The following is a 126,348-nucleotide window of genomic DNA, read 5'->3' as shown; positions in this document are numbered from 1 at the left end:
GTGTTTTATTGAAATATGGAAAACAACAATAAAATAAAGCATAGGCCTATATCGACAAGGATAATGTCTTGTTAAATGGAATGAGCTAAACAATTTGGGTAGGTGCAAGCAAAAAAGGCCAAAAATAAAAAATAGTAGGCATACTAGTTTTGCCACTAAAGTTGATCATTGTTTAAAAAAATATAGTTCGATAAATGAAAAATTTCAAAATCTTTTGCAGTAAACGATGGTAAAATTATTAATATAAGTCATTTTAGTTAATTAAGAGAACAAACGGAACATTGGATATAGTTTTTGTAACTTGGTTGTAAAAAGTAAGTAGTTACTGTTCTTAAATCAGGATATGTTTTTAAATGTTGGAATGTGCGATGAAATAAAGACTGTTAGGAGTTTATAATTACAAAAAGACAATAGGCTTGAATATATCAGCGGTGATTTGTTTATGAACTCCGGAGCCGAGTTCGCTATTTACGCAAGTTGACATCGCAATGTCCATTTAGTTTTATAAATGGACATTCATTGCGTGGAAAAGGAGACTCATACAAGTATTAGCAATTGATTTGCCAGCAGTTGGGAGGATACAAAATATAAATTTAAAAAACAGGAGATAAATAACGGATTTTCCACAGCAACATGCAGGGTGTCCTAGACATCCGTTCACTTTATATATGTATATATATATATATATATATATATATATATATATATTTATTTATTTATATAAGTTAAGAGTATACCGGTACGAGCTAGAACACAAAATTGTAAACCTATTAAATAAACTATCGGCTATGTGTTAAAATTAGCTTCAAAGCTTTCATTTACAGTGTGTTCCGGATATATAGTGTCATACGTTCGAATCTCGTAAAGCTTACGTTTTATAGGTCAAGTGATAGTGATACATCGTTTTTGAAGCTTCTTTTAGCCAAAAATTTTTAATTTGTCTTTACGTTATTATCTCTATCAGTTTTAAAGTGGCGGCCAAACATATTCAAAATTAGAATGTTTCTATTTTACCCATCTCTAAAATAGGGTAGCTGTTATTATTCGGTTCGATCCCATTTATTACTCTTCATGAAACACCATTCAAATGATATCCAACAAAGGCAGAATTAACATAACTTTTGATTATACCCCTACTCCAAATAAAAGAAATTGGATTAACTAAAACATTTTAAAACAACTCGTAAATACCTTAAATTAAAGGTATTTTCAAAGTAAACAACTTTTATATTTTACGTTTTGTCACATCTGTAACCGTTTCAGTATCGTGGCCAAACCGTGTTTTTCTGTTTTCTCCCAAAATTAAGTATAGATTAAACTATTAAACTCACATTTGGGAAATTACTACCAAAATGTCAACAGTAACAGTCATTTTCAGGCTTATGTGGCCATTGTTATGACTAATAATATCTAAGTCTGCCGGTTCACATTACGTGAAAACAGTTCTTAGACAATTACATTCTTGAAATATTTTGACCTCACTGCTGTGTATGATGAGGCTTCATTTGGAAAAGGTGGTGGCGTATGTGTTGTGTTTTCACATGTTTGTTGCTCCCGGCTTGTGAAAGCATACCTTTATTCTGTTGACAAAAGTACAGTTGGAAATGTAATAAGCATTGCAATGTAGTTAGCATCCTGTAATTTGTTATAACTATACTTTTTTGTCATTTGAGTTAAAACATTTTCAATATGCGTTATTTTGTTAGCATTAAAGGCAATCTCGTTTTGATTTGTTTTAATTTGTGCAGCCTATAAATATATAATATAATATATTAATTTTCAAAATGCCGGCTTCCTCAATTCTTTAACCATAAATAATCTTAAAAATTATAACTGATTAAAAAGTCGCAACTATATATTTTAGTTAGACAATTTAATTAAAAATCCAAAATGCCAAGTTTAAGAAAATAGCTTGACAAATAAGGGAAATAATGAGCTTCTAAAAAAAAACCGAGCATTAAACAATATTCACTGTCATTATGTGACAACACTATTATTTTATTTTAGCAACAATCAGCTGTTTTATTTTAGCTGCTCTAATCAGCTGATTTTATAATCATCGTTATTAACGTTACATTGTTGAACTGTGGCAATAATATCCTTACCTATAGGAGCATTTAGCCTAGGTTTCTTTTGATTGAAACATAAGAAAATAAAGTTTGCATAATCTACAAAAATAAAAACTTAATTTGTATAGAACTTTTTGTCAAGTTACAGAACATTTCAAATTATAACAAAGTATAAAATAATTTTGAATTAAAAGACCTATTTCCGCTGCTGGATGAACAGTTTCCGTCCAATATTCAACAATCGATGTCAGTAGAGTTAGCCCCAAATGTCCAAATTCGATTTTGTACTAATTATTAAGAAAACACCTAAAGTTGATTAAAAGCTTTATTTACATAGTAAATATCATTAGTTAAAATAGTTAAATACTCCAAAATTTATTATAATACATTAACAACGAAAAAAGACACATCTCTGTGCAAATAATACAAATAGCCTATAAGTGTTTAATTTTGATAACCACCAAAAACTGTGTAAGACTTAATTGTTGTATTAATGTGTTATACTGTTATTATGTACTTAATATAAACTAAGACTAGCCACCAAACAAAAGAGCTGGAAATCAATGAGATCTACTTTCCAACAGCTCATCCATCAAAGGGCCCCGATCCTATTTTTCCGACATTTCTGTATGCAGAGCCCCTTTGCCCAATAGCCAACAGATATTTTCTGTGTAAAGTTATCTACACGAGTTATTTATTTAACTTCCACAACCAGCAAGAAAACATTTTTATACATTTATAAAGCTTTAATATAAATACACATGGGCTATAATAAATTAACGAGAACTTATAAATCAAATAACACTTAGACTATAATAAACAATACAACCACATAAATAACATATATCGCAGCTACATTCAAAAAATTTTAAACTTAAAAAGTCTTTGAATGTAAAAATCAAATTAACGACAAACTAAGGCCAAGGTAGGGCCTATACTGCATTAAGAATCCCAAAAGAGAAGTAATTCATGTGAACTAATTGTTAATTTTTTTGATGACATTATTTTGATAAATGCATGAGTTCGTTCACATGTGTTAAAAAAGCTAATATATAGTATTCAATAGTGAAATCAAGAAGCGCCATAATAGAATAATGCCGACCTTCCTCCTGAAGTCATCAAAACATCGAGTGAAGGAATTTCCAAGCGGTCTCAGCGTGACAGTGATGTAGATGGTGCCAGAACTTCTGACTAATGGCTCTGTAGATGTTGAAGTTCCAGATACACGAAAATCAATGCGCCACAGATGTTCCGGTCAGCCCAGGATTCCACGAATAGGCTTGAAAAGAAACATCATGTTGACCGCAAACAGACGGCAGGCCTATAGGTTGTCTTTGATGCGGCGAACAAGAGTCACCATACCGCAACAACAGCAGAAGACTTCCAAAAATATTTTCGTTACCTTTTAGGTACTGCAATCAGTTTCTGGTTGGGTATATAAGAAATTGTGTCACAGTCCTGATGTCTTGTCCGAAAAAAATATAATTGTAATTTGTATAATCTTAAATTGAGGCCCACGGAAACGGCTGAATATTATGAAATCTACACAGTATGTCTTTGAAATATCACGAGTGGCTGTCGTGGTTTAAAAACATGTATTGTGTATAAAACATATGATTTCCTTAAATATTAAAAAATTTACCAATAGACTAAATTAAAGTCTGTTTATTAAATGTATGCCCTTAAGTGATTTTTTATGAAATAGCATGTCATTCCTTAAATTATAATTCATAAGAATAATGTTCATATCTGTATGTTGAACCATTTGTATTGAGCCTAGTTATAGTTTGCCGAAAATGATTACTTCATGTGCTTGTAATATTCCTAGAGGAGACGTAAAATGATAAAATTTAAAATAATTTAAACTAAAAAATCGTAGTCGCTCCCACCTTAGAACAGTTGACCAAATTAAAACACCGTATGATAATAATTCGTATATATTCGTGAGGAGCCAACTAAACCGTATATACTGGGAAATGTTAGTGAGTGAACGTCAAAAGTCCCATGGAAAAAAATAATGCATATGGACCACAAACTTTAAAATGTTAAACCAACCTATAAACTTTAAAAGTGTCGGTACATTTTTTATGAAAATTAACGCATTTCCATATCCGTGAAATAAGGCTTGCTTTATTATTGTAATCAGCGTCTAACTATATACAATTACATATACATAAAAGCGAGTGATTGACGTTTAAATAATAGAACATTTTCAGCAACTCTGGCTATACCCCTGCTGTACGCCCAACCTGAAGACTATAGAACAACCGAGCGTTCAGTTCAGTTGTGAAACCAGAACTGTGATAAAATAAGATGAATGTACTTATGTGCGTACAGTCACATGCCATATGCAGTAAGAGAAAATGCCCTAATTGTCAATAGGCCCGGCATGTACATTTTTGGTTTCTTCCGTACAATACGCTGTATAGCCGGTATGATTGCCAACTTTTATTAAACGTTACACAGATTCCTTTTCTTGACGGACGTGTTGAAAGCACATTACGCGATGAGTGGCTTGACAAGAAAGGAACAAAGTGGGTGAGAGGGGGTATATGTGTGAGAGAGAGATATATATACAGAGAGAGAACGAGTGAGATAAGGGGGAGAGAGTGAGAGAGAGAGAGAGCTGTCAAGGTAAAACAAGACTGTTTTCTATTAAAGGATTTATTGGTCTTCCAAAATAATATAGGAACATTCCGACAGAAAAGACCACACAGGAAGTCCAAAATGCATGAAAGAAGTAAGTGTATTGGTGGAGGCGCGGCCCCGCCCAGTACAAGTAATGTTATTGGTCGAGCTCTCGGCCCCGCCCCCACCCCCCCTTCAACCCCTCCTGGCCCTGCGCCGTGACCGTGCAGCTGCCGTGCTAGTAACTGTCCAAACGTTGCCGTTGCACTGTGTCAAACTTTTTCCTGGTCAGCCTTTCAGATTTTCGGTTTTGGCTTCAGTGGGAAGGTTTAAGCCCCGCCCATTTCGTTTATTGACTGCGAAGACCCGTAATTAACTTCCATATTTGTGTATCATTACGTATTAGTGACCCGTGCGGTTCTTTCCATGTCAGTGATGTAGGGTAGTATCGCAGGTTCAACACGGTACCTCGGTAACAGTTTTGTACATTTTCCTTCCAGAGTTGTATCTCCCGGTGGTCAGCCATGAGTCCGATAACCGAGTATGATCTCTAGATAGAAGTGCCGAGAGTACAGTGACAGAGATAGGATATTTATAAACGATGATTCTATTACACCTCTGATGTCTTCCCGATGATTTCCAATTCGGCCCAGTCGTTAGCGGCTGCGAGAGGGGAGCTGTTGAAGATGAAGATGGCGTGTCTGAGCGCAGCGGCGGCGGCGGCGGCGGTGTTCCGCACCTCGGATTCGGACACGGCCAGCACCTCCTGTGACGCGAGTGACTACGGCCGCGGAGACCATGACGATGACGACGATGACGAGGTGTTGAGTGTAGGCTGCGAAAGTCCTCCACCACTGCCCCTGCCCGTTACCATCCCTCAGGCACATCTCAAGTTCAGCATAGACAACATCCTGAGGCCCGAGTTCGGCGGCGGGCCCGGGTACAAAGGAACACCTACCTCGGACTCCAAGTGCGCGCCTATAGACTTGTCGAAGGAAGCGGAGACCGCGAGTACCAATCCCGCCATCGACTCCCAACAACAGCCTATGCTGTGGCCGGCCTGGGTCTACTGCACCAGATACTCCGACAGGCCGTCTTCCGGTGAGTTCACCTGTGTATACCGTTATCGTTAGAGTAAACATAATCTTTACGTATGCTTATGATACTATAATCTGGTCGACTAGCATAATACATTTCTGCTGTTGGGAAATATAACTGAGTCCGAACAGCATTTACTCTCATATATTTACAAGTTTATACGAGGTTTGTTCAAGATATTTCATAACGATACACTTCCTGTACATTACAAACAAAACGAAAGTATGAGGGTCACAAAACTGTCCTTAACGTATACTTTATATATTAAATCTTACCATATGGTGTAAACCAAGTAACTTAGTTCAAATACAACGCTTTACTTCAGCCAGATAAAGTCTGTCATTTAAAAAATATAAATAATTCATTTAGGATCTAATGCCTGGTAGAACAAGAAACATGGAGTATACAAAAGTTGTGTTTTGCGATCCGTTTAAATTATAATGCGACCTCGTTGCTATTTTCGTTATTAATTCATTTTGTGCTAGAAGATAAAAGCTGAAAATTGCGTAGTAGCACGTCGCATTTGTCACTCATGAAAACTAAGAATAGTCTAACTCTTTATTATTTAGAAACAAATCAGATGGTATAAGTGCTATAATGTAATAAGAATATAAACTAGGCAGTCATGCTGTATCATCTGTCAGATCAGTTGTAATATAATACACAACATTTTTTTGCTTTCATCAGTAAAATAACATAATAAATTTCCAGTTATACCATAAATCAGTAGAGTAAGAAGGTAGTATTTAATATGTACAATTTTATTCCTGCTATTTGACTATCAATGGTGCCAGCAGCATGGACTGTTTTGTAATTATTCAGTGATTATAATCGAGTCATTTAACGTGGTTTAATACTTCAAAATTTATTACTTTATTTAGAGGTAAATTAAGACATTTGTAAATGGATTTTTGTAGTAAAATTAAGAGAGGCTGACAAACCCCATATCTTGTCCCTAACCGGTTTCATTTTTGTTTCAATTATAATGTGAGGTAGCCTACCTCTTGCAGCATTAGGCTTAGTCAACAGTCAACGATAGATATAAGTCTACAATTAATTCTAGTCCAAAGCATAACATGTCGCTGAGAACAATATTTTGGAAATGGAAGTAAAGAATGGGAAAATAAACTGAAACAGTATTTTAAATGAATTATTTACTAAATTGTATAGGTAATGTTTTATGTAAAATTAATTTTTTAATCCAGGATGAGGTATTTCTTATAGCCAAACAAGTTTTATCAAACCGTGTGCAATAATTTATTGAATGTATATATTTTTACCAAGAGGACGTAATTTGTTAAAACAATTAACAATAGATTTTACTTATAACAGTTTATTAAATCAGATCAGGTAACATTGTACAGGATCGCGTCTTCCTACAAAAATAATGTAGGCAGTGTACAAAATAGAGCTCAGAATCTAGTTTTAAAAATGTATTCATTTTTATTTTGTGCTCTTTATTAGTGATACCACTCTAATAGGAACAATTTGTTAGTAGAACAAACAATGCAAAGACTAAACAATAATAGAGACTAGTACTAATAATAGTAGAGACTAGACACCCCCTGCTTTCCTTTGATGGCGAACCCCGTCCCATTCAGTCCGTTTCTTCGGCCGTCCTTCACGTCCGTCTCGGCTCCAGAAACGTGTGTAACTTTAAATCCGGATGTCAATGTTATGTTCCTCCTTCGTGTACCGCTATATCGCCGGTTATAGATATTTAGTTCAATCGGTGTTGAGTGAGTGTTAATATTTTTTGAGTTAACCGACTCTCACTGCGTCATAATGTTACAAACACAATTACGAATTTGAGATGTTCCGTTCCTTAATGTCAAACTAAAACATTACAACATGGATCTCTCCAACGAGGTTGAAATACCTGGGACAGTATTTGCGGTAGCAATGTTTTGACGCAGTTTGAGCCGAGTTAAGCTACCGGTCACGGCCGTATAGACCGGCCAATGGCTAGAATTGGATATATTTATATACTACACGAGTATTTCACACTGGATGTTAGAAATGTAGATTATATAATCAGAAGTGTTATTTATCCCATACAACAAATCTATGCCTCACAATAATTTCCTTTTTGCGTTCTAGCGTAGCCTACTTTTATTAAATAAAAAGTACGATGTATTATAAAATAATATTATATTTCCAAAGTCAAGTTGTTAGTTTCTTAGGCACAAATTTCAGTAACTACCAAACTTAAAGCGAGAGGTTTAGCGTAGGTTTAATTTTTACTTGAAAATCCAGACCAATTTTGTCTAGTAGCGATTTTTTTTTAAGATATTGGCCTATCGTTACATCCATTTAAAGCAAATACGAACGTTGTCAATTGTTTTTTAAAATTCTGAAATTCTCTTTTGGAAAGTTAATTCTTTAAGGTAGCGTCAATTGAAATTTCCTCATAAGATATCTGGATGACTTTGACCTATAAACATTATCAAATTTAAAATACTGATTGTGGTATTTTAGATTTTTCACACCGTATTGCTGTAGGCCTACGCACTTTTTACAACACATCTGAAATCATTTAACTGAGCGAGTTCAGTTAGCGACCAAAGCTAGATTTACTACAGTATTTATAGTACAATTCCTATTTAGCGTATATTGTTTATGCAATGTTGGGACAAATTAGATCTCTTCTATAAAATTATTGGTTGGCTGCCTCATTTAACCGTTATTGTTATCGGTGTTATTGCGTACAAACAAATTATTGTTAGTGAGGAAACCCGGTGTCAGTACGCCCGGACTGAGGGACCCTGCCGCGCTTTCTGGCTGACCGTCGCGTCGAGAGCTTGAGAGCGTCCACATTCTATTACTAATAACAACAAATGACCATGTTTAGTGACGGATTTAAATTGCGGTACAATTTGAAATGAACCTAAAGATACTAAACTAAGGTTAATGGTTTAGTTATGTAAAATGAAAAGCGTTTTTGATCTTAATAGTATAGAATTACGCGGCCCAATCAATAATACTTAGTAATAAAAGTAATAACTGTAAATCAAAACATAACCAAAACTCCGTGGTTTAAATAAGTTAAATATTAAAAGTAGGCTTAAAAATATATTAAAGAGCAAATAAACTAGTATATCTATTGTTGCGATTGAATGATTGAATAGAGCAAACGTTTTTAGAGCGATTGGGGTTTGATGAAATGAAGGATATCATTCTTTACTTAAGGGCGGCTGTAGTGAAACGATTTTTAGTTTTTCATCAATAGAACAATGTTAAACCGCATGCACTTTTCTGCCCTTATCTTTGATCGAATGAATGCTCATCAAAATACGTTTTAGATTTTCTTGTATAGTTTATACTTTTTAATATTTAAATAAGAAATTAATATTGTATTTTTAATGAAATACGAAATATTTTTAGATTTTTTCGGAATCCCAATAATAATATTGAAAAAAAACTAAAAAAAAGTCTTTGGATGCGTACTACTCATATATTTAAAATTACAAATGTTCCATAATCCCTAGACTGAAAGTTAAAAATGTTCTTTTGGAGCTAAAATCAAGATGGCCGCCCCTACTAGGCTGGTTCTTAAGAGGCTAATATCCCTTTCTGATCTTAAAATCCTTTCTGTTTACTAACCTCTATATTACGATGTGCACTGGAATAGCCCATTTACTCAGATACCTCTGTAATACAATATTCAAATATGCATATACTCATAGTGGTAGAATGTAATACCGGTACAGTAATGTGTAGAGCTGGGAAATGAGCCAGTTTGGTGATGAGTGAATCCCCAGGATATAGTACCGCGACTCGATCTTTGAACACGGAACACACACTAACAGGTTATAAAAGAGTTGTAACCGAACTTACTCCTATTAAATAATAAGACAATTTATACGGTGTGCAAATTAAACTACATTCTATAATTACATTCTTCAATACTAAAATTAATAATTTATTTATTCCAACGATACAGACCATTTTACAATAAGGTGGAAATTATATGGCAAATAATACAATGTAAATAAATAGTTAACAGTAGCGTATAGGCACATACAAAGCTGATAATTATGTTATAAAATTATGTTATAAAAGTACCAGTTTTAGTACTTAAGACAACTAACAATATAGGTAAACTGAATGTAATTTTGAAAGACTACGTTGCATACAAAAATAGATAATAACAATGTAACAAAAACAACAAAAATAATAACAAACTGTAATAACAGTAGCAGAACAGTATAACAACAACAACAACAACAACAACAATATATATATAGCCTATATATATATATATATATATATATATATATATATATATATATATCAATTATAGAACTCTAAATTTAACATTAACATTAACACTAAAAAATAACAATAATACTTAAATATATTTTATAAATAACAACATAGATGCAATGCATGAACTAAATTAATGACTAAGTTGCACGTATAAATCTATAAACATACAGTAACAAAAACGACAAAGTATATGGAAACAAACTATTATGCAGAAGGTAACAATAACAGCAATAAACATTATAAAATGGTAAAAATACAACCAACAATAACAAACAATAATTGTTAGCAACCAACAGCACATGCACAAACCATATCATAAGTGTATTAAATATAAAATAGGGTGATTAGCAATTACATCCTATATAAAAAACTGTAGGCTACCACTCAATTCACAAAGTTAATAAATGAAACACAAGTAACAAATAAATAGATTAATATTTGATTAATTTGCTAAGTAATGAGCAACAACCTTACAATATGAAACATTACATTAAACACAGAAACGCGTGTAAAGATAATTAGTACATATTAAATTAAGTTATTTTCTTCTGAAATTAAGTATACGGTTATAGTTAAAATACAATTTTGAAGAGAAGATATTTTATACACGCCTTTGTATTATTAATTGTTTTAAACATTTTAAGTAACTATACTATATAAAGTTAATATGGCCTGTTGACGGTTTAAAATTAAAATCTAATCTCTGGGGATTATTTTATAAAAGTAAGCAAGGCCAACAGCTCAAAGACATGTCCAAATACCACACGTTACCTCACTTTCATGTCCACAAATGGAACTAACACAACATAATGTCAAATTAAAGGTTAAACGAGTTAAAACAACTGTAATCTGATAGCGCGTACCGCCATTCATTACATACTATAAAAACTATTTTAATTTTTGTAAATAATGTTTTCTATTTGCTGGCTGGCGACCAACTTTTTATATGAATCTTATCTGCAATCATCAATCTCAATATAGATAAAAATTCTCACCACGTACGCATATTACCAAGGTCTTTTGTAAACATTGAACAGTGAAATGAACTGAAAGTATTTCTAATGCTAATAACATGTTGTAGTAAATTAAAGAAATATAATTTATGTAAATATTCTGTTTTAATTTGTTTAAAATTTCAATCATAAAACAAGAATAAATAATAATTGCGTTGCAATCAATCTTTTCGTAAGACTTCAATGGCGATGCAGAAGTGCCATCAACATTTTCTCTACACTGAGATTGTTCGTGATAAAATATAAACAAACAAGTATAACATATATATAATACGTTGTCCCATGCTACGAAATCCCGTTTATAACCAAATAAATGAGGTTATGATTTAACTCCGAAGAAAGGCTTTATGGTCTCAAAGTTAAATTTTAAATGCGAATTTTGGTTTAATAAAACTGACATCAAATCTACTTTTAAATACACCAATTAATTTAATATGTATATGAAAATCATATCAGTAGCGTAAATAGAAAATTATATTTCGTTGAGAGGAGTTGACACAGTGGGTGGTTTAGGAATTACAAAATACCCTCAGAAAATAAGGCCACGGGAATGTCCCCCCGGGAAATCGTTGCGCTTCAAGACATTATAAATGTGTTCTAGCTTAAAAAAACTACCGGGTGCAAATTTTATGTTTGTCTTTCAAAATTTTGGGCTTCCCCCCTGAGCCTTACTGCAGGCGCTGCTGGTTCCTTTACATTAAGGGCACCAATAATAATTAATTGTGGCTCCTCTGTAGGTCGCATTGATCTTCTTAACTATTACATGATATGACAATTATAGACTTATTTTGTATCTTCCAGAAACAAAACCTCAATTGTGTTAAAAGTTCCATATAGCACTGACTTATTATTGACCGTGCTTCTTATCCAAACTAAACGGCTATGGAAATGATGCTGAAAATGTAATGATTAGGCTACTAAACTTTTCGAAAAAATTTACCTAACTGGATACTTTAAACAGGGGAACACCAATTGAAAATTTCCTTATGACCCGTATACAACTCCTATCTAACAACTTCTCCTGGCGATGATGACCGCTTACTTGTGGCCATATGTAATAAATTATCTTAACCGCAAAAGTGTAACTCTTGATCTCATTTTTACCTTAGAACATGACAGTCTTTAATATACAGACCATAGCTGAAGTTGTATACTTTCTTCCTGGAACATTTCCATTCTTGGTGAAGCTCGTAAGTACATGATGAGTTCAGTCATTGCTAAGTAATGCAGTCCTTCACTATCTGTAGAAAAACTCGTATCTTCCTATTACACCTGTAATATACATCTGTAATATTTTATCATTTGTGCTATTGAAAATCTATGTTCACTTGGTGCATACTCAAGTCCAAGCAAACGTATTACATGGTCGGATATTGGTATTAATATATTGACAAGCGTTGAATAATGTTTTCTTCTTAACGTTGTGATACCACGAATGATCGACCGCAAATGCCTCAGGCCTCTTGGACAATGTTCAGCTCTGGTGTTCAAACAACGCCTTGAAGTTGACAGAACTCGAGTGTGATGTGATGTTATCGGCCAGGAAAAACTTTCAAAGCTTCAAATAACGACTGGAGGAACAGTTTTCAGGAGATTTTTATGGATATTTTGAGTCGTGACGGCACTATTCTTTACCCAGGTGAGCATATCATGGGGTCAATGCCTAGGCTAGTTTAACCCTTGGCTTCGTCTCCATCACATCTCTCCACTATCATTAGACATCTTACGAACTGCATACACGAGATTGGCACAATCCTTTCATTATTACTGCTCCTCTATCTGGAATCTACACTGGTGTGGATTATCCATTTTTCTTATTGAGACCACACATGCGAGGTACACTTGCAAGCTTGAATTCCGATATCTTAATTGTCCTCCTAATGAAATTCGAGACGTCTTGATGGACCTACTCATCCTTAAGGGTAGACGCGACTTCGACGATCCGTTACTGATGAGTTTCTCCCGGAACCGGACTTCAATATCCTTCTTAGGCTTACAGTGCATCACTCTTCACTAGGCCACTTTACAGTGCCAACCATCCACCACGCCTGCTGTGCCATACTCATTACAATTATAATTTCTGTTGCTAGAATATAAAGTTGTTTGGTTGTTTTCCTTTTTTGGGGTACTGCTAATTTAAATCTCGGTTCTGTAGTTTGGCGATCTTTACGTTTTCATTCCGCGAATTATCTACATAGTATCAAGCTAATCCACAGCTATTCATCGAATTTCCTGGAAATGTGGGCTAAAGTGATATTTATTTTATTGCTGCTTGTTCTTGTTAGTTACACTCAGTCCATAATTTACTTGTCGTTTTGCCGTTACCTTACTTTAGTACTTTTTTCGTTTATAACTTATTTAAATTACATTTCCTAGTCTAGCGTGTATATGGATGTGACTACTTCTGTAAGACTGCACAATTATTGCTTTTGTTTTTAGAACAATATCCCAATTCAAACTATTATGAATTAGTATGTGATAATTTAAGCTACAATCAATCGTGTTTAACCTTACGTATAATTATGAGTTGTTAACTCGTCGTTATATTAGAATAATATTAGAATAAACAATAATGATTTAAAGAAAGAAAAATATATAAAAATAACGTGCTTACTTAATGTTTATTATATCCAAAAACATCGATTGTGATTGGTCATATGAGTAGTAACAGAGTGATCAATAATGTATATCGGCATATTGATATTTCTATATGTTAGAAAGCTACAGAAACATGAAATTACTATGAGTGTTCACACTCCATTACGATATTCAGTCGGTTAGGTAATGATGTAATAGAAGTGACTGTCACCGGTATCAAATCCGGTTATTATTTTACAGGTTTTCACTCTGCCTCATTCTTTTTTGAGTTGCTGCTAATGTTTACAAAAATGAATTGAAATGTTTAAAACCACTATTTGCATTCTTCTCTTGGTTAACATTCAGGAAGTACAGGCTAATCACTACTATACTAGTCGACTCGAGTTGATGGTAAAGAATATAACCCCATCCTCAGTTGGAACTGTTTGTTTGTCACGTTGAAATGTTATGATTTGGGCCTTTCTCTGGATTGGTATCCAGGGAGTGCCGTTAGATACCATGCGTGTACCTAGATAATAAATGTTGCTCTAGTTGGTCCGACAAAAATAGATTACCATGAGTGTTGATACTATCATTTCGGTCTCGTCGGTGGAACAATGATAAATATTTACCATGAGTGATCATTCTAAAGATTGATCTCGTTGGTCACACAATTGTATGTAATAAGACTGGTCTAGGTTTGGTACCAAATCGTGAAGCCTTTGATTTCGTAATGCAGAATTTTCTAAAAAGGCCAACGTATCCAAAGTAACGATAAAGATTTTATCTTACTATTTCGTGAGGGGAAACGGTTGGTCACTACGTAATAAGCTGTAGTAAGTAATATTTAATAGTATATTACATAGCCTACACGAGCTACTATACATTACATAGCATTTTTACACTACCAGTTCAACTACATAGTTGTGACAACGACAGAACTTAAGTTCTTGAAAATATTTAGTGAATACTTATATTTATGTAGTTTTGGTATAGTATATTCTGTGTAGTGCGGTACGGTCGTGGATAAAATAATTTACACAGTTGTCTCATAATATGCCATAACGAATTGCCGAGGTTTATTAAACTAAACAGGCTCAAGCTGCAATTCACTTAAATTGTTTTATGGCTTACCTAACGTGCAAATTACGTAAACAAGTATTGTATTCAACATCAACAAGTATTGTATTGTTATTTGGAGTTTTCTACTTTTATGCTAAAGGAGATTACTCAGATGATTATGCAAATCGACGTGAAATTGAGAATTTTTATCGGTGTTAATAGGTATATAGGCTAATAATATGTTCTTGTAATGAAGTTCTCAAGAATTTTATAATTTACGTTTCTTCTCCAAACTTGTTACTTGTCTTGTATTATTATTTAAAAATTAGTGTACGCAGTACCACCAAATTACTATGGAAGTTCCCACATAAAATGGGAGTTTTTACCGATCTACTTATGACGTAACGTTTTTTTGTATTGTTCTATGTACCGTACCATTTCTTTCAATACTGGTAACAGTTATACATTATTATTTGAACGATCGTATAAGGTTCCATATCATGATATTGTTATGAAAAATTGCATAAATTTGGCAGTTGTGTAGACCAACTGTTAATTTAAGCTCTCAGAGTATTTTCTATATTATTCTAAGTTTTAAGTTACGTATTTTATCAATTGTTTTCAATGATTAAGCATACTTATTTCGAATACTTCTCTATAGGCTAAATCTCGGGAATCCATAAAATTGGAGTAAAAACCGATGGAAAAGATTTGGTTTTCATATAATCACGAAGTGATTTGAGACTTTGACTCAATTGTAGCATTAATCCAAGTTATTTTCATATATTTGCACTGTATCCAACAATATCGTTGTACTTTATCAGAAGTTTTCATTTTCTCAGCTATTGCGAGTTTTTGTACGTTTTCAGTATATTTGATAATAAGAGAGTCAAGGTAAAGAGATTTTGATATAAACAAATATTTAATGACCAAAAATGTAGGGCAGTAATTCATTGTCAGATCATTATTTATTCTCGGGTTCTATGTAATTTCGTTCCTCATTATCTTCAACAGATTTAATTGTAATATAATTGGGTTTAGCCTGTCCTAGTTATCGTAGAGTATAACCACATTGCAACAAGAGTCACCACAAAATTCGTGACTTTCGTGATTTGGTAACAAGGTACTTATCAGCGATTGTATTTGGTACAGTTAATAATCTTATGGTTTTTGGTGTTGCGCCATTTTCCCAGCTGGAGCCAACGTTTCAATATACTATTCATACGAAATATTTTCTAGGCTGGTACTTTGTGAGTAACTCACATTAGGTAGGCCTCCTCGTGTTATAACAAAACTCTGAGACAAAGAGTAATCGGTCTAGGTCTCTTGGTTGGTTTAGGTATAACAATATTCTGACCCTGCAGAAAACTTCATCACTAATAATACTACGGTATTGTTATTTTCATGTTGGTTTATTTTTAAGCGGCTGGTAGCAACAGTTTTTTGTCTATTAGTCTGATAATCGAGGAATATCGTCAGATTATAATGAGATCCCAAAGGATACCGGTGGTTTATTATGGGAAACATATCTTATCTTCTCTATGTAGATCAAATATCTATAACTCCACCACCCCTCGGGGGTTGACAATGTTTATCCATTCAGATTTAATTGAGTGTTTTGACTTGAATTGCAGCTAAGTTACAAGGCCTTTGTTAGATTGCCTCTTACCACACACAGCCTTTGGGTTTTTGCGCAGCCCAGCACTGCATGGACTACTAATAATTTAATTTATGTGAGAGCAATTCCATATGCAACACATTTTTATTTCACAATACTATGGCGAATTATGTTCTGAATCGACAAAAAAATAGGTTATGATTTAATTTTAGATTAAAATTGAAAGCCAGTTTTGAAATTAACAAGATTAATAAATATAAAATATAGGAAAACAAAATATTCCATTTAAAAAAATTTCCATTAAATTAATGTTCGTAATAAACTTTACCGACTTTAAACGCAGCATATCCTTCAAGATGATCATCATAAAATATATAACTCGCATGAAGATCAATTTCCAAAGGGTTACGTGTAACTAAAGTATAACACTCACTCTATACGGGGTTTCAACACTTGATAACATTTTTCAGTTGATTTGACGTTTCGCCAATAGTTATTAGATGCAATTTATAACCCACTCGAAACACAACAGTTTTAGGTTAACTGCATCTTTCTTTTACATCCATTTCGAATGGGTTTGGCAGCGTTTGTATTTTGCTCTAATAACAGAGAGCTCAATTTCGTGGATTGTTGCAATTTTCTAAAGAAGATTTCTAACCTGGACATCTCTTATACGCTCCAGCAACATCTTGAAAGTAACAGAAACCTCAATGGAGTTTCTTACAGACTCAATTGATCTTACTTATTTGTATCTTTGATAATGTCGTGTTTTGACCGAACATCATTTGCCAACTGATAACCCGCGTTAGTGAGCGAATTACCATGAAATTGTGCTTGATTTCCATTCTGAATAGTGTTACAGTTCCGTAACATACTTACTTAGTACTTTAGTAATTAAATGTTAATTATGTAATTTTCTTCTTTTTAAATTCGTTGCAACATTGCCAAAACACTTGTTAGGTGTCTTGATAATAGTATAGGTTATAATATAATAACACATCCGTCTACCAGTGTATTAAACATGACGTCAAAACAACAAAAACTACAAACCGCATGTGGTCTTCCACAAACTGTACGCCGCCGCCGCCGTGCGCCGTGCCTGTGCCACGCTCAGTGTTTGCCACCTGCGAGGAAAACTCACGGTAAATTACTCGACCCAGGAAAAAACTTCTAAAACCTTTTGACTTCACACCCCTTCGTTCTTAGGCTTATTTTCTTGTCTCACCGTCTGCTAACAGTGAATATTAATGGCACAATTTAGATTCGATTTCGACGAGTTATTTTGTAGAAAGATTTGTCCTTTTATAGGTTTAATATTTGTTTTATAGAGTTGTGAATCTAAAGCCGCGTTTACACCGGAGTTAATAACAAAAAGTTGGTAACTTTTAGTTATTAACAAGGTTACAGTAACTAAAGTTAATAACTAAAAGTTACAGTGTCACCAGTTTGAGTGTAACATTTGTTATTAACTTTAAGCCTCAGTCTTGGAGATGTGGAGTGTAGAGGACGTGGTTCTTGCTGCAGCTGCATGCGTCATTCTGTCAAAACAGAGGAAACCAAAACGATATTGGATAAAACCATCATTAAGGGCAAGATCAGTGTACAGTGGCAGTGATATGTTGAATGACCTGCAAGAGGATGACATTGACACCTTATCAGGTGAATTGCGGTGAGATGGAAGCATCAAGAACTTTTTGTGCATGGCCAGTAGTGACTTTGAACATTTAATATTTATGTTAGGACATGTAATTGGCAAGCAAGACACAAATTATAGAAAAGCAATTCCAGTAAAAGAAAATATAGCAGTGACCTTACGTGTCTTGGATAAATAGCAAAGCGTCAAAAGCGTACCACTTGCTCCCGATAGCCCCGGAACCACTTTTCCCTTTTTTAGACTCTCTTTGAAATCTCCGATCTTGACAGTTTCATTGCAAGGGCTATTTCAGTCCAAGCACTGTTCTTCAAATTCTTATCTTTAAATTCTCGGCAAGTAGGGTCCCACAAAACAGTTTGTTCGCGGTACAGTTCTATAAGTTTGAAAACTAGTTCCCTCGGCCATTCCGCTTCACTTAACAAGTTTTCCATTTTGAGAACAAAACAGTGCAAGAGTAAAAACAAATAAAAAAACAGTTATAACGTCTGGTACACCAAAAACACTTCAACAAGTCGGTGTGCGCACAATCACTCCTGTCTTGCAACTGAGAAACTCACAACTAGTCCGGTAGTGTGCGCGCGGTCATGTTACCAACAAAAGTTACAACGCCCGTGGCGACTGTAACATGTGTTATTAACAAAAGTTACACCCTTCCTTTGATCTTTACCGACACTCGGTGGATAACAAAAATCGTGTTATTAACATGGGTTTTGGCGTGTTATTAACAAATGTTACAGTGAATTTTTGAACTCTTTTAAAATGTTATTAACTTTTTGTTGGTAACACGTGTTATTAACTCCGGTGTAAACGCGGCTTAATAGTTATATAATACACTGTTGTTCATACGATGAACAATTTTGACATTGTAATTTTAGTGGAAAAACAAGCAGTACGATACAAAGATTTAAATATTTTTCAACCATGACTTTACCTTCATTACAATTTTTTGTGTATTAGAACCAACTTAACTTATTTATATAAGTCTTTAGTAGTTGGGGCTGACTACAGCATTGAATTGATTTGAATTGTTTTGAATAAGGGGATTATCCGTTGGAGAATAAATAAGTAATATACAAGTATATAACATATTTTTCAGTCGATATGGTTTATGATCACTGTGCTACAAAGGCACAACCAGAGAGATATCAAAATATGTCCCTTCGAATCTTTTTGACTTATAACATTATCCACATTCCATACCCCGCACATATCCATACATTATCATACCCCAATAAACTCTTCTTCACAACGATATCTCCCTAACACGAACTAATTTGTTTAAAAGATTTGTATATTGTGTTTTTGTTGGATTATTTTTGCAATTAGAAATATTTTTGTTACACCTATTTATCTATTTATTCTTCCAACGGAATTAAACCAGTAGTACAATTAAATAAGTTGAAAAAAGAGTATTATAGAGTATAGTCTATACACTAAAAATATTTAGTTACATCATTAAATAAACAACAGTTTTAAAAATAAATAACAACATTAAAGGTTAGTCAAATACAATAAGAAGTATTTAAATACCGAACTAAACAACAGTAATACATTTTGGATGCGTGATAATAAACTAATACTAAAAAGTGATAAAAATATATAACAAATGACCATATGTAAAAATAAAGACAATTTAACCAGCAACATGGAAAAATGATATATAATCAGAAACACGCGTAAACATAATAAAAAAAATCAACAGCATTCTTGAAGACAGGAAAATTTGACGATTGGAGTCATATCAACACCAGCCACGCAAAAGAATGGCTGAAGTTAAGGAATATGCATTTATTACATTATGCATATGAAAGACAACTGATGCTTTCGTAATTTTTATATGTAAAGTTTGTCACTTCAGGCGTTATACATCTAAAAAGAGTAGAATATATATTCTTATAAAAAAATCAGGTAAAAGTGGAATTGATGAACGAATTGAATTTTTGAAAGGTCACTTACCTCCTCGCACAAACGGTCACGATGAGGGGCTGGAAGACATGCTCCATACATTTTTACACTTCTCTTCTCGTTTAAGGAACAGTGGGCACAATGTTGCGCGGTGGAATTAAGATTCCTGAAGAAAAATAAAAGTTGGATAGAAGAATCCATTAAATTTATGATCCACAAAAGTATCAATAAAGTCTTTGCTTGGACTCTACTAAAGTTATACACGTGGTTTTACACGCCACCCACACTGCTATAAGCTCCTAGTGCACGGTTCTGAGGTAATGTCTTCTTCGCTACTTCCAATTGGATAAATGAAGCACGTAACTGAAAAAGCGCGTAACATGGAATTCAAAAAGTATGGAGAGGCGTATTCAAGAAAGTCTTAAAGAAAAAAAAAAAACACCAATGAAGATTTATTTATCATGATGTTGATTATCTTAGATGCTGTGACTTCTAGCTACAGAAAAAAAGTTTCCTAAAGGAGGTTCTCGAGCTTTTAACTCCACCATGCACAGAAATGTCAAAGTCAAAGGAAGTTGAAGAACAAACCATTGATTTTTAGACTCAGATGACGATTGAAATTAATCTGCTACACCAAAAAAAGTGCTCATTAAATACACAAGTTCAATGATTTTTATTTTTCGTCTATAAATATAATGTTGGTATTGCTGCTTTACGAGAAAACGTTCAATAACTTGTAACTTACTTTTTTATTTTTTCTAGTTACTAGACGCCCAATAGCATACAGGTTTCTCGTATATTAAAACACAAACTTAAATTATAAATAAGTAAATTTTGAATTCTGCATTTCAATAGAACAAACTTAACACAAGCTATAAAACTATCACATGTTGCGCAGCATTAAATGATTCTTTAATAATACATTTCCAACTCACTTACATAAAAAATAGAAAAATTGTGAATTTTTGTTAATTTTAAGCGATTTTGCCACACTATGAGTCTTCCCGCGTTTGTAGCAACCGCTCCGGTTGTAAAAAGAAGGATGAAGAGGAAGTTACTAAGATCTGGAGAAAAGGAATCATTGTAAGAACTTGCTAACAAGAAATACCAATGAATACAGGATATTGGTGTGAAGTTTTTATGAAGCTGAGCTCTTCCGTCAATTATTTATTAATTAATCTTTAATATTGTTTACAAAGAACAATTCAATTTTAATAAAAACCCGTATTAAAGCAGTCGCCAATGTACTTAATATTTACAGGTTGTAACAATATGGGTTCAACAATTATTATACTCTTCTAAAATCGACATGGCTTGGAACATTCAAAAAGGACTCCGACCCAAAATAGAGCACTTGTTTAGCCATGCCAAGACATGACTAATAAGCTGGTCTGGCAACTTGCCCACACTTGGCACCATTGAACAATAATTGGCCGGCCCTTTGATGCCACATACATCACTTCTTGTTACCCTTCACAGGCTTTTTATTAATTGATCTTGTGTTTTTAATAGTTCTTTTATTCCGTGTTCTTTTTGAAGCATAGTAATTACTCTAAATTTGTTTTTTATATGTCGCATTTGCTTTCACTTGAGCTCAGTTTTTGACATGTTTCTATACGCAGCGGTTGTTTTTAACTTTTTGTTTTGTATTTTTGACTACAGAATAAAAGAATTACACTTCTTGTAGCTTGGTTGGGTAAGTGATTAATTATTGATTGGTTGGTTAACAGTCCTTATTAAAATGTTCGTGTTCATTTTTGTATTAATCACTACAATGGATGTCGAAATGTTACATCACAACGTGGTTTTGTTTAGGCAGTGAATATATAGAGTTTAAAATCGTAAATTAAAATCAATTATCTATGTAAAGAATACTTTTTGTATTTGGTTGTGAGCTACTAATTTTATATTAAATGCCTCATTACGTGTAATCTAGTGTAAAAAATAAATGTTTTGTGCCAAACAACCTGATGAGACAGTGAGAACTCTTCATCTGGATAGCATTCGGTGGTCGCTGGGAAATCAGACATACCTCTTATGTAGTATAGGTGTCTCTGGTGTCGAAACGATACAAAGTGTTTGAAACTTTTTCATCGCAGACTTTTTTGTATCTCTTCAGACGTGGACCACAGATTCCGGGAGTCGAGTCTGTGACAGTGTCGGATTTCAGACGCTGCACTAAGCGGAAAGTGAAATGGAGCTAAACTCAACCTTCTCACCACAGCTACGTTATGTGCAGATCTTAAACATGACAATATATTTTCAGTCGCTTAATAGTCAGTGGTTACGTAATGATTCTGTACATTGATAGATTATCCTTTAAAAGGTGTTCAAAATTCCAGAGGATAATTCCTCACACCTTTCAAATGAAAGACAATGTTTCCGTGGGCATAGGCTCTATTTTGTATTATGGCTACCTGTGTTTAACAATTCACACTCATAAAATAGTTATTAATTTACGTTTAATCTGCAGTGTCATTTCGCATGTATGATTGCCTAATTGCGCCTAATTTAACGAAAAAATAGGCGTTGTTTAAAAATACTCTGTTTAAAAATAGAGAGCCTTTAAAAATGTCGATATAAAAATTTAACCAAACCGGTACGATAGGTAATAGGTTTATTGTGGAAAAATTCATTACAAATAAACACAACGTTTAATACTTCTTCTGGAATGCAAACAGCTAAATATGCATTGTTGTCAACCAAAAGTAAGCGAGTTTTGTAGGTTCTATCTTCACGAATAAAACATTTTGTTTTATGGAGTTCTACCAAAGTATGGAATACTTTTTATAAATAGTATTATCGGTAAACTGACAAATATGATTGGGATATAACGTTGGTAAAAGTACAGTTTTAATCATTACAGCGAAAAATATTGGCTAATTGCCGTGTAGTTCTGTGTAAATAATTAATTTTTTAAAGAATAAAAAAAATGTAATAATGTTTTGTCTCATAACAACAAGTGTATAGAAACAGAAGACAATTTATGCCAGTTATATGTGATAAAAACTGGTAAAGAGACTGTTAAATGGCTGTAAATTCAAAACCGAATAAATAAATTTTTCTAAGTTTCTTATTACAATGACGAGTAAGAAAACTGACGTTTAATTGCAATTCTATCATTAAAGTTGTGAATATTTGAGTTAAGTACACTATAGAGAAACACTACAGTATTCCAAATAAAGCGAGATAGGTCACGAATTCTATACTCTATACCATTACTACGTACGTAGGATGAATAGTTTTCTAAATTAATGAACAATAGATATATGAAAAACCATGTATGTATAAGTATGTTTTTCAAAATTTTGAAACAGTTCTATTCCTTACTACAGGCAACAATTGTTTGATAGTTAACGGTATTATTTTGTAATTTATGGATTTAAGCAGTTGAGTCATAAATATTTATTTTGTAACAAATTTGTATATAAAGAAGCTGTTCAAATAGTGTAGCTGCCAGTGCCACATTGTTCCTTATAGAGTGTATTGGTTTATTTTACCATGATCGTGTAAAGACTGAAGAACTATTTTTTTAATCATCCTTAGTGTTTGATATTTTTTAAATTATTTTTTTTGACCAACGTATAAAGAGAGAATAGTAATGGTTTGAGGTATGGATCTCGTTTTATATATATATATATATATATATATATATATATATATACATATATATATATTTATAATTATAAAATTTTTTTAAATACTGTACAAATAAAATAATTTTTTTTAATTTGGCACTACATTTTGGTAAAAACTGTCTTCAGGTGCATAAATTGTAAAAGATATAAATGAACACAATACAAACAAAAGTAAGTAAACAGTGAATAAATTATATACATATATGTATATATAAAATAAATAAATAAATATATATATATATATATATATATATATATAAAGAAGAAAGTTTAAGAGATTTTTAGAGGAATGGTCAAAGGATTCTGTGTGTCACAAAGTAGGGATTACCCAAACCATCAACTACTATTGTTTTCACATTTCTGTGGCTGAAAGTTACTTTTAAAAGGTTAATGATCCAGAGGTTTAGCCCAGTGGGTTTTTACGCTTTTGTTGAAAAAACAAGTCATGATATCCACAAATATATACCATTAATATTGGAGGAGGCTACTTTTTGACTACTGGCTCCAGCGTTTTTGCTCTTTAAGAATCGTCTGACCAGGTATTCGTCTTTTTTATTCTGCGTAATTTAATTGTTTATATTTCTGTAAAATACATGAACTATAATACATAAATATAGTGCTGTCTTGCTTGTTGTCAAAAAGACATATTTTATTTCAGGTAATTAAAGTTTTTCCCAAAAATATATGGGTCAAGGTCCACGTACATGAAGCAAAACTTTCTTTTTTCTTGAAATTACTTCCAGGTCATCCTCCTATAATTTTCTTAAACCCTTTGTTGTAGTGCTGTTGAAGAAACATGACTTCATGAAATATGAATCACCATGATGATAAGCGATTTTAATGATACGGGCTATGATTGGGATGATCATTCCTTTTTCCTGAGTCTTATTTTTAACCTAGGGATAGAATTAGTTTCATTTTAAGATGTGTGGCTTAATTAAGTCTGTTATGACTCCATCGAGGTCAAAATGTTCTATATCTCCAGTTTATTAAAAATCGGCTCTTGCTTCTAGAAGTAGTAGTACTGGTGAGGGAAGATGCGTTTCGTCCTCCTCCTGAAATCTGGATGTATAGTTTAGATTGGCTGAAGAGTTCTCCTTGCTTCGAATCCCTCTAATTCACCCAGGGGGTGTTGAATCCATACCACTCATCTTTCGTATTATAATTAATTGGGTCAGGCCTTTATATCAATACTGTTGCTGCTGGAGCTTTTAACCCAGTAATTGTTGCGTCTATCAGGAATATTTTGCCTGTGAAAAGAGGAAAATGTTCAGGTACATTTAATAGGTTTCGATTAATTTAATCACTTTATTTTAGATGTTCTGCTCGTAGGAAATTTAAGTTGTCTGAAGTTGCGGTTGATTAAAAACTTAATTTGATACGAGAAGAAACGTAAAAATGGAACTGGGGTTCGATAGAAAATGGAGTTCTAGATGAGTAAATAACAACCTAAATGTAAAGAGACCAATATCTAGAAATATGGATTCTGGAGCCACAAAGATGTATAGAATTTAAAAGTAGTTATAGTTAAATAGGTGATTATTATACTACAATTTTAAGAGGTTAGAATTTGAATATTCATATTTCTATTTAGTTCAGAACCCAAATTATTGGAAATCTTATTAAAATAAATATTATTGTAGATTATTTGTGTTCGAATAAATCTGAACTACCAATAAAAGAACAATATGCTCCGGTACTTGAAAATATACAGATGCTTTTATATCCTTTTTTTGTGAAACCATCAAAACCTGTTGAGAAAAGAAAGCAAGCATTGGTATTAAAAGTTTATTTTTAATGTGTGATCCGAGATAGATGTTGATATATTTCATCACGTCAAATGTTATTGTTTACTACCTTCCCTACCAATAATTGGCTGTACGGTAAAGGATTGAAGTCCTGAAAATGTGAAACATAGTCATTTGATAAAAGGGTAAGGAACTAAATCCTCATCAAAGCCCTACGTTTTCTCTGTATGGGTATACAACACTATACTTTGTTTGTCCTCAAAATTATTCTCAGTATGAACAAATACCCGTCAAATTCTTGCAAAACTATTGTTGTTTATCACCTGTATTGATGAAATACAGTTTAGTAGAAATACAGACAGTTGTTATTGAAATCGCAATGACCTCAGTTTGCAGGATGTACGGTTTTGATTTTCAGATAACTCAGATACTATTTAAAGCCAACCAATTTTAAATGATGGCGTAGATAGCTGAAAAGCATATGCGAGTCCGGTGGAGGCGAACTGTGTTATCTTGTATTATAAACAACGGTAAGACACCGTATTGATTTGACCCCTTCTCCCCACCCACCAGCCCACTACTATAGCCCACGCGAGCTGGCCTTGTTATCAATCCACCCGCTTTTCTTTACCCCCTCCCATACTTTGATGCAGTGTTAGTATCTTGTCATTTCAGGGCCCAGATGGCAAATTTCTTATGGAGTTAGGACTTGTTCGCATGAAGTATTTGTGACTTTTATCAGTTTTTATCTTTTAGTAATAACATGTTTTGTATCAATTCAACAATAACTTTGATAGTCAATTAAGATTAAAAAAACTGTAAAATGACAATAAATGTTACATTCACAATAATATATTGAATTCTGTAGATTCTAGCATCAATTATAGGTTCTGGATTATTATGACGTAGATAAGAAAGAACAGTTCTTTAAGGTAAATAAAAATTAATATATTTGAATGCTGTATGGATCTATTTATATTCACACCAAAACAATGCAGTTTAATTGGAAAAACTTCTCGTGTAGTTAGTTACTTTAATGGTAGTCCCACTAATGTAAATTCTGTTATATCACCATAATATATTTAAAGAAATGAAAGAGTGACTAATAGAAGATGTTGAGAAAATATGTATACGAAAGTTGTTGTTATCTTCCTTTTCTCTATTTTATTTCCTCGGCTTCCACGTAGCTCGTGAGGTACCGTGTATTTTATTTCATATAATTTCATAGTTTAACGGAGTGTCCTTGTGATTTCCTCAATCGATATAGACGTTAAGCATACATACCCTACTACAATACACGGTCATGATACGCCATACTTTCCTTCAACCATAATCGATCACGACGAGGAAATGATGTTTTTCACCTAAATATTGTACATTTGAAGTATATTTTCACTCAGTTACTAGTCATTCATATTCTTAACAACCAATTTTTCTCATAAGGATCAACCCCATCCAGCAAACCACCACCTTCAGATCCTTGTCTATCCACGATTTCAAGGGGATTGATTCCAAGTGGAGATGAATTCTTTATGCTATCGAGAAAGTGACATTATGAATTTCCCTGAGTCCGTTGAGCTGTACAGTTTCCTTGCTCATTTATTATCTAGTAGAGACTTAGCAGTCCACCTTTATCCTCACTAGTAGGATTATTGAGAGAATGTACTCTGAGATCCTTGACTCTCTCATATAAGGAACTCATTTTATTCACACCTTAGAGTGCGTATATCTCCGTTGTATAATCAATGGATATTTAATACACCTCTGGGCTGGTTGCCGCTCAGTATTGTTTTGTCCACTATTTAAGTATTGCTGTTCTGGTAAAGTTCTGTAGTGGAAGTTCGTAAAGTAGATATTCTCAGAAGTATAATAAGTGGAATGCTGATAAATGGGAGTGGTGGGTTTTCATAAAAGGTAGACCTCGTTAAGTAATAAATAGAATACTGAAAAACTTAAATTTTTGGCTCTGAAGAGCATGTAGACTTCGCAGTGTCTTAAATGGAATCCTGGAAAACTCAAGTGGCGAGCGCCTAAGCGCCTACGTACAGTACATATAATTTCCTGTACAATAGGTGAAATAGCGATTAACCTAATTTGTAGGCCTCTATGTAGACTGCACTGTTTAATCCGAAGTCTACACGGAATGGAATAATTTCTAGACCTCGGAAGAGCATGTAGATTTCGCAGTACAATAAGGGAAATACCGGTAAACCTAGTTGGTAGGCCTCTAAAAGGTGTGTAAATTTCTCGGTATAATATAATATCGATAATCATAGTTTGTTCAAAGAGAATGTAGACTTTGAAGTTTTAATAAGTTGAATGTAGGTACAAAATTGGGGTGGGGTTTGTTGGAAAAACTTGAGGAGCAATACTTTTCTTTCGTTTTAACGGATAAAATCATAATTTAATTGGATTGGAAAGTCAAGATTTTACAGATGCTCTTTTATAATATCTTGTTAAAGAATAACGTTAATATAATATGAGGGTTTTGTACCAAATGGGATATAGGAAAGAGATTTTTGCAACAAGAATTTAAATGTTCAGTGGTTAGAACTCACCCTTTTGTAATGGACCCTCGTACAATAGGCTGTGTAGTAAGTAGATTACTGGTACACATGTGTGGTTGTCCGCCGTTCAAGACATTAGTTCTAGCTGTGGTACTTGACATTGTCGGAAAACCACAAATGGGACAGATGTGTACGTTAGGGGTTCCTTCAGATGTATATTACCGTTTCCTCTAAATATAGTCTGCTTCATGTTGTATTGGTGGTAACTAACGTTGAATTTCCTATATAAATGAGAACCTAATATTCTGATTGATGCAAATAATTTATTAAACTAACTAATATCTTGAATTGTTTACTACCAAAGAAGTATTGTACGGGTCATTTTCAAATCTTCAATTACTTGAAAATTAGTTGATAAATTCCTCCTGTACTAAAAGAGAAATAAATATCATATTATGTTTAATCATAAAACTTACATTCCATTCCAAGTCATAGAACTTGTGGAGACCCAATCATTGTGGGGATTTTTGGAATGCTGAATCAGTGATGATGACTGTAACTTTCGTCATCTCGTGAGTCATACAGCCTCATGACTGAGTTATTCTGACTAACTTTAATCTTTACCTTGGACATAACACAGAGTGGCATAGCTTTGTATTACTTGTTTTTGTGTTCTTGAAGAAACTTTTACGCTCATCAACATTCCTTGCAAACCGGTGATTTTATGGCTCTGTAATGACTGCATGATTTACTGTCACCTTTGGAATGGACAGACACACACAAGCTCGCTAGCAGGTTTTCCTCATTTGAGCACAGGGTACAACACGATTTGACTCTTCAATATTTATGACTCAGTAATGATTCCAGGAGGCCATTCGTCTTTTATTTTTAGCAATACTGTTTAGCAATATTTTTTCTGCTTAGTAAATGAAATAAATGTGCACAGATTTCCTTTATGCATCGATAGTAACATCATCCTAGACGTATGTATATAATTTAGAATTGACTCCTTTAATATCACAGATCAGGAACAGCTATCAAAAATGCTATCAAGCTAAGATGTTAAACCGAAATACAAAAGGGTGTACACTAATAAATTAATCTCAGCCTTCAGTGCTGATAATAATCATTATAATAAGCATTCATGATAACACTGTCATGTTATGTACTAACACTTTACCTGTGCCGAATATCGCTTAGGGTCCTTTTTAACAGGCACTGTTTAGAAAATATAGTCTTAGTAGCCTTCATCCTGAACACTTCATTCTTGGTGTTACAAAGTACCGAAAATAACTTTCCTAAAAAAATACTTCACTTTAAATGGACGATGAATCCTGGCTCCACGGAGGACCATGAAAGCTGATAACGACGAAATGATCTTGTTTACGAAACTTGACGGCCACGCAATAGTAAACACGAACCTAAAATAAACATATACTAATTAGGTGTATAGCCGAGAAAATAATTGTTGGTATAAAAAACTGTTTCACCAGAAGGGTTAAGGACTTACAACTTAACTACTGGCTTGAATTATCAAAAATAAAACGTATGAACGTAATAACTTTGTTATTAACTGTACTATATATATATTATATATATATATATATATATTTTTATATATATATATATATATATGTATATTTATAAAATTCTCAGCTTAATAACTTTATTATAACGGCTTCTTATGCAAAATTAATACTTGCGGACTGAGCTCTCTAATTTATCTTCATAACTGAGGCAAGCCAATTTGTTTACGGATACCACCACACTTATGCCGGAAGTGGGCGTTTAGCTCAGCCACCTGTAAAACTCAGGAGGTGTTCAGTTATGATTGTTTTATCGTACCATCTATATATAATTTATTATAATGGGTATATTGCTTTAAATGACAGATCCTAACGACCAACAATTACGGCACTGTGAAACGCTATTTCCGATCTGTGTACCTTATGAGACAATGAGAACACCTCTTCATCTAGATTACATTTTTGTAGTCTATTGTCTCTGATGTGGAAACGATGCAAAGAGTCCATATAGAGCTTATTCGTCACTATTTGGATCTCTTCAGACGAACATGACTCCAGATTCCAGGAGTCAAGTCTGCGACAGCGTCAGATTCCAAACGGTGCACTAAGAGAACGTGAACTGAAGCTAAACTCAACATTAACAAATGAATATGCCTTTTCCAGTAACATAATGTCTAGCCTCAAACCACATAACTCGCTCTTTTGTGGAACTCTCTTTTGTTGAACCGATTAATCCTGCACGCATAGCTCACGTTTCTTTTAACATTGATGTACTATTTCAAAGTCGTTTAAATAATTATTTAACCTTAATAAAACCAAGAAAAATTCAATAAGGCCTATTGGGTTTTTATAGATAGCGATGGTTTAAAATAAAACTTTTCACGATTTATAATAGTCTACTATGTAAGGTAAAATATCGTATTAAGCACTGTACCTGAACGTACCAGGTTTTTTATAAACTTGCTGAATTTTTCTATAATGGCGAAATTGTTCGGATATTTAGAAAATTCTATGCGTACATACATATATAAAACATAGGGTTACGCCAGATTATAATGTCAGTTAATTTAACAAAAGACTTGTATTTAAAAAAAAAAAAAAACTAGTTTTCTAATTACCACTCATACTATAATTTGCTCTCCTTTCTCCACACTCTCACATAGAGTGTTATAATACACACGTTTAACAGAAATGAAGGAAACAAGCTTGTTTAAATAAAGGTTATAAAAATTGATGTAATTTTAAATTATAATCTTATGTAAATGAAACTATTTACTTGTAGTGTGTGACAATAAATCAGCATGTTTGACTGTGGGTGGTCGCGCCCTACTACCACACCGGCTGTCTATAAGCCAGCCTGGGCCATGCTTCGGAGTGTTTGTGCTTATAAAGTTGTACAAAGGTTATAAGGCGCGTTTCAGAAATGTTTCCACTTTTTCACTGACCAGTTTGGCACGGCTATGCGCGATCCCTGTTTTATCAAACATTTGAACAATTTAAATGAAATTAAACTCACGTATACTAATGTACCATTATTTAATTTCATTATATGTTATTCATATAATTATATATTATTCGCAAACTTGTTACTCATTGCTGGTTAGCATTTCCCGATATTATTGGAACTAAATTTTTGGTGAATAATATCCTAATTGGCACACGTAGTCATTTTTCTCTCTTTAACTTAGTAACCGTTCGACAACTCAGCGGGTACCATCTCGCTCGCTTTGCCCGTAAGTAAAATTTACATTTTCGTATTATAAATTAGCCAGACATCTATTTTGAATATAATGTAAAGTAAGTTTTTAAATACTATAGTAACTTACCTATGAAGTTTTATTTGTCAAATCAATACATATATAGTTGTGTTAATGTCCTTCTGACGAGACCACGTTGTTGTGATTATAAGTTGTCTTGATAAATGGCAAACTCCCGTCGCGATTCCGTTTTAGGCGAGTTTGAGTCAAACTGTGAGTTCATCTTTGAGTCCAGTTTTGAGTTAATCTTCAAGTTCTAGAGTCCTAGAATGATTCTTCTTTGAGAACTACTTTGATTCAATCTTCCTTTTCTTGACTACAGCTGCAATGTCGAGCAAAGATGTTGTCACCGCGTATGTAAGTCGACATCGACGCGAAAAAAGTCATTTTAAAGTTTTATTTAGTGATTTAATTCGTAGGAAAAATTCCAAAGAACATTGGAACCGCCATGCCTACTCCCCAAAATATAATTGTAGTTAATTATTGCTCTATTTTGGTAGCAACGTGCAAGACATAATTTTATTTTAACTTCAAAAAGGTACTTGTAAGTTTTATTAGCCATAGTTAAAATTATAAGTAAACTTTACAATATCGAGTGTTCATTACTACGTCCTCAGAGATCTCCAACCCCGTGTGTTTCGTCCATTCGGTACACTTACATGCATAAAACAAAACGTAATACGTAAAAAATAACAAATAATCCACTTCAGAAATGTTTTATTGTAATTTCAGAAACACTCCGGCATAATTAGAAATTTTAAATGTGTCACCGAAGAAATGGGGGGGCCAGGGCGGACCTGTCGCTGAAATTACAATAACGAGTTCTGCTATAATAAAAGGGCCACTAATGGCAAACAAGCAAAACAAGATGAACTGCGAAGTGTGTAGGACGTGATTTATTGTAACCGCCGTGGCTACGCGAGGTTTTAGGCACGTCCGTGCCATATGGGCGTTGTATTCACCGGTCACGTTCCCATTAGAAGAGTGACGCGCTGCTACGACGGCGACGAGACGAACAAATTAAAGTCGTTTTACTCGGTTAGCCACAACACAGCTGAGTTACTAGTAAACGGTCTCCTACTTACTGCCTGAGAGACGACAATGTCTCTAAACTTGATATCATTAGAGCTTATCCAGAGGGAGTGATTGTGCTAGTCGACGTAACGTTTTTACTGACAAGGAGAGGTTTTTTAACGTCTAAGTCGACTTTTGTAGTGCACACTAAATGAAGTAGGGTCCTCTGTGATTTGCACTTTACAAATGATTTACTCTTTATACATTCGTTATCTTAAACAGTGCAGTATCATTTTTAGCTTTCGAAATAAAACTGACATTTCAAACCTTAAACATCTGCACAGACTCATGTGGATATAATTGCTCCAAATACTCAAAACTGTACACACAGTAATGAAGTAATTATGATGGTGTAATAGATTTTTGATTGGGATTCCATTTTATTTTAAGTCATACACCTTTAAGATGACTTTATTGAAAAACAGACAAAGTAGAAAACCATTTTTATCACTCCACTAGGAACTACACACATTTAAAGTAGGACATTTTGTAATCAGGCTCGAATTAAAATGTCTAAAGATGAAAATGTTAATTTTATAGTATGAACATAAGTTCTATCTTGAAGGAGTGATGTATTTTGAATTATTTATGATTGTAAAAGAATACATTTTTGTGAAATGGAATTTTAAAAATTAAATAATATTTTTTAAGAATATCCTTTGTATTTCAACTCCTCAATAGGTGTTCTGACCTGTTTATAAGGTGCCCTAAATTTTACGTCCACTTCCATCCGTATAACCCTTCATAAAATAATAAAAAAAAATTGTCTTATTAAAATTTCAAAATTTTGTTTGAAAATAAAATAAAATAATTCCAACCCATAATCAATGGTATCACTTTTTAATAGTTTGTTGCTATTAAGAAGAAAACATTTCACGATAGTAAAAACTGCTATATTTAATGTTAAATGCCAGAATAAACAGGGATTTCCAGATTAAATAGGGACCAAGAGGGAGCTATGTACCAAGTTTCAAGTCTCTAGGGCCTTCCGAGCGTTATCACACTGATGGGCAGACACACAGACATAGATGGGTGAACTGGCCTTTTTAAAAATCTCTGATTCTTTTTCAGAGACAATCATACTCTAAGCAATCGTGCAAGAGTATCTTTGAAACAGAGCTATCAAGGTTTCGCTATCTAGATAATTAAGGTTTATAATAATTGAATTTAGGGACACTACTGTATATTGCAGTATCAACGACATAAGGATTGCTGATTCCTTCAGAGGTAGTATCGTCAATAAAGAACAATAACTGTGTGTCAGATGGACATAAGTATCAGGGATGCGGAGTGTCAAGGATAATATAGTCCACTAAGTATAAAACAAAGGTTTAAAAGGGGACGGTTTGAGTTGCCCATCTTTTCTCCCATATTTTAGAACGTGCTGTAGACCCCTGTAAGTATAGGAAAACGGTATTATTAAGAGTACTGAAATCGTTGAATACATGATTAGGATTGCGTAAGGATAACTTTAAGTAAAGTGTGAACTTTAGGGTCGGTAAAGTGAACTGTATTTCCTAAAAGGACAGTATATTGCTACCGTTCTCATCTATAGACTAACAGAGCCGACACATAAAACACAACCTTGGATATGGTTCGACAAGCCACGCCTCTCCGCAGTGCTTGCTGCCTTCTGTGGGAGATCTCTTTTGCTGCGATAGTTTGGCAGTACTACATACAGTACTATTAGGCCTATAACGGAATTCAGCAAATTACACCAGATTCACCGACAGGTTGGTGTTAATAGGCTATTGTTTAGCTAAGATTCCCCCGACCTACACGTTGAGGACCAAGTGAAAGTAGTGTGACTGAAATAGCTATAAATAAATGTTATAATCTCGATACCCTTAATTGAGTACGACAAGACAGTAGAGGTTGATATGGGCAAGGATTTTGATACACATATTACTGGTTTCTGAAGGTAAATCTGGAAAATGATATTTGTACTTCAACTAAAATGTCACTGGAAATGTTATACACATGTGACTAAAAATGGCTATTGGAAATGAATTTGGTTAGGATGTTAAAATCCTGACTGCAATTATTACAACTCACCACTGGAAGTTGACATTGGCAAGGATGCTGATACACCTATATGTGGCTTAAGTACAGAAGTTCGTAGGCTTATTCAGCCGGTACCGTGAATATGTTTTCCGATTAAAACTGTGTCTAAACACATAATAGATAATACAAATAAAATACCATTTTACCTCAATTAATTAAGAAAAATGCGAATTGGGACACTTAGATGTCACTGGATGTTAGGACAAAGTATGTTGCTACATTAATTTTTGATTATGACTTGCCAGTGGGATGGCGAATGATGTTATTGACAAAGTACTTAGCTAAGATTGGCCACTGGAAATATTCGTAGATACGAAAATGGGTGAATGTCCCGATGACGTAATTATTGGGAATGGCCACTGAAAATGGATTTGACTGCGGACGAGTTATCTTATGATACTTACCATTGGATCACGTAGTATTAGGGAAATATATTATAGTTTTCTTTTTTTTACAATTTTAAAAGAATAATACTAAACATTTTTATCTCGGTTGGGTTCTTAATTCTGTGTGCTATTTTATTTACGTTCAAAGATAATCTCCGAATATTTACAATAAAATTTCAAATTATTATCTTCTGCACCAAATCATTGAATTCCCAGGAATACCTTTCAAATTGCAGTGGGAAGTAGCATTTGCTTACGTCGACATAATCACGAATCAAGTCGTTATGTTTCCTCAGACTCGAACTGTGGCTCTCAAGAAGATATATTTACATTAATTACAGGAAAACTCACGTCGTTACAAAATATTCAGCTATTATGGTTGAATTGTGCGTGTTAAATCCAGTTAGAGAACATGGTGGTACATTTTGTATTAACTCAATGTTGGCAGAATCATTCTGGGTGGTCCCGATAGTATATCCACGAAGGACGAATATATAGAAGGAGTGAAGGAAGACACAATCGTCAGGAGCAGAGCAGTCAGCAGAAGCAGGTTGAGTTGTACTTAGTAAATTAGCAATGATGAGAATGACTAAGAGCAATAACCCAAGGAACGCTGACAGGCTTGTCTAATGAAAGTTCCGACAGGGAAGATCACGTAAGCAATTAGTCGTTCCAAGACAAGCTACCCTCCGCCCGCCTCTGCAGACGAACAATAAAAACTTGACGCGCGTCTCGTCTTCTGCCTCATCTCTCTATCCTTTCTTCTTCGATCATCTGTTCTAGCTTCCTCACTATTCTATCTATTTGTTGCCTTATTACTCTACCCTGGCAGTATTTAATTTACATTAATAAAAGTTTTAAAGCTCTACCTCCTAACACAACGGAATGAGCCACAAATTAGTTGTTGTCCATTAAAAAATTAAATTAAATCAACCTGTGATTAATCCAATCAAAAGTCTGATGATACCTAATATTAAGTACTTATTGAAATCAAGCATATTCCATTCCTATTAACAATGTCAACTATATATAGAACATATAGCTGTTCATTCAACCGTCAATGATGTAAATTAGCATACACCAATATGTTACATAACCACTAGAACACATTATTTGTATTGTGCCAGGAGGTGAAGGGGTAGTTGTGATGGGGATTAGGATGGGTGTTACTTCTGAAATCTTAAAAAAAAAAAAAACAGCCAATTACTGTGCACATATACTGAAAACAACCTCCTGAATTCAGTTTATATGTTTTTCGTATTTTTATCAAGTGGGTTTTTGAAAAAAAAAACCTAAAGTCAAATCTAACAGGGACATTAGTCATTCTTTTTGCTGACGACATTACACTTACTTCTTTCAGAAGAAATTAAGCCGATCTTGAAATGGTCCTTAACGACACAATAAGTAAGACCAGTTCATGTTTTCATTTCAGTGGACTCATGTAAACAGCTCAAAAATAAGCTTTTGCAGCTTTCCACTAAACCTTCTGAAATTAGTTGATAAGATCATATTGTTGCTAACTTCATCAAGTTTAAAGGGGTTAAGTGTTGATTCATCTAATGTTTTGTGCTATCAGAAATGGTGTGACATTGGAAAATAAAATAAATAAATAAATAAAATCTTAATTATAAGGAGAATGTATCAAATTTGGCGGATAAACTTAGTCCAGCAAGAATCAAATGAATAACGTACAATCTAGCTAATCACAAATCATGTAAAGTGTAATTTATTCATCATAGTCATCACTGAAGAAGGGGTGTGTTACAAACTCATCTCGCCTGCTTCACTAAACAGTAAAACTAGATCAAAAATAAAACATGAATGAATGAAGCACTTCTGCAGAACAAAGAACGACGATATACAGACACTGGTAAGTAAAGAACGATTGAAAATAATTCCTCCAAAAAAGCGAGACCATGCCGTTCTATACCCACCGTTATATGAGTTCTGATTGTGAAAGTGGTGCAATATGAGTTTTCTGCATATGTAATATTGTAATACAGTAATGTTTTCTAATTAATGTATCATAATATTCTTTTTTTCTTTGATAAGACTTGACAATTACTTTTATACGAACACGAAGACACAAAACACAGACAATCACTGTGAGAAACATAAGTTCATTATTACGTAAGGAGTTGAACTAAAAGAATTTGGTCTTACAAAAGTCCTGGAAGTACTTGGTCATACAAGAATGTGGTTGTCGTATAAAACTGGAAAGTAAAAACAAATTACCATGTCAACCCCGTATCGATGAAATTAGCGAATTATGTTGGCTACAATTAATTCAAGTAATATAGTGTGTCGTTCATTATACTCGTAGCTATTGGATACTTCTTTGAAAAACATCATCACTACAGCTGATGCTATAAAAACTTGAACGTGTTTCTTCATCGTCACAGCTCACCAAATGTTTCTTTGCCAAGCATGTGTTGGACAAGAGATGCGAGAATCGGAACCATCATCCACAATTCCCTAGCTCTATAACCTTGGTCAAACTGGTCCGCCGGATCTGGGTCAGTCAAACAGAAGTTTAATGACGGCTCGTATCCAACCTGCCTTCGTTCTGCTATTTACCGAGTTTCGATTCTTAATGACAAATGCTTTACCATTAATGTTAATGTATATTTTAAATTACTGTAAAATATTTACAACAACCTATACCATTTGGGTTCTTATTTTATAAATTGGAGTTAGGAATTTGAAACCTGGTTTTAAATCACATTGTAAAAAATTGTTCAGAACACTATGAAAACGTCTCTAAACGGGATAAAAAGAGGTTTATAAGTCAAATATTTTTATTTCCAAATATTATTTTGCCTTTATAACATTTTTGCCTTTTTTCCACATAGCTGTGATAATTGGGTAAACTTGATTAGTCCATTAATTAGAATAATATGGGAACAACAGAAACTTTAATGGATTTTTTTTACTCACGTTTCAGACCAATATTTATATGGTTAACTAGTTAAACCACTGTATTCCCGTGTTTCAGAAATTTTCCGATCTGACTCGTATATACGATTTTATTAATTTGACTCTGATGGGAAGCTGTTTTTAATACTTACATGAAAACTACAACACAACCTTACACAAAATTGCAATATAGTTAAGGTCATTTAATTTTATGGCAGGAAGAAAACAAAATCTCGTACCATTACGAGATCTTTATAATATTTATTGAGACTTAAACAAAATACCTGATACTACATTTTATAGCTAGTTCACTTAATAGAAGATGCTGTATGGAAAAGTTAGTGATATTGATATACAACTTAAATAAATATGAAATAAAAACAGACTACCACAATGTTAGTATAATATTTAATATAAGACAGAATATATTAATGTTAAGTAGAAAGTAGTGAAAACGGCAAACAATAATAGTCAGATCAATCAAAAATTCAAAGTTAAAATCAGATGAATTTACAGGATTATTTGAAAACTTACAGCCGTTTCACAATATCAAAATGTTGTATTTCATAACATTGTCAGTGTCATGTTTTAGTTATTTAAAACTCTGTGAGAGATACGCTGGTCTAAGAAGCAAATATCGGAGTTGAAAATAAGTTCGTGACTGGAACACGAATATAAATGAACACCGAGAATGAAACGTGAATACTGGGACTTGGACACAGAAGCTGAAATGTTAACTAATGGAACAGGAATGCCACCCAAACGACAACTTGAGTGTATACCGGATTTTAACATGGAAAATAAGACCAAAATGTGGAAAGTGGGGCTAGGAAGTCAACCCTAAGACTGTAGCGTGAACTCTAGTATTTAAGACCGAGATTGACCCAAATTCAATAATACATGACTTGAATATTGAAGTTAGTGCGTTGATGCCAATAATGCAAGCGGAAACTGACATGTAATTGTGAAATCCGAGATTGAAATGAGAAATGAAGACTGAAACATGAACATTCAGATTTATACGTTTACAGCGAAACTTAAACGTTAACGGATGTGACTGCAACTTGAGCACCACGATTGGAATGTGAATAAGCTAGATTTTAAAACCTGAAGTGGAATTTGAACGCCGAGACTAACGTGGACACTGAGAATAAAATGCGAATGCTGTGACTGAAACTGAGACGTCGGCCTCACCCCCAAAACATTATACTTGAATACTGAGACTGAAATATGAAGATTAGTATATGGTATTTGTGAACACCAAAACTTTAATGTAAACGTAAGAGATTCTTTCTCAATAGGTAAAACCAATGATTTTAGCACCAATACAAAGACACTCTTTAGCTTTCAAACAATTAAATTTAACAGTTAAATAATTAAATTACAATTATTTTGAAGTAAAAATCGAATCCAAATAGAGCGGAATATAATAAGATAGATCATTATACTAAACGACAAGTGAGTTTGTCTATGTATCTTCCATCAAACAACCATTTCTTTATGCACAAAGACATTAACATACAATTCCATTACGATTTTTAAACTTACGTATAATTAATTACATTATTAAAAAATAACTACTATGAAATAGTAGCTCAATTTTGCCATTAGATGAAATATATTAAATTTATGGTTTTACACAATAACGAGCAGTGCAAATTGAATTTCTACTTCCTACCATTTAGTTACACCACAATTAGGGTTTTAGAGGAATGAGCGTACTTGGATAACGAATTAATTCATTGGGATGAGACACATGTTGTTACCTGTCGGCTGATACTAAGAACTACGATGCTATAAACCAGCATGATAGGATATTAGTAGCTAGAAACTACGGCTTCAGAAATTAATATACAGATATTACCATCTAGAGTACTGAGTTGTAATATTTCTTACTAGCAATAATAGTTCCCTAGTACTTCTAAAGAATTATTATCCTACTAAACTTCACCTGAATGTTAACAATAATATGACGTATTGTCATAATAATAATATGAAAAAATATAAAAGTTGTGACCTTGAAACCAATCTTGGCTTACTTATTGTTTTTGGTTTACTTAAATATTCATAAGGTATAAAGTGCTTACATTACGCCACAATTAAAAACTTAATGCATTGAAATTAGTTGCAATAAAAAATCCATTTATCCTATAAGAGGAGAAATTAATTCATACAAGCCTACTTCACCATTTATGGAACACTTGATAACCTCCATAACTTCACCAGTGTGTCAACATGTCTACTATTTGTTGTGCTCATACTTGACTTTTTTGGAATATTACGCAACACCATCTTAATTCAGACCAATTTGAAAGAAGATAGATTTGTAGTTTTTAACATAAAAAACTCGGTACAAGACGAAAATTTATGCTCAAATAGAGTGCTTTTTGAGTTATTTTTTTTTGGAAACAGTACATACATAAAGATCACAAATAAATGAAGCAAAACAGGGCAACTACACTATGGAACTCTATGGAACTAACATGCTTGTCACGAAATAATGATTAGGAAAACTGGTGCATTTAAGTAAGGCTTGCATTCTATTTTATACAAAATACTTGCATACTTGCATTTTATTTTAACAATATGAGTTGTTATGAATATTAATAATTTATGCAGAAAAATAAATAGTCGCTCAGACATAATTTTTGCCATCAAAATTTTTTATTATATTTAGTTAATGAAGTTTAAATTTAAAAATTTAAATTTCATTAAGAAGGAAACAATAGACTATAATGTTAATAAAATAATAATTAAATAAATTTATGTTACAAACTGAAATATTAATCATAAAATAAAACCTCGAGTTCGGTCGAAGGATACTTCAACAAAATGCATGTTAACATTGTTATATAATATTTGTGTAAAAATAAATACAATTATGTACAGTGCATGCTAAAACAAACTATAAACCTAATATTTTTATAAACGTCTAGTAATATTTTTTGTGGACCTTTACCATCGGTTGTTGTCCCCGAAAGTTTGGTGGGAAGGCCGAATAGCTCGTGGGCCGGGGATATGTGTGAGAGGAGAGGTTGTGATATTTTATCAGCAGTGTGGTGTGGTGTGGACCAGTGCGTAGTGGCCACGACTGTACCACTTGGGTGGCCACAGGGTGTGCCGGTAATAGAGACATCAAGACCCACCGCGCTCACAGCCTGTCACTACTCTCCATCTCCGGCCGCGGCCTCTCCTACCCGTCCGGTCCCGGTCGGACCCGGCCCGGCTCGCCCCCGGGACCTATATGTCACACGTCTCCGCTCTCCCGTGCTCTTCTCGGCTCGTCTCTCACCCGACACCTAATATTTGGACAGTCCGGCTTGTTCGGTTTATCACACCTCGGTGCTCCCCATTATATCCTCGCCGATTTGCATATTGATAGGTCGCTTATTGAGGTCGGCTGCAGGTACGTGTGAGCTAGTTAGCAACCCCCAGCCGCCAGCGCGCGCCTCCTCCACCGCCGCGCCGCTGCGCCGCCGCCGCCAGTATCCGGACGGTAATTGATGTCTTTCGTTATAACTTTAATTAGAGGGTTTAAAAATTATCATCAATTAATCGAATATTTAAACCCTCAGCTTAATCTTACCCGACTTATAAGCCTGCATTGGACGTGTTTTTCAGAATAAGAGTAGAATAAGAGGGTAATTACAGCCACAAATTGCGTATGGACAGTATGCACAACGTGGCTTACAAGGTAGTAGTGATTTAACATATACGGCCGACAATGCAGGTTGTCATAGCCATAACTATGGATGTATCGGTTACGTAGAATTCAAGGTAAGATAGTTTTCAATATAGAATCTGTTTATTTCTCTATTCGTACCCGTTTGGATAGGGCAATCGGTGGAACGGCTGAAGTACTGAGGAATATCATGCTGGGCTTACACTGATGGTCTGTGACGAACGCACTTACGACCTGCCAGAATTATTAGTCCCAACAATATAGTGAGTCACCACCCACTACCAGGGTTAAACATCGAGATCTTCAATGACATCAGTTATCAGTTCTGTTATTTCAGCTATCAATTGTAGATAAAATCTTGCTAAATGGATTATAAACGAGTTATGCGAATAAAAAATTGTATTATATTGTACTTTTGGGTTATCAATTCCCACGGATTACCCATTCGGATTATCATAGGGTAAATTAGAACTATAATAGCCCCGTTGCTCTGAGACCGCACGGTTCTAGAAACCGGGAAACTCCATATTACCAGGCACCTCTTTGTATCAAACTGAACACGAAAAACGAAATCTACAGGGTGTGTAGCCTATGCCGGATTTATGCCGAGAAACTTTAAGCCTCTATGCCCCATTTTCACTGCTACCATTTTTCTTTTGTTTAGTACATAATCTTTACTTTTAGTGGCTGAGATATAGCATCTGACTAAAGTAATTTTGTCAACTTTTAAATGAATAAAGGATGTATCCAATAAAGCCACGTACACTTACAAATAAAATCAGTCTTGGAAACGCAAATAAGATTTAAACGCCCCTTTGTTTTATAGAAACCAGAGTTTAAGTGGATGAAATAAGTGGAGAAAAGGAAAATGAAATATTAGTAGTTTCTTTCAGTGGTAATCAAATATTTCATTTTTCGCCTCATTGGTATAGAGAATAAAATTGCCTGTAGAGTTGATAGTAACTACTTGAAATTTAACTAGTAACCTTGTATTAAAATATATTTAGACATATTTCATTCAAATCTGCCTATATTGTTCTCGTTCTTATCTTAGAGGTTTTCTTAATATATTTTGCAATCTTGCCATATGATCCTAAAAAACCCACGATTTAACAAGTACAATAATCGTAAGTGTGCAATTTTGCAAATATACACAAAATTTATATGGCACCCTTTAAACCTTAACTTATTATAAAACACAATCTCTATCGTTTCAAATAGGCTGATGAAAAACAATCCAAACTTAGTCCTGTCAGTAACACTGATGTCAGTAAGACCAGAAATCGCTACTCTTTGCTAAGTCCCTGTAAAGTATTACCTTAGGCCTACTATATCTGACCGTTGGATAGTGCAATAAAGGTTGTTCCCTCACAGACGTTTTATCATTCCTGAGAGGCTAGTGGCCTTTATCTTTTGTAGTTTACCAGTAATATATTACAGAATAGAGTGGCATTGAAGTATATTGCTTTGTTTCTCGGCTTTTTGGGAAATCCTGAAATCGCAAGTAAGCTTCTTCCAGTCACGAAAGGCAGCTATGCATGTGTATGTATGTGCATGTACACATATAGTTGGGTTTACAGAATGACTTGGGCAATCCAAACAACAAACAATCCAATTTAAACATAACATTTATGTTTGATGTTAAAAAAACATATAACAATCGCTAATAACTAATTGCTTATTTATCTGATACTACAGGAAATTAATTATGAGTTTGCACATTGACTAAGTGATTATTTAAGGCAGATTTAATTGCTCTTAAGTTTTTATGTTTTATTATTTGAACAATAAAAATATTATGTTATGAATGGAATTTTAAATTTTAAATAGTCTCGTCATTTAAAAAATTTTTGGTGTCGTGAGTTATAGCAGTACCTCCTAATTAATCATTAAAAATTACCTTACATAATTCCAAATGATCATCGGGAACATCCTCTTGTAATCCATAGACCAGTCTTGGACCCACTTTCAGGCCTCAATTTTTCATTAGACGACCTAGAAAGCCGGTGGCATCATAGTCTAAAGGCGTCGGATTAGATTCTGTGCTATAGACATAGAGTGGCTCCAAATTCTTGTTCCACCGATGCAGTTTTATCACTATTGTAAACTCTATCGGCTCTCCCATTTACTCTTCTTACAGTTAAAAATGCTTCCTTGTCAATTTTATTCTCCGATTCGTATACGTACATGTTGTAAAAAATAACATTCTTATATTCAGCTGTTTTATTGGACCTGGTTACAAAATGTCCCAAAATACCTACTTTAAAGGCATATAATTCCTCACCGAGTTACCAAAACACTTCCCTATTTCTGTTGGTTACGGAAAAATTATTATGAGTAACTTTACAATTTAAAAAATTAACTTAACCATAAATCGATTGCTCTAACTTTGCAGGTTTACTCGCAAATGTAGTCTCTGTTGTGAAAAGGTACGATCAGCTTATCCATTTTTTAATAAATAAGGAAAAGACAGTTAGCGAGTGTTATGAGCTAAGCCAGTTTCCAAGACTATAGAGGGCAATGATACCTATGACAATATCACTATAAATGAAAATATCTTAAATAAATAAATACATATCTTAACTACTTCAATAAATACCACATTTTATAATGTCCTCATTTTAATTTTCGTGGTTTCAATCAGTCAGAGTCAGTGATAGTGATAATGTGTCTCTAAAACACCATGTGTGTATGTTTTTGTTACGTACAGTATTCTGGAACATAAACCAGATCCATTGATATAAAATATTAACATATGGAGATTCTGAAGTTACCACGAAATGAGGAAACGAATGTAAAGGAAATGAGAGGCACAATAAAAACACAATTATAACTTGGTTTTAAAAGGTGTGGACGAAAAGACTGAGTCTCTTTGGTAATCCTAAACAATAATCTGTATGATATTACACGATAACGTAAATAAAAATGATACTCAAGTAGTACGGGACTCAAAATTATACGAATGTGAGGAATAACATAGCACACAGAGTCTGTATCTACTGTATCTACTGTGATGTACGACGACGGGAAAATATTGTCCATTCAGATTCAAGGGCGACATTCAGTTAGAAGAACGCAACCTTCTCCAACGCAGTCCTCCCTCTTGTTCGACTTTCCCTTTCGACTCCTTCTCACCTTCACGCTTGTATTCAGACTCCTTCTTTGCTGCAGTGGTTTGCACAGGATCCCATCTCTTCCAGATTCTATTCTCAGCCAACTCACTGCCCAGCCTACCGGTGTATAAAAGAGAATATGAGAGATTAACACAGCTGAAGAAATATACGTTTGAATAATAATTTCAGATAAACTGTTATACAAAATTAGTAATACAAATCCTATATTCCTACTATAATAAAACAGGCTTTATTAATAAATCCCTTTCTTGGGAGAACAACTTCTCCACTTAACCTATACAATGCTCTCCACATAAAAAGCGTACCTAAATTTTCAAGTGATTTTTAATAGTGTTTAGATATATAACTTATACGTGAACAGAAATATACGGTACGGTATGCCGCGTTTCTTTTAAGACGTGGGAAGGTATGAAAATGTAAAAATTTTAAAGAAACAAACGCAACATTCGACTTTAGGAAACTACCTTAATTTGATACCACTGAAGTGTGTGATGTAATCCTACTATTGAATACAAAAAATGACACTTTGTTTTATGGATATGCTCATAGGCATCCTTGCCCTCTAGTCTCGTCAGCTATCTTCGCTCGTCCAGAGTAGCACCCAAAATCCAAAGTTCTGATTCCTCTGATGAACTATTTTGAAAATGAATCTCCACACTTGGGATTTCTAATATAATTATAGATTTGTGATATGGAGTTAAATCACTTTTTATTTGGTGTCCAACTCAAGCATGCTTGATGAATATAAGTTTGTGGGGGTTATATTTTGGAGATAGATCACACATTTTCCATTACAATAATTATGAAACAGTTCCCTTAAAATTTTATATCCCAATAAGTATTTTGAGACACCTAATCGTTTGGTATATCAATCAGGCAAGATTAAAAACATGGAATTGACTTAAAAAATTTGAAATATTATTTCCATTTATGAGCCCCGGTGACCAAAAGTTTTGAATTTTACTTATTCAGAAAAAAAATATTTTTATATGAGATAATTTTGGATCAACACTTACAAATTTCACATCTTTTGCAAGTCATTATCTAACATGTGCCCCAGTGATAGCATTAAACAATTTGCAGTTGCATCTTTTGCACTGCAATTAAACACTTTGTCTTTAATTCGCCCATTTTCTCTATCCGACTTAAGGGTAAAATAACTTAGCCTCTTGAACCATGCTATATCATAATTAAAATAACTGTAAACCCTTAGTATGTCGATTAAAGGTGATAATGAATATTTTCATTTTTTGACCCAGGACAGGCTTTTGACAATCACAGGTCGATACCGTACAGGTAAGACGTCAGGCTGGACTAGGGCACAATATAGGTACAATGAAAATATGTCCAAATCTTTCAATCCAAATGTTGCCCCTGTTACGATTTCCTAGACTGTGCCGGCCGGAGTTAATGTTTCAATTACTTCAAGATCTAAGAGGTAAACAATTAAATTGTGGAAGTCAAAAGAACACACTGATGGAACCGTAAATGGGCCAGTTATCTTGCCTTGGATCAAAAGTCCGACACGTAGTAAATAAAAAGCAGTCCTGCTCAGTGCAGTCCTTGAGGACGGGCGCGTGTGAACCTTCAGTCCAGGGAAAGCTAACGCTAATGATCAAAGCGCGCGGCACGGCGTATACAGTGGTGCAATAAAATCCGTGAATAAAACTTAACAGATAGATGGAGGTGTCGTAAAACGATAAAAGACTAGGCGGCGAAGCGTTAACGTGAGCTTACCGATAAACGAGGACGATATATTATCGTATATGAGGATAATGAGCGGGGTTCCCTCTGATCGCTGCAGCGGCGGTCTTTTACTGTTATTCTGTTAATTAATGACCAAACATAATTCTTTTTAATTTTCAGTACTCGGCCCACCCCTTAAAAATGTTAAATGCACATTTTTCTTCCTTTGGTTCAGAACTCTTTTACAATAAAATAACAACGGAAACGTTTGTAAAATTGAAGTCTTTTTACGATTTACATACCTAAAAATAACCTTACCGCATACCCCTCTCAATAGTATGTAATATGTTATATTTTAATCTGTAATTACTTCATAAAATACATGGATGTTTAGTTTTATTTTCAGACATATCAATAAGAAGGCAATCGTGTATAACTTTCTTTACAAGAACAACATTTAAATTTGTAAATTAGTACCTTAAACCGACATAACTTAAACGTGTAATTTCCAAATAATCATTTTGTAAAAATATTTTGTTTACTTATTTTCCTTTACTTATTTATATATGTGATTCCCTAACTAGAATGCTTTTGTATATTCTGTTTGGCGAATCTTAACAAAAATATATTACGAATTTTTGAATTTCTAATTAATGATAATAATCTCAATTGGAGTTTACCAAAACAATAATTACAACTTTACTTAGGATAGCGTGGACAACTAGATTCGATAACACGCTTCATAAGAACATTCTTATATTCGTGTAAAAGGAAATAAATACCATTTTTGTAAAATTTTGACCCATAATGTAATACAGATATGACATATCTGTAGATTTACAAAATTTAAGTGAGTTATAATATCTAACTTAGTCAAAGTATTTGCAAAAGTAAAATATGCTATAATATAAAGTACAAAACAGATGCTAATACGTCTATACATTATCTTTACCAGTCAATTCAAACAGCGATACATACACAAATGTAAATGTGTTAAAATTTATAGTTATGGATACGGTTTGCTATAATCCACAATTTATTACGTTGCCTCTAAGATATTTTAGGATTTTGGACTCTACGGAGGAACGCTGCCGCATTCCGTAACAGTAAGATGCTGAGTAATAATAACAATTAAAATGCGTCGATTATTGTTTTAAACAGTTGGACCTATTAGCATTGTACAGTTTAACCAGTCAGAGGCAAATTCACAGAAATGATGGACCCGCTTGGGCGGCGCTGTGGGGTCGCCACACAATATGATCACACACAACTGTCGGCACAATATTGTGTTGTCCACAAAGGTGTCTGGCTGCTAGTCCCCTAACAAAGGTCCCCTCGAACTGACATTATTTATCCTTTATATAATATTGTGACTTGTCAATTCACGGTTACCTGCAAGTTAGTTCTTCACAATACCATTGTTGTCGAGGTTTGGCATGGAAGAAAGTCGACTCCTCCTCGACGCACTTTTATGGGATTTTTGAATTTATCGCTGGCAGTAAAGAACCTCCAAGAAAGCTCCTATGCTGTACAGGCATACATTACAGAAACAAGCTGTGTATGATGGGACAATTTTAATAGAATACTAATTAGAACTGTGATGTTAGTTAAACTTTCTAAAACATATGGACAAAAATAGTAAATAATTAGCAACATTAGACGGGGGTAAACAAACTCCATATAATTTCGGCATGCTTGTTGATTCCTACATGACATTAATCCTAATAAATTTCGTGTTTTATTCGTGAATATACTGGGGTGAATTTTTTACAGGTGGTTTGAAAATCTAAGTCTAAAAATGCCATTCTCGACAGTAGCATCATATAACTCATAATAAAGAGAACATATTTTTTTATAGTACTTACTTATGCCGCTGTTATAGGAAATTTTAAAGTAGTTGCAAAATTGAACTAAATCTTTAGAATTGGTTTCAAATTACATACGTGCACTAATAAATTAATTATACAATTTTACTGAATTATCCAATGTGTTGCGAATACAACGTCTACATAATAACTTGTTTGTATTTTCACCTAATTATTATAAGAAGACAAGTAATTCATAATCACACTTAAAGGTTTATTTACAAACTTAATAAAAAGAATTCTATATGACATAGTATTTGATGACTTTATGTTAATTTCATATTTTAATGGTACTTGAATAACATTATTAATGACTATTTTCTTCTAAAGGTCCATTTACTTAAAACATAGTAGAAAGGGTTTCATATTTTTACTATAAATTGTAAACGATTTTACAGCAATAATACTACTTAATTTTGAATATTATTGTATTGTGCACGAGAAACACAAACAATATTATTTTCTATGCGTTTTCATGATAAATGTACTTTTACCTTTCTCCTTCGATTTATTTCAAGACACAGTTTTAGTACTATTAACTGCCTTTATAAATAATAATTTAACACTTTACGAACACAAATGGAAAATAATTAATATTCATATAGTTATCATTTTCTAATTAATCACAATACGGAAGATCTTTACTACATTGTTTTTCATGGTCTCGGTTTAATAAGACAAAACGAGTGATTTCTATGTTGTAATTTATAATTAATAAAAATCAAAACGACGAAGTAAAAAGGGTTCTTACTTCAAGGAGTTCTGCGATACACGAATGGAAAACACGGAGAGGTGGGTGGTTGCCCTACTCCCTCAAACTGCAGCGTCTCAGACCCGTTAAGAAACCATTGAACCCCTCTCGGAGCCGAGACTAATTGTTCAATATGTTCCAAATTGGAAGATTAATGACAGCTCAAGCAAAGGTTCAAGGTTGCTCTCTAGAGGGTGTTTTCGGAGAGAGGGTAACTCGCCTTGGGGACTGACACCACTTGAAAAGGCGAGTTATTCACTGTAACGTATCAGGTTAACTCAAATCTCAGCAGTTTTCGAGTGATTTTAGAGCGAATAGTGATAACTATTCGTCAGAGTTAAATATTTGGGAGTCACAAGAAAGGTACTCACACCCTTTTTTTTCTTTTTCTTTGTTGAAAATCTTTAGAGTCTAGTAGATTGTTACAGACGTTTTAAAGTGAAATGTTTTTAGTTAGTGCAAGTGTTTTTGTTAAAAAATTATCAACAAGGTGGAATTATTAGCCTAAAGCATTTTAAGGTGATGCAATCTACTTTCGGATGAAATAATGTTTTTAAACTTGTTAATAAAATTGTGTCACAGCCATTTAAAGCATGTTTTGTAGAGACAAAAAAATACAACCGTTTTTATCATCACATGAGGATTTGTAGGAATTTGAAGTGGATTCATATAATTAGGTAAGAAGAAAAAAAGTTGAAGATAGGCGTACACATTTTTCACAATATGTAAACAAAATATGGCGGGAAGTAATAACGTGCTTTTTTAAATTTATAACTAAAATTAATTTCCTCCAGAAAAAACATGTTATTTTCTCAAATTTTAGTTGATTTAAACATGTTACTCCCTGAACTATATCTGATATACATACTGTAAAATATTCACAATTTTGTATTCATCCAGTTACAAAATTGACTAATGTTTTTAAACATATACAATAAAAAACCTGTAGATCAAAATAATTGTTTTTTGTTTTGTTTTTCGGAAAAGTTATTCTAAATAGCCTTTAAAATTGTTTAAATGATACAACCACACGCTTATATCATTTTATTAGATTATGGTAAGATTTCTAAGACAAAATTTAACATTATTCATCCTTAGATAATTAAAAAAGTATATAACCTTTCTTCATTATTTCATTTATGGAGTTTAAAATAGGATTGAAACTAATGTAACAAATACCAAATATTTATTAGTATTACAAATCACGAAGAATATATCTTAGATTTGTTATTGTATCTTAAAGTCTTCCTACTTTGCAAAATTTACTGGTTCTCGTTCTGGGTAGCTGGTTTTAAAATTGTTCAGATAATGGATTGCTTAACATCTGTTTATGATGTTTTTCAAGTGAAACAATATGCACCAGCCTATACTGGATATTTATACGATAGCGATCAGTACGTGGATTTACGATTACTTACAGCTCGGAAGTGTGAGAACATTTTCCCTGTCTGCTACACATTACACCTCTGTTTGATCCTTAGTGTACAATAAATCACTCCTAACCTACGCTTCGGAAACCAATCGTGGATGCAGAAATACCAGAGCGGGTAAGGCACCAGGACAAGGGACCCAGTGACTCACCGCCGTGGCTGTGGCTGCGGAGACGTGGGGATAGGAATCGAAAACCTCGAGCTTGTGTCAGCTCAGGCCACCCAAGTCGTGGCCACTACGCGGTACGCGGCCATTTAATTTCGTTACTGTACAAACAGTGTCTTCTGTAATTTGTAGTCACTACTTCGTAATGCGTCTTAATCAAGCGGAATCGGCTAGTATCGCTGGCGGGGAGGGGGGGAGCAGCTCAGCCGCCACTGCGGTATGGTTATACCTCGCCGAATCTGTAATACCCCGAGGCCATACAAGAGTATTGCCATTCATCCACTCGGCTACTGTGTGTTTCAGGTTATCTGCGTATCGTTGTCTTGTGCGTTCTTGTGTGTGCTTGTAGTAGCATAGCGACTTCACTACTTGTGCTCTACAATGAAGTAATTATCTTCGTGTTTGAAAAAATTGCAAATCGTAATTATATTACTGTTGTGTGTATTACTAATTTAACACGTACCAGCCCAGAAAATAAAGTGAGAAATAAACACTCTGTGCTAAGCCTCAACATATCCTGTTGTCCATATGGCTGCACTGGGCTGTTACGGGATTATTGTAAAAAAGGTAATTTATCAAATATAATTCCAAAAAGCGAACATTAACTGATATATGTTGTTTTCAAGCGATTATACCAGTTTTGACCAATAAGGCTGCAACACTTGATAGTTTGATACTAGATTTGTACCTCAACCGGCTTACGAATCTTCATTCATCTTCATCTCATCATACGTTTTATAGTTTACGTTGTAAAGCAAATCAATGGATAGTTCTTTATTTGATGCTGTATCTGACCCATAAAAATAGAGTCGTTAACACAATTTCAAAGAGAGTCATTAATCTTTGTTGTTAACTATGATGCCCTCCACCCCGTAACCGAAAGTACATATTTTATTTCTAAAAATTAGATATTTACATGATCAAACTACATATTGACACGTTCATATTATTGATTACTAACACAAGGATAAACTCCAATCAGAAATAAATATTTTTCTTTCCTTTTTTTAGCATTTTGTTGTAAAAACTTCATATATATTTTATAATATGCTAAATAAGTTATTAAAATTATTTTTCATTTCTGCAACACGTATCTCACAGGATTGGGTTTTATTTGTGCCAATAGTGAGCTTGACTAGATTTTATTAATTATGACCATTTATATTGGTTAACCTTTCCACAGATTTCTTAATCCAAAGATTTGACGAATAACCACGCAAAAACCCCAAAATTACCACTTGCTATCGCACTTTCTGCCTGTGGAAGGGGAAGGGGTGGAAATTGTTAAAAGTATTTAATTGGCTCATCATGTGATATCTGAGATTGAACACCATCATAAAGTAAAATTGAGCAATCCCCTAAACAGTAAATGTGTATCTAGACTTTATATCCACTCCCTAACATATATTTGAAGATTAAATAGGTTACTAATTTGGAGAGAGTAATTCGAATAAGTTATCTTGTGTATTTGATTTTGTCTCATATTTAATTAGAAGAGCGACTTGATAGATTTACCTTTGTAAAACAGCTGAGTCATCTCTACCATACATTTTAGAGAGTGAAATATATGTGTAGCTGATTTGTCCATTAAAACATATTTAAGTGGAGCTATTTCCTATTCTTAAAAGGCATTAGAGATAGGTTTCCCTACCAAATTAAAATGGGGCATATTTACTCGTACTTTATCTTGTTTGTAAAGTAGGATATAACACATGTTCCAATTTAAATTTTTAGCTTAAGGTTTAATAATATAACTACTTAGTACTTACTTCTGAATTTCTAAGTGGTGAGTAATTTTTGATAATGTAAGTAAAGAAATACAAATGTATTAAAGAGTTAAGCTTTGTTTCAATTTTAAAGAAGTATGTTTGACTAACAAGTATATTTTACAACATATAAATATAAAATAACATTAATTTTTTAATGACTCTACTCATTGTGGTTTTCGGCTATGCAAAATGTTGTAGACACAAATTATGTGTACCATTGAAGAAATAGACCTATCGGTTGACTGTTTACAAATAAGACTTGCATACACAATAAATAACCACAATTTACCACGAATACCGTTTAATATACTTTAAAAGAAATACAGAAATATACTTATAAAACAGCAAATTTGCAATTTTCCCTCATACTGGGAAAATATTTAGGGACTAGAGATAACGTTTACTATAACTGCTAATATCTTTAATTAATGACCACATTCCATATTGACTTCTTTATGCTCTATTTTGGAAGTCAGGATTATATGACGAAACCACTCTCAACCCGTATCGCCACTGGGGAAAAGTATAGAAACTTTGCAATAACTAAATTTATGTTAGTATCATAATCTGAAATAAGTAATCGTATATAAAAGAACCAGCATAAGATTATATTGTTAACTGATGTTCTCTATAACCACTATGACACTAAAATGTTTGTGAATAAGTCGAAAGTCGGTCTCACGACTATCTCGAATAACCCTTTAGGCTCTGCAACATAAAGCGGCTTTTTTACTTTACGTCTTCGGCACATCAGTAGAAACTCGCTCCTGTTCGGCTGTTTATAGTATATTAGGCCTGCAACATAAAAGCTCCCTTTGTAAAATGAATACCTGCCGGTTTACGGAGAGTGAGGAACTAACAGAGCGGGCCGCCGAGATCCCCGGTAGCCGGAGAGGGGAACCGGGACCACCTAACGAGCTCTGGACCCCCCCTCTAACCTCTGTGACAGAGATCTCGGCCAGTTTAAATTAGTGTATTTACTGATGTGTGATTATGTTTTTAGGCTTCATTTATTTAATTCGTAGACTGAGGGGACACCGGTCGTTATCCACTGTGCGAGCGCCGTCTGTGTTGGCCGGCAGCTGCGAACGCAAACCACAGTATCGGTTTCCAGTAGCTGCCCAGTTGTCGGCGTCCCATTTCGTTTTTTGTGTTGGCTTGTTCAATTTATAGCCCGATTGATTGACTGTGATGGTGGGCCCAGGGTCTCCGGTGGACCCGACTAGTCGACTCGCACACGAACACAAACACATTTCTCACCACCTTCTCCGATTTATTGCTCTCTGACGTGAATCTTGAATTATTATATCGATCCAGGATAAAACTAGCGATAAAATCTGTGACGAGTATCCCGAACAAAGGCTTACAGCTGTGGCTCCGCCGCGACGTTTGACAGCCACACCTACTGCCAAAGGAAGTTGTAAAATATCTTTTCATTTGTCACTTACCGTTTTGTCAGAAATTTGTCATCTCCATATTGGAATTATATTTCGTTGCATGTTGTTAACATGTTGATGATAATTTAAGGACTGATCAAAACTCACTTGTTATTGTGCAATGAAACAAAACCTAAAACATGATTTGTAATAAAATAATAAATAACCCTTCAAAGTAATGTATAAACTAGGACAGTAATGAATTTCACTAAACAAATTACATATAACACAATGCAGATAAGTACATATTAGATCAAATATATTGTGTAAAGAAATAAATGTATTTTAAACGGTGTGGTATTTCTTTTGGCCAATTTGCATTTTACCTTATTATTGTAATGGTGCAGTCTGAACGTTTTCAGAGTCTTGAGTTGTATATAATACAATGTTTGTGGCCACCGAACACTAGTAATTCTGGGTCCATTAAGGCTTAACACACAGAAGATGCGATACTTCACATCGCGCTCCTGGCTGTGTTAAGAGTTTTGGGTTAGGGATCACAGTTGAATAAAAACATCCTTTTTAAGAGCCCTCGAGTGAAAAAAGTGGTCTAGGGAATGTAGCCTGCGTGCGCTCATGTTTGTCCAGCGATCTGGACCTCGTCTGGACTCGAGCCCGGGTCACTTAACAAATAATATTACCGTATTGTTTTCCTTATTGCTGAAAATTACAATTACAAAGATATAAATCGCTACATCAAATTTTACCTGTAACTGATTTTGCAATGACGTAGTAGAAACTTTTAAACATTGTTCTGAGGTCAGGAAATCTCTCCAAAATCAATATGTACGATGGAAACCGAGAACCAAAATAATAACCAACAGCCAGGTTTGAAATATATTAAATTTGTTATTACAATTAGATTAAACTCATCACAGTCAAATGAAGGCCTCCCTAAGGAGTAATTAAACCTGTGGAATCATACCTGAGGAGTAAACTCGACCGCTATACTAAGTTAGTTAGACACAGGAAGTTTCCCCACAGCTATACGCGTAAATGTTACGATCTCATTAAGTAATTTTCATTTTAGTGCTCTGAAGCAGTTCTTAAACAGTTTTAATTCTGAAATTGACACCAATTTCTGTGTTATTGATCAATCAGCTGTTACTTTAAGACACGGCCATAATGTTGACACTTTTACAAAAGTGAATACAAACATTTTTATTTGTATTTTTATAATTTACAAAGTACCGAGTCATGTTAAAGTAAATACTCAGTGGCTTTACATGTCCTTTATAAATTAGTCAATGTAAGGATGATTACAATTGAATTTTAATCGAGTGGAACAAGGATATATTGAGCAGGGAATTAAATCCCAGCTGTAGGAGATTTCAAATCACACGAAATTAGTTGCGCTTATATAGACTTATTGAGTTATAAGGAATACAATATAATTCAACTGTACGAGTATATTTAACTAAATGATAAATACATTTGAGTAAAATTCACATTTGACGATGGTATGACAAAGTGACATTTCCACTTCACTGTTGTGCAAAAAGTAAAAGAAGTATTCTATTTCGCTGAGGAAGTCGAGCGATTTAGAGAATAACTGTTACAGGCTAGTTGTAATTACGCACAAGAATAGGCCATTACAGTTACGGCGCGAGTAATTTGGCTGCACCTGTCCGGAAAGGCTCAAACAGGCCTAATTACAATTCCACAATTACACCACTGATGTGTTCATCGATGTGATAGCTCTTAAAATGTGCAGGATACACTCTACTAAAGGCCGTTTCCACTCAGTAGTTTTGTTTTAAATATAGTACTTTCTAGCAAAATTACTTACTTCCTTCTTCGTTCGCAATCGCCATCAGCAGTGATAATTTTACTTAGTCTATACTTAACAGACCTCATGCTCTTTCTGGCGTTACCATGAAAGTTCAGACACTTTTCTAATAACTGAAACCTAAGAGCGACTTTATTATTTTGAAATTAGAAAATCTTTTATGATTATGTAATTTTCGAGTTATAAGATAATTCGGTCGTAATTAATATGTTATTTTTAAAGATATTTTCAATTTCGTTTAGTGATACGTACACTATAACAATATTTTTACCCATACCACAAGCATTTTATTCCAGTGCACGGTTTGGATTGAGTAATTATTAAGCAACAAAATTGAGGACCTGGATGGAATAAGGGCACTTTTGCAAATTAGCAGTTTTAATAAAAGTGTGTCTAAAGTTTGAAATCAGATGAAATTGTATTTTTAATTGTTGGATTTCATTAAGTACTACCAACAAATATTATTAAATTGTTCTTCAATCATTTTAAACCTTAACGGTTTTAATAATAATTATATCCATAATCATACAAGTAATACGAAGTAAAAGTACACTCTTTCCCTACAACGAGGTTAAAATAAAAAAAAACCTTGTAAAATTGTGGAATAAACAACATGATTAAAGGTACCGGTACTCGCTTAAAAATTAATAAATATCAAAGCACGATCATAGTAACGATTGATAACTACTACTGAAAACTACTATTGAAAATAATCAAATTAGTCAAAACAAAACTGAAAAAGTCTAAAAAACACATTTATTTCAAACTAGTCCTTTACAGTTGTATCTAAAAATGTAGAAATGGCATTGCTACTTTTATATATTTAAGTGTCTTTTCTTTTAGTACTTAATTACTTTATTTTCAATAACTTCAGTAGAAATCAGATCAAAGATGGTTTTACAACACGAAAGGTGATTGGAACGCCCAACCCTTAGCTAAGATGAAGCTAAGACACAATACCTTTTGTACATATTTAATATCCCAATATTATTCAGTTTTACATTGTGACGGGTGTTATACGTTTTTTCAACATGCATGTCTCTTGCATGAATTACTTAAAACGGTCTGGGATGATTGTGACACTCCAAGTAATCACTTTTGGATTAAACTTGATCTGATCCTGCACTGGCAAATTATAAAAAAGTTTTTTGACAAACGTTTGATGTTGATTTAAACTTCTTTGACTTTATTGCAAGTATTTTTTATTTTGATAGGACTCATCTTTGCCTTTCCTCTTATCGGTAACATTTCTCTCCCAAAAAGACTTGCTTATAATTTTCGATAGCGTTTTGTTTGCTTCCTGCAAAGACTTGACACTTCAATGATAGTCCTAACACTTGTATAGCTAGTATCACTAACATGACCTTAACACTCATTTTAGTAGACATAAGTTTTAAATGCTAATAACACATTTACACTCTATAATGAACTGTATTATTAATTTTATTACAGTTGAGTTAAAAACTTGAGCAATGTATACTGCACTACCAACAGTCTGATAGATGCAACCTAACCTCAGACGTGGGAGGCCTGGAGGAAAAGGCACTTTTGTTCTTTCAGAAAATGGTGCGTAGATCTGCTGATTTCCAAAATATTGACGTGGTTACTGCAGTATTTGATAGTGAAAAGGACAATTTTGATAAAATACCTTAATTCCACTCAGCTCCTCATATTTTCTAATTATTCTTATTATGGATTGATAATAACGTTATTTAGAGTTTTTCGGTGGGGGGGGGAGGGAGATTTAAAATATGTTAAATGAAATCCTGTGTCATGTGTACTCAAATAAAAATCTTCAAGAGACCAAACATACATTTAAAAAATCTCTCTTTTCAACATAACCTCAATTACATCAATTAAATGGAACAAAACATTGTTAAGTTATAAAATAAAACAACCACAATGAAGTTGGATATCCTGATCATTAGTTTTATCTCATCAACATCTGTCACTTCAGTTTATCTTACCTCATGTAAAATTAATTCCAGGTGGGGAGCCCGACTACCCACTCCTGAAATTTTTGAATAGGAAATGATGGTTTTCAGAATCCTGTTTTAAGTTACTTTCATCGTGATCACTATACGTAGGTGATAATAAACGTCACTTTATTATTATCTTTCCTATTATAAGTAATACTAAATAGCCATTATAGTCCTAGTGTTTTACAAGTTAATGAATTTAACGAGTAAGTCTGTTGCCTTTATTTATACATTTAGACTCTGGTAATATAAAGTATGTAAAGGACATTTTAACATAAAATCACTTTTACAGAATTTGAAACTATGTCATCCACTTTATGTGACATAAGTAACTCTAACGATTCCATAATCTCATTTAAAATCATAATCAGATGTAGCCTAAGTTTGTCTTTATCCCGCTGTATACTCTAGTGTTCAGAAAGTCATGAGATTTAATACGGGTCTTATACATTCTTTAGGGTTTATCCAAGGAGACTAACACATGTGGTTTCAAGCGGTCGTCGTAGTAGAGACGGATACGGGCCAAATGGCACAGTGTATCACGTGGTCATCGACGGGATGAAGTACTAAACAAACCCCATTAACAAGGCACGCCGTTTACCCCATGACACCCCATAAATCAGATCACCCCCGCTTTCCCCCATTATCATATTTTAAGTCCATTTAGGTGAGCAGAGTGCGAAAGCACGATAAGCTCCTTGCGTTTCCCCTCGCCCCTCGCCACGATCTTCTCTCTCCCTCCCACAAGCTCTCTTGACAGGACCCGGAACCACCCTGCGGCTCAACCCGTTCCACAACCTAATCGACACAGTTCCTGAACTACTCACGATCGGTTACATTGAAACATGAAACGGATTTCAAGTTAGGGAAGGCTGCGTAAAACAATTTTTATAAAATCAGAACTAACAGTACACCTTGCCTACTGTTTGTTAAGAAAAAGTTTGGAAAGTTACTAAAGTACGTTTGAGTACCTAGAGTTTATCAAGGAATTTAATTTTAAATACACTGAGCGAGTGTAACATTACGGTTGAATCAGCGAAATGAACGCAAAGTAATGTTTAAGGAGTATTTAGAGAAACTTCCATAAGAAGAATAAAGAAAACTTTATACATATTGTTAACGAGTTGAGTGTATACAAAATTATCAACAACATAGAAATTAGCATATCGTATTATTATAAACATAATCTTAGAGAGGTTAGTTAATCTTTGACTAACTAAAATTCTAATTAAAACAATATTAACACCTTACACATGAACCCTACATCCATGTATTCTTCCATGAACCATTAGTAAAACTATGGGATGAATTTATTATTTGATCAATTTTGTTTAATTTTTTATAGGAAACATCAAGCCAACATATCAATCTTCATAAAACTATTAAATATTAATAAGAGTAAAATTATTTAACAGTGCATGTGAATTAAATTTCAATAACATTTTCTAGGATTTTCTGTATTTTATGCTATGCCCCAGCACTTATGCCTAGCATTAGTGCTTATTTGTTTACGTTCTTTTTTCTGTTTTTAAGTCCGGAAAGGAGCTAACCTGTGTTTTTGTTTTTTCTCAGGAAGAAGTAAGTACGATGATGAAGGTGCCAGCTTTCAGGAGTCCAACAGAACGTGAGAAAATTTACTCTATTCAATTTTAAATGCATATTTAAAAAGCGTCTGCTCATTATACAAAAGGTATTAAAAAATTATTAATAGTGCATTCATTAAAGATACCCAAGGTGAATTATAAGAATATTCACGATAGTAACAAAACAAAATCTTAAAACGTAACTGAAGAAATTTTGATAATGATTTAGCGAGAAATAATAGTTAAGAAATATTAAATTTGTTTAAATAAAAACAATTGCAGTTATTTAAGTATGTCTCAATTTTTAAATAGAGTTGTTTTTATTACCAATGGTAGTAGTATTTTTTATATTTTTGCTTAGTGTTTGCATATAGTAGGCTATATTTTAAAACTGTGTTCTATGTGGAAATGTGATGTATATACTGGGTAGCTCATAGTCTATTTTATATATTTTTGTTTTTACAAAGCGTGTAGTTGACAACTTAAGTAATTCAGTACCCACAAATCAGTCGATACTAGTGATTTGAGGTTATGTTTTGTGGTTTGATACTTAAGTGACAATGAATAGAAAGTTAACTACAGAAAAGCGTGTATTTGTTGTGCAAACGGGGTGGAAAATGATCATAATTACGGCGATTTTCACGAGTTATTTGTGGAACGTTTTTTAAACACCGAACCTCCGTCTCGCCTAGGAATTTGCAAATTATATGTAAGGTTTGAACAGATTGGGAGTGTATCTGAGATTCCTCTTTCAGTTAGCCCAAACAAAGTCTGCACGTACGAAGAAAATCTAAATGTTGCTGCTAAATGTTTTGTGTAATTATCCACTACATCTGAAAGGAATGTATCGTACAAGTATGAAATAGCAAGAACAAGCGTACAAAGGATGCAGGAAAAACTGAAATTAAGACCACATAGCCTATTTTACCTCCAGGCCTAAATGAAGATAACCGAATTGCTATGCGAGTGGTACGCAATCTCACAAGGAGCTGATATCGGGTTCTACAAAACAATTTTTTTAAACGATGAAGCAACTCTTAGATTAAATGGCACAGCAAACAGACACAACTGTGTCTGTTGGGATTCTACTAATCTCATTGTGGTGATGGCCTCCCCGATCTCAAGATACCACACTCACGGATTTTTATTTCTGGGATTTACTAAAAAGTGAAGGTTACTCTGTCAATATTCGTAATGTTGAGAATTTGAAGGAACTAACTCAAACGGAATTTCAAATCCTGTATAATCCCTGAACATTTGTGACAAAATTTGTAAATTTGTGATGCAAAGATGCAATATTTGATTATACCACAGCAGGGAACCCATTTTGAGCATGTTATGTACATTCATTGTTCTTGTGTTAATAATAAAGTTGTATTTTCATTCCTTTACGTTGTATTTTCTTTCATTTAGTTTTAATTCGCTAATCGCTAAAAACTGACTTTTGGGCCACCCGGTTTTCAACTGATTTTGATTATAAGAAATTATACTATAATCCAGCATCTCATTTCTCACCCAATCCTTTACGACTTGTGTAGCCTTGTCTTGTATTTTCTTCACAGTTTTCCTGGAAATCGCCCAATGGCAACAGCCGTCAAATCTTCTTCAACAAAATGTTCGTCGTGTTTCAAAAATAGCCTTAATTTCCACGTGATATTATCGTAACCATATTGAGTAACTTATATTTTAATTTTTTTATAACAAACTACTCCCTAATTTCAGATAAAAGTACCGGGAATTTACCGATATTAACGGATTAGTAACGCGAATATCCTCTTCCATACTAAAACTGTGCTAAAGCGAAAGAAATATATTACTGGTTTGTATATATTGATTTAACACCAACCAACAAAACCTCAAACATTTATTGTTAGAATCAAATTAAAAAATATATATATTTCTTAGTGTAAAACCAGAATTCAGGAAATAATTGAGAAATATTAGCAAAATTTTCAATTGATTTTAACCACATTTTAATAAGCCCATTTTTTACATTGCTATCCTAGAATATACTAGCAAAAGTCATGATAAATGGGTATAGAACAACATAAAACTTTGTAGGAAGGAAATTTTAATAAAAAGTTAGAGATTAATTCCTAGATAACCGCTTGATCCGTAGTAAAAACTACAATTTATTTTTTTTACAACAGATTGAGTTATTCTTTGACTCTTCCGAGGAATAAAGTAAACACTCGGGTAATATAAAATATAAAGTTTGTGCTCTACAGATGTTGAACTATATATATATATATATATATATATATATATATAGTCCTCATTAAAATGTGGTGTTTTTGTTTTTAAAGTTTTGTGTTCAGTTTTACTGTTGCAAATTTTGATGATTGAATTGTATTTTAATGTTACATATATTCAAGTCAAGCCAGAAATAATTAGTACCTTTACCTTAATTTCTGAGTCTGTTTAGAAGCGACATTTTTAACTATCTCTATATTTATATTTTGTTTTTATAAAGAACGTTAAGTACTTAAAAATATGCATCCTTACAAAGTTACAAGAGTCAATGGTATAGTAATAGTACATATTTGTTTATTTTTACCTACGGTTTTATGCTTTACGTAGTAAAGTACGTCCATTGACCAGTGTTTGGCTAATCAGTACAAATCAGAATAAAAATCCAATTCGAATAAAAATTGCAATTGTCTAACAATGGCGTTATTTTTTAGGTTTCTATAAATATTTTTAGATTACCACTGGATTTATGTTTCTAAAAAATGAAAATGCCTGGTGGCAAGGACTGATGCCACATTACTGATGTATTTAACAATTTATCATTTGTTAAAATTGGTACGTCATATTTGCCACCAGTTTTGTAAAAATATCTGGCAAATGATAGTGGAATTTTAGTATATAATAAAATTGGTTTATTTTTAAGAACACTGCATGTAATTATGATCAAAAACGGATTAATTAGCGAGGATAAAAGATTTTAATACATTTGCAAATTAATTTTTTTGTCGTCTAAAACAAAAGTTTTTGCTCTTATCCTTTAAAATTTGTACAATATATCACTGACAAATTATGCATTTGAAATGTGGAGGATAGGGAGGGTTGTTTTATTATGTGCTCAGATGTTGGCGACATTGACTTAAAGAAAATAAAGAGAGGACGAAAGAAGAGAAGAGGCAGGACAGCTTGCAGGTATGTCAGTTGACATCGAGCTGGAAGTACAGTCGGTGCTCTCCGCGGGAGGTCCCGTGATGATTAGTTGGCTTCCAAATGACTGGCCTCTAAACACACGTTATTAGATTAAACGAATACAGTCGGTGCGGACAAAACTAGACCCGCTCCGTTCATGCTGTCTCCTAAATCACCGGGTAAGTACGTCTAATCAAATTTATTAGGACTGCTTGTGGGTTCGTTTTAGATACAGATAATCTCCAGTGGTGCTTGGTCCAAGGAGCGTATTATAGATGACGTTAAATCCAATTTATTGTTTAGTTATATGTAACAGTTAACGAGGCGAACGTCTGAATATTTCTATGGGTATTTTAATTGATAGGAGCAAACTTTAATGTCGTATTGTTTGAATTCATTTAACACCGGGTCACCTGCGTAACTGATTTTTACAGCTGGTTTACAGTCTAATAAAAAACAAAAAATCCATATTTTTAGTTCCCAACAACAAAAAACTGGTTTGATTAAATTAATTAAACCATTTTCTTACTGTCTTATAGTTTAAACAAAAAGTGACAAATAAAATATAGCAAATCCCCTAAGAGCATAATGAAACACACTTAAAAATAAAAATACAAAACCAGTATGATAAACATAACGTACAGTTGATGTGAGCAAATATCGGACCTCCAACACTTGTTGGAGGCTTGTTTTAAAGAAATTTAAAAACGTGCCAGGAACGTTTATTATGCAAAATCAACATTACGCTTTCCAACAAATAAGCGTAATGATAATTCTTAATAACATTGAATACAGTCTTGAAAAGTGTATACCTGCTTATAGTAATTATGTATTAAAAACTGATCTTTGTATATATTAGTCTACTAAAATATTAGGTACAACGTTATTTTGGCTCCATTATACAAATAAAATAAACATGTTAAAGGATACTTCTTCACTTAAATGTTTAGAAGTAAATCATTTTGTTTTTCAGTTAAGCTCTTGTTCGTTTCCCTTGAATACGGTTTATAATCTTACTATTTCAGATTATCATATTGTTTAACGTTTTGTTAAACACTCATGGTGCAACAGAAATGTGTTAGTTTTGGAACTTCAATATTGCCAGCATTTCTCAACTTTCTTTTGAAGTAATTTTCATCTGTAAAATGGATCATATCGTAATGTTTTAAATTGTAAAAAATGAGTTTGATTTCAAATAATTTCCACCCCAGAATTTAGAAAGAAGTACATAATAACTGGAAGTGCGAATGTACTGGAGATAAATTTATCCTATGAGAACTTCTTTAAGGAAAAATACCATATTCATATAGTACATTGAACCAAAATAAATTAAAGCATTTTGTTTTCACAACACACTTTACACATCTTTTGAAGTTTTAGTTTTGTTATCAAATACATGAGTTTTATAATCTAGTTCTTGGTCACACTTAACTATAGGTACATTCATAACATATCCTGCGCATTTGGGAATAATATGTTAAGTATTCTGTTTTATGAGGTTAAAAGTTTTATTAGTACTCAAGAGCATATTGTTAATTTTGAACCAACTCTCTGTTGCTAGCAGGCCCTTATCAATTGCAACTCCCATTGAACTTCATTTTGTGAAACATAAGGTAGTATTATCAGTAAAATACGTAACTTTCTCTTAATTTTTGAAGTACACAAATCATTAATATATCTATATATTAACCGGTACTCGTCCCAAAACAGAGTCCTGAATTATACGACACAATAATTCACAACAATTGTTGTGTTTTTATACAATGCACAATTTTATCAGCCTTACTTGTGAGAAGAGCTCACTATAACACACTTCTATCTGTTATTTTAATAATAATAGACATTATGAATAGGTTTTCTTATCCTGCGTCTATGGAGTTTATGGTGTATATTGTGAATATTATCTCTAAAACCAAAACATTGGATTAATTAATTATTATATGTGTTTATTACATTATATACAATTACCGTAAAATACAGCAGAGCATTTTAAATATTTAAGTTCTTCCTAAACCCAAATTAGTTTTGGCTTTAATCTGTAGTCTTTAAACAAATTTAAAAGTTTTAATTCATGATCTTCCTATATATTTTTGAAAATAAAAGAGTAAAGACATTAGACGGGACTTCCAACATGTATTGCTCGAGTCACTCTTATGTATATGTAAAAATACAATAAATTAATCTGTAGGTGAATTGCACATTAATGTTATTTTAATTGAATTATTTTAATATTACCAATTAAGGTTCATATTTGGAGATTTATCGATTGAACACTCGCAGAAATCGTTTAATTTAATAAAGGTTTAAGTTTTATAATTGTTAATCATAAATGTCATTTATCTCACACTGACCTTAGTTTATCTGCGTTATTTTGAAGAAGTATAAGAGAATCAAATCATTATTTAAGAACGGATTTAAATTAAATTTAGTTTTACAATTATTACGATCACAAGCTGATGCATTTTTAATTTTTCCTTAGGCCGTGTTAGAAAACTTTGTAAATAACAGTCATACATTTATTAGTAACACAATTTTGTAGGAATTGTTTACTTTTCCAGTGTGAAAGTAACTATAAATGATTAAATCTGTACTATAAAGCAAACAAAAATCACACAAAAAATCTTGAAAACAAAAAAATATATTTTTATTAATAATTTAACTTTGTCGTTGACACTACAAATTACTTCGCTCATCCATCACACCCCCTCCTACTCACCATGTTCAAGAAAGGACCAATCAGTTTCTTCGGAGTAGGCTGGATTCCTACCACGTCATCAATTATCATACATCATTATCATAGTTGAAAAATATTATATTATATCATTCGCCTATTTAGAGCTATAAGCTATCTACTGCCTACTGTCCACTGTCTACTGTTTGGAGTCTACTGCTTGTCGTGCAGTTGACTGCCCACAGCTGCTTTCCACGGTTTACAGTGTATTTCCCATGGTTTACTGTCTACTGCCTATTGTATACTATGCCATTTTCACTTGCAGTTAAACATACTCCACTCCATATTTCGCTTGAAATGATCCTAACACAGAAGTCTTTAGAAATATACACATATTGGTTTACCACAGTTATTCCCAGATCCATTAACAATCTCCACAATATTCCTTTAGTGCATTTTTTATTAAATCAGAAGACTGTAGAAATTGACACCAGTCTAAGGCCATTGTTGACAACCATATTTTGACATAAATAATTATGAATGGTTTACGGTCCAGTAACCTTACATCTGTATTATTTTAGCACTGCATGGATGGATTTAATTCTTAATAATTAAGCTGAACTGCAGTTTAAAAAAACAATATTAATCAGTATATAACAGATTCAGTTAAAAAATTTTATTTGGGACCAAACTTTCCTGGCGAAATATTACTGTTTGCGTAGTCTAGCATGAAATACTTCTGTAAGGATATACCAGTGCTCATTAAAAAAAAAAAAAAAAAAACAATTCTTATATCCCGTACAAGTAATACTACTATGTTCCCCTTTAGTTTTACTGTGTCCATATTAAAAGTGAGGCAACAATTAATTACCTAATGATTTAGTCGACTTGTGCTTTCACTCATAACGATGATGAGTCAGCAGCCGCGGGCATCAGCTATTAAGTGTAAACTCGCATTAGGCTGTGAACTCAAAACCCCGGCCCCCGAAAGCATTTCACCTAATACTGAATATTCAGTGCACAGACGTTCTTAAACCTAAAAATCACTTAACTTGTGAATAATTTCCATTAATAACGATAAAACTTAATGTAATGTATATATCCATAATAATCTGTAGTATAAACATGTTTAGAAACACATGCTAAGTTAGACAAGTCGCTTCGGGACTCCCAAGTATTTCAGTCGAATATACAAGCTATAAGGAGATAATAACAATCAACCTTAGTGTGGTGAAGGTAATTCTCGACTATGAGTTATGCATTTTATCTACTAGGTCCATTGATTATTGTGCAAATTGCCTATTCTAGGAAGCTCTAAAATCAGCATATTTGTTGCCAGATATAAGAACATTTGATAAATCTCAAACAAAATAAAAAGTTCTGAAACAGTTTCTAATGACAGTAACAACAGCTCATTATCACTTTGTAGTTCAGTTTATCCGAGTCAATTTAATACGAAATATTCAGAATATGAGCGCATACTAGAGCTACCTAATTGATGTGAAGTTGTTAATTAATTGTGGAACAAGCAAAAGAAGGACCTATTCAGGATCAATTGCATTGTTTGAACTGCTTGAAAATTGTATGTAAATTATATGCTTTTTTCTTTGTGTATACATTCATGACAAACATCTTCGTTAGATACTGTTGGTTGGTGTTTGTTGCATCGATAAAAACTATCGAAGTATATGAAGTATTGAAAACACTTAATAATTATTTAAATACTCGTAGCTATCAATACTACACCAATTTTAAATCCAAAGTAAAATTGAATCATACCTAAATATTGTCTGAAACAACTTTTCAAGAATATATAGTTGTTTAAATGGATGACAAAAGTTTCTTAGTTTTTCTAGATATCGACACTTGTTTTTAAATCACATAAACTGCTACTCTAGATTTATACTTTGATAAGTATTTGAGTTTTGTTGTAATTATTTCTTTGAATCAAAGTCATGATAGAGTGATCATATTTGATCATTTCGACTAGTCATTTACTGACCCATCTCTCCTTCCCCTTGAAATATTATCCTTGACTTATGGAAAACCCCTTTAAATCTGAACAATAGTTAAAGAAAACATTTAGGAATAATTACCCACCCATAGCTCTATGTATGATACAAAAGATATACATAATTTTTGACATAATGCGATTTAAAAGTATTTTTCAAAGTTTAGTAACACATTGTTGACTGAGTAACTTTCGGAACAAGTTGTTAAAACAAAAAAGTTAATTGGATATCGGATTATTATATGAATTTAATTGTAAATAACACAATTATACGATATGAAAAGTAGACCGTACAGAAAATCTGTTGTAAAAGCAACGCAGCGAGAACATGCTTTAAGTGTAGATATGATTTTGGAAGGAACATATAATATATGTTATTAAGGAAGTGCATTGCTATTCTATTCATTCCCCCTCGAATAGTCTCTGCATATTGAAGAGCTAGCTACGCTTTGTGCCTCACAGGGTGGGGGATTACAGACACATTGTTTAGTTTGCTCGTGCAGTGTAACCTCAGGTTCTGTTATCAAAGACAATATAAAACCGACTGGTACAATGGGAGAATATAAAATAATTTTCAGTACCGAGTTCAAGAAATTCCTTTCTCGTAAAAAATTTGTATGTACCATTTTAATCTTTTGAATATGCCAAATGAATGCCATAAAAATAAAAAAAAAAACTTATCACAATCAGAGTGAGTATTTTTTGTAGTTGTTAGGATCATGTACGGACTGACCATAACATAAAATGAGTATGCTTACGAATAAAACATTTACTTTTTTGGAGTCGTAATTTCCTACAAAATAAATAATTTTATTTAAAAAGGTGACACAAAGCACTGGCCTACATTGTATTAATTATATCTCCAAATTTAATTAACAGTATTTTATAAAATTTTACAGCACAGTTTCAAACAATTATAAGACTTGAATATTAAATTTTACAATAAGAATCAGGCACAATTTTCAACCGGTTTCCTATTTAAAAATGAATTGATTGTAAATTGTTTTTGGATCTTTAATGTACAGCAATTTGAATTTTAGGGTTTCAACATATGTTCTTTAATTTCAAACTATAGAGTAATTTTGCGAATATATCATTTTATAACAGAACGAATGTATACTAAAAAAGCATGAACAGATTTGAACAGGTTAGGCTAATATATTGGCGATACTTAATTATTATTCAGTCAATCAATCAAGAATGACATTTTGATACTTTTAAATCCATTTTAGTGTTCAACACACTATTGAAAGTAAAAACTATTTCGATCGTAAAAATAAAAATAAACACACAATTAACAAAAATAACCTTATTCATTTTTAGTTTGGACACTTATTGGTGTTTATGTTTTAGAATGAAGGATAAAATTTATAAAAGTTCACGATTTTAAAGGGTTATGAATTAGTTTCATACTATGAAACCAAAAAGATTTAGGAAAATCAATCAGAATTAAAGTGATACCCAAAACACAATGGTTTCAAGTATTAGCACGGCTAATAAAATTATTAGTTTTCCACACACGACACATTTCATCATTAAATACAGTGATGTGCATTAACCCTTGTACAACACAGGTATTAATTGTAGCATTTCAAATTAAAGTTTCAAATTAGTGTTTCTATGTATTTATTTCCATTTTCAACCAGTTACCAAATGTCGTGATTTAATGTTAGCTATTTATATGCTTTTTTGGGTACTGAAAAATTATATTTATAATATATTAATTTTATAATTTATATTTTTAGAGCTCATTATATAAAGTAATTCAAGTAATTTTTTATTTTTGTTTTATACGTTTGCACCATGTTAAACATAAAATCAATTTATTTGATGAACACTCGGTAACAATTAACTAATTCTTAACTAGTCAACATGAGTTAATTTATAAGAACTATTTACTTTAGATATTAGTCTTAATATTCATATTTACACTACTAAATGAAGTTAAACCCATCTTTATACAGATGCAAACTCTCAAATTCTGGTAATGTAACAGTTACATGTTAATAGTGACTTCCTGAATTCACGAAGAAAATACACGTTAGCAATTAAAATTTCCTATGTGGCCAAAGCAGACCACATAAGTTTTACATGAGGGCGGGTAAAGCGGCACGGTGGCGGGAGTAGCAAAGCTACGTATGCGACCCTCGTGCTCGGCCCACCGATAAAATGAATGGCGGTCAGATAAGAGAAAGACAGATCGTTTGTCGTCGCCCACGGGTACAGTTAATGCTCGGACCCGACACCCTACTTTTGGCGACATACGAGCCCACCAACCTCTCAACGTCACCTATTGCTTTGTTACTGTTACTGATACTACGTTTGTCGCCGCCCACGATTACAGTTAATGCTCGGACCCGACACCCTACTTTTGGCGACATACGAGCCCACCAACCTCTCAACGTCACCTATCGCTTTGTTACTGTTACTGATACTACGTTTGTCGCCGCCCACGATTACAGTTAGTGCTCGGACCCGACACCCTACTTTTGGCGACATACGAGCCCACCAACCTCTCAACGTCACCTGTTGCTTTGTTACTGTTACTGATACTACGTTTGTCGCCGCCCACGATTACAGTTAATGCTCGGACCCGACACCCTACTTTTGGCGACATGCGAGCCCACCAACCTCTCAACGTCACCTATTGCTTTGTTACTGTTACTGATACTACGTTTGTCGCCGCCCACGATTACAGTTAATGCTCGGACCCGACACCCTACTTTTGGCGACATGCGAGCCCACCAACCTCTCAACGTCACCTATTGCTTTGTTACTGTTACTGGTACTACGATTGTTATCACCCACGGGTTCAGTTAATGCTCGGACCCGACACCCTACTTTTGGCGACATGCGAGCCCACCAACCTCTCAACGTCACCTATTGCTTTGTAACTGTTACTGGTACTACGATTGTTATCACCCACGGGTTCAGTTAGTTTTGGGACCAGATGTTATTTTTGCCATTTACTAGTGGCACATTATTGTTTTTCTTAGCCAGAAAGAAGACGTTTTCTTACAAGGAAATCACAAGAAAAGGGGAAAAGTACATCCAGAGACTTAACGTATATTAATTTTCTCACATTTTATTGCAGAAACAATATGGTACAGTTTTAAATGTTATTTTACAGTCTACATTATTTTTATAAAACAACTACTATATTATTACTAACCATTCTATATTGTTAAAAAATTTCCAAATAACTTGTTGCAGTTCTGTTCTATATTTTTTAATAGTTTATACAGCTTGAATTTGTTAATAACGTTATGCTTAACAAATGTTTAATTTTAAATTGGGAGAAATAGTAAATATTGATGTAATCGTCAGTTACTTATCATAACCTTATTGTGGTTATACCTTGATATAGATCATCATTACTTGTGCTGTTTTTATCGAAGGTTAAACTTTTTTCATTTCGTAATTGATATACAGTTTGTATACCTGATTTATGATACTTTCTAGAAATCTCAGAACGTTCCAGAACCCTTTACTCAAAATGTTTTAGAGAGTTTTTATTTTAGTTAATTAAATACTAAATATTCATTTAGAATATTTGTCGTCGTCTTTTGGGTTCCACTTAATATTGAGGCTCTCAAAGACCACACACTCAAATAGTGAAACAAACATCTCCCAATCCACATAGGTACTACGCGGTACAGTACCAGTTTCTCTACGAGAAGCGGCGGAGGTGTCGAGGCGCCACACCACGGCGGTGCTTCACGTGCCGTTAGGAAGTCGAGGGACAATCACTGCGCATAGGAGCAACCAAGTAAAATTGTATAAAGTAATAAAAATAAGTAAGCATTCTAGATGTATCCGATTCGAGGGCGCCCGCATTATCAACCGTAAAATATATCACCATAAGAGATAAAATCGTTACGTTTTACTGAATGGAAATAGAATATTAATAGATACATTTTTGACTGTATTAATATTAAAAATATATCAGGATTTAATTCAATATTACGTATTTTTACTAATTCGTACAGTCTGAAATACATCACTCTTCTCCTAAATTTAAAGTGGATTAAACGTAATGAGTTTCCAAGTACGTTTTTTCAGTTCAGTTAGGGCAACGTTATATTCTCAACTGAAGATAAGCAACAAAATTGAATTGATTATATAACTAAATATTTAACATATTGAATGAATACATATCTATATTGTTTCTCACAAACCGTTAAATGATAAAACCATTTATATTATTACATGAATGTCATTTTGGCCATAACGGAAACAGCTTTGTGTGAGCGATATATTGACATCGAACACTGACCACACACAAGGCAGCTGTTTCACACTGCGCTCGCGCACAAGGAAAGTAAAGTGAATGGATTGTATAAAATTGATGTAATGATGTTAATATCAGAGCAGAGCCGTGCAGCCCGCCGTCCCAGGCCTTCCTGCAGTGGGCTACCTGTAGCGATCTGAATTATAGTAATGCGCGATTCTGGTATTAAACGCGTTTTGCATGAGACCACCCACTGACCGAAAGCTTGCCGCGATATCTCTGTCGAGAAAGCGTACCATTCATCACACTCTCGCCTCTCCCCCTATTGAGCGTACTGCCAAAACACGAATTGATCATCTTCCTTGTGGGCCCCTGAACAGGCTCTCTAAGTAGCGTACTCCTACAGTACTCGATACGATCCTTAACGCACCTTTAATATACGTGCACTTAGTTACCTAAGCACGAACAAACTAAAAAATCTAAATAAATATTAGCGTACTTAAGAAGACGTACAGTCAGATGTGAAAACGTACTTAATTATTGTTTTCAAGGTTAGGTTTAATTCATTCCATGACAGAAAGAAATAGGCACACATCATTACAGTTTGAAATATAAAATACGTCACATGCTACGCAAGATAGAAATACTAACAACATACCCTGGAAGTATAACGTCAAAATTACTTTGACGATTTATAGTCATGTCAACATTTTTCATTAAAATTATATTATAAACCAGTTCCATTTAATCTGATTTTCGTACGATAATTACTGTACACAATTTCAAAAATATCGAACTGTATAAGACCCGCTTATTTACATGATATGCTACACAATTATCCAGTCACACGTTCTACTTAGATATATAATCTGTTATAAATCCGTCAAGCCGCTTAAATATAATTAATTTGCTATAGTGCTGTCCAGCCGCTGATCCCGCTTGTATAATAGTGTTTTTCACCCACTAGTCCAGGTTTGACGTTTTATTTTACTACTGAGCTGTACAGCTACTAGTCCTTCTTAGACAATCTATTGTGCTAAAAAGGTATCTAGACACTAGCCATTCTTAGACTGATGAGCTAAGGAGGGAAATTTAGCTATTTATCATAGCTCTATTTTGGTACATTGTAAAAAAGTTCACGTGTTTAAACATGGAAAATTTACGATGGAAAACATAGAATCGTTTTAGGTCAGCACGCCAATTGACTAACATTAAATTTATCCACAGTACCGACTTGGTTTGTCAAATGAACAACTGACAATTAATAAAAAGTTTCTTTAATACCTTTGTAGATTACAACGTAATGATTGCGTTTGTCAAAGGACTACCCTGTCAGAGCGTCAGTATGGGCGCTCTGTTATATTAGTGAAATGGTATTACATATCTCCCATCATCAGGTAGGAAGATCTACGAGTTTCATACCAGTTGTCAGAAGTTCTATTTACGCCAATATACTCGTATATCCAATATTTCTGCTTTTGTAAAAAGACTACCAAGTGTACACATCATTGGTTTACCACCATATTCTGATTGTGCCCAGTGTTTGTCACCCAATTATATAAGACCCATCAAGGATTACACTAAGACAGTTTGTCCCGTTTATTTACTGTGCTCTATTACAAAACTGTCTTATAGCATAGTACAATATATAGCTATCGCCATTTGAATATTGTACTTACGGTACAAAACTATCTTGCCACTAGTCCGCTTAAATGTTTTACTGTGCCGCATTTACTATACCGAGCAGCTCTTACTGTCTTCAGTTCATTATTTAGTTTACATGCTATAAATTTCCTAATCTACAGCTAGTAATGTTCTTACACTTGTAATAAAGTTTATGATGTTTTTGGCATTTAAAACTTCGACAGTCTATTAGATAAGAGGACTAATACATAAGCTGTAAATTACATGTTGTCTAATAAATTTACAACTTAACCCAGTACAATATTCCTATACATAATATATATGATGTTTTAAATATACCTTCGCTTCAATCCAAATATAAAAAATTCAACTATGTTCAAACACTTACACCATTATTAGACATGAAGACGTGTAAATATTTCATAATCACTTACTGCGCCTTTATTAAAATTGAGATAAAACACATTTTCGTGGTTAGAATGGGCGGGAAATTCCGACCTGACAAGCGTAGTTAGTAAGTCGACTACATCAGTGGTCGAAGTTACATATCGGTCTTCTTAGTTCGATTGACTACTTTGGAATACGGCGAGACTATTCGCAATTCCACTCCAGTTCCAGAGCCACTTCCAACAGTGATCTCAGGAGTTCGCTCATCTAAAAAGTTACTACTACTTTACACTTAGTTTCAAAAAAAAAATTGTGGTATTGGTCGTCACGCTCCTTAAGCCTGTAGTAGTCATAGCCCTCAGAAACTAGTACGGATAACTCCGAGGCCACGCTCGATTGAAGGATCGATGTTTCCGACCAATCTCGTTGTCCGTGGACTTCCAGCTGGTTTGTCACATCATTACTATCCAGCTGCATGGTATAATTGTGGCCTGTGACGCAGCTTCTGTTCTGTCAAAGCCTGTAGTAGTCACATCCCTAAGAAACTAGTACGGATAACTCCGAGGCCACGCTCGATTGAAGGATCGATGTTTCCGACTAATCTCGCTGTCCGTGGACTTCCAGCTGGTTTGTCACATCATTACTATCCAGCTGCATGGTATAATTGTGGCCTGTGACGCAGCTTCTGTTCTGTCAAAGCCTGTAGTAGTCACATCCCTAAGAAACTAGTACGGATAACTCCGAGGCCACGCTCGATTGAAGGATCGATGTTTCCGACTAATCTCGCTGTCCGTGGACTTCCAGCTGGTTTGTCACATCATTACTATCCAGCTGCATGGTATAATTGTGGTCTGTGACGCAGCTTCTGTTCTGTCAAAGCCTGTAGTAGTCACATCCCTAAGAAACTAGTACGGATAACTCCGAGGCCACGCTCGATTGAAGGATCGATGTTTCCGACTAATCTCGCTGTCCGTGGACTTCCAGCTGGTTTGTCACATCATTACTATCCAGCTGCATGGTATAATTGTGGCCTGTGACGCAGCTTCTGTTCTGTCTAAGCCTGCAATCAGCATCAGCGATCTATATATACGCTTCCGTAAAAGCGTGTTAGTAGATATTACTATGTCCTTGACGCGAACTACAGACTTCACTACCGTCGAGAAACTGCAAGCAATGCGGAGAGCAGCCTGCCTTTGAATGGAAAGAATGCATTTCTCTGCACTCGGGCTCGGCGCCAGATCTCGGCTCGATATAGACAGATGAGTGGACTGGAACGACATCATGAGCAGTTAACTTCCTGAAGGCATTTTAATCTGTCATTACCTTCGATGAATCTATATAACTGGTGAGATTCTATTATACAGCGCTCGGCTGTAGGCAAGCTAACATGGGCTCGTCCTCTCACTTTGCTGGATCACCTTGGAGCCCACTTTACAGTAACATTAGTGGGTGTCTTTTCTCTAGGAGGACATAATCCTGTATATTAATGAACTATATCAACTTAGGCTATTTCTGTCTCGGACGATAACTTTGCTAAGCACCACCATTAATGCACAAAACGGTATATCTAAACAGAACACGCTGTCAAGAAAGATGTTCTATAAGGGTAAGACTCAATCCTGACAATGAGTCCATCGTCTTTGTACCATTAACTTGTGATCTCTTAGAATAAATTACCCAAAATATCCCTTAAAGAATCCCTAATCAAATCAAACGGGTATGCGATTACACCCTCATAGTTGTAAATGCATACTTTTCTAACCACTCTTCTTATTTTATTCCGCTAGAAGAGTATGCTCCCAATACCTACATCAGATTTTAATTCAATCAGTCAACTACCATTCAAATGCTAAGCAAAAGTGGTATATAAGCATTTATGAAGATGATCATATGTAATGGCATTTCATTCAAATTTTATTTTAGGTTCTCACATCATATTACCACACTTCTCTAAATTTACGGAAATATCGATCATACAGTGGGTTAAAGACAAGTGTCAAAGTCCACTTAATCTCAATATTTTTACCATAGGATTATCAGATTTTTCAAAGACATTTCATTACATTTTCAAGTCTATTGTGCTTATCTAAGTGAATGATGTATAAACTTAATGAATTTTTACAGCTATACAGACTGAATTGAATTATACTATCTATGTTAAGATTAACAAAGTTACACGTACACTGAGTGGGAAACCTGTAATCAGAGGGGTGCCACAGATCTCTGTAACATTGGTGTTTTACTGTATACGAGTACTGAAGACATTAATTTCAAAATACATCCACTCAACACTCAAACACTTAAATTTACACTTTTATATTTAAGATTTACAAATTACCCATACGCTATTGGGTAAGTTAATATTTAACTTACGTCGCGAAGTAATAGTCACGTGTATTATTTTATTGACCAATTATCCCTACTAAAATCCAAATAACTTCCATATCCCCAATTCCTTTCACACATTAATTAATAATGGCTGTTCATTCTCACAGAATTTCATCTTTGTATGTAATCAGAGCATTGACACTTGGAGGAGAACATTGTTACTCTCGATGTCGATCCATCGGACAGGTCTATACAATAAATCTTTCATCGTATCCACATCAGGATTGTGGAACGCGTTTCTGAATAGTATTAAAATATCATAAGTACTCAGAAATACAACTACAGAAGTTCAATTAAACTTGACACTACTTTAATACTTATGTTTTTAGTCTAAGCTTATATCCCTCTCAATGATATTAGTTATTATCCCGGTCAAGAGTCAAAGTAATATTTATTTAGTTATAAAGATAACAAAGAGCAATCGGTTAGAAACAAAGAGTATGTTGAATAACTATACTGCACAATCTTTGCAGTTCAAGATTGGTCAGGACTACACTTGCAACGGCTGCTGTATGGAGGGATATCCACTATGGTGAACACGCACTTACTGTCCACAGGAAAATATATGGTGAATCAAAGTCAGAAACCATCTTAAGAGGGAGTCACTCGTGACAATGAAAGAGCATAAATCAGTCGCTTTATGTCTGTATATTGGTATTCTCAACATTTTATGATTATTGTTTTCTGGTAAAGGGATGCATCTTATAGATTATGTATTGGTCATACATCATTACAGAGGTTAACGTAGTGTTACTGATTGTTTGTATCGCTGAAAAATGACAAATGTCCGAAAAATCCTGTTTTGTCTTCACATCGTCAAAACAACCTTTAAACAAAGAAGTAACGTTATGTAAGCAAGTGAAGCTGTCCAGCCTCGACAGTTTCAAAGCCCTATTGATTCTGATACACATTTGAAACTATATATTAACTGTTTGAAATACATAACAAGCACGATGCTCAGTAATGATGCTGATGTTAGTTTGATTCCATTACCAAATGTACGAACACGTGAATTATTAGGCATATTATTAAAGTCTGAAACTCCGACAACAAAATATTTTCCTTTTTAAAAACCTGAGGGTATTTTAAGTTTTTAGCAAGAATTTTAAAGTTTTAAACAATGATAAAAATTATTCTCCATTTTAAGCTCTAATAATAACATCTTATGGCTTTCCAAAAACAATATTTATTGTTTGTATGAATTGTTTTAAAAATATTAACACAAACAAGACTTGAGAATTATTTTTGCAATTTAATCCGTGTCAGCCCAGATAATAACATTATATTATCCCAATCTGTATGAGTACTGTACATACTACTGTGATCACAATATGGCTATACTAGACTGTTACGTGTTATGTACTAGCTATGTTTGAACACGTTTAATTCTTTTGAGTATTTAAAATAGGGAAATTTTGTATTTATTGATTAAAATCTGGTAAGGAGATTGCTAAAGTTTGTAAAATTATAATTTAAAATGTAAATTTGTCTCAACAGATTTTGGACGTTTTGTTAAATTGCTTGGGGAAGAAAATACAACCGTCAGAAACCAAGCAATCGCTGCATTTGATAAGTTCAACAACGGGTGCACTTATTGAAATAGCTATCGAAATCGGTGCTAAAACATAATTTCTATCTTTTTCAGTTATTGAAACTGAAAGCCCAATTATTTACTATCGTAGAGGGTTTTGAGTCTAGACGAGATACGACTAAAATAAATTACACTCAAAGTAAAATATTTTGCATTTGTTCTTAGTTTTTACTATTGAATATTTAAAATTGATATTAAAAAATACGGTTCTTATAACAAATCGAATAAATCCAGAGAAATTTAGTAAACATAAGTAATTAAAACCGATTAGTTTCATTAGTATGTGTCAGAGTCAACAACTGGAAAACAGTATTATATCAAAGCTTAAGACAAAAAGTATTTTAGTGAAATATTCTAATCTTAGATATAACTTCAATGTACTTTTTTTATGATTTTCATAGTTAAAGGAAATGTCTTTTGTTGATTCTCTGAATAATTAATAAAACTGAGCTTCAAATTTGCTTCGTTTGGAATAAAAAGTACAAGGTCATTGATTGTTAGTTTTATTTACTGTTAGAGTACACTTCGCGGGCGGAACGCCACTTTTTCCTTAACGGAACACTCATTGATGCGCTTGCGTTAAAAGAACGAAGTAGATCAACCAATCAGATTTACCATTTCTGTACCAAACCGATCAAACATTAAAATTGCACATTATTTTGTTTCAGGTCCTAGAACGAGAAGAATGAAAAAGAAAGACAAACGACCCGAAGAGAAGAGGCCTAGAACCGCGTTCAGTGGTGAGCAGCTGTCTAGGCTGAAAACGGAGTTCTCGGAAAACAGGTATCTGACTGAGAAGAGGAGGCAAGAGCTGGCCAGCGAGCTGGGACTGAACGAAGCTCAGATCAAGATCTGGTTCCAGAACAAGAGAGCCAAGATCAAGAAGGCGACGGGCACCAAGAACCCGCTGGCGCTGCAGCTGATGGCGCAGGGCCTCTACAACCACAGCACTGTACCGCTTAGTAAAGAGGAGGAGGAGCAGTTGGCAGCCCAAGAGGCAGACGAGTGAACGGTAAGTATAAGTATTTACAATTGATAGTGTCTTAAGAGTATATTTACTAACGTTATTGATATTTTACTTACTTTGAATACAACTCGTATATATTTCGAACTATTAATAGGTTTTTAACCCTTTGGAAATGCCAGATTTCTTTGTGTAATTCTGTATATTAATAAGGACCGAATCTAATTTGGTTCGCATCTCTTTTGTACGAAGTAGAAGAACTTTCAACAACTTTCAACAACTACGCCATTCTAAGTCCAGACGGCCCTTTTACGTGATGTACATGTAAGTGGTTCTATGTTGGTTGATAGAGGACGAGTAACGAATAACGTGGAGATCTGTCAGACTGGACCATTTAGATTCCTGGGAAAAGTGGTCAAATCTCAGCAGTCATCCAAACCAACTAAAGGGTGTCACATACAGTTATTCTAACATCTGCAGCAAGCAGTTACATTTTTGTGTTGAAAATCTGTAGTACTTGGCAAGGCGTCATGTGGATCATAGTACAACGAATATCATCGCACTTTTAGCAGATTGACTGTTAAATCTGTCAATTAAGGGCATTGAAATAAGTTGCTAGTGACAAGCAAGATTTTGTATTTTTACATTTTGAGTAAGTCAAAGTAGATTTGATATAATTCACAGGTTAACAGGTTTGCAGCGCTGTGTTAGAGTGGGTAGTGTGGTAGACTGGTTAGTCAGGGGCAGAGCGTGCGCTGCCAGGATGGACGCGGGGGCAAGCGCGAGCCCGATCCGGTAGACTCGGTTTTGGGCACGACTGTACGCCTGAATGCTGTCATTACAAGCAGTTACACACTAGCTTCTCGCCCACTGGCCAGGCGGGTATTGATCATACCAATTACCTCTGAATCACACTATTATCACCTCCTCCACTCTTCACCCATCAACTATGCTTGAAATATAACAAGACTAGGGAAGGCCGCTCACAATTAGCGTTCTTGACGCTATTCTAACACTGAATTCTCCTGTCTGTACAGTTTTTATGAATTGTTTCTAACAAATCACAGGAGAGTAACACTATATATTGTATTGAATTTAGACGAATAAATACTTTGAAACAGGCTTAAAAATATAAGTGTAACGTTATTTTAGCATTTGGAATATCTGAAACATTAAAAATAGCAATATTAGGCATGCGACAGTATGCATATTATATAACACGTGAAACGATGGCCCACCTACTTAAACAATAAAACATGAGGAGGTATAGGTAACTGAAACACTATACGTTGTAAGTGATCTAATGCATAACTGTTTAAAGAACGCAATGATACCTGTTGAATACTAGGCAAAAGCTTGATTCCGATTTGAAAGCTTAGGGGGAGGATGTAGGGCGCATAACTGTTTTACTAACTAAACCTGACAAAATACACACTTTTATTAGGTTAATAAACCATTTTAGGCTAAAGAGACGTGTCTATGGCTCTCTAACTAAAACAAGAGATGCTCTAAAATAATCGAAATCACTTCTTCGTCTGTGAGAAATGTTACGGCCATATTGAGATTGTTAGGGGATATCAGAAAAAAACTTACGATTGGAAAAAATGCCAAAGAATATGAATACTATGTTTATTTGTACCGATTTGAGTCCGTTGTCATACATCATGTATGTATCTGGAACCAAACTTTATAGCCTTTCCAATGGTAAGTTCATCTTGTTTTGTCCACACAACTGAACGAGGTGTTTTCAAACGGAATATATAGGTAGAATGATTGAATAATTTCCTTATTTGTACATTGCTGTGTAAATTCTTTCTTTCATATAACCTCGTATATTACACTTTAAATTATCAGTAATATTCGCAGACTCGGCGCAGTACAAGTATTTACTTACATCATTTATTATATATTTTTATGACTTTACCGCTTGCTTAAAAAACTTAGCGACATTGATGGCTAATTACTATACCATACATCAAGTCTATTCCAGAAGCTTTTGTTTGTTCAAATGCATTATACTAACTGTGCAGTAAGTGCTGCATATACTAACCAGAAGATAGACCCGGAGTAAACAAAACCAATCCTTCAGACTACTTATTTCCAGTATCGTGCATTTAAAATTATTAAAGAAACACCCTGTTTAGCCGTGCAGGCGTTGATAAACTGAAAGACACATTTTTTGTTATATTTTAATACCTTAAGATACTGCTGAAGGCTGTTTGGGATGAATGTCAAACTGGGTTTGCAAAAACCAAGTTTACATGAGATCTACCTGCGACGTGTGAACCAAATGTATCGACGAAGAAACAAGATCTAGGAAAATTAATTTTGATGGTGAGTTTTAGTAATTCAAAAAGATACCATACTCTTTGAACATTCATTGAGATCATTCTTGGACTTATGGCTTCTTCTAAAGGACAAGGCAATAAAATAAAGTATACTACCCTACCCCTACCCCCCCCCCCCCACCATAGATATACCCCCTAGGCAGTACTCTAGATATTTAGGTTGAACAACTTAATTAAGAAATATATTTTTGGTCATCAAACTTGGTTAACTTACTTTATCATATTTATTTTTACTCAAGTCTCGATAGGTCAATCTTCGTACATACGTCTAATACGAATTGTACCTATATTAATCTTACTCTGATGCTCTACTGTTTGGAATTTGTAAGAGATTAGTCTTGGGTATTTTTTTAATATTTTACCCCACATTCTCAATTTAATCCCCCCAGGGATCAATACTTGGGCCAGTCCTTTTCCTGATATACGTCAACAGGTTGAACTCATCAATCCAATATGGAAAAGTGATTCAATATGCTGACACGACACGACTCTCTGCATCAGATCAAAATCAAAACACGATCTTGAAATAAAGTCTTTCATCGAACTGAATTCATGTATCGAGTATTTTTCCAGAATCAATTTGAAAACAAACGGTTTAAAATCAAACGTCATGAACTTCTGTCTTCGGCAGCATGACGACCAAGAGCTCCGGCCCGCGGTAATGGTGGACGACGTTCTTCTGGATGAAGCTGAATCCACCAAGTTTCTTGGAAAGTACCTTGATCGAGGGTTGACATGGAACACCCACGTTGAGAGCGTTTGCTTTAAGGTTGCCTCGGGCATTTATGTCCTGCGCAACCTTGCAAATTGTTGTTCTTTGGATGTTTTAAACATATTAAAAATATTGGCCTACTTTGGTCTTAAACATCCATATCTGTCTTACGGGCTTGAGATTGTGGAGCAGTTGTCCAAAAACATGTTTCAAAGAGTTTTTACATCTCAAAAGAAAGCCGTTAGAATGTGGTTAAAGTTGGACCCCATAGAGTCGTGCAAAGACACATTCAGGAGTCTTGAATTACTGACTTTACCCTGTCTCTTTATTTTAGAGGTTATCCTGTACTGTCGACTCAAATGTGAGTTGGAACGGGCAGGGATGTCCACCAGTACGGGACTAGAGGCAGGGACAACTTCCGACTCGATCAGCACAGAACGACGGCTTATGGACGTTTACCGCCCCAAGTTGGTGTCAGGCTAATCAATGGCTCCCTGAGGGTATTACAAAAATTAAACGATCCCAATCAATTTAAAGCTCGACTATAACACTTCCTGGTGCCAAAGGAATTTTACTCTGTTGATGAGTTCATAACGGGTTCATAAAGTTATTCAAGAGTATAACACATAACTCGGTTCTGATACAGATAAATAATGACCGAATGACATCTTATGCCGTGTGCTTTTTGACACACTGTGTTTATGAAACATAAGCCTATTAATTTATGGTGGTTTTATTTTAAAGTTTCAATTTAAGTTTCAAATTAAACTCCATTTTATGACGCATGCAATGAAATTGTAACTATTGTTGATGCAATAAAGAATATTATTATTATTATTATTAACTATGAGGCCCATTGCACAGCAGCATAAGATTTTATATTCTTGTACTTAACCATGCTATAATTTTGATAAAGGAGTAAATTATTATTTTGAAAAATAATTATAACAATTAGCTAATATAAAAATTGTATGACGGTGTTCACATATCTTAAGTAATCTAAATATTTATACCCATCGGTCTGGATGGCCAAACAAGAACACCACAGCCAATTAAAGTATGCGAGAAAACACTGCGATAGAAATGTCATTTACTCAAGTGTCTGCGGACCTTATTTGAGACAATGGTCATGGCGTGTGTGGACTTCAAATTGTGGACATTAAGCATGGACATACCGGAAGCTATACGACCATACTTGAAGTTGACCAAAGGGAGTGAACAAAGTGTTATGAAAGCAGTAATCGTAGTTGTCGAGGCATTAGATCTCATAACTTCGAGAACGTTAATTTATATGACAGATACTACTCTGACTTCAGAATTGTCCACTTAAACCGATCGTATACACTGGATGTACTAATTCGTAAATGCCATGATGTAATGTAGTTCCAATGACATTTCTCTTAGATGTATAATCCATAAACGTCACACGAGAGCAAAGCCATGATTAAAGATACGCACTCAGTTAACGCACGTCCGTTACTATTTGTTGTTAGCTGGGGCATGCTGAACTCATATTCCTGGGAACAAATTGTAAGAAATTCTGAAAGAGAGTTGGAAGAGAAGATATAAGAAAAACTTCAGTTTGAAATCCCAGTTACAAATAAATGATTTTTATGTTTTAGAGGATGAAACTACAAATTGTCTGAGGCACCTCGAGTTGTTATCTAACTAATTTTAAAAACCAACGTGCTATGAATAAAATAACCTTTATTTCAAGTAGTATAATACCAAATGTGGAATTTAAACAACCCTTGTAAAATAGGACACTTTGACAGTGTAATCTAAAATAAGGCAGCCTTAGACGACGCTAAGTGTGAAGGTTCGAATCTACAAAATATTGTACTTATAAGTATCAAAGATCAAGTATCTGTAAACCTACAATATTGTGAAACTGTCTATAAACCTCATAACAAATTAAAGTTGCATTAGTTTACTTAAGTACTCATATATTTCAAATCCAGCTTGGTAATAATCTGCATTTTAAAACGTTCAATTTAAAGTACAATACATGTGATGATATACATGATGCATATATACAAAGCTAAAGTTGTAGGAAAATTTGTTTGTATTTTACTGGTTCAATTTGTTATCATAAACTTATTTTAACAATCAAAACCAATCACGTGACTTGCATATTGCTGATTGATGTTGATCTGTATTGCTACCGCACTTGTGGATGGGAAAAAAGAGACATCAACGCGTGGGCTGTCTGGTTTTTAACTTATAATTTTTACTCTTATGATGCCCAGAAGAGTGAAAATAAAAGTCAGATACATTTCATGTCTTAAAAATGTTCTACTCCTCTTTTACAACTAGAACATTGAACACTGGATTTGTTATACTGTAACAGTAAAATGAGTTTTGGTTTAGTGTCCTGGCAATTTTCTAATCAAACCCAGACCGCATATGTGATTAGTCCATAAAAATAATATTATTTAATTTAGCAAAATCTACTGAGAAAATGTGAAATTCACAAGAAAAAAGGCCGGATCCAAACAAGAACCCAAAAAAGTGACTATTTCGAATACGTGAGTATTTTGAATTTGAACATATGGAGTAACTCAACCGGTTAAAAAGTGATTCAAGATGGAGTCACTGCCTTTGTGCCATGGCTGATCAGAGATAAGTTGGAATCTCCACTATTTATGTAAATAACAAAACATTGTTCGATTTAAAAGAGAAGATGGCGCACAAGTGAACCCATAGTGAGAGTGTAGAACAATGCAGATATAGGATCTGATACCGACTCGTGAGGAAGGGGAGAACACAATGTTTCTTTGTTAATCCAAGGTGCTTACATCCACACTCGGCACTTCACGGTCAATCGATTCTCTTCCTCATGGAGGTATCGATGATAATCACATGAATGTAAGCAGAATCATTAAAAACACCCCACTACTCCTTATTTATGCTCTTTGCCACAGTCCAGAACAATTCCTTCATTTCACTTTGCTTGATGAAACGTCAGATATAAATAAATATCTCATAATTTCCAAATTAAATAAATTACTTAGAACTGTTACTAATTTAAATAATAAAAACAGTTCTATGCAATTGTGGATAAAACAGTAAAACAGGTTTAAATCAATGATAACACGAATGTTACTTTTACTAATAAAATCCAAATTGATTTCTCCTTGCCTTTAAAATTCTGGATAAAATATCGTTGCAGGCCTTTAGAGTCTGCAGGTGGGGGTATGACATCTGAAAGTCAAATACCACAAATTGCAATAAAGTGAATTCTTTAATTTCTGTATAAAAGTTAGGTATGGTATTAGAAACATTACTAACTGTTTAAATGAAGCTACCGAATCCTCATTTTACAGCCTAAAATAAAGAGACATTAGCAGATATTCCAGTAGAAACATAAAATTCGAGACCTGTCCACTGTATGAATCCACTATATTCTTAGATCTTGCAATTGTGCAATGCAATTGTGCAAGAGATATCTTAATGTAGTCGGGGATATTTCTATATACTCTCTCAAATAATTAGGCGAAATTGGTTGAAGTTACTGTGTGTGTATTTCTAATCAGAACTCGTGACCGGGTGTGTACCTGGTATGCGTATCGCCTTTTGGTAGGGAATTAGTTGTTTCAGTTACATAACAATTTTGTTCAGCCTTCCTTCTGTGCATTAACAAATTCTTAACCAATAACTTGGCGCAGTTTATTTTTAATTTAATTTGTAGCTAATTAAATGTATAACACTTTTAATGTTGAAGAATTTAAATTGACTTCTTGTGATCCATTGGTTATTCGCTTCCTCATCTACCTACTGTGAGTGTGAAGCTATTGGAGAGTGCGTTCGTTTTTTTGTAACGAATGCTCTTATATTTAAAGCTTTAAAACAAGAACCATACATCACATGCAATAAAGTAATAACTCTGTTTTGTGGTGTAATTTTAGTTTAACAGTGTGCGCGTGCTACAACACTCGGCTTCAATCCGATAGTGTTTCTTATCCGTATAGGTCTAATGATAATTTATATACCTATTTATTCTTTACAACTAAGCTATTTGGTCAATTAAGGGTTTTTAAGTCGCTCTCAACGTAAGTACTCAACTGTAGACTATATACTTACAAGAGGATAAGAAATTATTTTTCTCTAAACTATAAGTTTACTTCTTCGAGATAAAATAACTTAGTAAATTTACCAATGGTGTGAGTAATAATCATAGCTTCTGAAATACTATCTTCCTTGCTTTCTACAGATGAAAGCTCGGGGGGGGGGGGGACGTATTTACTCACATGTTCGGATATTTTTAAACGAATTTTCCTAATCAAGCAAACTTAATTTCAATACGTAAAAATATGAGTGTTTTGCAATGGATAGCTGTTTTTTTTCACCAAGAGTGCTAAATGTACCTTGAATTAAGATTTTAGAAACTAATATATACATTACTAACTGACATATTAATAGTCAACGTTGATACTTGAGTCCAGAGTGCAAGTTCACAAATAAAGTTATACTTTCGTTTGAAGAACCAATTGTTCGATCTATAGTCAGCAAATAGATACATATAGAATTCGATTTACATACATTTTAATTACAACAGCTCATAGGGATGGAGAAATGTGCAAAGAATTTAATAATATTTTAAAGTAAAATACTTTTTCTAAACATTACCGTGTTATAAGTACTTTAGTGCATCTTTAAAAGTCTGAAGTCAAGAAATTATTTAGGGTTGCGGGAGTGAACCCGTTTTCGACAATGGACAATATGAGGTCAGCTACAAAGATATCGTTTCCCTGCTTAATGAATTCTCAATTGCACCCAGCTGGAATAAATAGAAACAGTCTACAGGTATGGAACTAAGACGTTCATGTGAGAAGTGGTTAATGGGAGAAATGGAAGGTTGGGATGATACAAGATCTAGTAAATTCTCTCATCAATGGTTGCACCAATTAATAACTGAAAGGTTTCCATTACTTTGGCTCCATTTACCTCACAGAATGGTACGCATAAGAGTTCCAACTTTTATTGTCCTGTTTCGTAGAACATCAAATGCTCTCATAGATGTACCCCTAAAATCAGCGATTTCTCATTGTTGGCTGTACGCTATTAAACACCATCCCGTTATAGATATGGAATCGGTTAACGTCAGTTTTCAAAGAGGGGTTTTAGCTTCAACAGCAAAGTTGAATGTTAAAGTAGTTTTGCTACATGAGTTTTTCCAGCACGTTTTTACAACATACCCAGAAGGGTTATTTGGGGGTAACGACCTAAATTATCTGTTTGTTAGTTTGTGACGTTAAAAATACCACTAATTTAGATATTGTGAGAGCTTTTTGTAAGAAGTCTAAAAAATGTTTTCTGAAATACCAAGAAGCCAAGGTTTTAGTCAGTGCATTTGATTAATTTTATTCTGGAAGCTCAAACCAGCAACAGGAATCTAGGATATTCATACCTAGCTCCCAAAGAAAATGGCTTGGAGGCTGCAAGAGAGGGTTGTTGACATTTCTTTAATTCATTCAATCTGTAGGATATCATATCATCTTACGGATTATCAATGTCCTCATTTCTATAAGGCGGCAATTATTTGTACTATATAAACGTGATCAGGATGATTGAGAACTCATCTGTACTGATGTTTCTCGAAATTGAGCAAACTGACTGCTTTGGATTAAGTCCAAACTCTGAAGTGTTTCTATCACGTATCTCTCTTGGAATAATCAGGTGAGTTCACTGGAATGTCGACAATATTTCAATCTCAGGCGGTGGTAACATCATCGTACAAATCCTTTATTCTTGACTTCATCCCGAGTGTTAGTCTTCTTTTGGGTATTCGAGATTTGGCGTTATTTGAAGCAATCTTGTGAATCGGTCAAGGGTACTTATGGATAGGAAAATAAACCTTATATCAAGCTTCGTAGTTATCTTTCATCGTTACCGCCTGCGGCTTGTGGAATTCCTTTCCTCTCTTCATTATATTCATTGAAGGCCGTCACCGGTTTATGGCTGGACTGAAGAAGATGTTCATAGAGCGGATGACCGGGACCGGTTTGTTATAAGTGTCCTGGACTGTGCCATTGACAGATGTGTGCATGTGTGAGTGATTGTATTAAGCTATTGTGTTTTTCAGTTAAGAAATTTTATACTATAAAAGTTTCATAAAGAAATTGCAAAGTTTTTCAGTTTATTACCTACTTATTTTATTTGTATTAAATTCAGGGCATAAGAAAGGACCATTTGGGCATTTTGCCTGTTTATAAAGAAATTTTATTTCATTTCGCTTTCATAGTGATGCCCTCAATCAGTTACTTCACCAAAGAGGGGAGAAGATCTTACAAGGAGAACCTGTATTCCAACCCATGCAAAGGCTTATTTATTCCGAAAGTGTTTAGAAAGCAAAAAGCCTAACCAGTTACAGGAAGAGAGATGTTGGTCAAGTATATATCTATGACATGTAAAGCAATTATAAACATGAAATGTTGATGTAGTATAATACTACAAACTACGTGTAACTGCATAAGTATTACTGTAAAAGAATGATTTCCATCAGTTCTAATTCAGTATTTAAAAGTAAAGGTTAAAACCCAATAAATAATTACTGGAATATGATTGCATCTTTTGACATTATGTTATATATAAAAAATGAACACAGAACCATCATTGTAAATATAGAAAGTCAATCGATGATAAATTTCTTATCCTGTAATATAACATGTACAGGCAGTGCATGATTGAAAATGAGGTAAAGTCAATCGTACTGCTTTTTCAGAGAACAATAGCTGGTTCCCAGGTGGCTTGAAGTTCTATAATTAAATATGTATATATTTATACATTCGGAAGGGAATACTAATTGAAGAAGGTAATTTGGCCCCCATTATTTTATTGTCCTATAAGAACAATGTTAAACTTCAAACTGTTTTACGACCTTAGTTTTGATCATAAAATTGGGAAACGTCTCATATTAAAGGTATTATTCAGACTCATCCAAACATTTCAGTATTTTAAATATTTTATTAGTTACTCAGAAAAATCTCAAAATATTTTGTATTTCATTATTGAAATACAAAAAAACATATACACTTTACAAAGCAGGTTATAAAGCGATTGTATACGTATTATTCTTATTAAAATGATATATCGCCCATAATTCTACCAATAAAAGTGAGGGCGTATAAGCGTTTGAAGTTTAACATTGTTCGTATTGGGCTAAAATTATGCCACCCATACAGCCAGCTCTTAACGGAAATCAAAAAGGTTTGAAAGTGTATTCTTAGCTTAACTGTTAAATCTATAGTTTACAAAAGGATCACAGATGATACCACAACAACGTATCTTGCAAAATGCAACCCACAGTTCATATTATTATAGCTAATACTTTGCACATTCCCCTCACTGGTGGATGAGCAGCAACAGATGATCTTGGGATTGAAACATGGTTGGGGAAGGGAGTGGCGCGGCGGTACGCCCTTGCAAAGCTGGTACGCAGTTACACATGTTGTTTCCTACAAGTAGCATTACGATCTACGGTCGAGTGCACACTTTCATCTCTTGCCTTCATCTTCCCGCACATGTTCCCTTGCGTTCAGTTATATTACGTTTATGGCTTTCAACAAGTACAAGACAGACGTTTTCTACTTCGTATCGGGTCGAGACTGGTTACAACAATGCACGTCCGTCCAGATGCATATCTATTTATGATATTTCGAGAGCATGCTTTACAATGAGCTCAAGATCATAGTTCTTTATACAACGATAATAATACTACTTTATAATAAAAATAAAAATGACTAGGACTACTTATAAAATTTAATTTTATCATTTATACAACTGTAGAACCCGACACAGAAACCTAGGGAATAATTTCCAATGCCACAAACGCATGCTGTTTAGAATATTACTACCATATCCTGACTGGTGAAAGGCAGAAAACCACGAAACCTGGTCGACATTTTTGCTCTGCAGGGCCAACGGCAAAAATTCATAAACAGTGAATGTTTTTATTTCTGCATTATAGTCTATTATCATGTCGTTTTATTGCTTAGATATCATATTCTTTACGCTGTATTCATAAGATTTTAAAAGTATCACGTATTATCTTTATATAACGATGAAACGCATTGTTTGTATACTATGCAATAGTATTATTTTGTTTTTAATATATTTTTTCTAAATTTTGCTATTTTTATACAAAGCTATTGTTTTTTCTTGTATTCTAAGTTGAATCTGCGTATTTTATACTTAATTATTTTTGACTTAACTTATTTTGTGACTCTAAAATAACCCACTAGGATCTTTGCAAACGCCATAACTACTATTGATTTTTGTTTGGCAAATTTTTTAAAGTTACACTTGTGTTCTATACTCAATTAATTGTTACAGAACAGTGCAAACAATCAACCATTCAATAACCCAACAATAAATATTGTTTATCGATTGCTTAGTAGTAAATTATTACTCTTATCCATGTCACTGTTGTTTTATATTTATTATCTATAAACCGAGAGGAGTAATGATTATGTGTTGATGTTTCAGGAATGAAGAAAGAACGAGCCATCACTGAAGATCTTCATTCCTTGCTCTATTCCTCACTACTGTAATATAACGCTCCTGTATGATATCCTAAATAGAATATTTTGTACAATATATTGTTTGTGGGTGGTTAAGTCAGGTACAACATATTATTTTTCTGTTGCCAATTTATAAGTACAAACTTACCTTTCCTTCGACTGCGACCAGAAGGATTTTTTTCAAATCCCAAAACATACGATTAATTAACTGAGAAAGAAGATCTGAGTCAAAAAGCGTCTACTGTTAGACATAGGTATATTACATTTAATATAAACTTCATTTGAAAAGTTCCTATTTCTGATTTAAATCCATATCCATAAACCTTTATATATTTTACATGGACAACATTGTTTTCGAATATACTCGTGAATATTGTCATAAATATTGTTTGATTTTATTACCCACCACTAGTTTTATACCTTCTTGTACGTGTGTTCTATAGTATTAATCTGACTAAATTAAAATTAATGGCTCAACGAATGAAACTAAAAAATGAAATTCAAGTAAACGTAACACGTTTGCGCTTTTCAAGTGATAGTTTTACGTCATTGACTTTATGTATCTCATAAAATATTTAAACAATGCAATTCTATTTCCTTTATTAGGGCCTACCTTAAGACTGAAAATGCAAAGATAAAAAAGTTTTAAAAAGAGCCGTTTGAGAACATTTGTGTAATATTTTACTTTTGCATTGTATTTTTTCATCTAATATTTTCAAATCAGTACCGGTTTTCATGAAACTTAACATTGAAATTTTGTAACCACCACAATCGAGAGGTTGTAGTTACTATAAACTCTATTGTAGCAAAAAAAAAAAACAGTCTACTAAAATTACAACCTCGTTTTAATTAGTAATTTTATATGTACAATAAAATATAAAATAACACTTTATTGGTTGACATAGTACACATTATAACCTCGATACGGTACATTAAAAAAATAGTTTGTACCTTTTTCCTCCAAATTAGAGACATCGATCAAATGGGTTTCATTACAGTTTCTATGGTGTAGTGTAACACCATACAACCAAATATTAGAAGTGAATTAACTTTGAACGGTGAACTTATGAGAAATTAAATAATTATAAGACGTAATATTAGTCTTGTTTGCCTAGCAGATTAATCTTGTAAATTAATAAGTTGTGCTGCCAATGTTAACTTTGGATGGTGCGTTTTTTCTCTGCAATAAAAATAACACAGTACCTAAGAATACAACTGTAACATGCAGTATCTTGTTTTGTTTGAAAAAAATGTATTTCATGCTGGAAATACTATATTATCTAAACTTTACTTTCATACTGCATTTTTATTTTATGTAACAAAAAATAAAATAAAATTATAAGATAGAACTAAACAATATTTATTTGTGCAATTATATTAACGACAGCGTAGAATATGATGCCAAATAAAACTTAGAAAGTTAAACATGTGGTAGAACTATAGAATTATTAAAGAAAAGCAGCATTATTAACTAAGCATTTATAAAATAATATCAACATTGGTTGAAATATCCATATAATATACGTGTATTTAGTATTATATTACTATCTTTCTGTGTATCTAATGATTGAAGCTATACACTGTTGAAAATAACAGCCACATAACTAATTAGTAGAACTAATTAATTAGATAAATTTGACTTGGCAAGTGAAGCATATACCATAAATTAACAAAATTAAATAGGGCAGTGAAATATTTTTTTGAAAATCTTCTAGGTTTGGAATTTTAAATGATAAACTGTCATAAACGTAATCTCAAAGCTTTGTACACTAAGGTTTATTAAAATATTAATTATACGAAATCAAATTCGACCCTTAACGTATATTATTGGTAACGTCATACTATACAATAATAATTGTTATTTTTAGGTTATGGATTGAATACCATGTCAGATTTTATTTCAAGAATTCAAAGATTGTGTTTTTTGTAAATTCTGTAAAGGTTTATAATGCAGTATAGTAATTTGATTCAAAGTTGTATGTGAATATTCCGTAAGTGATTAAGACATTTACTGTACATTATATACTTCTCTATACTATCACAGCGTAAAATAAGAATGCTTTTAATTTAATTTGTGTATTAGTTGTACAAAACAAAGGTGTGTCATAGATTGAAAACTGTTTTTCAGAGGTTTTGTTTACCAAAACATGTTGTAAAATAGTTATACCTGTAATTTTTACGATAATAATACGTTTTTATGAGTGTTGTTTTGTATGTTTTGAAGATATTTAATAATTATAAATAAAACGTATGTACAGAAACTAAGAAAATCTCAAATATGACTAATCCTCTTCCTGGAACCTAGTTTGTATGCTATTTATATATGCATGGTAAATTAACATTGATCATGATTTACTCACTTCTTGAAATTATCACAATTAATTCTTGAAATGCAAGAAATAATGTAAAATGATCTAACTTCGATTTCGTAATATAGACTGAAAGAGCAAGTAATGATCTACGGTTACTATTTAATTTGTCTTAAGATTTAACTTCTCAAAATAAATAGATAATTTTCATTTAATTTTACGTATATATAATATATGAAAGGGAATTTAAAGATTATGACATATAACTGTTCCGGAAATAAGATTTTAATGCTCATTCTTGTTTGAAAGTACTTCTTTCCAGTCTATCAGAGACTGCAATGCAGGGACATGGAACAAGTACCCAAAGAAGCTATTTCAAAGTACAATTTTGAAATGAAATCCCCTTGTTATTAAAGCATTTTGGGACAAAAATTGGAAAATTTATTTATAGGATAGTATATAAAAGACACAAGAAAAGAATTTGATAATAAAAGCTTAAGAAGACTCTAAACTTTAGATATATTGGAGGAAACATAAGATACTTATATATAACGTGGAAAGTGTTGAAAAATAAATACTATAAAACCTGTTATATTGATGAATATTAATTTTCGGAACATCACTAAATTAAACAAATTTTAGAATATGTGTTTTTTACTATTTGATATTATTTTTAAAGTTTTATTTTCGTTCCAAGTATTCAGAAAGTAGATTAGGATTAACACTCAATTAAAAAAAGTTGAAAGTAACATTATTGTTTGCAACAACCTGCAGCGTGCATTTGATAAAATAAAAGTTTTAAATATTTTTATTGTTTTTAAAATTAAAACCAATAGGATTTTAAGTCATGTATATATATTTATAAATAAGGTATAAATAAGAAGACAAAATTGAAATGAAATACTTAAAACCTGAGTAGGAGGTCCCAAAAAACACCAATGTGAAAGAGTAGTTTTTTAAAAGAAGAAATGATTTTACGAACTCAGCACACATTATAAATGTTTACAATTCATTTACAAAACATTGTTCTCCATTAATATGTTAATATTTTAAATATATAGAACATTGTATGTTTAGTGTTATTAAAAACATAACATTATTTATGTACACTTCTGAAGTAGTAGGAGAATATCTCGAATATATTTTCATTCAAAAGCATAATTAAAAATACAGTAAAATGGAAACAATTTTTTAAAAATCAATATATTTATTGGCAGAAATTAGTTGTAGTAAAATACATTGAATTGGTCATGGTTACACATTTGTAGCGTTGAAAGTATTTTTACGGTAAAATTATATAGGAAAGAATTTAATCAAAATGTACTGGTGGAAAGAAACCTATTAAGATTTTGTATTTAATGAGCGTTACAATTAGATTATGGAAATTCCCATAATATATGTTGCTAGTTAAATTGTTAGTTAATTGTTAATTTAAAAAACTGAGTCTTTATATGTAATGTAACAACTATGGGAAGGGTAGGTTATGGTTTTATCTAATTATTCATACTTTAAAATGTCCAATGAAAAGTCACAACACTTCACATCCAGGACTGACTCATTACTAGCAGTCACAAGGGGTAGGGTAATCATAAATTAGTATGATCACGGCTTACATACAAGAGTCAGTGGAGAAGAAACGATGTTCCATTCTAAGATCTAGATAATGATTTGGTCAAACGTCTCCAGAGGTAGGTGAAAATGAGTACGATCAGGGATAAATATTCGTTCTCACTTACAGGGTGTCCAAGGATATTGCCCCTGCTCCATCGAATTTTCGGTATGATTATATAACCAGACGTTAATATTAGCTTTCGTAAGCTAAAATATTGAAATATTTTTATACTTATAAAGCAATATTCCTCAAGAATACTTCACCATAGACTATACCACCTTAGCTCTAATGTTTTGAATATTAATACGGAGTCAAGCCATAAGCCGTAGAAATACTTTATAAATTTAGGTAAAATGCATCGGATAATAAAATATCCAAACCAATCTTTGAATTTGATTTATTGCTCCAAACCACGTTTTTCATGCACTCTAGTCATATCGCAAATCACTATGTGAAATTTCATTACAATATCATAAATAGTTTTCACCTTTGAGTTCCAACTAGCCTTAAAGCGTAATTTTTGTGTCCATAAGAAGAAAATGTTGGTCAAACTGAACAAAAACTGATAGAAAATGAGGTCTCTGTAGTGTTTTTAGACAGATAGACAAGCATTGAAATGTTTCGCCGCATATAGAGTGTTAGGCTTAACTAAATGTTTTTAATGAGTTTACATTAACAAGTTAGGAAAAAATTGTTATTTAACTACAAAAACTCCTAGAGCCCCTTGTTTCACATTTCCTAAAAAATCTTTGTTATTTTGTCATAATTCACCCAATTGTGATACTGGTATGTATAAAATATGCATTATTTATATTTAGTAATTAGTAAACAATTTTGGAAACTGATTTAATTACTAATACAGATAATCGTGATCATTAATCGTGATCAGATCATTTTATCGTGAGTTTTATATAAATTATAGATGTGGAATTGAATTTGATGAAAGTAAATCATAAAGATTAATCAAAGTGTAATTTTAATCTATTTATATATTATGATGCCTAAATTTAAATTTATAAATTTTTTAAATATATTAATTATTATTAATAAATAAATAAAATTAAATTTATACAATTAATTAGTATAATTGATATGAAAAACTAAGCTGAAAACCAAATACTGAAGAATTTTTCACTAGAAAGTTTGTATTTCCATACAGGTGTATCAAAGATTAGACTAAAACAAATCAATCAAATAAGAATCAAGAATATTTTTTATAAAGAACATGTCATTAAATAATATTTACATATTTAGTATAACTTACACCTATCACATCTTTTAACAGTGAAATTAAGCGTGACTTAACAATTGAAAATGATCCACATACATTTGAAAAGCCATTTTAAATCCTTAAATATCCGATTCTAGGCATATAGTTACTTTTGCTGATTAAATTAGTTCTTGAGTAAATTATTCACATTATTTAGAATATTGAAGATGTATTGTTATTAATAGACGCTTTTGAAAAACTTCTATAACTGAAAAATAATACAGAAAGAAATAATTTACTAATAATGATATAAGACATGTTGTGTTATATATAATATGGTTAACATTCTATTACTATTTAATTTTTCCAGGATTAGTTTGCAGTTTGATGTTAAATTAACTTAATTTTGAGTACTGTAAATTCTTCTGTATAAGATTTATTTCTTGACTCGTATCTAAGATGAATTAAAAGAGGAATTCATGTTGGAATTTCAAAATAAATCAAACAATATTAATTGGCAAACCATAAGTATTATTATTTAATTAATTAATTAATAAATAATTTACACGTATTCAATTCATTGGAATATGTGCTGAAAAAACGTGCCGTTTTCAAAATTGAACCAGTAATAATTAAAATTAATAAAACAATTTAATCAGAAATAAATGATTAGTTGATTGTTTAAGGGACTGTTGGCCTTTACTGCCACAGTGGCTTAGAAATAAATATAGCGGAGTTTTATGTTTTTTAACATGTGAAATTTAAAAAGTGATACAAAATATAAGTAATAATAACATTTCAAAATGGAATAAGTGTGGAAAATGTTTTTGAAAAATAAATAGAAACAACGGTGAACGTGAAATATAAATATTATAATAGTTAAATTACGAAATATAGCCAAATAATCTTACAGCAGTTACAACAATGTTTAAATGTTTTTCAAATTTTTACTAAATTCATTTGCATAAATATACATTTAACGACCCTATTTATATTTTATTTCAGTTTTAAAAGCTATGAAAATTATCGATATAAATAACAGAAACTTAATTATGATTGTAGTATTATGATGGTAGTATTATGTACACAAGTACTCAATACATAGTCTAAAAAGAGTGAACTTTAAGCTAAGTAATTTTAGATGACTATAAAATAAATTGGTCTCATAAAAACGGAAAATATCATAGGTTTTCATCACTGCACTTAACTTGTTAATCCTCTGTTTTATAACAGAAGAAAGGTTTAGTTGCTCCACAATACAAACTCAGTAGATGACGTTATATTAGACAGATATTAGAAACTTATTAAAAAGTAGTATTAAAAGTGTGACTGATGACAAATCATCTAAATCTAAATTTAAATTAATGATTTGAATAATATTCTAAACTTTATTAGAATATATCCTTTGTGAAATGAAACGAAATTTATAAGGAAAGCCAATGTTGAAGTTTTGGTAAAGAATTAAAGTTCAATGTACAAGTTTGTTTGTTATAAAAAAACTTCAATACTGTTAGTAGGAAAAGTTAAGTTGGAGCAATCGATTTTTGTTTATGAGAGTATTTTTTATTTTAAATTCAATGCCTCTTAAGGTCCTTGAAGACAGAAAAAATAACTGATCACTCCAAAAGGAATTACAGGCATTTAAAGCAGGGACATTTGATAATTTTGTAATCAAGGCAAAATAAAAATGATTATAGATAAATTATAACATTTTTAGAATAAGAGTTATGGGTTCAAGAAGAGATATGTTTCTTATTATTTTATGGTTTAGGAAATTATATTTTTTAAATTAATTTAACATAAGAAAATTACATGTTTTTGAATAGATGTTTTTATAGAAATTTAATTTTACCAATATAAACCATTTCATACCCTCCAGTAATGTTTTACGCACACACAGTAAAGCTTTGTATCCTCATCTCAAACAGTTAGCCTGATTATAAGATGACCCTAAGTTCTGCTTTCAATGCTTACCACTCCTCGTATAATGTTAAACATGTTTTCCTGTTTCCCCCTAGTCTTTAGAAAAGGCTATTATAACATTTTATTTTAAAATATAAAAAATTCCATCCGAAAACCGATTGGACCACTTTAAAGCATGAACACCTTCAAGATATATTTTTAACACAAAAACTATTATCTATAAGAGAGTTGCTATACGATATACTCCTTCGGCCAACCCCAGAAGGAAGGTCGATTCCAAAATGAATGCAATCGCAAATTGAAATGTCATTTTGAAGACACTTCAACCGTTATAAATCCGTGCAGTCATCTTTTGGTTTCTACGTTAATACTAAAAAATAGCAATATGATAACAATATTTAAAACTTACAGCATATGTAGATAATTAAAACATAGAATTGTGTTTAAATATTTAGATTTTATAAACAGTTTTTTGCTCAATGTGTTCATATCGCAGACAACAATATTGTATGAATAAAACGAACCTGCCAAATTTAAACATGTAATTAAATAGATCAAACATATAAAGTAGGCAATTTTAGTAATTTTGTAATCAGTACCAAATCAAACTGCTGAAGATAATGATATTGGATGTTAATTTCACATAGTTATGAATATTAAGAAGAAAATAAAATTTACACAAGAATGTATAAAAACGTTTAGTTGTAGTCCGTCGTATACTGAGAAACATTTAGCAGAGGTAAAAGTATTTAAAATGGTTTAGTCTTCAGTTAGTCATTTAGTTTTGTTATAATCCTTCAATTAAACGATTTAATCCAGAAAACTTTAATTGCCTAATGAACTTATTCATATCTAAATACTATAAAATATTCAGGAACCTGTGGACGAGTATACATGATAACTATCGTATATACTCGTATCAGCCATGAATTCGTTATTATGTCCTTATAAAATAATGTTATTTTTAAGACATTTATAGCCGCTATCTTGAATAATTTATAAAGGTTGAAATTATAGTTGAACGAGGTCTTCTTCACCAAGTGAAATGAGGGTGAAAAACCTTTAACTTAACTTGAAGACCAATGTTTTGAAAGTTATTTCAAAACCTTCATCAATAACTGGCTGGACAGGCGGGCTGCTTGGTCCCTTGCAGTCACCCATCCAAAGAGCAGCCACTCACGACGTGCTTGACTCTGTTATCCTAGAGATAACTGGTATACTTAAACTGCTATAACAACGTCACTGATTAGCACTGGCACTGGCTGACAGCCGACCTTGGCATTGCCAGTAGCAGCTAGTTCCGTGTTCATAACAAAATATTGCTTTCAGCGTCATATTGTTAATATTCAAACTACATGTTGAGTTGTGAAATAAATACATAACATTTTAATTTTGTTATAACGTGCTTCAATGTTATGCTTTCTTAACATGACGACGTTAAAGAATCAAAGTATTCAATCGATCAAAAATGATTAAAATATCCACATTTTAATAGTGGGGAGGTGACAAGTTGATATAAAATATCACACTATTATCTCACTAGAATGCTATCATTTTAAGATATAAACTTTGGCTAAAATGAAAACTGAAATATATTTAGTTTAAGCTTTGCTATTATCGCCTCAGTAATAGGCCTAAAAAGTTTTGTTTGCATTTATTTATATTTTGAACAGATTTTCCTAGATCGAAGGTAGAACCGGTAAAGGTTTAACAGGTAAAACTGCGGGACATGATATTAAAAATTTGTCGAGAAGGGCTAGATTGTTTATAGTTGAAGAGGTAGTATATGTCCATTATTACGAAATAAAAGTTATTAAAATGTTAATGCAACAACACTCTTCAAACAAAGCAAAACTGCAAAAAAGTTGTGAGATGAAAGTAAATGAAAATAGAATCTAGACACAAATATGATTTTATGTCCTTCAAACATTTTAGAATTCTAATGAAAAAAATAGCTGATCTAGTGTATTCACCGAAGAAACCACTCTTCTTTCACCCGTCGTAGTTGTAGTTCTTCACTTTTCTTGTGCCTCTATCAGAATTGACCGAAGTTGCCAGGTTTTTTAAATAGAATTCTACATTTCCATGTTTGATCCGAATTCTAAAGCTATGTTTAAAAAAGCTTCTGTTGTATCTAGTAATTAATCCATTGTAAGTATTTTCTGAAACTTTTGAAATTATCCATTGCAAATCTCACTATATGCACCATTTCTAAAACTGTCGCCATTTTAAATAGTTTTTTAAATGACATTTTTGTGGAGATTGAGTTCTTTCATTGATCAGATCAGAACAGTGTAATTTTTGCGATATTGGGACAGATATTTGAAATTCACATGCCACATCTGTAGCTCATAAAATATTTTCTGGAAAGTTTGTATTTTGTAGACTTTCACATTCTTCAGTGAGTTACAAGTAGGCTCTGGTTACAGTAATTTTTTCCCCTTATTATACTGTCATGTGTATTAATTTGTCACGATCTGATAATCTGAAAGAAACGCAGTGAGAATATGTTTTAGGACCAGAGACAGTTATGCAAATATTGTATTTAAGGAGTTAAATTTGCTTACTTTTCCTTACAATTCATCAAACTCGAACTCAATTTTCGCCCAATTCAGAATTTCTCAGTCTATTCTCCGGCAATCAATATAAAATGTGAGAGTAAATAAGGATCTAAACTTTCTTCATTGCACCACTTTATTTCTTTCTTTGAACCCGTACCTATTACAGGCCTTCGTCATTATTTGATAATTTGAGATTTGGAAAAAACTTTTTAATCGTAGTATTTAGCGTTTTTGTCGCTGAAAGTATTTTGAACGATTTATAAGTATGAACAAGTATGGAAATATATAACTTTATATGATCAGTTACATTTTCATACAAAGCTGTTGTTGAATGAAGGTATATAGGCATATTTGAAATATTATATTGATATTCGTAAACTGTTCTACTGTAGTTAAATAAAGTTCATTCGATAACCTGCTGACTATTTAGATGATTTAAGTAATGGAAATAAAATTAATAATTCAATAATGATTCAACAATTTACTGACTAATACTTAATTTCTCGGAGTCCGCTGTGACATAAATTTGATATCTCGCCCAGTTAGGCAATGGAAGGTAGTGCAGCAATTGTGATACCGAGCACATTCCAGGCAACGTATAGCCTCTTAAAGAGCTAATCTGTTGAAAAATAAAAAATGGATGGACTCACCAAAGTTTAAAAAAATTGACAACTAATCCTAGATGTAAGTAAAAAACATTCAAGCATGTACGTGACCTTCATAGATCAAAGAATCACAAACCAAATACAAGCGCACTACACAAAACATGCTGTCTGCACCACAGGAGGCGAGAGAGTGAGGAAAAAGTCAATATCGGCATGGTGAAGAAGATAGCCCCAGGAGTCATATTGATTTACAACCAGTATTATCTTGATCAGTTATACTCACGTGGGGCTGAGAGTGTCAGCATATGTGTATTTTGTTTAAAGATTTTTTTACAGTTTATGTTGAATTAAAGTTTATAATTTTAATAAACTTTTAATTCCAATAAGTTTATTGGGTATTATCTAAATGTTGTATAAACAATATAGAAGCAACATTACCACACTTTTCACCCTTAGTAAGATAAGCGATAGCTTGAAATAATCATAGGATACTTGTGTAGAGGTTTCAAATCAAAAGTATGGTAAAATATATACAGACGTAAGGAACAAGTTATTAAACTGCAAGCACTTGCATTATAAATTAAACACCTAATACCACTCAATTTTGGGAAACTAGCGTATAAAATTAAAGTTAAACTAAGTAACTTTACAACCGACTGGCTATTAAGAATGTGACCTTATAAAATTCAAATGATATTCACATTTAAATATGAAGATAAGTCTAAATAAATCTTGTTACCGGCCCAGGTATCTCTAAAGAAATGGCTGATTAATATCTTTAGGCTAACACAACTCAACTGTAACTTGAAAAGCTGTGTAACTAACCACATTTTCGACTATTTGTAACCCTCTGAAAGTAGTTGAATAAAGTTTACATGAATTGGTGTTAGTATTGTTGAGTATTTCTACATGTATAAGTTTCTTGTGAATGTAATATGGATTTACACACCAGTCGCAATCAAGGTACTATGTTACTTAGCAGTGTTACGTGTTCAATCAATTCCAGAGCTGCAGAAAAGCAGTGTTAAGAGGTTGCAGACGTGTATTGTATCGTATCCATTCGCTTTCCATTTTAGTTTTCCCCTTCTTCTTTAATACAAAACTCTGTAAACCAAGTAAATCAAAGGCAGTAAGCATTATCCTGGCAGCCGAGTTTTCCATGAGTAAATGCCAAGGAAATATGGCTCTGGAGCTGTTAAGTTAAGCTTTAGTTCACCTTCCTCATAGTGCAGCGTCTAGGATCTGGCTCTGGTACATACTTGACTCCTGAAATATGGAGTCATGTTCGTGTGAAGAGATGAAAATAAATTCGTCGACGATGAAGCTCAAAATGAACTCGTTACATCGTTTCGACATCAGAAACACCTAGACTACAAGATAAAGTGTGGTATAGGTGAAGAGGTATTCTCATTGACTCATCAGGTACTCTAAGAGGAAGGTGAATTGAAACTTAACTCATCATTCACATAGCTCCAGAACTATATTTTTTACATTTAGGCATGGAAACCTTGGCCGCCAAGATAATGCGTTCCGAGCTCACTTAATGCTCACCCTTCCCACCATAGCAGCTTTATCTGGAGCTATGTTAGTGACTAGGTTTGCCGCTTAAAATGAGCAACGAAGTGGCTAGTACTTAGAGGGAACTAACGACCGAATGTAAGGCAGACAGACGGGATACACTATAATTACTGTGCACCTATTAAACATAATTAAAACCACGTCTTATTTAAATCGTGGTGGATAGGAGAAGAACTGAGTAACCATAGGATAGAGACCATGCAGATTATAAGGAAACTGGTGCTGACTTACTTAACGACGATACTTTGGTCCTATGGCTGGCAATGGGCTGTCCTTCTCTGGATAGGCCTTCTTGGTATTGACACTCGACACGACAATTTGAAACTTTACGGCCTGTTTCTATTGTTCTACTAATTCTTTAGCTGATATGCTTGTCACTCACAATTTAGTTTATACACAGTTGAAACAAGTTCTGGAGCCGAGAGCCAATTTGAATTGTATAAGCACACCTTTCTTGCCCAAAACTTGTCTTGAAATCAATAGGGTAACTTCCCCTAAGAAAGAACTCGGTCGTCAGCCCTAAATTTGGTGGAGGTCGAAGTGGACGGGTATCACTACAGTTAATACGAAATGATATTTTGTTCAGATCATGCTTACTTACTTTGACACACATAAAACCAACCGTCATATACGTAAAATCAGCGTCAGGTAAGAATACATAGACCCTTGTAAATGGCCTCTTTGTCTAGTTGTCTGACGGCATATACATATTATTAATGTGTCTGATGGTCAGTTTTAAATGTATCAAAGAAGGGGAAAAAATCAGGTAAATGTTTAAGTTTTATTACAATATACCTTTTCTATTGTGGAGTATGACTTCGTGTGATAACAGCTATTGGATTTTCTTGTCGATTACATCTTGAATGGCGCTTGTGGCAATTTTACATATCACGTAATCATCATATTTTTGTTGATACTACATGATTTTATATCATACAAAACATATACCTGTATTTATTTGGTGTTTTACTATTTCCATCAATGATATTAAAACATTTACTTAAACTATTGAAATAAAAACAAAAAAATATTAAAATAAATAATTGGTATTTTAATACATCATGATTTATATGATATACTCCTATTATGTAAAATAATTTATTGAAAATTCCAGATTGCGTTTAGGAGTAACAATCTGTCATTCTCGAAACATTTGAATAGTTATCCTAAAATTGTGAGTGGTATTATTATTAAATACAAACATTTATTGAGTTTAATGAAACTAAATGTATTATGAATATAAGATTTTCTCTATTTCAGGTCTTTCAGTACTCTGTGATTAGCAAAGCTGTCCGAGATGGGTGTCTCGAGTCTTCAGGGTCTGCTCAAGTTCTGTCGGATTCTGTGACCGTAGCATTATTTTATTAATAGTGTTAACCTCATATATTTACATGTATATACAGTATATAATTAATATGTCTAATGTTTGAAACGCGTAAAAACTAATAATGTCAGTGGCATTTACCTATATATACAATTGCCGGGACCCTTCCGGCCGTAAAATTAATCAATTTTGATTGCTATAATCTGAAGTACACAATAACGATTTTCCCATCGTCTGGTCAGAAAGTAACGAATTTTCTTTCACAGTGTTTCCAGTGCAATTAATATGCCTTTCATAATAATTACATATTTGACATGACAGTAATTAAATTTTTAATATGACAAATACCCATGCAAAACTTAAACCTTTTATTAACAAACAATATACACACGAAGTATGATAAAACATATGTTTAAAGGAGCTTTCCATTTTTTACTTTAATCAAACAATCAAGTGAAGGAAACAAGTGTTGAGACGTAGTTCTGGGTCAATTTGTAGATATGTGCCTGGCGTTGGCCATATTAGTAAATACATCTATGATTATATATACGTATCTATAACATTATGGTTAGATTCGACATTGCTTTTATCTAACGCCCCCCTTGCAAGAAATAAGAATTAAGGACATACTACCTTCAAACGTAGGCTAAATCATAGATATGCCACTGATCTATATGAAAACTAATTTTTAATTTGGAATAAAAAAGGAATCAGGATAAAATCCATCTTCTCCTCTGGATATATCCATCATTAGCATTCCGGGTTAAGATATCATAAGTTCTTGGAATATTAAGTTTTAATATTTTAAAACAGATATAGTGATATAGGGAGCTATGGATTCGGCAGACAGACGGATCAAGAGCCAGAGATGGTTGTATGACGGCGATGGCGCAGAAGCAGTGGCAGTGGCTATTGCTAGCAGCAGATCATAGTCATTAGCGGTTTGAGCAAATTGAAGTATTGCTCCATCCAGCAACCTGCACTGCGACGCGACGGTTAAATTATCCTGTAGACCCAGCTTGTTACAGATACGGTTCCATTTGTTGCCGGCATATGTAGCGTGATATGAGCGCATAGAATTTAATGAAGTAACCTGCAGGCTTTATGTTCTACTGGTGCACAAGGAAACAATTCATTTTGCAAACTATTATTTTGCCCTCAGATCAACTGGAATTAAATGTGAGGCAACTGAATTGAAAAGCATCAGTTAAGAGCGAGTACATTTTTATTTTAGGCTGGTATATTGAACAATTGTCCACAAGAAAATAGTATGTTTTTGTTTGAAGAGCTGTAGACATATGTGTACTGTGTGCGTGACCACCAGAGTTTGGTCAGATATCAGATATCACTTAGGAATCGTTACTGAAGAACTACTAATCGCATCGAAGCGCTCTTCTCGTGGTTTCTGCAATATTAGAGCTTCTAGTTCTCTGGGGGGTGAAAAGGAATACAACTAAAACTATAAAAGTTTTTGTTTCAGTTTTGTCACACGTGAGTGTTACGATGTGAATTGCACATGGGCGGGCGAGCTGCGGCGGCCGAGGCGTGCCGTCCTGCGACGTTGGTGGTCGAGGTCGGCCGAATTGTGCCAAATAGTCTTGTAACTAAATATTTGCACATAGCGTGATAATTTGTGAACGGGACAAGTCAAGTGGTATCATATAACTGCACCCATAAAACTGGCTGGACTCTGTAGCTTTATATGGTTTAGTCTCGGGCATATTTCCACTGTCCGGACTCACCTCGTGGGATCGACTATCTCACCAAACATATCATTCATCTCATCCATTCAATATATTTCTGCGGCACTTCAAAAACAATTCAGAATTCCTTTAAGTGACCAGTTACAACACTTCCATACTGCTTAGCTGAGAAGCGTGTACGAGTCTGTAACAATTGTTTACCATTTATTAACAAGATCGAATAAAGGATTTGTATATAACTTTTTGATGTGTAAATTATGAATTCAATATAAAGTTATAAAATGTTTTTTTTTTACTATCCTCCAATCTTAACTCTAATACTGAAGTATTGTTTTGAAAAACAGGAAGCAATACTAAGCGTGCTGTTTATGGTTTCGTTCATCAAAACTCTCACAGATAAGTTTTTATAGCGATCCGGGATTTGCTATCCATTTCCTTACAGGTGAGAGTGACCCCTCAAAAAAAAAAGAAAAAAATCGTGATAAAAAATCTTATTCGTCATCTGTACATTAAATACTACTAAACAGTTCTGCGCCTTTTTATGTATTATTTTAAGAGGTATATAGTATATACAAATTTATTAAATGTAGATACTTGTACTCGTCCCCGTTTCCCTGAAAAATAAGAAAAGGCTAGACTCGGTAACCATTAACCAAAATCAACATAGGTTGGTTGCACATATATTTCATATCAGTTGTTGGTTTTACTATAAATCAAACTAAAGATAGAATATGTTTGGATACACCCTTTTTTAACCTCACGGTGAGTTCATTACATTGTATGTATTTAACTAATCTTTAAGTTTCAGGGTCCGTCCATACGATTATTAAAATTAGGTATTTAATGTCTTGAACAGTATTTCTAGATACTCACTTAAATTTATATAAAAGGTTAAACGCTCGTCAGACTCTAGGCCAACGTGAGAGGCTCCGCGTTCACTTTACAGCAGACGAAATCTTGCCCCGGAGAGCGACTTCTAGTGGAGCGATGTTTACAAATTTCAATACTGGTTACCAAATTTCAGCACCTTTGGTGTACTCACATACGTGTATGTTTGTACATATGAATAAATAATTGCTTATTATTGCATTGTTATCCACTTCTAAGCTATGTTCCAAATGTGAAAACTCTGTTTTTATTGAGTTATTTGAAGTCGATAACTAAATTTATGATTGTTTAACTTAAGTGAAAAAAGTGAGTTAGAAAAATACTTTCACCCACATATGAGATCCATGCTCCGTCCATTCCAGTTTTCGTGACTAATTTCAGACAATAATCCACAGTAAAAATGCGCAAAGATGCTCTTTAGATGCATGTAAATATGACATTGGGAGGTCAAGTTAAGATTTTTACGAAACAAAAAAAGTTAACAAAGTGACTTTATCACTTGTGTTGATAGTTTACCGAAAAATGCCACATGCCTTACCTTTACAGTAAACTATGACTAATTGATTATTCTGTGTTTTTCTCGTTGCCAACATCGTTATCCATCAGATCAACACAAACAGGGCCACCTCTTTGGCAGGCAGAAATTGGGACTACCAATGGCTCGATGTTTTAATACCATACCGATGTAGATGTAAAGCTTCATGCCAGTTTTCAATTCAGTATGTAAATAAATACTTTCGAAAGATATCGTACGTACAGAAGGGTATAAGTACACAATTAAAAATCGGATTTCATCAACAGGAGAAACTCGCTAAACGCTCAACCAGTGATAAAGGAACTACATAAATTTCTCTTGCAATTCAAGCAAACGCTAAAAAATTAGAGTAACTTCATAATGATAAACTTCACAAATAGTCAGTTATATTGTTCGATGTACAAGTTTGTTAGTTCTTTGAAAAGGTTTTATTCTTAACGGGACTAATTTTATAAAACTTTCATGTTAATGCTGATTATTTCTTAAGTTATATTTTCAATAAATCATTACGCAAACATAAATGAATAATTTAGGGAGGATCTTCCTCAAAGTTTTCCATAATGAATAAAAAGGGGGTTTAAAAAGTCATATTGTGATATATATATATATATCTCATGAACTATTTTATATGACTGAACTAGCCCGTTTGTTAAAAGGAGATGACAAAATAAAGATTGTCACATTGAAGTCCATTTTTGGAATCATTAAATTTTGTTAAAGTAACTATCTGTCACATTACATATAAAGCTATTAAAAATAATTTACATTAATAAATTAAATGTTACTTTCATTTTCAAGACATTATATTCAAATAGCTCAAAAAATCTAAATATTGCCATACTCATGTAAGGCTATTAGATCATTAAAAATCATTATTTATTGGAAGTTCATGCAGAACTTGAAGTTCCAACGAATTAGAGTTGGGTACTAAATAATTTCATTAAAAATAAAAATAAGAATAGCGGTATCTTTTAAAACTATACAAAGATATGGATATTTCTCATTGGGTTAAATTACCCACTTTGGGATTCACTACTATAGTTTACTAAGCTATATTAGTGTTTCTGTGCTTGATAGACATTCATAATACGTTATGCAGCTTAACATTACTGAAACTTATTGTTTTAGTAATTTAATAGCTTACTATATTTACAATACCTCTTGGGTCTAATTGAAAATATAAAAGAATATAATGCATTAAATCTTTCGTAGTTATATCTGATCCAGTTTTGCTCCTTCTTATAAATAAAAAAGAGATATTTCGATGTTTTATTTTACAATTAATTGTGAAAAACTAAACAATTCTGTGAGAACCTCAACCTTCATACTAATTTTATATTAAGGCTTCCTTTTTCATAATGAAAATTGGTTATGGTTTTGCCAAATTAATTTAATACCTTATAAGAGTAAAAATTTGATTGGGCTTTCCTTTGCCAAGGCGTTTTACTGTAATGAAGACGTCAAACTGATGTTCATAAAATCCCATCAAATCAAAATCAGCATTTCTGGTTAAGACGTTTGTTGTTGATAGATGTACATTAACAGATGTTATTTACAATAAAAGTTTATAATTCCCACCAAAATGTACGTGTATGTACGTGCATGCTATAATTATGCCAAATCGAAGGACAACTTCTACCGTAACAAAAATTAATAAATAATGATTCTAATAATGTCGGATACAGTGAATGCTGGTTGAGTTAGGTTGGCTAATTTATTAACAGTTAGTAAGTAGTTATAACTATCCGGAGAGCCGTCGCCCCTCAAGGTCGTATTCCTTCACACACACACTCTTACAGCTGTCTGGCCGCTGCAACTCTGTTTAACTGCATGCTGTCTGTCATCAACTGGTAAAATGGTGTACATAAACTATTTTTTTTTTTTAATTTTAAATATATAATAATAATAATATTGGTTGTGACGTCTAAATGAAACATACAGAAATTGAGTATATGCGCATATGAAATATGATTGGATTGAAAAATTAATCGACTTAAATTAAAATTCAAAAATTGGCAAATGCAACTTTGGGAACACAGTCGAAGACAGTTCTACCAGTAGAGGGCTGTGAGAGCGAGCGAGAGTGTTTGGGTCTGCAGGGGTATTTCAAGGCCATGGTTCTTTGAGCACGGTATAGGGTAGCAGATAGTAAAATTTTCCCTCCTTTTTTCCTTTAAAAGTTCCCTCTTCTTCTATATGCTATCTAGTGATAACCTTTAAGTTCACCCAAGTCAACTTACACACTTACTATATTTTTCATCATCCTAGAAAAAATGTTTATTAGTGAAATATACCTATCTCTTGAAATATATTTAATTTTTATCTATTTATGGTGTACATTAATCTATTATAAATGGTAAAACTTAGAAGCAATGATATTTATTTATTATGCATATGAAAGGAATTCTGTGGAATTGCAAAGGAAAAAGGGATTTGATTGAATAAATATATCGTCGACAGTAAATCCAATTTTCTAAAACAATCGAATCCACGTGCTAATGCTCAATCCTAACGATGATATTTGTCAACGAGTTGCGGCAGTCTTTGATGGAGGTATTTAATGAAATTTTGACATTCTTAATTTTTTAACAAGTTTGAACAACTGAATGCCAAAGATTTATGAAATGTAAAGGGAACTGATCTAAAGCTAAATATACAAAGTCTTCAGAAAAGTTGTCGATATTCCTCATCAGAAGATTTAGATTAGATGGTCTCCGCCACTCTTGTTTAGACCGGTTAGCAAAGAATTGGGCCTAAAAGTTTATTCTAACTGTAACTTAAATAACTGTCGTTGTCATTATAATATCATGCCATCTCTATCACACAGCTTAGTGTGAGCAAGTGAATTTTAATTATATAGTTCTAGTAATGGTTTATTTATACTATAAACAGTGTGTAATATCCCACCAATAAATTTAAAATTTCCGAACTTTTTATTTATTAAATTTATTGTCAATGGGGGAAATGGCAATGACTCAGAAACGCTCCGAGAGAATCTCACTTACCAAAGATTTGCCGTCCCACTCATCGCTTTCTTTCGGAACGTTTACGGCATTGCATCAAGTGGGTGCCTAATGAAGTGTTCATAGGATTCGTATGGCATGTTCCACTGGCCTAGTAAAGTATATACCGGACTACCTTCCTTTTGTTTTATGAAGTTCCAGGACTCTCTGTACATATGCAAAATCACTGGTCGAATCCTATAGAGCAGAGACATTCTGGACAATATAAATGGCCGATAGCAATCACGAGTTATCTTCTTTCCTCTTCTCTATTTCTGAGGAAAAGAAGTTTTATATGTTACCAACATACCCGGGTCCTCGTAAGGGCAATCCAATTTTTCGAGCTTATCCTTCTCGAAAAGGTATACTCTGAAATTGTGCCATGTCTGCAGTTAAGTACAACTTAACCTCTCCCCTCCATTCACTTGTTCTGACAGATCTAACATCGTTTTGTTTCTTGCTATCACCATTCTACCAACCTGCCATTGCTAGATGACAGTAGGTCTGCCAAGACTTTTCTTCAGATTGCTTATAGGTGAGGCCAGCTACACAGTTACGGACAGTTTCAATGTTCGCTGGTGGCCTTGAAAGTCTATGTTAAGGTCTCGAACAGCCAATCGATGAGTTTCCCTGTTGTGCCCAACGTAAGTATGAAACTGTGATGGGATGTATTGCGCCATTCCCTGTTGTGTCCATTGTACGTTGTGGTCGTGTCCGGACGAAATATTGGAATCCCTCTTGCTCGTGCTAATGAGAATAAAGCATTGGATACTTTACCGAAGTTACCTTCCGTCAGGCAGTGGTTACGGGCTAGCTTTGAATACTTCCAACATGACATCGTTGTGAGTTCTAGTGCCTTGCAGTACAGCATCATTTTACGCCACGGTAAAGCTCCGTCTCTGTGAAGAGTGGAATGTGCTCGAGGTCCAACGCGACACCCTCGAGTTCCCTCATTAGATCAGGCGGATGCAAGACGTGACTAAATTGTCCATAAGGTAACGGTTACTATGGATGCGAATTCTGACGAAAATCTATTCTGACAGACATCTGTTCTGTTCGGACGAGTACGTCCGAAACCCTCGTCAGAACAAGGCGGTTACACTGTGCACGTTTTCAGATTTTCTGATAGTCAGTACGTGTCAAAGCCGCCCAACTAAATAAATGGATGAACTCGATGAACAATATTTTCTTGAAAGCCCGTAATTAAAAATAAAATGTTGTTGAAAAGGGTATAAAAACAGAATATGTTAACCCGATATTTGGTAGTACGTATGTAACAATGTATTTAATTAGTCAAATAAAAATGATTTATTAATTATAACAAAACAATCTCATAAAAAAAACAAATTAGATTCATAACATTATTGAAAATACGATTGACATAACAATTAACCCTAGAAATAAAACAACCTTAGTTTGATAAAAACAATAAATTTCCTTAAAAAATAGTTTTACTGAAAACCCACATTTTACCCACATTCTCCCTAAATTGTGCTGAGTTCTGCTGCAACCTTATCCCGATTCTTCCGAGCAAGATCTCTGTTGTGGTAATTTTTATCTCTCATGTCCCACAAACACCTGTTCTCGTACACAAGACCGATTAATTTATCAATATCCATGGTTAATTTAAGTTAATAACTCTAAAATTCAGGGTGAAACAAGTTGCTGGCCGCACGAAAAAATCAAACTTGTTTGAACGCTCAAATCGTTTTGACGACATCATGTCTTTTCTGACTCAAAAGTCGCTGCCACTGTAAACAGTACCATTAAAAAACAGGCTTTTGTTTGTTCGGACGACTTCGTACGAACTCGTCAGTGCTCGTCAGAACAGATTTTCGTCAGCATACGCATCCATAGTAACCGTTACCTAAGAGACTGTTGAAGTCAGATCGTCCAGACACGAAGTCTACGCAAGACAACTCTGTAACCTAACTTCCAAGGTTCACATCATCTCTGAATTCGCCCAATATTCGGTGACAGTGAACCGTTCATGTCGATGATCCAGTTCTCGAGTCTTGTCCGCTTTCACTTTTGGAATCTCCCTCTCTTTTAATAAGTGGGATGTCCCTAAAAAACCTGCAAGTATAATTGTTGATGGAGAATAACGTTAGATGAGACAAGTAGTCCTCAACTACTCGAGTTTTGTCTGAAGAACTTCCTTATTTGTATACGAGTGTAATTACCACCAAATGGAAATGCCAACCATCACTTACACCAAAAGTTCATCAAAATGCTAAAAATTTCAATCTTTTACCATCGAAGGACTTCTAGTACAACTTTACTAGCAAAGGACTTTTAGCCCTTATTTGATATGATGGTATTTACTTGCATATTAAACTAGTGTGCATATTAATATGTTTTTAACATGTTGGTTGAAATTTATTCCCAAACATTATGCATATGTGTACTTTTCAAGTTTTATCTTTGAAGAAGATAGTATGAACGTTGCTTATTAGTTATTATAGAAACTGAGCCTTCATATTATTCTCTTGGTAAAATGACACACATCATAAGTTTCCTAAATTGATTTCGAGTTTTAAAAGAAAATGAAAACATAAAAAAATAATTAGAAAATAATAAGGAAGCAACAAAGAGGCCAACTTTAAAATCATGCTCTAAACTTGCTGTTTGATGTCTTTAACTTCAATGTGTCAAATAAAAACAAGCAAATCTAACAGCTTTATTGACAGCGTAAAAGATGAAATAAAATATTTAACAGACATGTCAAAGTTATTGACGAATATATTATAGTGGGCAGGCCCCGATACAGATCCCCCAATGAACTTCCAAAAAGGGCAATTAGAAAGGTACAAGTGCCTCTTTTGGAGGTGCGGTGTCCTTACTTTTGTAAGAGGTAATCTAAGGACATTAGTTTCCTTGGAGGAACTTAATTATTCAATTTTCTTGGTAATTTTGTTTGGGGTATGTCTAGAACTAATAGTATAGTGCCTGAAAGATAAGGCACAAACTTTCCCACACGAACTTTGTGTAGGAAAATATTTTCTCCAAACCCAAATAGCAAAAAGCTTCTATATTGTACTCGCTCCGATTGTACTCTGTTCATAGTACTTAAAACGTAAGCTTTGGCCTGTTTTACATCTAAACTATTACATTGCAGTTGGAGATAAACAAAACTGATAGTGATATTTATCAAGCAATTCGTGACTTTCATACTTATAGTATCCAATAGTTGCCCGTCTGATCTTTATTTGGAATGTGACAAGGTGCCCGTTTATTCCCAATCATAACCGCACGATCTATCGAAATGGCGGCATCCGTTTCCTTGCTAGTAGTAGAACTGCCTAGTTCTGTTATATTTAAATCTTGGCTCTTATCCTCACCACTGGGTTCTACTAGGACACCACCGCTCGTTGATCGAATGGACCTTTGTGCAAAAGTCCGCATGCGCCCTATCACTTATGGCTTAGTGAGGGCCGATTCTGAACTGAGTTTTTTGGGTTCCTAACTTCGGGTTTTTCTGGTGTAAATGCGTTACGACGTCCTAAAGGAAAACTGCTAAATTACTGTTCTCTCTTCAGCCAACCGTTTTTCTTGTATGTAGCGCTTTATCATGTTACTAGAATTCATATACTAGAGACTCTCATAACTAGGGACCCTGAAAGCGTTTTCAGGTGTTGGATGAAGAAGTGGTGCAAAAATCAAGAACTGGTTTTGGGATGGGGCCCATTAAGGCTGGAATCTGGCTGTACGTTTGTCCGCCATCGTATTTTGCTCAGACTTTTCTGGATAGGATCCAGGGATTGCCTTTCTCTTTTGAGAAGCCTTGTTCTTCAAGGGAGTTGGGGAACAGCCTGGTTAACCAACGCCTTCTTCTTTATAACCTACAACTTAATGTCTCGGCATTTCTTCATTCCAGTGACCCGGTAAGGCAAGTGCCAAAGCCACATTTCAAAGGCATTGGCAATTGTTTCACTGGAAAAGGCACCTTCATGTTCTTGAGGGCATTTTCCTTATCCGTATCAGCATCGCTGACTTGGAGCCGAAAAAGCTACAGATCTCCGGAGATCTTTTCAGGGCCAGACTACGCGCACCCTCTAATAGGGTAACCTAGAATCTGTATTACTACGGGGGTTGAGGTACGCGACTTCTCTTTATTGGCCCAGTTTTATGCGCCAGAACCTTAGGTCTTTCTAACGTACTACTGATTTAGTTCGATGTAAACTAACATTCATTTTTTGGATGTAGCGTTCAAGCTGCTTTTTCGAAAATGATTTATATAGTCTTCAGTATCGCGGAATCTCCACAATTCTTAGCTGAGTTTTGAAATTTAGAATGTATCTTATGAAGGTGAGCTTAGTCATCTCTCCTAGAAATTCAAGTTGTGGCGATGAGCCGACTTGGAAACTGTACAATCTTACCCTTGTATTAAGTGATAAACTGCGCGACAGCAGTTTCCAAGAAACTGACAAGTTTGAAAAACATTAAAAACGTCCACACAATAAGTGTTCTCAGGACGATATCATTGCTTGGTGTCACGACCTTCATGGGAAATTCCTAAGATAAGTTCTATACATTTTTCAATTTATTGATGATTCTAAAACATACAAAATTTGTATAAAGTCTTCTCTAAGAGTAACTTGTCAAAAACATAATATTTTAAGAATTGCATTGTATTCGAGCTCACAAATTTGTGAAGTATGCTACTTAACAGTTGAGATATTACAGCATAGTAGTCAGCATTGAGGTTTATTCTAAAATCTGTCAGTGCCAGAACCAAAGGGGGTTTTCAACCTCTATAATTTTTATTTAATCACATATTAAAACTCGGAAGGAGTATAAAGTTCATGACGATTTAAATATTGTACAAAATACTTTTTAAAATCTTGATTCTTAAAATCTTTTGTGAAAAGTTCTTTGCAAAGTAGCAATGAAAAGTTTGTTCAAAAGGAATGTCATTACATTAAGAGAATACATTGTTGACCTTACCGTTATTAAATGTTGTATCTAATTTAGTTCAGCAATGGTGTAGTGTAATTTTTCATATTTAAGGTTATGGATACTTATTTGTACTTAACTCATATCCTTATTTGGTCAAATCTGCAAAGTTTTCCTGAGTAGTTAAGTAAAACATCCCCCCCAGATGTTTTCAAATACAGTAATTTAACTTTACCACGTTGTATAAAGAGGAAAGTCTCAGGATCAAATACAATTCCTCGTGATTTAAGCTTCAAAATTAGTTTCACTTGTACGCCACAAATTATGGGGTACGAGTCATTATTTATGGTAAGTGTGCGGGGAGGGGGGGGGGTTCAACGGACGCTCACTCCCAACTCGAAGTACGAATTTATTGTGATTTTTTTTGTTGATGGACAAATTTAAGCACTTGGACCATTACGAAATTACAATTACTGGATAGTGTAATTAAGTCCACAGTATTGCATACCCTTAAGACACTTCAGGAAACACTGTAGATATGAGAACCTTCGGCATTTTACTAAATAAGTCCTAGCTTATCAGAGAGTAAACAAATACTACTAATCGGTAAAAATATGAACTAATTTTTATTTTAACAAATTTAGCAACTGCTTTGCAAACTCCGATTTTAGGGACATGACAGTTTTAATCTATATCACATGACAAGAAACGAAGAATTGAATGATTGCTAACATTCAATATATGCATTAACGATGTATGTGGGGGTAACGATAATGGCCCAGAACTCAGCAGCATTTGATCGTGTCCGCGGAACCAGGAGAGCCAAGTAACGTCCTTGAGTTCCAAGATACGCTGATCAAGAGTGGAATTGAGCGGTACGACCAGCCACTGTGGATCTACTTAATTCTAATCTTCTTATTTAAATTACAAAACGTGTTCGACGGAAAATTCCAAGTATTTGTGGAATGACAATAATTAATTAAAGTTTCTTAATTAGTAAAACGTCGCTGCCCTCTCGTCCAATGAGATAGAGAGTGTGAGTGAGTGAGTGCGAGTGAGCGAGAGAGGAAGGAAGAGAGAGACAGAGAGAAGGAGAGAGAGAAGGAGAGAAGAGAGAGAGAGATAGTGAGAGAGAGAGAGACAGAGAGCGCAAGGAGCGGTGTTGTGGTGACGAATCTCTGCTACTTGGGTGGCCTATCGTCAACTACTAGTATCTCTGAAAACATCCAGCCGGCTGTAATAACCGTTCAGTAAACATCACACACGCCCACAATAAACGCCAGTGACTCATTCATTGATTAAGATGAACTTGCGAATCGCGACTTGGGTGGTCCTCTACTAACCATTGCGCAAACATCGGCTATGCACTTTCCACGTCGTGCTGTTGAATACCTGTTCATTCCAGACTAATACTCAATGTTAACAGAACATAAGGTTATTTTCCTAAATTATGCCACATGGAATTACACATACACAAGGCATTTCCATTTAACTATCTCAATATTGATTTAAAGGTATTACATTTTCAAAAGTGCATCTCTGTATATCAACATAGGAACTCAGGTAATCTTGAATTGTCATGCCGTTACCTTTTATCGCTCTTTGGGTCATTAGGAGGTTAATACATAAATCAGAATAATAATATAAAAATCGTATTTTGGTGACAAATAGTGTAACCATATTAAGTTTTATTACTATATCAATTGCTACAAGTAAGTTTCCTGTAAAATATTTTTATATTTTTTGGGGGGATTTTTGGATACAGAAATAAAAGCATAAACTTATTTTGCAAATTAATTCCTTTTTGGCTTTCGTTATATTTCGGAAGGCCAGGACCTAATTACACTTATATGAACACAACCAAGTTTTTGTGAAATCTGTAGCTTTCTCGTAGGAAAGTAACAACCATTGACTGTTTCAGTTTAGAATGGTTCTATCTGGAGAGGAGTAAAAAGGTTCTAAATATAAAGTAATGTTTTAAAATTTCAAATTTTTTGGCTTGGAAAAATTAAAATGTTACCTGCGAAATAATGTATCACTCGCCATTTGTAACCCTTTCGCTACCATTTAATATCAATCCTCATCAAAATGATTGCGGCTGACCCAAGGGAAATCTATATATATATATATATATATATATATATATATATTGCTTGGTGTCACGACCATGGGAAATTCCTAAGATAAGTTCTGTACATTTTTCTATTTATTGATGATTCTAAAACGTACAAAATTTGCATAAAGTCTTCACTAAGAGCAACTTGTCAAAAACAAGTATATATATATATATATATATATATATATATATATATATAAGTATATTTTTATATATATAACGCAAAATAAGGCTATTAAAATATAGGTTATTTAAACAAAAAAATTCGGGCATATTGTGTTTCGCCACTGGACTACTATCCTCAACCAATTTTTGTATTAGACCTTTTGTAGTTTGGCCTGAAATTAAGGGAGTCGTGTAGTATGTAACAGCTGAAAGAATGCTTGTGCAGATTTTCACTTGTTTTCTAAAAGCATTATCACTGTTCTAGGCTTGTCGTGAAATACTACTTGGTATATGCCCACATTCAAAGTATGTCTCCCAACCGCCATGGACCTTACATCTGAGGATGTGTTTGGCATTGGAGACATAAACATTTACTTATTAAACCTTTTAGTGCCAACTTCCAATGTAATTTTTCCGCACACCATACATTATTATATAGCTCATATCTGGTATCATGAATAACTAGTCAATTTCTGCTTAAACCTGTGTAGTTATTTATTGTGTTCAATTACGAGTTCAGTTGTTTGCCTGTTCAGATAATTTAAGATAAAGTGTTTTACAAGAAATTAATTTGTGAACTCAAAATCTTGTTCAATTTCAGATAAAAAAATTCTATGTATTTATCATATAGCTCATATATATGAACAAAGCAAATAAAAAGTGTCCATATCTTCAGTGTTGTTTACCTTTACTTTTTTTGAATTCATAGCATAAAATATTTAAACAAGTAATTCCAAACAGTCATCAAAGCTTTAGAAGAATAAAAATACACAATATTTTATTTATGTAGTAATAATAATAATAATAATAATAGTATTAAGTAATAATAATAATAGTAATGCAGTAGGAAAGCAAAAATTAATAAATAATTTTAAAATGCATAAAATATACAGGCAATACACTGTTCATATGCACCAAAGTGAGCTGACACATCTGGGCAGTGAACTGAAAAATGGTCTCAATGAAGGTGTTAAATCTTACATCTATGTGCAGAGATTCACAGATATACAACATTACGAATTTTTGAAATCCATACTTTTGAAAGTTCTATGCACTGTAATGTAACGGTGTTGCCTCCATCTCCTACAAGTTCAGTATCAAAAAAATCATATGTGGTAGACTAGTAAAATGACATTTCAATTATGATGATTTAGTTGCGCTAACCAGGAATAGCCATCCATGAAACAAATTCATTATTAATTATTTAAAGTCACCGAATGGTCATAAATTATTCTGTTTTATAGCCGAACTCAAACACATATTTAAATGCTTTCCCTCATTTGAACATAAGAGCTGATTATTTCAAATCTAGATTAATATATTTGAATTTGAATATCATATTGAAACCTATAAGCATTTCTTTATTATATACAATTATTATAATTTATATATTCACGCTCAATTCATATACCACTCATAAATAGTGACTTATCGTGTACGTGCACTTTATATTTACCCGGGCATGTATAACAAAGCAAATATATTACACAATTCACTTTATAGCGAAAAATATTCAACTTATTGTACCATAGTTCATTTATTTTTTTTATAAAGTTAACTGGTTTATTATAATAATTAATAAGTCATTGTATGTTATGTCTACTGAATAGAATTTGCAAAACTAGCGATAAATTTTGAACTAAAAAGCCAAATTAGGGCTTTATATTTATTATTATTGCTATGGAAAACTTCAGTAATTACCGTCCAAAACTGAGAGATATAGTATTAATTTAAATTCTTCTAAATCAATGTTTTTTTTTCAAAACTATTAATTTGTGTTGTTTTTAACACAACTATTAATATTTGTTATAACATATCCAAAACTATTGACACTATTAATTTACTAAATATCATAAACCATGCTAAACTAACTCTATGACAATATGTTCGTAGGTAACTCTAGATTCGTTTCTGAAATTGTTATATTTGTAATTTTCAAATTTAGCCTAAAATATTGAAGAATTGTTGGTCGACGCTTTGGAACTGATTTAGTACTCCAACGGTTTGGAGTTCACCACTGACTGGACGTCCGTGTCACTCCAGATCAGTATGAGCACAACGTCCATATAGGGTTTAAGGGCCTTCACTCTGGTCTCGGCAAGCGTGAGAACTGAGACTCGTTGCTATTAATTAAGGTTGGGACACACATAACCGCACCGCGCCCGACACGTGAGTCGGCCGAGTGTCCCGGTGCGGGCTCGGCTCGGCTCGGTTACCGTGCGAGGCCACACTTGTCCGTACGCTGTCCGAGCGTAACGATCTCACTGCTTGTAAATAGAGCGTATGTCTTTTTGTATTTCGGAGTGACGGATAATATTTGTGCAATTTATGAATTTTAAAAAAATATTTTTTAAAGTCAGGCTCACCATTTTTCGAAATTGTATAACGAAAAATTACATAAACAGAGAGTTCGTAATCATTTAACGAAAGCTGTGATATTCCTTGGTAGTAGACTTCATATTCTGTCAGTCTTGTTTCTTTCTTCAGTTATTTTCACAAATAAAAAGATATCATACAAGTAATAACTCATATATATATATATATATAATATATATATAAATATATATATATATATATATATATATACGTGGTGGATTATATAATGTGTATTATTGGAAGTTTTTTTAAGAATGATCAACTAAAATATACTTCGATGGAATGGTGTACATTTTATTTCCTTGTAAGTAAGGAAATATAAACTAAATACCATAAAGATACTGTAAAAACTATACTGTAACCTGTATAGAATGTTAGAAATCATTCATTGATATATACTGTAACACCAAATAAACAGTAACATTGTAAACTGTAACATTACATAAAAAGTTAACTTACTATTTAAGTTAGACATTCAAGTTATTCCGTATTGTAAAAGGTTTAATTTAGAGGCTATTGCTTTAAATACATATCATATTTCATTTTTATTATGTACTTCTTGTTTTGAAACCCACTACAACGATTAGTTGATTTAATCAAATTTAGATATATTCCCATAATAAGTTACTAATGTTTATAGATTTGAGTATAAAAGAGGTTGAGCATTTAAACATTTAACCTATTGCAGCGTATGGAGGCGAAGCAGCGGGCACGTGTTTGCGCCGCATGAAATTTGTATCTGCTTTATACCTCGTTTTCTCGACAAACTGTTTACTCCAAAAATTTATAAAAAATACTACGGTAAAATTTGGTTTATTATCTCAAACTTTCTCGCAGACGAAACTCGCCTGACCAATAAATAAAAAAAGTAGCAGCCGACTCATTATTTCATGTTTCATCGCCAAAGCTCAATTTGGTTTTAAATTAATTAATATTTATTTTATAGCACTTGTAATAAACTTTTAAAATATTTATCTACTACATCGTCATTGCCATAGTATTGACTACAAAATTGTGAAATTTTCAAGTTTTTATCCCAACTCTAACTGTAGAATCCAACGGTGTTAATGAAAAGCGGCGAATTAAAATGTATACTCGCTACTATTTTTCGTACTAAGAAACTTTATTGTAAATAAATTATTTTTATTTGACCTTTAATGGCAGTTAAAATAATAAAACGTACAAAATTTCATAGAAACATTGTAAATTTGCCCATGCGAAATACCGGGATAAATTTTACCAAATAAATCCAATACATTACATAATTCTAATTTAGTTATTTAAAATTACTTAATATACAACATAGTTTTTATAATTACTTATTATTAGAACAATATAAAATACCAACTGATGTATTTTATTAGCACAATAAGAAAATATGACCAGTTTACTCTAAAAAATATTTCCAATACTTTTATCAATAAATTTGATTTTGAATTTCAATAAAATACACTACAAACAGTATATTTTGTATTACTTTAACACAAGAACGTTTAGTGTGAGGCCATAGTTTTGCCATGTTGCAGATAGTTTTTATAATAATGGGTAAAACATAGTAAATATTAGTAAAATATATAATATAGTCAATAGTCAAGTATTTATTGCGGAGACAAAGAGTACAATTGTATAGCAGTACTAGAGTACATGTTTATTTTCCGTACTTGAAAACTATATTGTAAATTAAATTATTTTAATTTTAAGTATATTGCAGTTAAAATAATAAAAACGAACAAAATGTCAGCGCACGAATGTAGGGTTAGTATACTAAATAATTCAATTAAATAAAACGTTTGCTGAAATATTTTTACAAAGAAGAACGCAAATGTGACCAACTCTTTTTAAATTTATAATTAACCCTCTCCAAGCTCCAAATTGTCAGCAATTTTCTTCCACACTTTCTCCTTGTATTCTGTATTCCGATATTTGTCATTCGACTGGTCATAAACTACAGGAAACTTCCTTATTTCTTCAATAAGTTTCTCCACATCCATGGCTGATGCCGCTCAAAAGAGATCTCTCAGACCGCACCGTGCCCGTCAAAATTCAAACCTGAACTATCGGTGACGGTGCGGCCACGGTGCGGCCACGACGGTCTGGTGTCGGTGCGGACGTGTCTGAACTTGCAGGTTAAATACTGCGCAGCAATTGTTTCACCGTGTGACGGCCAACAATCGGCCGACTCACGTGTCGGGCGCGGTGCGGTTATGTGTGTCCCCAACGTCGACACGTCCGGACCAATCTGTACTGTAAAAATATTATGTACAGACCATCCAAACCACTCTTAATACAATTTATCTTAGCTAACGATCTCGATTGTCCACTTCTACAAAACTTATGTAAATAACTATTATTGTAGTTTCTTTAAGGTTGGGACACACATAACCGCACCGCGCCCGACACGTCAGTCGGCCGTATGCTGGCCGTCATACGGTGAAAGAATTGCAGCGCAGTTTTCAACCTGCAAGTCCATACTTGTCCGCACCGACACCAGACCGTCGTGGCCGCACCGTGCCCGCACCGTCACCGATATGTGTGGAGTTTGAATTTTGACGGGCACGGTGCGGTCTACGAGCGGCATCATATGTTGTTTACTGTTGCGTTCTTCTTTTTAAAACTATTTATGTAGTCTACACGTTCTATTTTATTGAATTATTTAGTATAGCCTACTAACTCTACATCCTGTGTTCGCGTACAAAATCATATTTATTGATAAGTATATAAGTAGGCTGTTACATTTTCTTACATTAGAGTAAACTAGTCATATTTTCTTATTGTGCATATTTTCTTATTACAACAAATTTGAAAACCATGTTGTACATTAAGTGATTTTAAACAACTAAAATTCGAACTATTAAAAAGTCTATAAAAATTTTTCATTAATTAAAAAATAACAAGCATGTAATTATTTGAGCAAAAATCTATTTTTCTTTGATGTTTTGAAGTTACTTGATAAATTTATTCCGGTATTTTGTAAGAGTCATATTTAGAATGTCTCTATGACATTTTTATTTTTTTATTCTTTTCACTTCAATAAAGTAAAAATAAAAATATTTTTTTTACAATAAGATTTTCAAACAATAAAAACCCATGTTAAAAATAAATAATAATAATACTAAATCATTTATTTTCCCCATAATAACAAACGGAATATTACAAATAAATATTATTGCCAGTGCTTAGTAATAAATAAGACTATGACATAACGTATTTACAATAGCAGTAAAATAATAAATAAAAAAAAAATGTTTTCTACTTACTTTTATTCTAATTTATTTACTTAGAGTAATAAAATAAAAAAGTAGGTTACATCCTTTTAGATTTTCTTTCTTTCTTAAACCTAATAATTAGGCCAATAGATTTACAAAATAAGGGGAATTTAGGTACCCATAAGAGGGCTGTTTTCCTGTGTTGGGGATACTATATACAAAAAGGGCAAAAAATAAAAATAGCTGAATCGAGCAACAATGAAATGATAAAAATGAGTTATTGTAGCTTATGTAGTAAATAATGTACTCTTACGTTTCAAAGTTTAAATTTAGTATAACTAGTGTGCTGTATTAAACAAAAAGGATTTATGCATGATTTACAATTCAAATATTAGGCTTTACACATGCAACATTAAAAATATTATATTATAAAGTAATTATTTTATAATGCTCTAAAGTGTCTATTTAAATATTATTATAACTTAGCAGACAAGACTAACCATACACTAATGTATTATCTTAAACAAATACTCAATATCATTTTGACCGATCAACCATACTCTAATTTTTTTAGAAAATATATTTATGTTTCTACTATTTTTGACTAATTCTGGCAATAAATTATTTGTCCTTGGAGCTATAAAAGAAAAAAATTTTGTAAAATCTGTTTTTTGTAAGTCCTCCAGTATATATTTTACAAATATTTACTATGTTTTACAAATTATTAATAAAAGGGCTTGCAACATGGCAAACTCTCTGGCATCACACTATAGCTCTTGGGTTTAATACAAAAAAACACTAAATATACCGTTTAATAGTGTATTTGACCGAAATTCATTGCAATGAAACACAACGAACAAGAATTATAGGGATAAAAAATATAACCAAGATAATGATATTTACAAATTTTACATACTAAGCTGATTGTATAAAAGCTTTACTACATTAGCATTACTTTAGTAGCATTGCAATATTTCATTCACCACAGCGATTAATAAAAATAACAACAATGAAATTAACAATTATCTCAAGCAATACTTAATCTTCCGAATATTTTTTAAGTATCTGTCACTTCGAATTCAAAAGAAACATGTTCTAGTACAAACAGTGAGATTGTTGCGCTCGGACTGCATACGGACATGTGTGGCCTCACGGTAACCGAGCCGAGCCCGCACCGACAATCGGCCGACTCACGTGTCGGGCACGGTGCGGTTATGTGTGTCCCAACCTTTACTTGTATGTAGCTCAAAAATTCCTTCAACCACCAAAATAATAATGCTTATTTATAAGGATTTTCACCATAATTAGTAACAATACTTGAAATATAACGTTAAAAATAATGGCATTTCAAGGAATGTTATTTATATACACACAAATATTTTAATGGAGACAATATATAATACACTACTAATTTGAGTTTAAGATTAAATCATACAAAATAACATTTTAGAAGAACATCATTATGGAATGTACTTGAAAAGGAATAATTTCTTCAACTTTATCTGTGAAATTGAAACATTAAACTGTAAAAAATGTTATGACATTATTTTGATCAATTTTAAGACGTAGTGAATGTGTTTTAAGAAGCAATTTCAAACTTTCAGATGAGACAGAAAGAAAATACATTCTTCTAGTACATTTTAGTGCAAGAGATTTCATCCTTAGTAGATATTTATTAAAATGTTTTAATTTGGTTAGTTTCAAATTATATCTAGCACAATATGTTATGGTTTAATTAGAAATAAAGGGTAACTTGGCCATAAATATTGAAAGATCGTACCGATGTTGAGAATTGTCTTTCAAGTGATTTTCATTTTTCTTTAAGATAATAGCTTAATGGATAAAAATTACTGGTATGCTCCCTTCTGCAGTGGCCCAGCTACCTTATACCCGACTACTCTACGTAGTCATCCGTAGCTTTAGTCAGAGAATCAAATGTTTATGAGCAGAACACTTTTGCTTAAACAAAGGAGTCTACTGCATTAAGAATCTGACCCTTACGAAAAGAAGCTGTTATCCAACCGTACCTCCAAGCGTTAAAGTCGCCCATCATAATGACGCTATATTTCGTGAATTAAATTTTCCCCATCAGGGAGTTTTAAGATATGCTTTGAGGACATTAATACGAATTTAGGGACAGAAGCAATTACAAGAAATTAAACAATTGCTCCTGCACTTAGTTAGACGAACCATGACCTAAACTCTTTAGAGAAAACTTAAAGATCAGATAACCCGAAAGTAAATGGCTCTTTGGAGACCGGAAACAAGATACTACCTTCATTAATACAAGAGGATATTTTCTTGACAGCTCTGTAAAGTTTAAACTACTTTGAATGAGAAGGATACTGATACATTTTCAGATGACAGGCACGTTTAGACAGAACAACAATGCGCAGATAGTATCCGTCAAGGATGGAAACATCTCATCTGATTCGGTCCGCAGACCACGGACATTCTGGTACTGAATAGGTAGTGAAGTCCATCACTGACTACTTACCCGTGTGTGTAGCCTCCTCTGATGGTTCTAAAGATCCATATTTATAGTTACAGTATTACTGAGTACGTATACCTATTAACTGTCTCTCTCTCATTAATTACTAGTCGTAATCTTCAGATTGTTTACTTTGATACTGAGCATTTTGAGAGAGACACGTTTAAAAGTAATATGAATCTAGGCTTTACCTTTTTACTGGTATTTGAGTCCCTGTCAATTCCACTAATCACTGCCAGTATGAAGGGCCTTCCTGTCTTTAGTTGCCGCTATTTAGGCTGGGGTTTTTTCAGTATATAGATTGCTCTTCTTGACCTCAGTGTATAATCAATAAAGTACAAAATATGAGTTATGGTTCAAAGATTCAATTGGCATATCCCCAATCGCTAGGATTCCAGCAATGCTAGCATCAGTTGTTGCAGGGCAATACATATTATCGGTTCCAGCGTTGTAGTTTTGTGCGAGTTTTAACTGATAGCTTAAAAATTGGAATGCAGTTGACAAGAGCAAGACAAACTGCTTCAGTTAATTAATACAATTTTCTTCAACAAGCCTTGCTTCATTAAATCGCATCTTCTCTAACTGATTTGGTAGGGTCCTTTTGGAATATATTCAGGCGTATCAGGACTTACACACTTAGATGTAAGGAGCTGTTTGCCCATAACTTTTGCTAGGATTGTTGTAGAGATGTTTTATTTTCATGTTAATGTGTTTCTCTTGAATTTAACTTTCAAATGACATGTCATAAGGTAGAGGTTGCAATTTGAAAATTTCAAGTCTATCTATTTCTTTATCTCTCCCCCTTTTAAAAAAGGGGAGAATATTTTTATCCTTCAAAAAGTTCATAAAAGTAGGTATGGTGAAGGTTTTACATCGATATCGCAATCCGTTTGGAATATAACTAAGCGTATCAGGACTTAATTTACACCCTGTATATATTGCTTTATAAGACGTCATTGTAGCTCAAAACATCGACACATTCGTTCTTTTCCAGAACCACGAAGAGGTACAGTGACAATTTATTCAGAGAAAAGAACTCATCAAACAGAATTAAAAACAATTAATAACAGAAGAAGGTGAAAGAAATATAAATAATCCATCAGACCAAAAGCCGAGAGATGATATTTGGTATGAACATTAACGTTTAGTATAAATGTGCCTGTAAACTAAAAGTAGCATATACAGGAATATCAAAAAAAGTACTGACACATTTTAAAATAACTTTTTATTCACAAAATTTAAACTATTCACAACAATTAATACTGTGTAAGCCCCCTTTTGGACATTCCCTTATTAGTTCAATTAGATATTTGAAATATTCTTTTCAATTAAGTAAACTTATGTAAGTTGAAGTGTTCGGAAACAGTTTTGTGACATACGTATATAAGAGATGTTTTGTTGTTGGATGTTTTGGATATTGTTTTCTTTTCGAATAAACATAAAAAGTCATGGAGGAGTCTTTATGTATTGAAGAAAGTATTTTACATTCCAATTTTATTCGAAAAATAACATTTATCATCTCATCTGAGAACAAAAAGTATAGAGAATTAAAGGAACGTTATTATTCATTTTGTTTGACAGTTTACGTTCGTATTTCTTTCAGCAATAGTTTTAACAAGTTGATTACATCAGGTGTAATATTGTGTCAGGTATAAGACCACTAGTTAGGATTACTCAGTATTACTCAATGAAGATGATAACGACTATTACATAGATAAAGTTCTGGACAATACAAAAGTTTTAATAACAATACCTATCTCAGTTCCAACTGTACCATCTGGGTTTTGTAAACAAAAAAGTTAGTTAAAATGCTTGACTTAAAACCATTTCTGGAGTTCAAACGTCTATAAAAATTCAGCTACCTTATCAAATGAATCAAATTTAAACTTAAACGTATTGTGAGTACCCGATAGTAAGATAGGATAGTAATTTATAACTTGTGAATCTTGAACACGCGACGTATCATTTGTATGGTTACCTAATGCAAAAATTTAATAAAATAATTTTTTTGAAAAAACATTAAAATTTAAGTTTTTGCAAATATTACTTTGTTAAATATGATTTGAAAAGGCATTGAAAGACAAACATACGACTGTGCTGGTTCACTTTTTACAAAACTATAGTGGTGCGAGGGTTCACGCAAACCATCCTCTAACACACTTGGTTAACTGTCCTCATTGTAAGTCTATCCTTAATTATTGGTTTGAACCGGTAACAGACCAAATAGCGAATATGAAATTTCAGAAGGTAAACTTTTTCCTATTTTCTTGCCTGCCTCAAGAAACATGTTTCAGGGGAACCTTCACATCAAGGCATCATAAGAAGTATTCTATGTATCCTGTTGATATGAATATCTCGATTGTCCTTTTTTGCATTTCTAGCCCTATATTCACCCTTTAAGTAAGGCTCCACAATGTCAGGCTACTCGTAATGAGACTGTGAAA

At 33.3% G+C, this 126,348-nt stretch overlaps 1 protein-coding gene across 2 annotated transcripts; it reads left to right on the top strand.

Moving 5' to 3' along the window:
- The first annotated feature begins 4,940 nt into the window (after positions 1-4,940).
- On the top strand, positions 4,941-91,669 carry LOC124369101 (homeobox protein engrailed-1a-like). 2 transcript variants are annotated; one of them, XM_046826842.1, is made up of 4 exons: positions 4,941-5,798; positions 58,769-58,774; positions 77,527-77,870; positions 89,370-91,669. In XM_046826842.1, the coding sequence occupies exons 1-3, from the start codon at positions 5,330-5,332 to the stop codon at positions 77,865-77,867; spliced, it is 816 nt and encodes a 271-aa protein (XP_046682798.1). In that variant the 5' UTR covers positions 4,941-5,329; the 3' UTR covers positions 77,868-77,870; positions 89,370-91,669. The 2 variants fall into 2 exon arrangements, with proteins under 2 accessions (XP_046682798.1, XP_046682799.1); XM_046826843.1 differs by lacking the exon at positions 58,769-58,774.
- The last annotated feature ends 34,679 nt before the right edge of the window (positions 91,670-126,348 follow it).

The sequence above is a fragment of the Homalodisca vitripennis genome, chromosome X (assembly GCF_021130785.1).
Source record: "Homalodisca vitripennis isolate AUS2020 chromosome X, UT_GWSS_2.1, whole genome shotgun sequence".
Lineage (NCBI taxonomy): Eukaryota > Metazoa > Arthropoda > Insecta > Hemiptera > Cicadellidae > Homalodisca > Homalodisca vitripennis.
This window is presented reverse-complemented; position numbering and strand designations above follow the sequence as displayed.

Bases quoted from the DNA above. Each gene is read 5' to 3' on its own strand.
- LOC124369101 (XM_046826842.1), top strand. From the start codon at position 5,330: ATGATTTCCAATTCGGCCCAGTCGTTAGCGGCTGCGAGAGGGGAGCTG.